Source organism: Pleurodeles waltl, chromosome 8 (genome assembly GCF_031143425.1).
Source record: "Pleurodeles waltl isolate 20211129_DDA chromosome 8, aPleWal1.hap1.20221129, whole genome shotgun sequence".
Taxonomy (NCBI): domain Eukaryota; kingdom Metazoa; phylum Chordata; class Amphibia; order Caudata; family Salamandridae; genus Pleurodeles; species Pleurodeles waltl.
The window spans coordinates 421,994,339-422,138,517 of NC_090447.1; the positions used below are offsets into that span (position 1 = coordinate 421,994,339).

At 47.1% G+C, this 144,179-nt stretch overlaps 1 protein-coding gene across 2 annotated transcripts; it reads left to right on the top strand.

The window, feature by feature from the left end:
- The first annotated feature begins 24,998 nt into the window (after positions 1-24,998).
- On the top strand, positions 24,999-109,038 carry LOC138249999 (carbohydrate sulfotransferase 7-like). Of its 2 annotated transcripts, none has more exons than XM_069204293.1 (2): positions 24,999-28,770; positions 103,435-109,038. In XM_069204293.1, the coding sequence occupies exon 1, from the start codon at positions 27,407-27,409 to the stop codon at positions 28,748-28,750; it is 1,344 nt and encodes a 447-aa protein (XP_069060394.1). In that variant the 5' UTR covers positions 24,999-27,406; the 3' UTR covers positions 28,751-28,770; positions 103,435-109,038. The 2 variants fall into 2 exon arrangements, 1 of the variants encoding a protein (XP_069060394.1); XR_011194878.1 differs by lacking the exon at positions 24,999-28,770 and adding an exon at positions 100,839-100,936.
- Positions 109,039-144,179: the final 35,141 nt, after the last annotated feature.

A 144,179-nucleotide genomic window follows, 5' to 3' on the forward strand; every position in this document is an offset into this window, starting at 1 on the left:
CCTTACCACTCCAAAATCCATGACCACCCTAAAAGCTAAAAATGCCCTTACTACCCCAAAACCCATGCCCACCCTAAAAGCTAAAAATGACTTTACCACCCCAAAACCCAAAGCCACCCTAAAACCTAAAAATGCCCTTACCACCCCAAAACCCATACCCACCTTAAAACCTAAAAAATGTCCTTACCACCCCAAAAACCCATACCCACCCTAATACCTAAAAATGCCCTTACCACCCCAAAACACATACCCACCCTAAAACCTAAAAATAACCTTACCACCCCAAAACCACCAAAAAACCTGAACATGCCCTTACCACCCTAAAACCCATACCCACCCTAAAACCTAAAAATGCCTATATATATATATAAAAAAATTCAACCCACTTAATACTTACCTTTAAAACCTTTACCACGCATACACCTTTACCATTCATGCCTTTACAATGAAATACGTTGTAAAGGCATGCGCAGTAAAGGTATATTCGTGGTAAAGGCATGCGTGGTAAAGCTATACGTGGTAAACGCATTTGTGTTGTAAATGCATTGTGGTAAATGCATTTTGTTGCATTCACCGCGATGTATGTGATGTTTCCCCATTTCTACTAGTACATGGTTCACATGTCGACGATTGGCTCCTCTTGTCCCGCTCTTGTCATTTGGCTCGTCAAGTATCAATATTGTTGCAGCTTATACTCAAGTCAGTGCATCCATTGTCTTTTCCTGGGAAGGTCTGTCTTACACACATTACATTAAACATTGTTTCACTAGCAAGTACAGCATCTTCTAGCAAGCAGTTTCTTATAAGAAAGAACTTCAACTACGAGCACAGGGACAGTACAGTGGAAAATAACAATTTCATTCTCTAAGCATCCATTTTATTGGTTGCCTAAGAAATGCCCCTTAACATGAGGCCGTCCAACTAGGCCAAGACCTCCCTAAGTTAAAGCCTACAATTAATAAAGCCAATACATAATCCATAACCTTTAATATGACATATTACTACATTAATCTAAAATAAACTCAACATTTCATAGTATTAAGCCATTAATAAGTACACTTCGTGAACATTGGTGGCCACTCTGGTGGGCGCACCTTCAAATGTGTGCATTATTTTTCTCGAAGTTAATACATTTTCTCTACAAATTCAACACTCAAAATACGTAAATATTCATTAATAGTTTCAGTGTTAACAGCTCCATCACAGGAAGGCCAGTCAGAATGCAGATGAGTCCTCTGTCACATCCACCCTTCATGTGTTTGTGACTGTCTAGAGTGAAAGCAAAGTGTAGCTGCCACCTAGCCCATGCATGTCTTGGAGACAGACTGCAAGGCACACAGAGCAGTAAGAGAAGAGAAATAATCACTTTCTAAAAGTGGTGTTTCTAAAATAGTAATGTTAAATCCAACTTCACAAGTGAAGATTTATAATTACCATTACAACGGTATCAAACAAGAAGTAGCTACCCCTTTTGATCATGGATTACAGTGTAAAAGTGTATTAAGAAAATCCCAATGCTTGTCTATGAGAGGAGTAGGCCTCACAATAGTAAAGAAACACTGCGTGTTTTTCACTACTGATACATGTAAAACTTAAAAGTACATGTCCTGCCTTTTACTTACATAGCACCATGTCCCACAGCCTACCTTAGGGATGATATATGTAATAAAAGGGGAGTTTAAAGCTTGGCAAGGGGTTTTAAATGCCAAGTCAAGGTGGCAGTGAAGCTACAGATACAGGCTCTGCAGTGCCAAGAAATGTTTCCAGAGCTACTTAAGTGGGTGACACAATCAGTGCTGCAGGTCCACTAGTAGCATTTAATCTACAGGCCCTTGGTACATGGTATACCACTTTACAAGGGACTTACGGGTAAATTAAATAGGTAATTTATGTATACATCAATGTTACCATGTGTTAGGGAAGAAGCACATGCACTTTAGCACTGGTCAGCAGAGGTAACGTGTGAAGAGTCCTAAAGCCAATAAAAACAAGGTCAGAAAAAGAGGATGAGGAAGGCAAAAGTTTGGAGCAACCCTGCCAAAGGGCCATTTCCAACCAGTGACGGGTGGAAGATTAGCATCCACTTACAATTTGAGATCTCTTCTTCTTGTCTGGATTGTCTTTTATACAAGTGCTGATGCTTCCCTTATCCCTTGCACGGAACTAGTCATATCTTTCACCCTCTTTTTACTGAACTTGACGCATCACAAAGTGTTAAGTTTGGCCACCACCACATCAAAGTCATCACTCCCTCTCGCTTCTGCCAGGGTCTGGTATAGTTTCTGAATCGCCTCCCAAGCATAGTGTATGAGCAGTGAGCCCTTTACACCTGGATCAGCCTGAGCGACTCCCTCCATCTTGGCCATCTGTCACACGACATCTGGCGCTTAAAAGTGCCATGAGGTTTGTGTTCCAGGCATAAATGGGGAGTATGGCTATAAGACTCGCTTTTCATTCTGCACTCTCAGCACCTTCAGTGCCAGTGGATGTGAATAATGAGGAGTGCAGGTGACATCTGATTATAGCATGTAAGTGACAGAATGTCTATGCATGGGCTACCTCTTGGCTTGTAACAGTATCAGGTTTGGTCAGGTGATAACCAGAGAAGCTATCACTGTGCTGTACATTCATTGTACTGTCAAATATATAGCGCCCATTCCTCCAATATGGGGCTGGGGAACACTTCCCTACATTGGTAGCACACTACACCCAGTAGGGCTTGTCCTGGAAGGGTACTGTCTGTTTTATTCCTTTGTGGGACATGTTTCATGTTGTATGGGCACTGACATGATCTCGTTATCCCTTTTGTCATGCAACTTCAAGGTGTGTGTGTCTGTGTGCGTGAAGAGAAAGAACTGCAGATCCACTTCTGGTTACTTCTTAAATAATGCATTATTGTTACCAAAGAGGAAATTACTGACATATTGCACAAATATCATTAGCAATGTACTTGAATGCGAAAGAGTGGCTAAGCAATAAAAAGAAAATGTGACTCCACTGACAATTACTTCAAAGGCAGTAAGCAAAAACAGGCACGAATGAAAAAGGGAAGGAACTAGATATAATTGTTAGCATTAAGTCACTGCATTATTTTAGTTTTCAAAATACGCGGTATCGTTAAAAGGATAGTTCAGCAACGATATATATAAAGACACTCTGCTGGCAAACCCTCCCTCCTAGAGCTTTAAATGGAAATATAAGGTGCAGGTACACACTTGATAACGCATCCAAACCTTGTTAATTTAACTTACCAGGGGACTCATTTTAGGCCAATGAATCTTTTGACCGCGTTTGGGGACTTCTCAGAACGAGATATCCGTTTAGCATTTCAATCAGTAGATCAATAACCTAGTCAATAATCACAATAACTAATCAATCAAACCAATCAATAACATTTACTAAGAATGAAACACACCATGACCTTTCAGCCATGAATAACCACACAAATCTAGTAAGAGTTAGGATATTTATTCCCTATTAGTTACACTCTAGTATCATATTTATTAGTCACAACATCAATAAACACATCAATACTACTATTATTTGGCAACTCGAATAAGACTTTATCAAAGCATAGGTCATGAACATTAGAACAAAGCACGACGTCAACATGAATCAACTTTAGCAGAGTATCGTTAGTACATTATTCAACAAAGCAAAGATTCAGTCATTTGTCTATTTGCACCTGATATTAGTAAACTCCTTAACTAACCTCTAATTAGCATCAGCATGTTGGGCTTCATGCAATACAATTTAGCAACATGAATTTGGAAAACATCTAACTATGGCCTCTATCAAAAAAGCAGTTGGTACCTAGAAAGAAAAGGCAAACAGACAATTACAATTCATCAGCAGATAGTTACCCTCCGAATGAGTCAGCATACAGGATCAGTCTTCATCCTCAGGACATCAGTCGATTTGCCATCAGCCAGGATAAGCAGGTAAGTCTCAGCAGGGCATAGCAAGAAACTCTTCCCTCTTAAGGAGGAGGAGTGCATATCAGGCAAGGGGTAAGGCGAGAATGGTTTAGAGTATCAGACAGCTAAAGACAAAGTCTCTCGGAATGGCAAAGGGACGGCAAGTAATGCAAAGTATGGCTCGATAGGGGCAGAGTAAGAATGGCTAGGAATGGCAGGGTAATGGCTGATTTCTCCTTGTGTCACGCCGTTATATTGAAGTTGTCGAACAAGTCTCTAATTTCCCATTGGGAAATATTTGGTGCATCGTTATCTTTGTCCAATAATCAGTCACACACCTTACTAGAATTTTCACCTAAGACAGTCCTCATGAAGTTTATTGGTTCCTGTGATTGACGTCTTCAACGGGTAGAATGTCAGGTAAGAAAAGTTACACTTGTCGCTCCAGTCAGTAGTTCCATTGTCTTCTCCTAGTCTAGGTGACCTTGCACCTGTTGCAAATTACACTGTTGCATTTGGCAAGAATGTCTCCTTGAGCAGTCGGGTCTCATGAGAAAGAATTTACTACAGCTACACACATATCTCTAGCTACTGGAAAAGTACAGCTTTGTGTCCTTCAGGAAAACAGCACATTGCACGTTAGAAAAACACAGTTAATATGAGACCGGGCAGCTAGGCCCAGACCCTTGCTAACTAAGGCCTAGTGAGTAACTTAGCAGAACCTTAATACAGAACTCTAATTAGGATGCGTTAATACAAAACCATACATTATTAATTAATTATTAGTCAGTTTAATTAATCATCGTATACATTTGGTGGCCACTCCCCTTGGGCACATTTCAAACGTGTGCATTAGTATTACTTTAACACATTTTATGTGGTTTCATTAGACATTTTATTGCAAACTTTCAATGTTAATATTGATTATAAAAGTCACACTCCAACAATCCCTCCTCTGATGACTCTTGTCATCACACAAACCTTTCCTTCACAAACTTTCATCTTCTGAATTCCCTCATCGCAATTTCTTCCCCCACTTTTGCCCCGTCTAATTTTCTCGGAACATTTTCTCCCTTTTCTTTTCTTCCCTCCTCTGATTATTTTTCGCCCTTTTCATTTTAATTCTTTTGCTAATTTTGCATGATAACCATAATCCAAACAAACAAGCCAAAACAATCAATATTCCCTGTATTATTTTTGCCAATATCCCATGCCAAATGTTACTAAACCAGCTTCCCACTTTAGCAGGTCCCTTTCCAACCTTTTCCTAAACTCCAGGTTCTTTCAGTTCCTTCAAATCTGTACTATCTCTTGTTAGGTTAGTAAGCATACTTCTAATCTCATTACTATTGTCAGGTATGTAGGCACAACAATGCCGCTCATTAAGCATTTTACAAACTCCGCCATTTTTCGCTAAAAGAATGTCTAAAGCAAGCCTGTTTTGAAGAGTCATAGCCCTCTCCGCAGCAAGTTCAGTAACCATCAGGAGTATAGGTCCTGTAAAATTTGTCAGCATGTTATCCACAATAATAGACAAATTTCTAATCTTTATGGCGTTCAAGATAACTCCCACTGAAGGAATTATTGCTCCAAATATGTCTCCTACTACACCAGCAGCAGTCTCTCTCCTTGGTCTAGTACGATGTAATTCAGACAATTTCGGAAACTTTTTCAAATCCTCTAATTGATATATCTTTGGGAAAACTATCCCCAAATAACATGTCCCATACCATCCCTTTGGAAGATGGTAATAAGCATTAAGTCCACAAATATAATAGATCCCAGGGATCGCTGGATCCTGTCCATTTAACATGAACATCCACTTACTCTGAAACAAAAACAAATGCTTACATTCACTCGTTCTCACAAACACATTGTCATAATATGACTTTGGTCGCGTAATGCAAAGCTTGCCTACGTGTAATGCATCTAAAGCTAATTTCCCTTGTTCCCTAATTGCACTATAGCTTTCACTATTTACAAAAGCTCGCTGCTGCAATCCTTTCTCCAATTTCCCCTTCAATGCCCTTCTTCTCTCTTCCGTGTGATCTAAAAAGCAAACATGTCAGATTATTGTGGTGTGCATAGGATGTACTAATTGTTAATGTCGCTTCAAAGAACCCCTTAACCAGCTTTATGTTATAGTATTTCGCTACACTATTTAAGTCCTCTATGATAGGCACATAAGAAAACACAAGATCATTGTTAAAATAAAAGTACTGAATTTCTTCCTGGTTATAGAATTGTGTTAGTAACAAACTACAGCTTATCCCATATGTTAAAGGCAAACTATGGTAGGTAACTCCCTCTTAGACTGAAACAGGAATCTGTGTACACACATAACAATCTTTCACATCCATATTGTCAACATACTCGCTCAGCAAGCAATAGAAAACATTAGTTGATAGTTCCTCTTTTACGTTAGTTCCCTCATGCAAATATTTTGTGTCTTGCTCAAACCTCTCCCAAGCTGTTAGTGAAGCAGTGGTCTCAGGAATTATAGCATTGTTAGTTTCACTCTTATCCACCAAAGGCATTCCCACAATCAGAACTATAATGAATATCACACATACAACGCCCAGAGCAACGCCCAAACATTTGCAACGCCTACTTCCCCTATTATCATCTCTAGTGTTAGCCATGATCTGTAAAGTATCAGAAAGTAAAGTGCTATAAGTGCAAACAACAACCAACTGAGGATGGTTAAATTTTTTTTTTCCCCAGCAAGTTAAAGCAAGCGAAAGTCTTTCTGCAGCAATTATTTACAGCTTCCACATTCACTCCCAGGATCCTTGTCAATTTCGGTTAGTAGCTTGTCAAAATCAGTTTTCAAACGTCAATTCAGGATAACAATGTCACATCCGGTAATTTATCAGTTTCTTTTCTCAGTTTTCTTTACTCAATTTTCGCATCAACACAGTGTCTCTCAGCCAGATTCAGGTACCATAGTATTGACCTGGGACTTCCCGATCAAAACAGAACGCCAAGGACTCTTGCTGCTTCTCAGCTGACGTTGCATATGCCCATTCAGGACCTGCGTACTTTCTGTTTGCTACTCTCTTTCTTTTCAACTTACGATCACCCTGCAGCTCTCCTTCACTCAGATCTTCCTTCCTTGTTGTATCAACTTCTTCCTCTATTGTATCATCGACAACCACCTTTCCTTTTGTCACTTGGGATTCTGGCCATCTATCTCCTTTCAGCGTCTCTCTGGTCTTTGATCTTCCTTGTGGTAGCTCGTCGCCCTCCTCTGACTCTATGGTGTTTTCTCTTAATGGACCTGCAATTTGCTCAGGAGGAGTCTGGACACTTTTGCTTTCTTCCGCCTCAACTCCTTCGCCTTCTGGGTCTGTCAGGGGCTCTACTTCAATTCCTCATCCCTCTGCTTCTGGGAGAACCTCTCTCTGGGTCGGTCCTCCTGGCGCCTCAGTTGAGATAGGCCCGCCGTCACCTATCTGGGTCTCGTTTCTTATTGGAGTGACCAAGCCGTCCTCAACGGGCTCTCCTTCTGTCTCAGTTCCCCTTAGATTACTCTCCGGCCCTCAGACTTCCTTTTCTGCAGCTGTTATTTTCGACAATTCAATTTCCTCATCGGTTGACACGTCACCTTTTTTGTGTGACTGGCATGGAACCAGTTTGGAATTCCCGCACACTGCACAGCAGTAGTAGTTGTCAGTATTACTTGATACGGCCCCTTCCAACGTGGCTCCAAACACGACTTCCTCATGTGTTTCTTGATGACAACCAAGTCACCAACTTTCAGATTGTGACCTGGATCACTTATCGGTTGCAGTGTGGTGGCTTCCACCTGGTGAGAGAAAGAGCGGACCACGTCAGCCAGACCCTTGCAGTAGTCCAACGCCATATCATCCGTGATATTCACAAGAGCATTTGCAGGCACTGCGGGCAGTCTCATAGCTCGGCCCATGAGAATTTCATGAGGAGACAGTCCTGTTTTCTTGTTGGGTGTGTTTCTCATTGACAGTAGCACTAATGGCAACGCATCCGGCCATTTCAAATTTGTAGCTGCTCACATTTTTGCCATTCTCGACTTCAGGTTACCATTCATCTGCTCCACTAATCCTGATGCTTCAGGGCGGTAACTACAATGCAACTTCTGTTCAATGTTCAATGCTGCACACAATAGCTTAATCACCTCGTTGTTGAAGGGACTTCCCCTATCTGATTCTAAAGAGATTGGAAACCCGAAATGTGGTATCAATTCCCTAAGCAGCAGCTTCGTTACTGTGAGACTGTCATTTCTGCGTGCAGGGTAAGCTTCAATCCAATGACTAAAGATACACACAATCACCAACACGTATCTCAGACCTCCACACACGGGCATCTCAATAAAATCCAGTTGTATTCCTCTAAATGGACCTCCTACTCTCCCAATGTGGCTCAAATTCACCACTGACCCTTTCCCCGCATTCATCTGCTGACAGATGATACACCTGTGGCAGATCACTTCTGCGGCTTGTCTGAATTTCGGGTTAAACCAATAAATTTTGAACAACAGATCATGACATCTCTCCCAATATGTGCTTGACCATGGTAAAACCTTGCAAACTGTGACAGAAGACTATTTGGCAAAACCATTTTCCCCTCATTGGAAACCCACAAATCATCTGGTCTTTGTATACATTGCATCTTAAGCCAAGAGCGTTTCTCCTCTCTGCTGGCACGTCCCTGCAAGAATTTCAATTCCTCCAACGTGTCAACCACCCTTAATGCATAACCTGTGCATGTCTCATTTTCTGTTTCAGGTAACAATTCCCACTGATCTTTGAACGATATACAGTTCAATGCGCAAAACCTTGCGACTTGATCCGCATATCCATTTCCCATTGAAACAAAGTCTTGTGATTTCACATGAGCGCTGCATTTCACCACGGCAATTTCATGAGGCAACAACTCCTTAATTTTTTCACCATTTTTCACTGGAGAGCCAGAAGAGGTCAAGAAACCCCTCAGTGACCACAGCAGACCAAAATCATGGACAATTCCAAATCTGTATCTGCTATCAGTATAGATAGTCACTTTCAATTCAGCGGCAGCATGGCAAGCTCTAGTAAGAGCAACCAACTCAGCTACTTGAGCAGAATACACTCTCTCAAGCCAGGACGCTTCCAGGATGCCAGTGATAGTACACACAGCGTATCCGGCTCTCAGCACTCCTACTGAGTCTCTCAAGCATGAGCCATCAACAAAGATAATGTGGTCATTTTCTTCCAATTGGGTATCTTTAATATCAGGTCTCGGTTTGGTGCACATTTCTGTTACCTCAAGACAATCATGTCCTACCTCATCAGCATCTTCAACCTCTGTATTTTCACTGGGAAGCAAAGTTGCCGGGTTCAGCACTGTGCATCTTTTCAAAGTTACATTTGGTGACCCGAATATAATTGTTTCATATTTTGTCAATCTCGCATTTGTCATGTGCTGCGTTTTGGTTCGGGTTAACAAAATCTCAACTGAGTGTGGGACCATAACTGTTAAAGGATGTCCCATCACTATGCCTTCACACTGTGTGAGGCTTTGACCAACTGATGCTACTGCCCGCAGACAACCTGGTAAGGCTGCTGTGACTGGGTCCAAAGTAGCTGAAAAATATGCTACCGGTCGGTTTTCACCTCCATGGACCTGTGCCAGAACAGCCAAAGAACATGCATCTCGTTCATGACAAAACAGGACAAAAGGCTTCGTGTAATCAGGCATCCCTAAAGCTGCAGCCCTGCACATACACTACCTTAGCTCAATGAACGCCCTCATCTCTTTCTTGGACAAAGTTATGGTATCTGGGCCATCCTTAACCTCCTTAACTGTCAGTCTTACCAATGGCTTGGAGATAACTGAGAAGTTCGGGATCCACTGGCGACAGTAGCCCACCATTCCCAGAAACATTCTAACGTCTCTCCGTGTCGTCGGGGGATTCATCTGTAATATGGTGGTCACTCTTTCCTTGGATATTTTCCTTGACCCTTTCTCAATTAGATGACCTAAGTATTTCACCTCTTTCTGACAATATTGCAGCTTCTTTGGGGACACCTTATGCCCATTCTTTCCCAAGTGGTTTAGTAAGGCAATGGTATCATACTTGCAATCATCTCTTGTTTAAGATGCAATCTACAAATCGTCAATGTACTGTACTAGAGTCGATTGAAAAAGCAATTCCAATGACTCCAAATCCTTCTTCAATATCTGATTGAAGATGGAAGGTGATTCCGAAAACCCTTGGGGAATTCAACACCAACTGTAGACCTTGTCCAAGAATTTAAAGCTGAAGATAAATTGGCTGTCCTCGTGAAGAGGCACATAAAAGAATGCTTGGGACAAATCAACCACTGAGAACCATTCTGCATCACATGGAACCTGGAACATGATCACAGCTGGATTTGGCACCACTGGGCAACATTTCACCACTATGTCATTGATACTCCTTAAGTCTGGTACAATTCAAACTTTCCCACAAGGCTTTCTCAGTCCCATTATTGGTAAATTACATGGACTGCTCATCACTTCCTTCAGGACCCCTTGCTTCACAAAGTCTGCAATTATCTGTGTTACCTGTATAAGGACATCTTGCGCCATATGGTACTGCGGCACAGCATTTGGCTTCACACTGACCTTAACTGGTTCTACTCCCTTTATCAGTCCCACTTCCTTTCCTGTCCAGTCCCATACTTTCTCCTTTACTGTCCCCTGCAAATCCGCTGGCAGATCAATCACTGTGAACATTGGGAAGAAGCTTATCAGGGGGTACTCCTCATCTGTTGTCTCTGTCTCAGGCTCTGAGATCTGTTCGTCATCTCCCTCATCGTCACTGTTTCTCTGCACCTCAATCCCTTCATTGGAACAGGTGATGGAACACCTCGTCTTGCACAGTATGGGGGTCATTACAACATTGGCGGTAAAAGCCGCTTACCGCCGTGCAGAAGACCGCCAACACACCGACGCGGCCGCAGAATTCTGCCACGGTCATTATGACCCAAAGCCTGGAATTCGCTAAAATCTAGACACCCACACAAGTCCGCCACACCAAAACTGGCGATAACAAAACCTCCACCATCACACCAACAGGAATACGCCCACACTATCACGACCCACGAATCCATGCGGCGGTCTTTCAACCGCGGTATTCCATTGGCGGTACACACCGCTGCGCTCAAAATACACACACATTTACAAAACACAACCACATTGGACAAATCGAAATACACACACCTGATACACATACACACACCACTCCAACACACTCAATACAATATAAAACACACACCCACATCACCCACAAACCCCTACGACCACAATTGCGACTGAAGGCCAGAGAGAGACACCACCACCTACAAACTAGCATCTACAGGCACTCAACACCATCACTCACATAACATCCACGCACCTCACACAACACACCTCTAAATATCACCCCACACATCACAACACACACCACCCCACACATCACCCACACCACCCCATGGCACCGCAAAGACACCCCAGGTTCTCTGAGGAGGAGCTCAGGGTCATGGTGGAGGAAATCATCCGGGTAGTGCCACAGCTATTCGGATCACAGGTGCAGCACACCTCCATAGCTAGGAAGATGGAGCTATGGCGAAGAATCGTGGACAGGGTCAACGCAGTGGGACAGCACCCAAAAACTAGGGGTGACATCAGGAAGAGGTGGAACGACCTACGGGGGAAGGTGCGTTCCGTGGTCTCAAGACACCACATCGCGGTTCAGAGGACTGGCGGCGGACCCGCACCTCCTTCCCGACAACTAACAACATGGGAGGAGCAAGTCTTGGCTATACTGCATCCTGAGGGCCTCGCAGGAGTAGCTGGAGGAATGGACTCTGGTAAGTCAAATCTCTCACTATTTCATCCCCCACCCAACCTGCATGCCATCACATAACCCCACCCTCGCCCTCACCCCCATCACTCGAACTCCTCACACATGTCCCAATATCACAAACCACACATCCCAAGCCCTGCATGCAACACCAAAGCATGGACACCCATCACCAAAGCATGGCCACTGCACATACCCATAAACCCCCCTAACCCATCATCACACAAGGTCCTACACAGGAATGCAAGCACTGGGGTACACGGTCATCCACCCATTGCACACCATGGCACACACAAATGCAATAATCATGCTTTTACACCCTTGCAGGACACCTACCCAACGTCACCAGACAGGAGGGTCCAGATATGTCCACTCCACCCACAGAAGAGGCCCACAATGAAGACAGCAGCTCTGTCCAACTGGATCTCGGGACAGTCGGTTCCCCTCCCACTGGCGCAAGCCACTACAGAGCTTCCCCCCTCTGGAAACACCAGCACAGCACCCACCCAGCAGGCCCATACCTCTGTCCCCAGGACACGTCAAGGAGCAGTGTGTCTACCACTACAGGGAACCCAGGCTAACCCACCACCGCAACAACAACAGGGACCTGGGGGAAGTGGCAGTGGGCACACAGTTCAGGGGACAGAGGCCCAGGAACACAGGGGAACTGGGAGGGCTGCTGTGTGACAGGGGGAGGACAGGCCCAGGGAACCCACTCTCCACAAGGACCTCTCCAACATCATGGGAGCCTACCACCATTCCCAGGAGACGATGGCAACAGTACTGGCCAAGTTTCAGGAGGCCCAGTGGCTGCAGGAGGAACAGTATTTGGGCTTCAAGGAGGAACTCAAATCCATCAATTCCACCCTAGGCACCATTGTAGGGGTGCTGAAGGAACTCGTGAACACCAGGAGGAACACTGTGGCACAACAAGGGGCCCCTGACACTAGCCTGGACGATGAACTGCCCACCACCTCCGCCGACGCTAGTGGACAGGAGGCACCGCCACAGGACTGCCACACCAGCACCCCACCCCCTGTAGAGGGAGAACCACCCCGCAAACGGTCCCTGAGATCCAGGACAAACACAAAGAACGATGCCAAGACCCCAGCCAAAAAATGAGACCACCCTGATTGTCATCCTTTTATCCCACCTCGTCACCCTGTCCATCCTTAAACTGCCCCAGTTCCACTTCCTATGCCCCTTCGGACAATGCACCTGTGAGACTAATAGACTAGACTCTGCCATGGACATTCCTCCACCATCACCCCTCACCATTTTACAACCCCCTCCAATATTGAGCACTTAATACCCTTAAAGCACAAAACAATCAGGAGTCTGTCTGTGATTTCGAAATAGTGTATTAGCAATTACAGTGGCAAAATGCTCATTCAAATGTAATGTCAACATACCTATGTGACATAGCTCTAGTCCACGAGGAAACAAAGCAGATGTCACACAGTGGGACCCACATCTGTGAAATTGTAAGGGAAAGTGACAACTCAGTGACCATACACTGGGTGAAAATGACAGACAGTAGAGAGGTAGTAGATTTAAATCAGATGTAGCAGGCAGTGTTGTCTTCTTACCTGTGTCTCACTGGAAGTATTGCAGGATCACCATGTTCCTGTTGTCGATGTCCTCTTCTTCTGCTTCCTCGTCTTCACTGTCCACAGGGTCCACTGCTGCCACAAGACCTCCATCTGGACCACCCTCCTGCAGAAAAGGCACCTGTCGTCGCAAAGCCAAGTTGTGAAGCATACAGCAGGCCACGATGATCTGGCATACCTTCTTTGGTGAGTAGAATAGGGAACCATTTGTTATATGGAGGCACTGGAACCTGGCCTTCAGGAGGCCGAAGGTCCGCTCTATAATCCTCCTAGTTCGCCCATGGGCCTCATTGTAGCGTTCCTCTGCCCTTGTCATGGGATTCCTCACTGGGGTCAGTAGCTATGACAGGTTGGGGTAACCAGTCACCTGCAAATGGCGAGGGACAACTGTTAGACACACACTAACTCATAGGGACATCCACAGACCCAGACAACTATTCCCACTGTATTGGGTCCATGTCCTCACCTAATAGCCACAATGGGTGCCTCTGGAGTTGCCCCATCACATAAGGGATGCTGCTATTCCACAGGATGGAAGCGTCATGCACGGAGCCAGGGAATTTTGCATTAACATGGGAGATGTACTGGTTTGCCAAACACACCATCTGCACATTCATCGAATGGTAACTCTTCTGGTTTCTGTACACCTGTTCACTCCTGCGGGGGGGACAAAGGCCACATGTGTCCCATCAATGGCACCTATGATGTTGGGGATATGTCCCAGGGCATGGAAATCACCTTTCACTGTAAGCAAATCTTCCACCTGAGGGAAAACAATGTAGCTGCGCATGTGTTTCAGCAGGGTAGACAACACTCTGGACAACACGTCGGAAAACATAGGCTGGGACATCCCTGATGCTATGGCCACTGTTGTTTGAAAAGACCCACTTGCTAGGAAATGGAGCACTGACAGCACCTGCACTTGAGGGGGGATTCCTGTGGGATGGCGGATAGCTGACATTAGGTCGGGCTCCAACTGGGCACACAGTTCCTGGATTATGGCACGATCAAGCCTGTAGGTGATGATCACATGTCGCTCCTCCATTGTCGACAGGTCCACCAGCGGTCCGTACACCGGAGGATGCCGCCATCTCCTCACATGCCCCAGCGGACGGTGCCTATGGTGGAGAACAGCGAGCAGAGAGTCAACCAACTCTGAGATACGTAAACACAGCTTACTCTGAAAATATTAGCAAATCGAAATTTGCCTGTATGAGTGTTTAGGCAAGGCCTAGATATGTGTGTCCAAAATAATGCCATGTGGGCCCATTAAATGGCGGCTGCCTGACCTGTAAAGTGGGACAGGGGGATATGAGGTAACTGCGCTGGCGTTGTACACCGTCGCGGTAGGCGGTCGAAGACCGCTGCGTAATCCTGCATTGGTTAACATTGGACCCTATGGGTCCCAGGAGCCAATGACGATGTACGCCAGCGGTGACAGTACGCACCGCCGCTGAAGTAACCGCCATTTTCTCTCTGTTAAATCACTTGATACCTGATTTTCGACAGGAGAGGACCTACACTGCAAGTGCTGCTGTGACCTGTCTGGAAAGGACAATGGCTCGTGTGTCTGGGGAAAGGGCCCCTGCCTTCAGCATGGAGGAGTTGGAGAAACTTGTGGATGGGGTCCTCCCCCAGTACACGCTACTCTACGGTCCTCCAGACAAACAGGTAAGTACACTGTGAGCATGCTGTTTGGGCAATGCCTGTGTGGAGTGGGGTGGATGAAAGATGGGGGGTGAGAATGAGGCGTGCATGAAACGACGGTGAGTGCATGTGCGTCATGGCAAGGGTAGGGATGCGGGCCAATGACTGTGACGGTGCAGATGGTAATTACTTCTCTTTTTCCCCTGTACAATTCCTGTAGGTCAGCGCCCACCAGAAGAAGGACATTTGGAGTGCCATCGCCAAGGAAGTCCGGACCCTGGGGGTCTACCACAGATGGAGCACCCATGCCGGAAAAGATGGGAGGACATTCGCCGCTGGAGCAAGAAGACGGCGGAGGCCCAGCTGGGGATGGCCTCCCAACGTGGGAGGGGTGCCTGTCGCACCATGACCCCCCTGATGTTCAGGATCCTGGCGGTGGCGTACCCGGAGTTGGATGGGCGCTTGAGGGCATCACAGCAGCCACAAGGGGGTGAGTACACTCATTCTGCTGATTCAGCGCACATTGTAGGTGCCTGGGTGGGGGAGGTGGGCTGTGGGTTCCCCTAGGCCAGGGCGAGTTTAGTAGGCAAGGACCCTTCTTAAGGCAGGCCCTGTGGCACCCCACCCCACCTGTGTACAGTGCCAACTACACGTAGTCAGGCTCCTGTGACATCCATGTGTGCAGAAATCGGGCACAGCCTTGTAACCCATGTCCCCTGGATTGAATAGTGGACTCCAAGTGCGCGGCGTAGGGCAGGGGGCTTCTGTGTCTGTCGTGTCCGCCAACGGTAGCGGTATTGCATGCACTCAACATGTCTTTCTTCTGTCTTCTGCCCCCCTTTTTGTGGTCTCCCTGTTCTTGTGTGCATTAGCATCATCAGGCGGAGGAGCAGTGGCACCGGAGCAGGAGGGAGCTGCATCCCACATGGCCCTGGAGGGCGACACTACGGAGTCTGAATTCACCAGTGGGACGGAGGGCGAGGGGAGCTCCACTGCGGGGACAGGAGCTGACACCAGCGATACGGACTCCTCCTCTGATGGGAGCTCCCTCACGGTGGCGGGCACATCTGTGCCCCCCGCATCTACAGGTGCAGCCGCCACCCCCTACCAGCACCGCCCTCCCAGCAGCCCCTCAGCGTTTGCCCTGTGCCCGCTCACCCAGGAGGGTGGGCATCACCTTCGCCCCAGGGACCTCAGCCCCTGCCCCAGTCACCCCTGCTGCCCTCAGTGAGGAGGCCATTGACCTCCTCAGGTCCCTCACTGTTGGGTAGTCTACCATTTTGAATGCCATCCAGGGTGTAGAGAGGCAGTTGCAACAAACCAATGCATACCTGGAGGGCATTCACTCTGGTCAGGCAGCCCTTCAGTGAGCTTTTCAGACTCTGGCCTCATCACTGATGGCAGCCATTGTCCCCGTCTCTAGCCTCCCCCCTCCAACTTCCTCCACCCAGACCCACACCCCTGTACCTCAGCCTATCCCAAGCACACCATCAGACCAGCATGCACACACCTCAACACACAAGGGAAGCTCTGGCAAACATAAGCACCACACATCCCACAGGCACTCACGCAAGCATTAGACACATGCAGACACACCAACATCCACTGCCTCCACTGTGTCCCCCTCCTCCTCGTCTCCCTCCTCCCTCCCTGTATCGTCTCCACTCACACCTGCATGCACTACATCCTCAGACACATAGTCCATCACCAGCACACCCACCACCACACCCTGCTCACGTGCATCACCACCCCACTACCATTCACACGTCCCCTGTGTCCTCTCCCAGTGTGTCTGTGAGGCCACCTCCCAAGGTACACAAACGCAGCCACACACCCACCCAACAGCCATCCACCTCACAACAGCCTCCAGCCCATGCACCTTCACCCAAAGTCACCAAACGTACACCTCCTACAGCCACTACCTCTTCCTCCACTCCCAAACCCGCTACAGCTACCCATCCCAGTGTTCCTAAGAAACTTTTCCTGGCCAACCTTGACCTCTTTCCCTCACCACCCCCACACCTTCAGTCTCCTAGGGCCCGACTCTCCAGGTCCCAACGTAGCACCTCAGCCACAACATCAGCGGGACCAGTGGTGCCAGTAGTCACCGGATTCTGGAGTGCACCAGGCAGCAGGGCAGCCAGTGTGGCAAGGAGTCAGAGCACGGACAGTCCCCCACCTGTCAAGCATAAAGAGTTGGCCAGTGCCCGGCAGGAGAGGGGAAATAAATCAGTCACCAAAGCCGCTCCCAGGGGTACAGTTGGGAGTGTGGAGACAACTGCGACAACATCCAAGGTGGGGAAGGGGCACAGTAAAACCGGCAAGTCTGGGAAGATCAGCATGGCGGACAAGACCGCCAGCAGCACCGCTGCCCAGGACAAAACCGCCACGAGCCCCGCTGCCAAGGACAAGACTGCCACCAGCCCCGCTGCCCAGGACAAGACTGCCAGCAGCACTGCTGCCCAGGACCCCGCTGCCAGCAGCACCGCTGCCCAGGACAAGACCGCCCCCAACCCCGCTGCCCAGGACCCCGCCGCCAGCAGCACCGCTGCCCAGGACAAGACCGCCACCAGCAGCACCGCTACCCAGGACAAGACCGCCACCAGCCCCGCTGCCCAGGACAAGACCGCCAGCACCACCGCAGGACAGTGAGCGCCAATGATTACAACACTACTGAGGCCGCCACGGGCAGGATGAAGCACTCTGGGCACCAAGCCCCCTCCAGAACCAGTGGAGAGTTACATCCACTACCTCAGTCCTTGGCAGGATGAAGCACTCTGGGCAGCAAGCCCCCTCCAGAACCAGTGGAGAAAGGCATCCACTACGTCAGTCCTTGGCAGGATGAAGCACTCTGGGCACCAAGCCCCCTCCAGAACCAGTGGAGAGTTACATCCACTACCTCAATCCTTGGCAGGAGGAAGCACTCTGGGCATCAAGCCCCCTCAAAAACTAGTGGAGAGTTACATCCACTACCTCTGTCCTTGGCAGGATGAAGCACTCTGGGCACCAAGCCCCCTCCAGAACCAGTGGCGACTGTTATCCACTTGACACTGTGGCTTTGCACTCCCCAGGATTGAACAGTGGGCAACCCACCCACTGTAGAGACTTGAGAGACTGTGGCTTTGCACTCCCCAGGGTTGAACAGTGGGCAAACCACCCACTGTAGAGACTTGAGAGACTGTGGCTTTGCACTCCCCAGGATTAAATAGTGGGCATGGAGCCCCCTCATGGATCTGGCGTCGTGCACTCATCCGGCTGAGGTGCCCCCCTTCCCTTCCCCCTGAGGTGCCTGTTTTGTTTCTATCTGATGCCCTAGCATTGTTCTCTCCGTCTTGTTCGGGTATTGAGTGTAGGCCTCGCCCATGCCTTTTGGGCCCAGTGGTCCACGGACTATGATGGTGGAATCCCTTGGACTTGTGTTCTTGGTGTATATAATTGTTTATAGTGTAAATGTGTGTGTGTATATATATATATATATATATATATATATATATATATATTTTTTTTTTTTTATTTTTTTTTTTTTTTTATGTAATTGAATATATCACAATTATTCAACTAATTTCCTTTTGTCCTTGCATTCTTCCAGGGGGGGTTGGGGGGTGTAACTGTAATGTATCATGCTGTATTTGTGTCTGTGTTGTAGTGGGTGGGGGTGTTGCTTATTGCGTGTGTGTGTCACTGTTTTTTCCCTCCCCTGTGTCGTAGGTGCAGTACTCACCGTGGTCTTCGCCGCCGGCATTCATGCTCCTAGTAGAGGAGCAGGAAGATAAAGGCTGGGAGTATCTGAAGTTCCGGTTCCATGGCGTCCTGGTTCCTCGTGGAGTGTGTAGAGGTGAGCGTTTTCCCTTCCAAGTCCTGTTTCCGCCGTGTTTTTGTTTGCAGTGAATCCGCCCCGGACAAGGTGGCGGATTGGACTGTTGTAATTCTGTGGGCGGTACATTGTCCTCCGCCTGTCTGTTGGCGGTTACCGCCACGGTGTTTGTTTGTACCGCCTTGGCGGTCGGAGTGTTAAAGTGGCTGTCTATGTTGGTGGTTTCTACCGCCGGCCTGCTGGCGGTTTTACTGCCGCTTTAACACCGACCACCAGGGTTGTAATGACCACCTAAGTCTCTTCCCAGTAGGGACACAGGACTTGAGTCACAAACCACAAATCTGTGCAATCCCTGAAAAGTGCAAATCTCAACCTGAACCGGATCTGTGATCGGGTTAGTCAGGAGCTGATTTGCCACTCCTACCACCTTTATTGTATGTCCCGAAAGGGGCAATTTTGGGACTTCTGACTGTAGAGCACGTAGCTCCTGTGTCAACCAAGAATGAAACTTTGTGACCCATCACTTTCCCTTGCACATAGGGCCCTCTCTGATCTACTTTTAGGGACGCTGCAAGCCTACACTTCTCACCATCTGAACTGTCATCCGACCATTCATCGTTTATTCCATTCTCACCACGCAATGGGAATTGTTGTACTGCATTATTTTGACTCATTCCTTGACCTGTGACCTGTTGAGGAAGCATCACCTGTTGCTGTCCCATTGGTGCTAAGGGCAACTGCATTTGCTGTCTAGGTACCACGGGAATCTGCTGTTGCACTTGCTGTATCTGCACTGGTTGTACACGTGGCATCTGCACTTGTTGCATGGGTTGAAGCCCCTGCATCTGAACCATGTTATTCTGGAAGTTCGGATTCTGACCCTTCATTCTTGGTCCTTTTCTTTTTTTTTTTTTTATTGAATTTTGCCATATACAAATAACGTACATAACACAAACGGGGCCCCTCGTCTTACAATAAATGAAATACTGCTATAATCCCTTTCAGCCACAGCATTGTCCGAGACAGCAAGAGAAAATCAATAAACATATCTCACAGTGAGCATCAGTATCAAGGGGCACTTCTCCAAACCACCTCACTGGCTATCAAACGACATAGTCCACAACGCCAGTGTAGGGGGCAAGTCATAATCAGAAGAACACTCAACATCACATAGCAGAGGGGCATAACAACAGAAAGAACAACAAACAGAAAGGCAGGTGGAGCACCCGAACAAACCGTGCAAGCCGTTCTCAACAGCACAAGATCATACCAAATCTAAGGGGGGATGGGCCTCTAGTGTGGGCATCACCAGTCGCATCACTTACATACTTCGGGTCGCCAGATATTCATTAAACGGGCCCAGATATCTTTAGGACGAGACCCCTCAGGCATAAGTTCTCAAAAGACCATCGGCTGGTCATGGCAAAAGGCAGCATCTCGCAACCATTCAGACTTACGCAGCGCCCTCTTCCTACCCCAGCACATGGCAACCCTACGCTTGGCCAGCAACAGGAGCAGGCCCACCAGGCGCCTGTGCGGCCCCTGGATCTCATCCACGCATCCCAGCAGTCCAACCCTGGGGGAAATGGGCATCTCCAGATCGACCATTTCAGTAATCACTTGCCAGACTTCTACCCAATAATCGTGAACTTCTGCACACTCCCACGCCAGATGCAAGAAGCCCGCATCCGGCGCCCGACAACGAGCACAGCACGCATCCAAACGCAGCCCATAGAGTGGAGCCCTTTGGGTGTATGATACAGTCGGTGCAAAAACTTAAAGTGCAGCAAACGCAACCTATAATTCGGGGACAGCGCTCTCATATGTGCACAGCAGTCGCGCCACATTGCCTCTGTGATGGGCTCTCCCACATCTCTCTCCCATGCAATCCTGGAGGACTCCCCAGAGCTACCCCGCTGCTCTTGCATACAATTATACAGCTTGGTAACCAGCATGCCTGGGGACCGCGCGCCGCAGAGCACCTCCAGAGCTCGAAACTCCGATAGGGTGCCGGCTGGACTAAGGAATCGAGCTTGCAATAAAGCACAGACCCGAAGAGCGTACAGGCGCTGCAGCGCCATACCATCACAGCCAGCCAGAGCATTCTTGGTCCTTTAATGCTTTGGAATGCATGGACATCATTGCTTTGTTGAACAACACCCTCCCACCATCATCGGGCACTCCCGCTTCCAGTGTCCGACGCCCCCGCAAGCATGACATGGTAACACCTTCTTCATCCCCTGTACATCATTTTGAACCACTACAGTATTCATGTCTGGACCACGGTTCACAAAACCTCCTCAACCTCTGCCTCTCACTTGCGTCTGAAACATCCCGTTTCCTTGCGGTTGTTGCACCATCTGTTGCAAACCTTTTCCCTGCATCCCTGCCTGCGCTGTCTTACTTTGCATTACCATCACCTTTTCCTTCAAATTTCTCTGTTTCAACTCAATTTCGTCACTATAGTATTTCGCATACTGCAATACCTCAATCGGCTTCGCTTGCCAACAGATCAAATGAGTCTTAATCATCTGACTAATCTCTGGCCTCAGTCCTTCAACAAACCTGAACACAAGGTGATTCATGTCCTTCGCATCTATGTCCTTTGTCCCACTGTAGTGCTTAAACGCTTTCAACAACCTCTCATAGTAGGCATGTATAGACTCTTTGGCTTCCTGTGCCGTTCGATCAATCTTTTGCCAATCAATATTTTGCGGCGACACTTTCTGCTTCAAAAACTCAATCACCTTATAGTAGTACCTCATTACAGCAGGAGATGGTGCTCCTGTAGCTCTGCCCCTTGCCGGTTCCGCTGTCGGCCAATCAACACTTCTCTTGCATTCAATCCACAAATCAGCTGGAACTATAATCTCAAACAGGGTATTCAAGTCTTCCCAAAGACACTTTGCAAGCTTCACAAACCTATCTGTCTGCTGATACTACTCTATTGGCTTTTCCCTCAGCCTGGGATAGTCATTTGTGAATGACAGAATGTCACCTCTAGACCATGGTACATGGACAAGAACCCCTCCAGCTGCCTCTCATGGGTAGCATTTTTATTATACCGGTATCAGGCACTAATTTTGCCTGCTGCTGTTCCGAGCAGTCACTTTTCCTTTATCTCTTTTCTTTGCCCATCTGCCTTCCCACTTCTCTAAGGCTCCCCAAACCTGTGCGCTTTATAGAATTTCTTTAAGGTGCGCCTTCATCCCAGTAGACCTCATGTGATCAAAATCCTTGGGCTCAAAGTCTTACCTGTAACTCCTCTTCAGATGTTTAGTATTGTCTAAGTCTATGCCGTATTTATCCGACAGGTTTGCCAATTTCTGGTGCACTTTGCTCACTTCTTTAGTTAGCTTTGGGCACAGATACCTCAAAGTCTGCTTCAGTGTATGACTCTAGTCTGTTCACTCCCATGCTTCCTTCAACTAGCTCGGCTGCTTCCATGCCCAACCTTACAAAATTCAGGTATTCCTCTCTTTCCGACCGCTCTGCTGTCGCAGGGGTAGTCTGTGGTGAATTTAACTTATCCAACCCTTCATTCAGTTGTTGCGCTGTCAACCCTTGCAACGATATATTACCAGCCTGCATCATCGGTGTCTGCGGTACATGTGCACTTGAGATCTGCGGAGTCAACCGTCCCAAACCTGAGTGTCTCATGGTATCTGGAGGAACCCCTATCAGACTGAAGTCTAACAGTGATCTAGATCTGTCTATTGTCTGTTCCACTGGAGTCACCCCTTGAGGGCTTCCTATGAATCCTCCTCTTGTCACCTCTTGGGTCATTACTCCCTGATCGCATACACAAAACTTCGCCTGTGCATACAACGGTACTGGTGGACCAACTGTGATAGGTAAAGATATGGCGGCTGGCGACTGCCTGCTCCCCAAACCCTGTGGAGCATTAGCTACCATATTCTGATTCATTATCGGTGCTGTCGCTAACTGCGGTCCCGTGACTGAGGTATAGTTTGGAACCATCTGTTGCTGTGCCTGAGGCGGTAAAAGTGGAGTTGGCTCAATTTGCACTAAGTTTGGTCTTGTATATGCCGGATCAGACGGCACCATCAGGTTCGTAGTTGTCTCTAATATTGGGACATCAGGATAGAGCCTCTGAACTGGTGGTGGCTGCAGCTGTGTCTGCATCCCTGGAGCAGTAGACACACTGACACTATTCTTTATCAGGGCTGGTGTCGCAACAGTATTCACCTGTGCTGCATTTGTTGTTTCCGATTCTGTGTCGAATTTACAGGACCTGCACTAGTACTTGGTCTATTATCATCTAGGGCATATGGCGGTGGTCGATCATGTAGCAACTGATCAAGGAACTCATCATCATCTGAGGCATCTGCCTCTGCCCAGGACTTTTTAGTCTCCTTTTCTTTACTAGACCCTTTATCTGTTTTACAAGTGGCCTTTCTTCCTTGCGTTCTGTCTTCTTGAGTTATTGCCGGAAACATCCTATCTCCCTTCTCCACATCCTGTGCTCACTATCCCACCTAGCCTCCGCTATTGTCTTTTCTGCTTTCCTCATTCTCCTCTCAAATTTATGTTGCCGTATGGCCATCAATGCCCACATTGCTAACACCTCAAACTTTGCTAGCCTCGGAGGTGGATTTTGCTCATTTAACGCCTTCTGCAAATTGTCCAAAATCATGATATTAAACGATCTGTGCTCCGGAAACGCCAAACACCCATCTTTCTCTGTTATCTTGCACCATTGCTTTAGCCAAAAACATTGCGCGACTCCCCTCTCCTCCATTACGGCATAAGCTGGTGTATCCTCTGGCGGTGTAGGCTCCCCCACACTTGTGGTAATGTACACATCTCCCCTCAAAGCGCTCCTTAGAGCCTTGAAAAACTTCATTTTTGCGTCTTTTATTTTGTTTACAATCAAATCAGGAAGTGACTTTAATTCCCAGAACTCTCTTCGCCTACCTTCTCAACCAATTGCCTCTCACTGATGGCTGCCAATCCATGCGCGATCCCTCTCACTAACTGACCTATCCCAGTGCGGCTCCAATGACGTCACACACACACACTGCGGCTGACAAAGTCTTGCGGCTTGTCTTCCTCACTCTCGATTCACACACAACTATTGCAATATATTGCGAGCACTAACAAAACTCAAATTTGCCGGTTTGCTACAGGAAGGGTAACACAATTGCTTCAGAACTTTACAGAGATTTTGCTTTTAGCCTCGACTGCTACTCTCTCTCTCTCAGATCCTGCACTCACAAGCAAAATTTGGCCCGCAAATTTTACTCTCGACTTGTCAATGGTTTGTCCTAGTGCACTTTAGAACTCACCAAATCTCCATCGAAGTTTTCATTCACTCACCTTGACTCAAACTCGATTCGTCAACCACGCCCGATTGACCTATCAAACCGCGCAAATTACAACATAAACCATCAACATATTCCGGAGTCTAAGACCACGCAGGGTCCGTACATCACCAACAACCAAGTGGACAATTTTTTTTAGCACAAAGCGCCACACTCACATGAAGTTCGCCGACTTCCCTACTCTCATACTGCAGAGTACGCACACTCCTACTAAAACATCACCTGGCCTAAAATTCTCACAAACCTCACAATTCACCTGCCGTATGCAAAAGCTTGTGCAAGCGCAAACCCTAAGCCACTCACACTATCACTAGAACGCCGACAACATACCCAACTCACTTCGGGAAGCTCCGAGATTCCGGGAAAGTCATTTAGGACTGAGGGGAACATCATCTCTCAAATTTGCATTATCTCAAAAACAATTTCCAAACAATGGTCCCTCGTCCTAGGGCCCGAAAAGGCCGAAACCGTCCTCTGCTACCAGAACTGATAACGCGTCCAAACCTTGTTAATTTAACGTACAAGGGGACTTGTTTTAGGCCAATGAAACTTTTGACCGCATTTGGGGACTTCCCAGAACAAGATATCCATTTAGCATTTCAATCAATAGATCAATAACCTAATCAATATTAACAATAACTAATCAATCAAACCAATCAATAACATTTAATAAGAATGAAACACACCATGACCTTTCAGCCATGAATAACCACACAAATCTAGTAAGAGTTAGGATATTTATTCCCTATTATTTACACTCTAGTATCATATTTATTAGTTGCAACATCAATAAACATCAATACTACTATTATTTGGCAACTCGAATAAGACTTTATCAAAGCATAGGTCATGAACATTAGAACAAAGCACGATGTCAACATGAATCAAATTTAGCAGAGTATCGTTAGTACATTATTCAACAAAGCAAAGAGTCAGTCATTTGTCTATTTGCACCCGATATTAGTGAGCTCCTTAACTAACCTCTAATTAGCATCAGCATGTTGGGCTTCATGCAAAACAATTTAGCAACATGAATTTGGAAAACATCTAGCTATGGCCTCTATCAAAAGAGCAGTTGGTACCTAGAAAGAAAAGGCAAACAGACAATTACAATTCATCAGCAGATAGTTACCCCTCCGAATGAGTCAGCATACAGGATCAGTCTTCGTCCTCAGGACATCAGTCGATTCGCTATCAGCCAGGATAAGCAGGTAAGTCTCAGCAGGGCATAGCAAGAAATTCTTCCCTCATAATGAGGAGAAGTGCATATCAGGCAAGGGGTAAGGTGAGGATGGTTTAGAGGAACAGACAGCTAAAGACAAAGTCTCTCGGAATGGCAAAGGGACGGCAAGTAATGCAAAGTATGGCTCGATAAGGGCGGAGTAAGAATGGCTAGGAATGGCAGGGTAATGGCTGATTTCTCCTTGTGTCACGCAGTTATATTGAAGTTGTCGAACAAGTCTCTAATTTCCCATTGGGCAATATTTGTGCATTGTTATCTTTGTCCAATAATCCGTCACACACCTTACTAGAATTTTCACCTAAGACAGTTCTCATGCAGTTTATTGGTTCCTGTGATTGACGTCTTCAACGGGTAGAATGTCAGGTAAGAAAAGTTACACTTGTCGCTCCAGTCAGTAGTTCCATTGTCTTCTCCTAGTCTAGGCGACCTTGCATCTGTTGCGAATTACACTGTTACATTTGGCAAGAATGTCTCCTTGAGCAAGTCGGGTCTCATGAGAAAGAATTTACTACAGCTACACACACATCTCTCTAGCTTCTGGAAAAGTACAGCTTCGTGTCCTTCAGAAAAAACAGCAAATTGCATGTTAGAGAAACACAATTAATATGAGAACAGGGAGCTAGGCCCAGACCCTTGCTAACTAAGGCCTAGTGAGTAACTTTGCAGAACCTTAATACATAATTCTCATTAGGATGCGTTAATACAAAACCATACATGAGTACATTATTAATTCATTATTAGTCCGTTTCATTAATCATCGTATACATTTGGTGACCACTCCCCGTAGGCACATTTGAAACGCATGCATTAGTATTACATTAACACATTTTATGCGGTTTCATTAGACATTTTATTGCAAACTTTTCATGTTAACATTGATTATAAAAGTCACACTCCAACACACTATTTAGAGAACCACCTGAGAAGTGTCAGTACTCTCCCTTTCTGGGGGAGAGGGGCACAGTTCAAAAGTGCGCATTTCCTAGAGTTAGCTAATCCCCTGAGCACGCTGCAGAGTAACGCAAATTCGGTTCTTTCTAAAAACCCACGCACAGCCCTATATATTCTGAAGCGAAAAACGGTTATTCTTATCAAATGTGGACTTGGTCGGAAGTTATTCAGTTTAAACTGCCCCTCCTGTGAGCTTCGTGTAAGACATTGGCATGAATTGGAACCGCTGAAGCAGCGACATGGGGCAGAGGCTGGCACAAGTGAATGTTGGCCGACAGCAACATCACGCCAGACAAGGAGCTCACGCTTGACACGTTCTGGTACAAATATACTATGTAAAAACATCTTAGTCTTCAGGGAAAGCAAGGGTCCCCGGAGTTTACTGGGAGGAGCCACTGTAGTAGAGCTCACTGTGGGCGTGTGCGCTGCGGGAGGAGGAGCGCCGGACTGGACGCCAACCCTGGAGGGGGCAGCGAGCAACAACCCGCGAAAGAGGGAAGGAGCGCGCAGCCTGGGGACGGAGAGGGGAACCCAGGCTACAGAGAAGAGGACAGCCTGAGGCGTCGCTAAGACTCTCGAGGAGGCTGGAAAGTACTCCGAAAAGCAGAGGAGAACACGGCTCGGGAGAGGCGCAACACTGCGGGGAGGGCACAACACACAAGTCTGCGCAGAAGGGCCCTGCCCTAGAAGTGACAACATTTAACCACGAGTGCCAACATTTGGGAACACTCGAGAGAGATTTTGTTCCAGAACGCGATTAACTCGGCTTTACCTTTGGGGTTGTTGTGGAATATGTGACGTTTTGTGAGGGAGCATGCGGAATACAGCCAAGGAGCCATGCAAATATTTTCTCTAACTAAGAGGGGTTTCCCTTTCTAAATACGGAGTGTGTGCATCTGCGATGTTTTATTTTGAGCTGCGTTTTCCGGTCTAGCAGGGTGGCTTGCAGGGCTTGTTTCTTAGTTGCCACCAGCTAAGCGCCCTTCATCGGCACCACTATCCCTGCCCAAAGCAGGCTGCGAGGAAAGCACCTATGAAGAAGAGGCGGCAGCGCAAGTGCCTGCTGCTTCTGACCCTCTACAGCCTGTTTCTATTGCTGCTGCCCTGCCTGCTGGGGTACGGCGGCTGGTGGCGCGGTGGGCAGCAGGAGGAGCCCCCTGGCCACCGCTGCCCAGCCAGCCTCGAGGGCAGCCTGCCTCTCTGGAACATTGAGTATGGAGAGGAGGCAGTGCCCCCAGGAGAACACAGCCAAGAGGGCATTACAGGGGACCCAAGCCGGGGGCCCGAGGAGCACCCGAAGCAGCACATTTACCTGCACGCCACCTGGAGGACGGGCTCCTCCTTCCTGGGCGAACTCTTTAACCAGCATCCCGACGTGTTTTACCTGTACGAGCCCATGTGGCACCTGTGGCAGGCGCTGTACCCGGGGGACGCGGAGAGCTTGCAGGGCGCCCTGCGGGATATGCTGCGCTCGCTTTTCCTATGCGACTTCTCCGTGCTGCGCCTTTACTCCTCCGGCCCGCGGAGCCAACAGACCAACCTCACCACAAGCAGCATCTTCGGCTGGCACACTAACAAGGTCATCTGCTCGCAGCCTCTCTGCCCCAACGCCAGCCATCCGCGGGCGCGGCTGGGGCTGCTGGACGGCGCGGAGTGCCGGAGCGCCTGCCCGCCGCGCCCCCTGCGGGAGCTGGAGGCCGAGTGCCGCCGCTACCCGGCCGTGGTCATCAAGGACGTGCGGCTCATGGACGCCGGGGTGCTGCTCCCGCTGCTGCGGGACCCGGCGCTCAACCTGCGCATCATCCAGCTCTTCCGCGACCCCCGCGCGGTGCACAACTCCCGCCTCAAGTCCAAGCACGCGCTGCTGCGGGAGAGCGTGCAGGTGCTGCGAAGCCACCACCGGGAGGAGCCGCTGCGCCGCCTGCTCCTGCAGCCGCCCGGGGCCCCCCAACCGCGCTCCGAGGCCTTCCTCAGCCGGGCGCTGGAGGTCATCTGCGAGGCCTGGGTGCGGGACCTTCTGCTCTTCTCTTCCTCGGGCCCGCGCCCGCCCCTGTCCGAGGCCCTGCGCCGCCGCTACACCAGCCTGCGCTACGAAGACCTGGTGCGCGAACCTGGCCAGCAGCTGGCACGCCTCCTGCATTTTGCGGGTATAACCCCCATGCCGGAGTTGGAGACGTTTGCACTCAATTTGACCCGAGGGTCCGGGTACCCATCCGACAAGCCCTTTCTCATCTCTGCTCGTGACGCGCGAGAGGCCATCGGCGCTTGGAAGGAGCGACTGAGCAGGCGCCAGGTGGAGCAGGTGGAGGAGGTCTGCAAGGGCGCCATGACGGTGCTGTCCTATGCTCGAAGCCCTAGGGAGGGCCCTGCAGACTGAAGAGCCACCTGGCTCGCGGGGTGAGAGGAAGGGACAGCGCTATCTTGTAGCACACCAGAGGGTACTCCCCCCCTTCCCCCCAGTACAGTCACGTAAGCACAGAGTCTAGTGGGGGAGTTTGGGAAGGAAGTCAGGGCTTTCACGCCAACACCCAAGCCCTGGACGTAGTGCCAGTATGTACAAATAAATAAATAACGATCATTAGGAAAGAACATACCCTCAGGTTTCGCTTGACCCTTGAAGTAGAGTTTTCAGTTATGTGAATTACAGCACTCGGAAGATAAAGAATAAATTTTATTAGGGTTGGTTACAACATTAAGTGTAATCCCCAGTGAGAAAAAGTTGTGGTAACTGTCCTTAAAAACAATGTATTAGCGGCCGCATGCTGACATGACAGAAACATGGAAATTATCATTTGGATCTGGAACACAGATTTTGTACAGACTCACTCCAGGATAGGGTTTGGTATGTTTTAGATTGCGAAGTACAAAACTCTAGGCAAGGCTGGATTCGTTTAAGGAATAAATCACCCAACTACTCTTATAGTCCACAGTGCCTGGTAGTGTTGTTTTTAAAGTGTATTCTGGCGAATTTTCAGTCAGTGGATCACTTGATATTTACCTTCCACTTACTTATAGCAGCACTATTGAAAATCTAGTGCCCACTAAATGTAGACCTCCACCATGATACAGCGCTAGAACACTGTGCACTGTAAGGAATGGAATACCACAGATCTTAACTTTAATGGTGGCATATTAACGTCACTTTGAACTTTAGTGGCCATTTAATTGCACCCTGCATGAGTCACACACTCTGCCACCGCCATCCCTTCTCCTCTTAAAAACAGGAACTGTGCATGTTCACTGCTGAGATTACTTTGCCGCTTTATGTTTTCATCTTGCTGGTGTTACAGCTGACTGCATTTGATGAATTTCCCCTCGTGTATGCATTATCGAGTATTCTTCTTTCAACTTCTACGTTGCTGCAGTCAGGTGGTGTAAATGCCCAGGCTGCAGTGTGATATCAGATTATGTTTTCTTGGGTGGTTGTGGAGCGTGCCTTTGGGCGTTTAGATCCACAAAACAATGAAAGAGAAATATGCAGTTTGCTGGCATACCATCTGCTCTGTGAGAAACAAACATTTGATAGGACCTGCAAGTACACGACACACAGAGTTTAGCACTATGGTGTATGTTTTATTATTTTTAGGAAGTTGTCAGTTTGTTTATTTCTATTATTTGACGAATTTCTGTCTAGCGCTTGATATATTTTTTTTCTCCCTTTTCCTGGATGAAAGCGCTTGGTGTAGCGTACAGCTGTGCTGCTTTTTTTGTTGATGTTTACATAGCTGTTGTCTCTTCCGGTCGGTCGGCGGTCAGATATTTGAGCATGTTTGCATTACATCAGTAGAGGCAGATGATGTGTTGTTGGGTAATCCCATCAGATGTGTGGAAGGCAGTTAATGTGAAACCCACCAGAGCTGGCTCTCAGAGGCTGCCCGCTGAGAGGGGATGTGCGGTGAATGGGGGAAAAGAACTGAAATAGGTCTGATCCCAATTTTAATTTGTAATATAGCCAGACACCTTTATTTGCTGAGAGAAATGTGAGGTCGTGGTAGGTGGGTGTGTTGGGCTGCTAGAGATCCCTTGCTTTCCACTAGATAGGGGGTGATAAAACCATTTAGAGGCACAGCAGGAAGCAAGATCAGGGGTAGTGATGGGTGACTTTGCCTACTTTGAACCCTAGCCGGCAGTAACATGGCTGCCCATGAAGGCTTTTTATTCTCTGCTTTTCATTTACTTAATGACTTTTTGTAGAGGGAAATATTAAGGAGTATTTTACTTTGAACATTCAGGAATAACACTCGCTTCTTGAAGTGAACGTTTCCCCAGCCCGTCTTGCAAAATAAAAATACCCTATTTTGTTTGGCCTTCCACATTTTCCTTTTTTGTAGTTTTCTCTAGTGTATAAAACGTGTACTTGTGCCACAACATTGCAGTTGCCACATTGATACCATGCAAATATTGATGCCGAGTGGCAGTACTACAGATAAACAAACCCTTGGCAGTATGCCAGCAAACTAAGTTAAACCCCGCCCTCACTAAACATTGAACAATCTAAGCAGCCCTCAACCTCTAAAGAACTCTTAAACTTGTCCTACTAGAGCATAAACTCTCATCACATTGTTACACCTATCCAAACATCACCAAGTATATTCTAAACTTGTCAACACCCTCTGGACATCCAAATTGCCCCCACCCACCCCGCCACGCATCCCAACCTGGGTCTCAAATTAACCAATTTTCCTTGGAAAAAAATTGAAATCCTAACACCCTCCTTTCCACCTGCTCACCAGTGACAACAAAACCCACTACAAACCCAAGAATCCACAAAACCTGTCTCATCAAAAAGACCAAGTACCACCTCAAAGAAAAGCCTTGAAAAATCAATAGCATCAGGTGGGAGGGAGGGTGGGAAAACCTTGCACTTTCCCTGGTGACCGGCGTGCCAGACTTCAAAGGGGTCAGCCCTTACTGTCATTTCCTTTGATGTTCCTGACCCTGCCACATGGCTGGAGGAAGATCCTTTGCCTACTACACGGCAAACAGCTGGAACACCCTGCACCTCAAGCAGGCACCATAGTTACCTCAATTCAGGAAGGACCTTAAAACCTGGCTCTTCAACTGAAGCACAGAGAACAAACCCCCTCAGCGACTTAAGACCCTTACTGGTCGGTAGTTGCGCTCTATAAATCCTGATTTGATTTGACCACCCACGTGAAAAACCCAGGGGGGGAAGCTCAACATTTTTCATGTACTTCAAGATGGCCAACCCTTTTAACTTCACTGATATGTTCTCCCACAAATGAATGACTAAAATGCCCAGACATGGGGGGGCTTCTGCCAGCATCTCCAACTTTGGCAACCGCTTGTGCTAACGTATACCATCTTTACCAAACCACTTAATTTGAACTCTGATATTATCAAAAGCCAACTGTTTTCCAAACTTCCATGTCGCCTCTTGAGGTGCCCCCCACTTTATGAATGAGTGCCCACAAAACCAGAGCTCAATGTGCTCTCATCAGAGTCCTGCAACGCAACCTGAAACAAAACAAATGACAACAGTTCACTAAGTCCATTTACACTTAATACCAAACAAGGCTTTACATGATGCTTGTAACAACTTGACCGGAAATGCCCTAACCTCTGTATCTCCTCTCCAGACCCCCTCCTCAGCTCTACTTCAGTTGTCATCCTCATTCGAAGCAAATGCATACCATAATCAGCTTGAGGAAGCTAGATCAGCCCCAATGCCTTTTGTATGACCCCCTGATACCTGCAACATATTTTCCTTAGACCCACCAGCATGTCTGAAAGCCACCCCTACCCTCGCAACTTCTCTCCACCAATGAAAGGACAAACCCACTCATCTAGATAGGACCACAACTTATGAAACCTTCCTTGCACCCTCTCGTCGGTTTTCAACTTCACTAACTCTGCTTGCACAAAATGACCTCCATCAATTATGTGTTCTGCCGGTAAACAGTCCTTCCTGACCCCAGCACCTCAGCCGCCCTAAAGGCCTAAAAAAAGAGCTGTACCATAATAACAGAAAAAAGAACATAGTCCTGCAAATCATTGCAAACATCTGGAAGGGCCCCACTCAGTCTTTTGAAAACGCTCAGTGTCACAGGCATCCTCACCTTTCTTTTATCACTACTTTGACCTGCCCAACTTTCCAATTGACTTTTCCCCATTTTACCAGCTGATGGTTTACAACCTGAATAAAGCTTCCTGAAGGCCAGACCTGCTGACTTATTTGACAGTATGACTGCTCTCACACTCTTCACTGCACAGCATTCTCTTCTGCACTCCTAGCCCCTAAAGCTCAACCATGTTTGGCTACACGCCTGTCGGCTAGAGTCTGACAAAGAGCCTCTAATTAATTCTATCAAGTGAAACATTCTACGGTCCGCAGGTGCAACTGAACCAACATCATCTACTCATCCATCCCTGGTACTAAACTGTAAAACAGGCTTCTCTAACGAGTACCTCGTGAGCTACTGATAGCTGTCCAGCTACCTGTGCGTAGCTCTCCTTTGTGTAGCCCAGCCTACTGAATTAGCTTGGCTGAATTACCATATGTATCCCAAAATTGTAAAGTGTGTATATGAGATGAAAGTATGTGTATTTTCAGAGCTCATATGCTGATGTTTGAAGAAAAGTGGTTGGCTTTCCAAAATATAATTAAAGGTGATATTCAAGCAGTAAATCATGAGGCGCTGGGGAAACTTATTATTAATAATATTACCTTTGTGCCTGGACATCACAACTATAGGTGTTGTGTATTAACTATGCAAATGTGGTGTAGGAAAGTGCCCTTTTTTGGCATGGTTACCCCCCACTTTTTGCCTGCTATCAGTGTGTTTAGACTGTTTCCACTGTCATCCTGCTAACCAGGAACCCAGTGATTGTGGGGTCTCCCTTCAAATTTGGTTACCTTGGAATTTTCTGCACTCCACAATTGGCATACTGGTGAATCCTTTATAAGTCCCTAGTATATGGTACTTGGGTACCCAGGGCATTGGGACACCAGGGGTCCCCCATGGGCTGCAGCATGTATTATGCCACCTATGGGAGCCCATGCAAAATGTGTCTGCAGGCCTGCCATTGTGGCCTGTGTGAAAAGGTGCATGCACCCTTCCACCACGGGTCACTACACCAGGTCACTCTAAGTTACCCCTATGGTAGGCCCTCCTAGCCCAGAGGGCAGTGTGCAGGTCCCTATGCGTGAGGGGGGGGGCCCTGCATGAGCAGTGGTGCCCCTACGAACTCCAGTTCCATTGCACTAGACTTCATAAGTGAGGGGAAGCCATTTTACCTGTGTACTGGGCATAGGTCACTTACTTGTGTCCATCTACATAATGGTAACTCCGAACCTGGACATGTTTGGTATCAACCATGTCAGAATCATACCCCAGTATTAATGCCAGTATTGGTGGCATGATTCCATGCACTCTGGGGGCTCCTTTAGAGTTCCCCCACCAGTATTGCTCCTACCAGTCTTCCAGAGTTTTATGGGCAGCCCACGCTGCTTCCACCCCTCAGACAGGTTTCTGCCCTGCTGCTGGTTGACCAGCTTAGGCAGGGATAGGCAGAACAAAGGATTTTCTGTGGGAGAGGGAGGCAACACCCTCTCCCTTGGAAATAGGTGTTACAGGGCTTGGGTTGGTGCTCTGGTGCAAAACTTGAGAAAGAAAAGGGGAGTGACTACTCCCCTGTCCATTGCCACCCCAGGGGTGGTGCCCAGAGCTCTTCCAGGTGGCCACCCAATTCTGCCATCTTGAAAATAGGATGTGCAGAGGCCCCTGGGTGTGACCGGGTCAGGCAGGTTATGTCAGTGACCCCCTCTGATAGGTCACCCGCAAAGTAACCAATCCCGCTGGTAGGGCTATTAAGGACTCCATTGTGGGTGGGTCCCCAGATTCGGCACGCAAGACTCCACCAAAACTCCTCTGCATCATCTACTTCTGCTCCTGGCCATGGGAACCGCAACTGGACACTTCAGGAACCAATAAGACTGCAACTCCAGAGACAACATCACCGTGCAACATTGTTTCCCCCAGCTCTTTCCAGCAACTCCAAAATTTCCCCGGCTGTGCATCCTCTGGGGTCAGCAAGACTTCAGCTGCACCAAGAAGCAGGAATGAATCTCCCTTGGAGTGAAGGAGTCACTCCCCTGCACCTGCAGACACCTCAATGACACCAGGCTCCGTGGATCTGCTCTCTTCTGGAACCACTTGGATCCTGCAGCACAGGTGGAGGTCTGGAGTGGTCCCCTTGGTCCTCTCTGCCTTCTGTCCATCTTGGGAGATGGTGATCCCTTGCCTCTCCTTGCAGGACAGTACCCCTGTGCACGGCGACTCTTGCAGCAATCAAGGCTTGTTGTTTCCTGCTCCAAGGGATCTTCAGGCTCGGGGTAGCCTCGGCGTCCAGCACTTCATCCTTGCAAGAATAGTCTCCTCTCTGCTTCTCCAACAACATGGGACTCCTCTCCAAGTGTGCTGATGAGGCCTCACTGCAACTTACTGTGCCTGCTGCCAGTGGGTTGCCTGTGGGGTCTGTGACTCTAGCTCTCCCAACTGCTGAGGATCATCCTGGACTCCCTCCAAGGGCTGAGTCACCTGGATCTTGCTGGTCTTCAGCTTTGAAAATCTTCTTTTACCCCCTCCCCCTTGCATTTGCCAAGACTTGTTTGTGGGTCTCCTAACCACTAATCATCCGCGACCCGGCGACTGACGTGGGACAACATCTGCTCCATTCCAAGGACTTGTCCGCAGCACCTGAGCGTCACAGCTGATCTTCTCCTTCCCCCGTCGACCTGGATCTTTAACCTTTATTTAGTCGTTCCTGCCCCAACTGGACACTCCATTGTGGACTGGACTCAGTCCCCTTCTTTTGCAGGTCCTCTTCTTCCAGAAACCACCTTTGGGTTGGTCTGGTCCTTTTATTGCACAAGCCATTTTATAAGTCCTCTTGTTAGTCCTTGGGAAGACCAGGTACTTACCTTTGCTCTCCTGGTTGCTGTGGGTCACTAAGGTACTCATCTCTTGGGGTCCGAGTTCTCCCAGCTCCCTTCTAACTACTCCATACCCTTGGGTGGGGGACTTCGCATTCCACTATTTCTGTATATGGTTTGGCCCTCCCCTAGGGCCCTAGCTATTTTTACAATTCTTGCCAATGCTGGTTGTTTCCTATGCTAATGCCTAATGTATGCGTGTGTATATAACTGCCTACAAGCAATCTACCTCAGTATTACTGTAATAAAGTACCTTTATTTTTGCAAATCTGTGTGATTCCTTTCAGGTGTGATAATCTGCTGTGACTGCTGTGGTATTGCAAGTGCCATGCACTCCTCCTAGAGAAGTCTTGGCTGCTCATCCACAGCTACCTCTAGAGAGCCCTGGCTTCATAGACACTTCTTTCACTAATAGGAGGTGCCTGGACCTGGTATATGGTGCCAACACATAGGTGTCCACCACACACCAGGCCAGCTTCCTACAGGTGGCAGGTGGCATTGCAAATTAATAAAGCCTTCTTCACATTACTGCTAACAACCCTGCATGGTGCACTTAGGTGATCACTTCTAGTAATTGTGCATGCAGTGGCCACTTTTGTAGGCTTGTCTGAAGTGTTCACTATTTCACACTAATAATATTAGTAGTTCATCATGATTTATCATAAAAAGTTGGAGACCCCTGCTGTAGAATCTATGCCACTGTGAACAAGATAGAGCATATGGAATGTCGTCATTCACTCCTGTAATATATTGTACCTTAAAAACCAAATTGTAATGCAAACATTCCCACACATAAATCCTCAAGCTGCAAAACTTTCAAGTCTGTTTCTGACTGCCTGTTGATTGTAGTGACAACTACCGTATTGTCCACATTGACAATCACCTTATTTGCAAAATCCTTACCCCACAGACCACAACTACTAAAGGGAGAGCTCACAAAAAGCAATACTGCAGCCACCCAACCCCTATTCCTCTGCCCATGACTCTGTGCACCTGTCCCCATGCCACAAAAACACCAAAACCCAAACCACCTGCAGCATCCGTGAATAGTTCCTAGAGCAATCTGCCTCATGCCCCACCCCACCAATTGAACACTTTAGGAGTCCCCCAGAAATGCCTGCCACACTCTCAGATCAACCTTTTCCCCTGCATTCAACCATACCCTGTGATGAAGTATGGTCCCCTCAAAGAAGACAACCCAATCTCCCACAAAATGTCCGACCTACACTTGTTGCCCTTCAGGCTAACTTCAGATGTTCAAGAAGCACTTGTATGTCCCTCACCTGCACTTTCTACTTAGCATTCTTTCCAGCAGATCCACCGGTTTCTCCTTTTTCTCCACTATCGGCCTCACTTCAATTTTAACTGAATTCAGTTCAAAACCCAAAAAAGTAATAATCTAGTTTACCCCACAATCTTATTCAGGGCGAAAGGAACACTCAGATTCTGGATCTAATTTGCAAACTTGTCCAACAAGATAGCATATTCTTAGGATAATACGGGACCAACATTAAAAACATTCTCCAATCAGTGAGTCATGCAGTATGTGCCAATAACAAACTTAGACAAGCTTTTCAGGAAGGTACTAAAAGCCTCAAGCAGTGAACAAGATATGTAACACCCAATAGGCAGCTCCTTATCCACAAAAAACCCTGAAAACTGACCCCCCCCCCCAACAATTCCATTTGATGTACTGGCAATAATCTGAAGGCTGACTTAATATCACATTTCACCACTGGGGCTCCTGGCCCAAACTTGTGTATCAAAGCAATGGTGGAATCCACAGTAACATAATGGACCTTGCTCAATTCCTCCAGTATAAAGTAGTTTATGAACTGTACCTCAGATGCTGTATACACCTAAATTCCCCTTGCTGCTTATTGGGCACCACTCCAGTGGGTGAAATTGTCTAAAGTCAAGTCTGAAAAAGGACCTTCCTTTTAAACGGCATATGAGCCCCTTCCCAAAGCGTTCTGACTTCCGTGACCCCTGCCTGCCAGTATTGCCACTGCAACTCCTCTGGCTGCCCATCCTCGGGCCCCATGCCTGCTCCAACAGCCCTGGCTTAATGTCAGCCCTTCCTGCTTCCTCCAAAGAAAGCAGCGCATCTCTAACGACCTTACTCTGAATTCTTGCCATAAATTTGCATATTCCCCACTTACTCCCCGCGGACTGGTGCGCCTGACAAAGGAAGTGTCAGTCCTAACTAATCTCTCCTTTGAAGTTACCAATGACTGCCCTCTGTGGTCACTGGACCACCCTACCCATCCGAAAAGCCTGGGAATACGGGTTATTTTCTGTCACTAAGCCCTGCATTTTTTTATTTTGTATGTCAACCAACCTGAATTAGACACAGACTTCTGGAGTTCGTCCATTTTTATGCTACTTGTTGTAATGTGTAAGAAGCACCTTCCCCATTGAACTTAGGCCTGCATTGGTCATTGGATATTCCACCAAGATATACTGTCACACTGAACAGCTCATAGACACCAGCCTCTTGTATTAATTACTAAACTTGTTGTCACCTAGCATACTGGGAAACAATCTAGACTTTTGTATAAAATAATGTAATCACATAGCAGCATATGGCCACACATGAAAAATATGCAGTGCATAAGAAATAGCAATTTAAGCTGGTCAAAATGCCTTTGCACAAATACTTACAGTAGTTCTGTCGCTCAAGGTTTACACTGGGGTTCTTTCAATGTCTCACAATATTTCTCTTGCTTAAGGTATTACACTCTGGTTTTCTAACAAAACTAGCAATGGCTCTGGTCCTCGAGGCTTGCACTCAACTCTTGCAGCCCAAACAGTAAGCCCTAACACACACACACACACACTGTGTGTCTCTCTCTCTCTCTATCTTCCCCCGCACGGACTGATGAGTGATTCTGCAGCCTTGTGGTGAATCGCCTAGAAGCTCTCTTTAATTCTTCCTATGTTCCCACTCATTTTAGTGAAGGACGTCTTTGTATGTGCTCAGAGCATATTGACTTCCTAATTGATGGTCTTACTTGCCAGAAAGTATTTCATTTCTGTCAGGTTGCTACATCAGTCCTGCGAAAGACCGTGCCAAATCATTCCTTTGGGGTCGAAACGTCAACTATTATGTCTTAACCATTTATGAAAGGACTAATGTGGAACAGAAAATGTGATTTGGACTGAACTATTGTTCCTATATATTTGACTCCTTGTCCTGTTGGTTAAGACTCATTTGGTTTATGTGCACTGTATAGATCTTTTTGCACATTTTGCTGTCATCTATTTTCACTTGTATTACGCAGTCACACGTAGTAGCTGACTATTTTTTTGGAATTGTACTTTGAACAATTGATTTATTAAAACTCTGCAATCTAATATCGGTCATTTGTTGAAAGCAGGATATTCTTTGTTTCCCTGCCTGTGTATTACATTTAGCTTAAATGATTGCCTTTGGAACACTTTTATACCCTAAGTTTCACTGGAATATAGGGTTTACCCTGTGTTTTATCTGATAAGACTTAAAATAGGACATCCCTAATTTACTCTGTGAAATGCTAGGCTGTTAAGCTGCTTGTCGAAAATATAAGAGTTGAATTGCAGCAGAAGAAAGGGGGCATGAAATTCCGTAGTGAGGTGGCTGGAACTGAAAAAGTTTGTTCTCCTCTGCGAACATTACGTTGTACTTTCAACAGATTCCTGCTAGAAAACTGGAACTGGTAAAGGTGTGTGTGTGTGTGTGGGGGGGGAGAGGGGCTAGTATTTCTCTTGTGAATATGGGTGGGCCACCAATAGATGTGTGTAGCGCAGGATGTTTTAAATTATATCCCATAGCTTTTTGGAAGCCAACATATCTATCTAAGGGCCAAAGAGATGAGAAACTTCTAGGATAAAACACATAGCGGGCCCTGCAGTTATTTAAACAGGACTTCAACAGCTATCTCTTAAAAGAGCTGTGTTGTCTATTTAATGATTGCACTACATTTTTTTGTTAAACTGCCAAATCACCAACTAGCTTGTACCTGAAAAAAAATCTTTAAAATTAAGGTTTTTCATTTATGGGAGATTTAAAAAAATATTACTACTTTTGAAGTGGGACGAATGTCACAGGTTTATGGTGCACATTTACACCTGCATTGTGTGTGGATTTTTACAGATTGGACTTGTAATGGAAAGCATGTACCTTGCAGAAAAAGAGACAAAAGGCATGCTTTAGAACTTGGAGGACGGAGAACAGATCCAAAACCCACTCTTAAGTATATGCTTAAGTATTAGTTATGACGCTGTTAGCAGTGAGACTGCAAAAATCAGTAAACGGAGACCTGCTATCATATTGTGTTTATTTTATGTCCATTTTCTTAAAATAAACCATTACCTTTTTTTTTTTTTTTAATAAGAGGAAAAAATACATCATGTTTCAGTGCAACTTTGGGCCCATTACTTGATAGGATGGTACATGTATATTGTTGTGGCTGTTTATGTGGACTGTAGAATAAGGTGGAGTATTCATACTTATGTATGTATGGTACGTCTTGTATAACACAGAAGAACGTTTAGGGAGAAAACACTTGGACCAGTACATGGAGAATTGCAGAAGGGATGGGGAGATATGTATCAAGACTGCCAATACTTTAAGATGTGGGCACATTGAAGCTGCAATATACATAATCTCGCTCTGCAAGTTGAAGGTGTGTAGGGATTAGTGGTAGCGGAAGTGCAGCTGCTTCATATTTACAGGTTGAACATGGATGAAAGGGAACATGTTAAATATTTAAAATTACTAATTTTATTGCCAGAAAGTTATGAATAATGTAAGCTTGTTGTGTTCTATTGATTTGTAGAGCACCCTATCACCTGGGAGGGTATCTTGGCACTAAGCAGGAGTGAGTCTAGCCTAACTTAGGGCCTAGTGAAACTACTTGAAAAGCCAAGTCTTCAGCTTCTTATGGAATTCAAGGAATGAGGAGGAAACGCTTACGTGTAGCAGCAGGTTGTTTCCTGCTTTAGGAGTGATGTAGAAGAAGGCTAGACTCCCAAATCTGTTTTTCCGTATGCTTGGAATGTGTGCAAGTAGGAGTCCAGACAAGCAGAGATGTCTGGAAGGTTTGTGAAAGCAGATGTAATTGTTGATGTGTGCTGGGCCAGTGTTATGTAGTTCCTTGAAAGTGTGTGTGAGGATTTAGAATTGTGCTTGTGTGTATATGGTGAACAAGTGGAGCTCCTTCGGGTGAGTGATGTGAGTGCAGGGTGGATGGTTGAGAGTGATTCTGGCCGCTGAGTTCTGAACAGTCTACAGCCTTCTGTTGAGGCTTTTGTTGATCCTAGCTTAGAGGATATTCCTCTAGTCCAGCTTACCTCTGACAAGGGTCTGTGTAACTGTTGTAGGTGATGAATGGGAGCCATTCGAAAATCTTCCTCAGCATCTTCAGGGTTTGGAAGTATGAGGCGGTGACTGTGTTTACTTGGATGATCATGTCCAGTTTGCTGACGCTCCCAAGGTTTTGTCATGAGAGGTGCACGGGGTTGTGAGATCTAGCTCTGTTGCCACTAGCTGTATTCCGCTGAGAAGTGGTCTTCTCGAAAATCACGTCTTCGGTTTTCAGCTTAATACAGTTGGTCTTCATCCACTGGACGATTTTAGTCATGCAAGCATTGAACTTGATCTGGGCATCTTGTACATGAGGAAGATAATTAGTTGTGTTGTCCGCATAGGAGAAGATGTTGATGCTGAGAGAATGGATGGTACTACATAGAGGAACATGTATGCGTTCAGAGGAGCAGATCGATCGGAGTGTGTATCCTTTGATTCTGATGTTGTGAAGATGTTGGATGAGGATGGAGTGAGAGACCATGTCAAATGCTACGAAGAGGTTCAGGAAGATGAAGGCCTCAGAGACATGTGGATGTCATCCGTGATGGCGATGAGGACAGTTTCCATGCTGTGGTTGGGTCTGAAACTACACTGATTGATGTTAAGTAATTGTCGTTGAGTGACATGCCTATTGATTTTCTGTAAGACCTTGGCCGGGAATGATAACAGGAAAATCACTATGTATTTGGAGAGTGTTAAAAAGTCTGCAGAGGTTTTCTTGAGCAGTAGAAGACATTTGTGTATTTCTAAGTATCTGGTAAAGTCACAGAAGAGGTGGAGTTGTTTAGAATGAGTGTGAGTATGATGCTGATGGTTTGCAGTCTTCTGAAGTAGATATGGTGGGGGCAGGGGTCCAGTGGGGCTCTAGTGTGTATGGACTTTATGGTGGTGGCAGTTTCTACTGGGCTGATGATGGGCCATGTGGTTAGCTTCGGTTCTTTGGATAAGATCAGGAGGTATTTTGCGAGGTCTGTCTGGTTCAGTTGCAGGTTGAGGTTGCTGTTAATGACAGTGATCTTGTTGCTGAAGAATTGAGAGAGGTTGTTGCATAGGTTCTGCTCAGGCAGAGATCAAGTTGGAGTCAGCCACTGGCAAGGTAAAATCCTTCACGGTGCCGAAGATTCATTTGCTTCTGTTGGTGCTGGCATTAGTGGCACATTTAGTAATCTGGATCATTTGGTGGTAGCACCTCAGGGTGGATTTGAATGTTTTCCTAGCTGCATTTTAAATGTGCTCCTATCAGAATTTGTCTGGCCCATTTTTCATTTGTGCTCCAGTTGTTGCAGTGATGTTTTATCAGCCTGAGTTCCTCCATTTACCAATTGGCCTGGTGTCTTGATCTTGTTGTATTGCTGTGTTTGAGGTGGGGTGGGGAGGGGGGGCACGGAGAGTCTGTGATCTAGTTGTTGAAATTCTTGATGGCTCTGGGGAGGCTTTTGCTGTGTTCGGGTCTGAGTGTTGAGAGAGGTGTTCCAGTCCTTATCAGTGATGCTGTTCCAGTGGGCTGATCTGGTGATGGTATGTGTTATTTGACCTGGGATGCTGAGCTTAATTAGGGGATGGTCTGTCCTGCCGATGGGTGTAAGCTTGCCGACTCTGATGTTGTAAGAGGTGTTAAAAATGAGGTCCAGGAAGTGTCTTGCGATGTGGATACTTCCCTTTACTTGTTGGGTGATGCCCAAGTTTCAAAGGTCCTCTAGTGCATTTGACTTCAAGTCAGAGTGGCTTTCCCTTTGGAAGTTCATGTCGCCCAAGTAGGATATGATTGCTAGCATTGGTGGTGGTGTCGGTGAAGTTGGTGCACAGACACAGTGGTCTTTAGATGAGTGCCGATTGGTGTGAAGTTGGCTGTGACATGGAGCTTGAATGGCAGGTGTTCCATGTTGTAGGACGAATGTCTGTGGTGAAACTGATGTGGAAAATAGTATTCCCCCCCCCACCCTCCCCCAACCCCTCTAACCTCCCTCATGGGCTTCTAAAATCTGTCTTGCAATCTTGTAGCCAGGGGGAATAGCTGTGGTGATGTCAGGTGCTGATGTGTGGTTCAACCGGGTTTCTGGGAGGAAATGTAAGTCCGGGACATTGTCGTGCTGCAGGCCCCAGTTCTCTGAGCATGTTTGAATGAGCGGGTGTGTGAGTGCGGAGTGGTGTGCAGGTGCTTGCAGGACTGTGAGTGAGAGAGAATAGGGTGTTAGGTGCTGTCAGTGCAGTGTATGTTTGGGCGTGCATGAAAATTACAGGAAGCACATGAGAAAGCTCCCTCTGTGTTGTGTGGTGTGGCAAGGAAGAAGCATGTGTAGCAACAGCCAGGGTTGAGGGCACAGAGGGTTGAAGCGGGAGGACCAGGGTTCCTGGTGCTAGGCGTGGTCCAGGCACCAACGGGCACGCATGGTCATGCCTTTGGCGCAGCAGAACTGGAGCTGCCATTAAGTAAATCCTAGGAGGTGAGAGGAGTGATGTAACGTCTCTGTAGATGGATGATAAGGGAATCCAGTGATGTCAGTTCCTGTGGAGATAGTTGATGGAAGTGAATCCTGTTTGATTGGCTTCTTCTTTTAAAGACATTGGGCAGGAAATCAGTTATGCCACTTAAACACAATGAGCATAACAAACATGTGGATCAAATTAATAGAGATATGCAGATAGGATCTCAAATTCAGTTAGTGATCACCAGGCAGTATTATTGGTGAGGTGGCCTCTTCTTCTTCATGGAATACATTTTCTTTTCCTTGTTTTGTTTCTTTTACAAAACATGTCTCACTGAATGAAGAAATTGTTCAGATTGAATATTGTTTAATTTTGATTGTACAATTTACCATTCTTCAATGGTCTTTATGTAAAACATATAGTTCCTCATCACTTAGCTGGAAGAAACCATTGCTGTTGATCTGAGTGGATTTTCCTCCCGATACGTGAGCAGATGAAGGATGGAACAGATAGAATGGTCCTCCAAACCTTAGAAGGTAGCCTCTGTGACCCCATCCATGTATAGGCCTTGAGAAATGAATTCGCTCACTTGCTATTTCGAGTAGATTCTATCAGTGGGAGCTATTTTTAGGCCTGCCTACTGGCACAGTCTGGTGAGAGAATTCTATCTGGCAAAGAACAGGTTCTGTTCATTCAGAGTGAATGAGAAATATAGATGCCTTTGAATCTTCGCTTTATCCTTTCCCATTTACTGTGTGTTCAAAGACACCGGTAAAATGTCATCTTAAGTCTTTGTACAAATTACTGCTTATTGTATCCTGGAGATTGGAGTTTACTTTTCTTTCCTGGGCTACAAAGTTAAAGTAATTTGTAAAGTAGATTGTATGACAATCGTGCTAGGCACACAACATTTAAACAGCTTGTAAATTAACTCTACAAATATTTCAAAATATATTTAAGTAGTTATGAAAGCATTTTTTTGTAATTCTGAAGTGAGATTGAATCAAAGATTTTAATATGATTTAAGAAAATCACAATATTTTAATTGATGTGCTAATAATAAATATTTGCTGAAACCAAATTTCCTAACAAGATTGTTAGTACACTATGCAGTTTTATCAGCAAAACTACATGACAGTGGTAAAGATTTTGTGGCTGTGTCAATGGAAAATTCCTGTCTGTAAATGACATGTGCTACCACACCATGCTTTAGTAATATAGTTATTAAAAGTGAGAGTTTTTTCAAATATGGACTGAGAAATATTTCTGCCTCCGCCCTGATGACAATGCTATTAGAGAACGAAGAGACAAGTCAGCAGTCATGAGTACCCTACATGTGGACTAGATTTTATTATACATGGAGTAAAGATTTTTAGTCTATTAAATCAAACAAGTCTTTTTTTTGTACAGCGGACATGCTGAACTTGCATATTTGAAGGTGCTTTTGTATGTGACAATGAAGAAAAAATGTGATTCCCGGAAATAAATTATTTGCCTAGGATCACACAATTTGAGACTTGTTAATGGGTGAAAGGTATTACAGTTAGGTTGAGTAGATTAATCACGTCACTAGACCTGCAGGTCTTGTAACAGCTTTCTGATTTTTCATGTTCCTATGTAGGTGAAGGTGGACTCTTAAGACAAACCCATGGGAACCATGTTGGTTAACTTGCATAAATCCCTCATGATCAGACCAGCAGAAAGATCAAGGGATCTTGGGTGGTGTATGCAGGCCCAAGTTGACAGCAGTGATAGGGCAAGGCGTTTCACGCAACAAATTTTTCTCTGCTGCTGGTGAAAAGCGGGGATGTCCACCAGTGGGAGACTATCCTCCTCAATCACCAGTCAGAGTTTCAGTGAGGTGGAACCCCTCTCAAAGTCTATATACTATTTATGGCTCCACATCCCAGTCCCTAGGAATAGTAGACACTATTGCTGGTATTATACAATAAGGTGTTATTCATTGTGCACTCTTTGTAAATAAAACTTGCGTAGCAGATTATTCGGTAATCTCAGCAGTCTTAATATAAAACAAGGTGAACATTAGAAATATTGTGAAAATTGTACATCGAATATCCCTATTTGCTCTGTTAGACTAGTACAGTCCAGGGGTTTCCAAGCTTTACCTTAACAAGAGCCGCTTATGATCAAGGAATATTATCTCGAGCTACTAATGTTATTAGTATTGTAATGGTGACCACATCTAGCAAGATTACATTAGTGTTCTCCCAATACAGGATTACCAGCAGTGCTCAACTCGGTGCGTCACGCATTACCAGCAGTAATGTAAAAAAGAAATGCTGTTAATTTGGAATGCCTTTACATAGGTAATACATAACAGATGCAATGCTTCTAGCACTAAGGTAACATTAGTAAAAAGTCTCCCCCAGCGCCACAACATTTATCACTCAACTATCAGCTTTAAAATGATTTTGAAAATTCAACTATTTTTGAAAATTCAACTATTTTTCTCCAGACTTCATCTTTATGAATTCAGAAAAAAAAACACATTTCGGCCTCAACTACCCACTTTTCATATTTGGTATACACATTAATTTCGATGAGCACAAATTTATAAAATGAGCTGCACACAGGCTAGCTTCTCAAAGCCAGCTGGAGAGCTACCAGTAACTCATGTTGGTGTAGTTCCTACGTAATACGTACATCTGTTATCAGCCTCATAGTTATTGTATTGGCTGCATGGTTATTAGAATACACTAATTATGATATGTAAATTGATGCAAGTATCCTCACATATCTTCAAAAGAGATCAGGTTTGCAGTCAAATAGCAAAAATGCAATTTCATTGACATTACTCATCATGTGTTAAATACAAAAACAATCTCCTGAGTTGACTTCTCAACTTCTGCTATAAAAACAACATGAGATCTGTTGAATCAAGTGCACATCAGCAATAAACCATTTCATCCCCATAGGATACCTGTATTTCTATCAATCAAAGACCCTCCAGGATATTTCAGCTCAGACAAGGACATTTTGCAGCACCCTGGCACATATCTTGATGGCATTTATTAGTTTGGTTTTAGATTTGAGTATAAACTATTAGCCACCTTGGTAGATTATACATTAATGGTTCCAGTCTATCTTTATGCCTATAGAAATGTAATATTTACACACTTACGCTACATGTATCCTCTCGATGTCCTGTGCAACAAAAACTGTGTGGCCAACTGTACACAATAAAAGAAGTTTACAATGTGTAGATATTAACACTAAAAGCATTGTGTAATCACTCTGGAAGTGTGTGTTGGTATTCGTTGCAAAGTATGGAGTGTGACTGTTGCGATGGAGAGTTCAGTGCCATCAGAGCAACAGTAGTCCTAATGTGTCAAACGTTCTGGCCACCAAGCTGTGAAGGGCATACACGTGTGTGTGTGTGTGTGTATATGTATGTGTATATATATATATATATATATATATATTCAATGAAAAAAACAAAGGTTACAGAGACGTTATAGTTAGGACGGGGAGGCCGTGTAGGCCTCTGAGGTGGGCGGAGATGTGGATGTGGTGGGAAATGTCCAGGATTAATCTGGCCGCGGCGTTCTGAATTCTCTGGAGTTTTATTTTTTATTGATTCCGGCATAGAGCGCATTGCCGTAGTCGAGCTTGCTGCTGACGAGTGCCTGGGTTACTGTTCTCTTTGTGTCGAAAGGGGATCCACTTGAAGATCTTCCGTAGCAGGCAAAGGGTGAGGAAGCATGAAGAGAAGACAGTGTTGACTTGGCGGGCCATGGATAGTGATGCGTCAAGGTTGCGGGCATGGTCCGTCGGAGTTGGGGCAGTTCTAAGGCAACTGGGCCACCAAGAGTCATCTCCGGTGGAAGTGGCGGGCCACAGAATAAGGATTTCTGTCTTGTCAGAGTTGAGCTTGAGACAGCTGCCCTTTATCCAGTCGGTTATTGCCTCTCAGTTGTGAAAGTTCTTTTTTGGCAGTAGATGGATCGTTGGTGAGGGAGAGAATGAGCTGTGTGTCGTCGGTGTATTGAGAATGTTGAGCCTGTGGTATTTGACAATCCCGGAGTGCGGGCCATGTAGATGTTAAAGAGAGTGGGGGTCAGGGAGGAACCGTGGGGAACTTCGCAACTGGTTTCCATTGGCTTTGAGGTGAAAGGTGGGGGCCTGACTCTAGGTGTCCGACTTGTGAGGAAGGAGCAGATCCATTCCAGGGTGTTGCGCGGATGCCGGTGTTGTGTAGACTGGTGCACAGGGTGGTGTGGGAGATGGGCCTTGGGTGAGGTGTGGTGACAGGCGGCTGAGCCTCTGGTGTTGAGGGCTTGCAGGGCCCTGCATTGTATCTGTGGGTGGAGGGGGGACCAGGGTCTATGGTACTGGGTGCGGTCCAGGCACAGTGACCGCCAGCCATTAAGAAGGGAGGAGGGAGAAGGGAGTGGTTGCTCAGCTGGGCGGTGGAAGGGCACTGGGGAGGCGGGGACAGCAGCGGCAAGGGAGACACAGGGAAAACAGAGAAATTAGGAAAATCGGCAAAAAGAGGATAGCAGAAGAGCAAAAAGGCAGGAAAAGGGCAAAGAAAAGGCAGAAGGCAACCACTAGGTTACCAGGGATGAGGGGTAGGTGGGAGCCTGTGGGTGGAGGAGGGCCTTGAACACAACAAGCCAGGCAGGCTCAGAAGGTGAAAGGCAGCAACAGGTGGAGGTGCATGGGGGGGGGAAGCAAGGATAATGCTGACCAGAGGTCAGTGAAGATGCCAAAGATATAGGCAAGTAAAAAACACTTTTTCCATAGAAACAAGGTCCTGACTATAACTGCCTAGTGCCGACTTCCACTAGGTAAGATATTTTAATAATTTTGTGTTCTCTCCTACTGGCGATAGCAGACACGTAGGTATAGTTAGGACCATCTTTTCCCAGGGACGAAGCGTTTTTTTTGCTGTGCTAATAACTTTGGTGCCATTTGATTAATCTTCACAAACGTTTTTCAAAACTAACTTACCAGCTGCTGTCTGAAAAGTTCTGGGGTGATTTGTCAAGCCAGGGCTTAGAAAAGGGGGGTGTCCTAAAATGTTTTTTCCCCATTCTATGTCTACGAGGTGTTTGCAATCTTTAGACATGGCTACAGCCCAAACCACTGAACAGAATTACACCATTTTCAGACTTATTAAAGAGAAAAAATAGATATCTAGGGACATAGATCCTTCGCTGATCCGCGAGTACCTATGGGAGAGATCTGCGGGTATCCGTGGATCTTGGCAAAAAAGCAAAGTCCGGGTTGGCTGGCCGCAACCTAAAAGGAAATGAGCAGCCGCCATAATGTTATTTGGCTATGGTCCTGGAGAGAAACCATAAATAAAATCACACATTGCCTGCACCTAGTGAGATAGACCAAAGGCGTTGCTTGTGCATAGCACTGCAGGTTCCTGTTGTGACTAGTCAGTGTTGTGTGTGTCTGTGAAGGTGCAGGTGGAACCCCACCCTTTTGGGGGCCCATTTTTCCTCAGGACTATGAATATATGGGACTCTCAGTGGCCACTTACATTTTGCATGGGGGGCTCCATCATTTCATGTGCCTCTTGCTGTATGCATAGTAACCATGCCAAGCGTTATGCACGGACACATGCCGCCGGGGGAGAGGGGAATGAGATGGGAGGGTACCTTGCATAAGTCTGTGCAGTTACAGGAAAGAGGCATTAACCATTATATCTGACCCCCTCCTATATCTGGGAGTCACACCCGAATCAAGGTCCAAGTACCTGGTGTTGCCATTCAAGCATGTGTTGGTCCGCCAAGAAAAGACAGCTCCCAGAGGCATGCAGCCCACTACAGCTGCATGACGCATTCTGCATGGTGGTCTTCAAAGCGCCATTAATGCAGCAGACGTGGCACCTCTCATACACAGGACACTAGGGTAATACTGGACGTGATATGAAGCAGGAGTGCTGTGTGTCGTGGGCCTCAGGAGGGAGAGATTTCCTGCTGGACCAGAGCACGATTTAACATTAGTCAGCCGTCACAACCGTTTCTGATCTCACTGCTGACAAGCAAGAGCGGCCTCTGAGGAATTAAGGGGTCGGAGAAGGACAGGACGAGGCCCTCCTGAAGAAGGAATTCTAGTGTAAACGCTGGGACTTGGTCTAGGAGTGAATGTGAGAACATAGCCGTCTTAGAGGTGGGGTCAGTTGAACAGCTTTTAATACTGGAGGCGGTTTTTAAAATGCACAGTAACCCTAATCGCATGTGTTGTTTGTTAGTTGTGTGTCACAATGAATAAAGTGCATTTAGCAGTGCGTGCCTTCTCCTGGACTGAAGGCTGCAGGCAGCAATAACTGAAAACATGATTGTAGCTTGTGTGGCCACCTATAAGGTTTGAACAAGAAATGCCAACTAATCTCCGGCTGCTGTGCATATCCCCCCCCTCAAATGGATGAAGCCCAATCCTGCCACTGTCAAACCTCAACAGCTGCCACTGGGTCAAATTAAGCAAAATTGTCACATAGTAAAAATAAAATGTAGGATTAGAAAATCAAATGTATGATAAGTGTGTGAAGTAAAACTTGACAGTGATAATGCTTCAAATGGCTAAGTGACTAAAATAGTCATATCTGTCTATATATCCTAAGAACCATGATACCTGCTAGGGGTTTAAATTAACAAATGTGATTATTATAGAAGTTGTAGCATTTGTTCGCTTTGTCTGACCCAGTTGGACTGTCGCACCATTTTACTATTATTTGTTTGTTTTTGCACGCTGCTAGCCCTGCCAACAGACTTCCTCGGATCACTGTAGAAGTGAGGTCAGTTAAAAGTGGAAGGTGGAGACTATTGGGTTCTTGAAGTCATCCTAAAAAAAGTGCTCCAGCGTTGAAAATGTGTCTATTAGGCGCATAACCAACAGTTGCCTAAATACATTAGTTTTTTGGGTTTTCCACAATTTGCTCTGAAGGACACAGTTCTGAAATATGGAGCCTCGTTCACACATGTTTCAGTCCCGCCAGATAGTCTTGTTTCGTGTGGTCAGCATTTGGCTTTGGTTGGCTGCTATTGTCTTGTCAAGTTAGAAAGATAGTAAGGTACATGATCGAAACAGCCTTGTGGGCAAGGCATTGGGCTTTGAATTCAAACCACTGTTTTGGCAGGAACCAGCTGGTTGAACTCAGAGTAGAAAAGATGGGATTGGTGCATGTCTGGCCAGAGATTAAGCCAGCCCCTTGATTTTATACCAGTAAAGCTTGCTGCACCTAGATCCCTTTACAGTAGTAAATTCTGGAGTTGATAACTGCAAAAACAATGTGATCCTTTGTGATGTGTGTAGCAGGGAAAACAACCTACATAGTGCTTGAATTTCTGGAAATCTAATTGACCTTGAGGATCAGATTGAAGGATAACTACCAAATGACACTCCTCTTTGAGAGGATTGGGGAGGTGTTCTCAGCACTAAAAGCCAGTGGAATGTGACTAAGTGATGCCATTCCTAGTAACAGGGCCTTTTTGCGACTTCTGTCAATTTTAATGACCCAGTAGTGACCCTCACTGTTGCCTGATGTTAAGCTTTAAATTGATGATTTGAGAATGCATTGTGTTTTGTTCCCAGTAAAGCACACTCATGCCACTGGTAAATAAATACATACATAATGCTAGGACTAGCTGCCGATAACATAGTAATGTTCACTGTGTTTTTAAATTGTCTCCTCATTAATTAGTAATTTTGTGGACTTACTCAGATTTGGAACCCATCATTTAGTAATACAAGTCCTCAGTGTATTATTTTTTTCCATTCGTCACTTGGTAATCACTTAGCGAGAGTGAGAGAGAACCTCAAGTCAGTAAGGACCTTCTGGGACAGGGGACAGATGCCAATAACTACGAGGTAGCCCCTGCCCTCTGCAACACTACTGCCTTTATTTTACACACCACAGCAATTGGATTGGCATAGGGACTGGTATAATTTTTAATAGACCTTTCCTCACCCTCTACATCCAAGACATCCACCCCAACATAGATACACAAATAACGTTTGTACTTATATTGTCGTAACCCATCATCCTCTTTACCTTCACCCCCTCTGCTTTATGTAATCACAGCCCAGCCAATGATGTTCTTTACCCTTCGTTTCTTAAATACAGCATTTCCTGTAGAAAGGTTATTGGTTTCAGTAGATATAAATCGGTCCTTAATATACATGAAACATGCTGAGAAATTGGTGGTGGTTGGGGTGGGGGCAGATTACCAATACTTAAGAAAATGGTCGGTTCTAGTATTCCAAATCGAGAACATCCCTTTTTGGTGAGGTGAAGAAGCGATGTATGCAGATCACTTGTGATTTGTGTTGCTTATAACAACTTTTGCAATTTTACATTTACAGAGCTACACTTGATATTCTGGCTCACCGTAGGTGTGATATGTAGTCTAAACAGTCTTTACATTTTAACGTGAAACCGAGAGATCACTTGCAGCATGTTACCCATAATAATAATTCTCTAAATTATCGGATTGCTTTTCTTTCTGTAAATAAATAACTTAGAATGCACGTCTGGCGTCTATTCTAGTATGTTGCCATCTCTTGGGACAGTTCCTGTTTAAGCACACAGCTTTTTGCTGGCTTGGCTACGTTTTATTCGTCTTGCTTTGTAATTGCTTTCTTTCTAGGTTTAAGCAATAAGTTTCTCCCTTGCACGGTGAATATCTTAGCAGTTATTGCCAGAGACGTCTGTCTGCTCCTCTGCAAAGTTAAGAAAAGGTTCCGCTTCGATCTTGAGCCTCTGCACAAAGGAGCGACCTGAACAAATTAGGCAACATGTGTGTCATTTGTGTCATTTACAGGACACATTCGCACCACATCATACCATATTGGTGGAAGAGAGCCTTCTTATGAACTTCTGATGTTTTTAAACCGAGTGATTTTATTGCAAAACCCATGAATATGTGTAAAAAATGGCCGCTAGTGGGGGAGGTGACGGAGGGATTTAGGAATTTGACACCGGTTACTTTTCAGTTTCGACTGAGATGCGAGACTCACTACAGGTGGTATCAGTTCGCACATCTCTGGGAATGCCTGAAATTGAATACCTCTGGGTACAGACATTAAATTGGTAAACACTTAGCAGCTTGTACCCTAGGCTGCAGGTGGTGATGTAGGACGACAGAACTGTAGAGAATAGTATCGCAGGTAACCTGCTCGCTTCAGAGCCTGTCCCATGCGAGTTCTGCTTCTCGCGCGCTGCCCACTGGCACTCATTTGTGGATAGTGGCACGTACTTGTCCTCGTCAGACTTTAACCCAGAGCAAGAAAGGGTAAAACACGAAAGGGGAATAGAACCTGGAAAAGTAAGGTAAAAGTCGGGGGCGTCTGGTGGTGGATGAAAGACACAGGCGGTAGGATGGCGACTACGCAGCATTGGTGTTCAATGCCCCTGCCTTTCGAAAGCACCATCTGTTGGCTTCTGAGCAAAACTTTGGGCCCCGGCACTAACTTGCACACTTGTCTCACTCCAGTTATTTGACATGATACCGCAACTGTGCCAGTAGCGCGCATAAACCATACATACTTGCCACATTTGGTAGTGGATAAAAATGGCCTCTTTTATTTTACATAACAGACGTGTAATTGCCCGCAAACGTCTTAACGTTGCTAAAACCCATCACCATTTGTAATTTATACAGATTACAGTCACCATAACACATTGTGCGTACAATTCAAAAATACAAGACTTCAACTGAGTTTCCAATAATTTTTTAACAATTTTTTTTTTGCAGTGACTGTTTCGGCCTTTAAGTCCTGGCCTCTGTAATGTCATTTCGTTCCGTTATGGGCGTGAGCAATCCCATGTTTAGTTTTTGGAGGGGTCTTAATCGATAGCGTCTGTTTTACCTTTTTACTCTGAGGGGTAGCTTCTATTTTGGATTAGGCCCAAACTCGCTACCTGAGCTCATGGGCTGCGAGTGCCGTGTTCTGCTTACTCCCCTTCTCCGGCTTCCTTTCACCCTGCCGTGAGGCATCCCCAGGTGTGTGGCCTTTCATTGCACTCCGCCTTACTAGGTGTGCTCACTGTCCAATTTTGGTAAAACCTCTGTTACTTTCCGCCACGCTGCCTGAGGGGCTTACGTCCCCAGGCAGCTCCCCCGATATCTCCTTATTTTTTATTTATTTATTTTTGCCTGGTTACGCCAACGCTGCAAGCAGGTTAGCCCAGAAAATTTCCATTCCTTCATCTGAGAGGTGCACTCCATCCCGTTCGTATAGTTCTGGCTGTGTGGGATGGATCAAACCATGGCGTATACTCTCCAGGCCGTTTGCCTTACAGTACTTAGTGATTGCAATTTTTAGTTTTCTTCTGGAGTTATCGACGGCCTTGGTGGAGATGGCCCCGCGCCAATTGATCCTAGGGATTATCTCTGACCAAATGATGGTGGTATCGCCGCAAAGACGTGTTATTTCAGTCAGGCTCTTCCTGATTTCGCTCATAAGGGCTTTTCTTCCTAGCGTGGTCACGTCATTGGCCCCTAGGGGTTTATTATAACGTCAGGAAGTCTTGGGGCCGTCTCTACCAAACCTCGCACTGTCTGAGACAATTACGCCCATTTCAATCCAGGGAACCACCACCATGTGATGCTTTTTGCCGGTCGTTCTCTATTTACTTTGCTGCTGTACCATTTCCACCATGTTTGTAGCCTAGAAATGAAGGAGTGCCCCACCACCCACACACTCCTTGGTGGGGTACCTGTTAATATAATCACAAACAAATGTCTTTTTATAACAGATGCAGTTGAATGTAGCTTTTGAATGCTCTGGACCGCCACCTACCGACTGCTTTGATGGCGCTTTCCTCTAGCCCACAACCAGCCACTGTTGTAGCTGCCCCCATGCGGAAGGAGTGGGACCCAAACAATGCTGGGTCCAGGCCTCCTTGTGCTTTAAGCATGACTGCTGAAAACTGAAATCTGCTCAACCAATCACCGTTGTTGTGAATAAATAAGGGACCGGGTGCACCTGGGCGTATGATAAGGTACTCTCGTAAGCTACAGACCGGGCAGTACTTTCTTTGTTTTATGCAACTGAGCTCAATCCAGATTCCCTTGCCTTGTTGATCTGTCTTTGATCTTCTCTGGAAAATTCGCACTTTGTCAGGTTCTAGCATATAATCACTGGCCTGGAGGCAAAAATTGCCGCCTGTTCTCCTTGCTGCAGCTGCTACCTCGCTTACCCTGAAGGCCCCAAAGAAAGCTGTGGAGAAAGCCGCTCTGAATAGACCTCGCTCGCAAGGGTTGTCTGCAACCGTGTCCAGGGTGTCTATTATTTGTGTAAGTTTGTTGAAATCTATGGGGTGTCTGCTGTCTGATTTATGCCCCTCCAATCGCTTCCAGCCCTTCATGGCAGTTTTTATGTAATGCGAGGCTGTGGGGTCGACGCCAGTTTGTATTTTTGAGAAATGGGCCTCCGCTGCTAAGTGGGCTTGGGCCCATGACTTTGTTTTTCCCTGTTGGTAGGCCCATTTGATGAACCGCTCTGTGGCTGGTCCATTTGCTACCGGGTCTCCAAGAGATTGGAGTCCAGCTATTTACAGTACCGTCTTGGTGTATTTGGTGTATCTCCTGTATGTCTTTGGGTTGAGGGCATTGAATACTAATATTGACAGGTCCGCTCCGCCAGTTCCCAGAGGTCGGCGGGAAATGGTGTCATCTCTGCTCTCGCCTCCGGGGCTAGCTTTCGGAATCTGACCATCTGGGAACGAGAGAGAGCATCTGCCCGTGAATTTTTTATGCCCTGTACGTGTCTGGCCCTGATGTCCAAGTTTCCCTTAAGTTGTATGCTGACTAAACGCCTCAGCAGTCTCAGCGTGTCCGGGCAGGATGCAGAGCCTTTATTTATGGCCAGCACTACCGCCAGGTTGTCTGACCAGATAGTAAGCTTCATATTGCACAATATCTTGTTCCATACTGTCAAGGCTACCACAATTGGGAATAATTCTAAAAAAGTGATATTTCTGGTTATCCCCCCCTCGTGCCACCTGTTTGGCCACTTTCCTGCGCACTAGTCTCTGCCCAAAAGTGCCCCGAAACCGCAGCTCCCTGTGGCGTCAGTGAACAGCGCAATTTCGTTGGCTGAGATCCAGCCCTCCATCCAGATAAGTAGGCCGTTGAATTGCTCTAGGAAAGAATCCCACATGGTTAGGTCGCTTTTGATCCCTGCTCCCAGCCTAATGTGATGGTGTTTTTCGCGTAGACCTGAGGTCAGCTTGGATAGGTGCCTTGAGAAAGCCCTCCCGGCAGGGATCACTCTAGCTGCGAAGTTTAACTTCCCAACCATCCTTTGTATTTCGACCAGGGTGGCTTTCTGTTTACCTTGCAGTGCCCTGATCTCCTCCCTCAACTCCGTTACCTTGTTTGCCGGAATCTTTGAGGTTCCTGCAATGGTGTCTAGTTCGATCCCCAGGAAGACTAGCGATGTTGATGGGCCAACTGTTTTGTCCATTGCCAGTGGGACACCTATCTCCTCTGCTAGTTTTTGGAATGCCGCGAGTAGGTTGGCGCATTTGCCTGTGTCTGGTTTGCCCACAAATAAAAGTCGGATAGATAGTGCATTTTCCCCCCAACTGGGTGCCTCTTGTGTAACGCCCATTCCAGGAAGGTGCTGAATTGTTCAAAATATGCACATGCGATGGAGCACCCCATGGGCATTGCTTTGTCGATGTAAACGTCATTGTTGTGTTGGAAACCTAACAGGTAAAAACTGTCCGGGTGTACCCACATCGGCTTTCGCCAGTAGTGCCCCTCTGCCTGTTGCCTTAATCATGCAAATGGCATCATCAACGGTGGCGTACCCTACAGAGCACGCTTCTGGGGGGATGTTGTCATTCACTGATGTACCTTCTGGGAAAGATAGGTGGTGTATGAGCCTGTATTACCCTGCTTCTCTTTTGGGCACCACGCCCAGTGGGGAAATGATCAGGTCCTGGGGGAGTGGAAGTGGCAAAGGGTCCTCCACTCGGCCCAGCCTCCGTTCTTTATTGATTTTTTTTTGCTGAACTACATCTGGGTGTTCCCTGGCTAATTTTAAGTTCCTGCCATTGCCCCCTATACTTTTTGCCCTCCACTGGGATGGGGAAACCTTCTTCAAATCCCTTCACCAATAAATATGTATCCTTTTTGTTGTGGTATTCGTTTGCCAGTTTTCTTATTATGTTTAATTTTATGGGGGATCTAGCTAGTGCGTACTTCTTCCAGCTGGACACCCTTGCCTGGACTGGTATGTTATTATCAATGTTTCTTCTTCTTCTCTTTCTTGTCTGATCTCTGTCTGTTCCTCTTGCATGCTGAGGCTGGGTGATTTCCCCCCCCTCCCACAAGATGATCAACAGTGCCTGAACTTGCAGCTATGCCCCCAAGTGCATTAATCTGTTTCATATTTCCAGCAGACGGCCGGCGCTCCCTTGTCCCCCGACCCTTTACTAGTGGTCCAGGGCTTGTGCCTGTGGGATGATCTGTGCTTCTCGTACTTCCCCTTGAAGTGCGAGCTCCGAAAGGGCTGTTCTACCCTCCCTGCCCAGGATCTAACCTCCTTGGCTACCATCATCTTATGGATATAGCTGGACACGTCCTCCTCGCTCCATTCCATTTCTGGGTGGGCCTGCATTTTTAGCCTGAAGCTTTTATCATATTCCAGCCATGCGTCCCCAGGGAATTGGCGGTAGCCTCATGCATCTTAGATTCATATAACCAAAGATCCGCTGCGCAGCATGGGAATTTTTCTACTATTACGCAAGCCATGATCCTGAATGCGTCAAGCCAATTTTCAAAATTCCTCTTTTTCCTGGCTCTTTCTTTCGCGCCTGTCCTCGTCTTTCTTAACGCATACTGTTAGATCTAAACCCTCCAGCTGGATTTCTAGCAATGAAAAAATGTCTATAAATTCTTTTCGCCAAACCCTTTCTTTAACTGTCAGAGGGATGGCGTTGGCTAGACCTGCAGCCCTTGTTGTCATGGCAGGGCAACCTAGGGAAGGTCTGGTGTATGCCTCTGGGGGCAGCCCTACTGATTTAAATGGTTCAATCTCCCGGTTTGGCATGCCCCAAGCTGGCGTGGGATCCCCTGGGGACGCCCGGTCACTGCCCTGTGCCTGCGCCCCTGATCCCTCCCCTTTGCTGTGATTTTCCTGGCTCTTCTCTTTCCCGGTTGTAAAGAAATGGCTCCATGTTGCAGTTACCCCCCACTTTTTGCCTGATACTGATGCTGACTTGACTGAGAAGTGTGCTGGGACCCTGCTAACCAGGCCCCAGCACCAGTGTTCCTTCACCTAAAATGTACCATTGTATCCACAATTGGCACACCCTGGCATTCAGATAAGTCCCTTGTAACTGGTACTTCTAGTACCAAGGGCCCTGATGCCAAGAAAGGTCTCTAAGGGCTGCAGCATGTCTTATGCCACCCTAGAGACCCCTCACTCAGCACAGACACACTGCTTACAAGCCTGTGTGTGCTGGTGAGAACAAAATGAGTAAGTCGACATGGCACTCCCCTCAGGGTGCCATGCCAGCCTCTCACTGCCTATGCAGTATAGGTAAGACACCCCTCTAGCAGGCCTTACAGCCCTAAGGCAGGGTGCACTATACCATAGGTGAGGGTACCAGTGCATGAGCACTGTGCCCCTACAGTGTCTAAGCAAAACCTTAGACATTGTAAGTGCAGGGTAGCCATAAGAGTATATGGTCTGGGAGTCTGTTTTACACAAACTCCACAGCACCATAATGGCTACACTGAAAACTGGGAAGTTTGGTATCAAACTTCTCAGCACAATAAATGCACACTGATGCCAGTGTACATTTTATTGTAAAATACACCCCAGAGGGCACCTTAGAGGTGCCCCCTGAAACTTAACCGACTATCTGTGTAGGCTGACTAGTTTTAGCAGCCTGCCACAAACCGAGACATGTTGCTGGCCCCATGGGGAGAGTGCCTTTGTCACTCTGAGGCCAGTAACAAAGCCTGCACTGGGTGGAGATGCTAACACCTCCCCCAGGCAGGAATTGTCACACCTGGCGGTGAGCCTCAAAGGTTCACCTCCTTTGTGCCAACCCAGCAGGACACTCCAGCTAGTGGAGTTGCCCGCCCCCTCCGGCCAGGCCCCACTTTTGGCGGCAAGGCCGGAGAAAATAATGAGAAAAACAAGGAGGAGTCACTGGCCAGTCAGGACAGCCCCTAAGGTGTCCTGAGCTGAAGTGACTCTAACTTTTAGAAATCCTCCATCTTGCAGATGGAGGATTCCCCCAATAGGGTTAGGATTGTGACCCCCTCCCCTTGGGAGGAGGCACAAAGAGGGTGTACCCACCCTCAGGGCTAGTAGCCATTGGCTACTAACCCCCCAGACCTAAACACGCCCTTAAATTTAGTATTTAAGGGCTACCCTGAACCCTAGAAGATTAGATTCCTGCAACTACAAGAAGAAGGACTGCCTAGCTGAAACCCCTGCAGAGGAAGACCAGAAGACGACAACTGCCTTGGCTCCAGAAACTCACCGGCCTGTCTCCTGCCTTCCAAAGATCCTGCTCCAGCGACGCCTTCCAAAGGGACCAGCGACCTCGACATCCTCTGAGGACTGCCCCTGCTTCGAAAAGACAAGAAACTCCCGAGGACAGCGGACCTGCTCCAAGAAAAGCTGCAACTTTGTTTCCAGCAGCTTTAAAGAACCCTGCAAGCTCCCCGCAAGAAGCGTGAGACTTGCAACACTGCACCCGGCGACCCCGACTCGGCTGGTGGCGATCCAACACCTCAGGAGGGACCCCAGGACTACTCTGAGACTGTGAGTACAAAAACCTGTCCCCCCTGAGCCCCCACAGCGCCGCCTGCAGAGGGAATCCCGAGGCTTCCCCTGACCGCGACCCTTTGAATCCAAAGTCCCGACACCTGGGAGAGACCCTGCACCCGCAGCCCCCAGGACCTGAAGGACCGGACTTTCACTGGAGGAGTGACCCCCAGGAGTCCCTCTCCCTTGCCCAAGTGGAGGTTTCCCCGAGGAACCCCCCCCTTGCCTGCCTGCAGCGCTGAAGAGATCCCGAGATCTCCCATTGACTTCCAATACAAACCCGACGCTTGTTTCTACACTGCACCCGGCCGCCCCCGCGCTGCTGAGGGTGAAATTTCTGTGTGGGCTTGTGTCCCCCCCGGTGCCCTACAAAACCCCCCTGGTCTGCCCTCCGAAGACGCGGGTACTTACCTGCAAGCAGACCGGAACCGGGGCACCCCCTTCTCTCCATTCTAGCCTATGTGTTTTGGGCACCACTTTGAACTCTGCACCTGACCGGCCCTGAGCTGCTGGTGTGGTGACTTTGGGGTTGCTCGGAACCCCCAACGGTGGGCTACCTTGGACCAAGAACTGAGCCCTGTAAGTGTCTTACTTACCTGGTTAACCTAACAAATACTTACCTCCCCTAGGAACTGTGAAAATTGCACTAAGTGTCCACTTTTAAAACAGCTATTTGTGAATAACTTGAAAAGTATACATGCAATTTTGATGATTTGAAGTTCCTAAAGTACTTACCTGCAATACCTTTCGAATGAGATATTACATGTAGAATTTGAACCTGTGGTTCTTAAAATAAACTAAGAAAAGATATTTTTCTATATAAAAACCTATTGGCTGGATTTGTCTCTGAGTGTGTGTACCTCATTTATTGTCTATGTGTATGTACAACAAATGCTTAACACTACTCCTTGGATAAGCCTACTGCTCGACCACACTACCACAAAATAGAGCATTAGTATTATCTATTTTTACCACTATTTTACCTCTAAGGGGAACCCTTGGACTCTGTGCATGCTATTCCTTACTTTGAAATAGCACATACAGAGCCAACTTCCTACATTGGTGGATCAGCGGTGGGGTACAAGACTTTGCATTTGCTGGACTACTCAGCCAATACCTGATCACACGACAAATTCCAAAATTGTCATTAGAAACTGATTTTTGCAATTTGAAAAGTTTTCTAAATTCTTAAAAGACCTGCTAGGGCCTTGTGTTAGATCCTGTTTAGCATTTCTTTTAGAGTTTAAAAGTTTGTAAAAGTTTGAATTAGATTCTAGAACCAGTTGTAGATTCTTAAAAAGTATTCCAACTTTTAGAAGCAAAATGTCTAGCACAGATGTGACTGTGGTGGAACTCGACACCACACCTTACCTCCATCTTAAGATGAGGGAGCTAAGGTCACTCTGTAAAATAAAGAAAATAACAATGGGCCCCAAACCTACCAAAATACAGCTCCAGGAGCTTTTGGCAGAGTTTGAAAAGGCCAACCCCTCTGAGGGTAGCAACTCAGAGGAAGAGGATAGTGACTTGGAGGAAAATTCCCCCCTACCAGTCCTATCTAGGGAGAACAGGGTCCCTCAAACCCTGACTCCAAAAATAATAGTCAGAGATGCTGGTTCCCTCACAGGAGAGACCAACACCTCTGAAATCACTGAGGATAACTCCAGTGAAGATGACCCCCTGTTAGCCAGGATGGTCAAAAGATTGGCTTTGGAAAAGCAGCTCCTAGCCATAGAAAGGGAAAGAAAAGAGATGGGCCTAGGTCCCATCGATGGTGGCAGCAACTTAAATAGGGTCAGAGATTCTCCTGACATCCTAAAAATCCCCAAAGGGATTGTAACAAAATATGAAGATGGTGATGACATCACCAAATGGTTCACAGCTTTTGAGAGGGCTTGTGTAACCAGAAAAGTAAACAGATCTCACTGGGGTGCTCTCCTTTGGGAAATGTTCACTGGAAAGTGTAGGGATAGACTCCTCACACTCTCTGGAAAAGATGCAGAATCTTATGACCTCATGAAGGGTACCCTGATTGAGGGCTTTGGATTCTCCACTGAGGAGTATAGAATTAGATTCAGGGGGGCTCAAAAATCCTCGAGCCAGACCTGGGTTGATTTTGTAGACTACTCAGTAAAAACACTAGATGGTTGGTTAACTGGAAATGAAGTGTGTGACTATGTTGGGCTTTATAATTTGTTTATGAAAGAACACATTTTAAGTAACTGCTTCAATGAAAAGTTGCATCAGTATCTGGTAGACCTAGGTCCAATTTCTCCCCAAGAATTGGGAAAGAAGGCAGACCACTGGGTCAAGACTAGGGTAACCAAAACTTCCACTGGGGGTGACCAAAAGAAAGGGGTTACAAAAACTCCCCAGGAGAAAGTGGGTGACACTAGAAACAAAGAAAAAGAGTCCTCTGTAGGCCCCCAAAAACCAGAACAGGTGGGTGGGCCCCAAGACACAACCCAAAACAAAGGTGGGTACCAGGGTAAGAACTGGGATGCCACTAAGGCATGGTGCCACAACTGTAAACAGTTTGGGCACCACACCAAGGACACTTCTTGTCCCAAAAACAAACCCCAGAACAAAATTCCAGGGGTAACCAGTGTAGCCATGGGAGATGACTCCTCAGATGAGGAGGTCTTCATAGCCTTCAACTGGAAACAGGGCCCAACAGGTGAGTTGGAGATTCCAGAGGGAAGTAGACACTTCCACCACCTACTGGTGAATGGAATCCCAACCACTGCCCTGAGAGACACTTGTGCCAGTCACACTATTGTGCATGACAGGCTGGTGCTCTCGAACCAGTACATCCCAGGTGAGACTGCCAGGGTAAGAGTTAGCCTAGACAGGGTCACTAAGAGGCCTGTGGCTTTAGTGCCCATAGAAGTGGGTGGCACTCTTAGCTGGAGAAGGGTAGTAGTCAGTACAGACCTCCCCCTTGATTGTCTCCTTGGAAATGACTACCCAGAGGTTAGTCAGAGCTCAAGAGAGGAACTGGTCCAGTGCCAGTCCTCTCCCAAGGTTTCTGGAAGTCCTGCCTCTGCAGTAAATGCAAGCAGGCCCCAGAAGAAGAAGAAAAGAAAACAGAGTAGGAAGGGTGGACAACCTTTAGCCAAGGTTACAGCAAGCCAGGGAGATTCTGCTCCAGTAGGGGAGAACTCCAAAAATGGCCCTGATAAAGTCCAACCTGACCCACAAGAAGTCCTGGCTAGTCAGGCAACTGTTAAACCTGAGTGGGTGGCTCCTCAGCTAACAGAAGAAAGAGTGGAAGAAGGGTGTTCACTACAAGATGTGGTAACCCCCCACTCCAATACAGCAGACAGGCAACCTGAACCCAAAGAAGCCTGTAACTTAGCCCCTTCCCTTTTAGGTGAAGAGCTAAAGGTGTGGTTCTGGGCACTGACAGCTGTCAGTGGCCTCGGCTGGGTGTTAGCCTTTATGGCTGCACTATCCTTGGCATGGTGGTCTGACCCCATGCCAAATAACAAGTTAGGCCCCCTGACCCTGTTGGTCATGGTGGGGTTACTCCAGCTCTGGGTAACCTCTTTGGGTAAGCTAGGGGTGACCTTGGCTAAGATAAGATTAGCAGAGGTGGATACCTCTGACCTCAAAATAGAGAGAATGGGTGAAGACATAAAAAGCACAGACAAGAGGCAGTTCAGACTAGGTCCTATCACTGTGGAAGTGGGTCAGTTCCCCAGAGGGAATGACCTGAACAGGAGGATGTAAGGCAGAGTAGGCCCTGCAACAAACCAGCCATTTCCTCTACTCTTCCTCGCCTGACAGACTAGGAAGACTCTTCCAGCGTTGGCTGAGTCTCCTGGCCTGTGGGCTGGGGGGGGCTTGTGTAAAGAAATGGCTCCATGTTGCAGTTACCCCCCACTTTTTGCCTGATACTGATGCTGACTTGACTGAGAAGTGTGCTGGGACCCTGCTAACCAGGCCCCAGCACCAGTGTTCCTTCACCTAAAATGTACCATTGTATCCACAATTGGCACACCCTGGCATTCAGATAAGTCCCTTGTAACTGGTACTTCTAGTACCAAGGGCCCTGATGCCAAGAAAGGTCTCTAAGGGCTGCAGCATGTCTTATGCCACCCTAGAGACCCCTCACTCAGCACAGACACACTGCTTACAAGCCTGTGTGTGCTGGTGAGAACAAAATGAGTAAGTCGACATGGCACTCCCCTCAGGGTACCATGCCAGCCTCTCACTGCCTATGCAGTATAGGTAAGACACCCCTCTAGCAGGCCTTACAGCCCTAAGGCAGGGTGCACTATACCATAGGTGAGGGTACCAGTGCATGAGCACTGTGCCCCTACAGTGTCTAAGCAAAACCTTAGACATTGTAAGTGCAGGGTAGCCATAAGAGTATATGGTCTGGGAGTCTGTTTTACACGAACTCCACAGCACCATAATGGCTACACTGAAAACTGGGAAGTTTGGTATCAAACTTCTCAGCACAATAAATGCACACTGATGCCAGTGTACATTTTATTGTAAAATACACCCCAGAGGGCACCTTAGAGGTGCCCCCTGAAACTTAACCGACTATCTGTGTAGGCTGACTAGTTTTAGCAGCCTGCCACAAACCGAGACATGTTGCTGGCCCCATGGGGAGAGTGCCTTTGTCACTCTGAGGCCAGTAACAAAGCCTGCACTGGGTGGAGATGCTAACACCTCCCCCAGGCAGGAATTGTCACACCTGGCGGTGAGCCTCAAAGGTTCACCTCCTTTGTGCCAACCCAGCAGGACACTCCAGCTAGTGGAGTTGCCCGCCCCCTCCGGCCAGGCCCCACTTTTGGCGGCAAGGCCGGAGAAAATAATGAGAAAAACAAGGAGGAGTCACTGGCCAGTCAGGACAGCCCCTAAGGTGTCCTGAGCTGAAGTGACTCTAACTTTTAGAAATCCTCCATCTTGCAGATGGAGGATTCCCCCAATAGGGTTAGGATTGTGACCCCCTCCCCTTGGGAGGAGGCACAAAGAGGGTGTACCCACCCTCAGGGCTAGTAGCCATTGGCTACTAACCCCCCAGACCTAAACACGCCCTTAAATTTAGTATTTAAGGGCTACCCTGAACCCTAGAAGATTAGATTCCTGCAACTACAAGAAGAAGGACTGCCTAGCTGAAACCCCTGCAGAGGAAGACCAGAAGACGACAACTGCCTTGGCTCCAGAAACTCACCGGCCTGTCTCCTGCCTTCCAAAGATCCTGCTCCAGCGACGCCTTCCAAAGGGACCAGCGACCTCGACATCCTCTGAGGACTGCCCCTGCTTCGAAAAGACAAGAAACTCCCGAGGACAGCGGACCTGCTCCAAGAAAAGCTGCAACTTTGTTTCCAGCAGCTTTAAAGAACCCTGCAAGCTCCCCGCAAGAAGCGTGAGACTTGCAACACTGCACCCGGCGACCCCGACTCGGCTGGTGGCGATCCAACACCTCAGGAGGGACCCCAGGACTACTCTGAGACTGTGAGTACAAAAACCTGTCCCCCCTGAGCCCCCACAGCGCCGCCTGCAGAGGGAATCCCGAGGCTTCCCCTGACCGCGACCCTTTGAATCCAAAGTCCCGACACCTGGGAGAGACCCTGCACCCGCAGCCCCCAGGACCTGAAGGACCGGACTTTCACTGGAGGAGTGACCCCCAGGAGTCCCTCTCCCTTGCCCAAGTGGAGGTTTCCCCGAGGAACCCCCCCCTTGCCTGCCTGCAGCGCTGAAGAGATCCCGAGATCTCCCATTGACTTCCAATACAAACCCGACGCTTGTTTCTACACTGCACCCGGCCGCCCCCGCGCTGCTGAGGGTGAAATTTCTGTGTGGGCTTGTGTCCCCCCCGGTGCCCTACAAAACCCCCCTGGTCTGCCCTCCGAAGACGCGGGTACTTACCTGCAAGCAGACCGGAACCGGGGCACCCCCTTCTCTCCATTCTAGCCTATGTGTTTTGGGCACCACTTTGAACTCTGCACCTGACCGGCCCTGAGCTGCTGGTGTGGTGACTTTGGGGTTGCTCGGAACCCCCAACGGTGGGCTACCTTGGACCAAGAACTGAGCCCTGTAAGTGTCTTACTTACCTGGTTAACCTAACAAATACTTACCTCCCCTAGGAACTGTGAAAATTGCACTAAGTGTCCACTTTTAAAACAGCTATTTGTGAATAACTTGAAAAGTATACATGCAATTTTGATGATTTGAAGTTCCTAAAGTACTTACCTGCAATACCTTTCGAATGAGATATTACATGTAGAATTTGAACCTGTGGTTCTTAAAATAAACTAAGAAAAGATATTTTTCTATATAAAAACCTATTGGCTGGATTTGTCTCTGAGTGTGTGTACCTCATTTATTGTCTATGTGTATGTACAACAAATGCTTAACACTACTCCTTGGATAAGCCTACTGCTCGACCACACTACCACAAAATAGAGCATTAGTATTATCTATTTTTACCACTATTTTACCTCTAAGGGGAACCCTTGGACTCTGTGCATGCTATTCCTTACTTTGAAATAGCACATACAGAGCCAACTTCCTACACCGGTGTAATCTCGACCTGACCCTGCGTTGCCGCTTTTTAATAACAAGGGAGTAATGGATTTAAGACATTCTTTGATAATGGCGCTTATATGCTCACCATCCGTTGACTTGCGCGTACTGCTGCTCTCTGGTGTCTCGGGGTCCAGTGGTGATGCAGTATCTCGTTTAGGGTCCCTTGTCCTTTTCGAAGACTTCCTTGCTGGCTTCCCCATCGACTTTTGTTGCTTATTTGGCTTGGGTGTCTGCTCCCTATCCGCCTGTAGGTTGCCGATGTCTAGCCCCGTGAATGCATGCTTATCCACTGTGAGAGAAGGCCCTCCTTCAGGTGTTGTGTCCTCCATCTTTTTGCAAAGCCAGTCTTTGCCTCGCTTGAGGGCCTCCGACCTCATCTGTGCCAACATCCTCTCTAGGTCATCGTGTTGGTCTTCCACAATTATTTTCTCCATATTTATGAAAGATTGAGGAGTGTTCAAGTCCCAGAGGAAGATTGAGGAGTGTTTGGTTCCCAGACGAGTGGTGTGTCTACTGATTAAACTGTGAGGCGGCCTTTGCTCTTACTCTTTTTCAAATCGGGCGCTGTTGTCGCCTCTTCTCAAGCCTACAATAACCCTGGTCAGTTCTATCTAAAAGCTGTATCTTGGGTTTTAACAGTTATTACCCACTCATGCTTAAGGGTAGCATTGCTGCCCACCTAGGGGATGCTTTTAAAGTGACTTGATGATTGCCTTTGCCCCCACTGATCCCTAACCTTTAACTTCTAGGTTAAAATCATTTGTTGATCCTTTTATCCACTTTTTAAGCAGGTCATGATCTTCTATTTAAATCTGTGGGTTGTGAAGAAGTATCACTTGCTTGATAAAAAGGACAAAGCTTTTACTCAAATAGTTTTCAACTTTTTTTATTTTCAATAGTTTTTACTAACTTTTGTAATGTACAGCATTTAGGTGGGCATTTCCACTAAGAACCCGCAACAAGTCTCTTTCCTCCAATGCAACCTACCCTCTCATTTCCCTCGGCCAACTCCCATAATCTGGTAAACTATTTTAAATCAGTTGAGATTATCACGAACATACACTGCTACTCGGAGTCACATGGGTGTCCATCTTGGTCAAAAAGTCGAAGGGCCTGCAATCTCATCAGCCACTTAAGGCCTTTAATGACTTTATTCAAGAATCCGAGGGGCGGATCCCATTACTGTGCAAATTTGTCTGATTTGTCCCTCGATTCATATGCAATTTTCTCAGTTTTCGATTTTTAACCAGCCTTTTCCTCATGAGGAACAATGTATTTGGCTTTTTCTTGCAACCGGAATTTATTTTGTCTGCTGTTTATTAACATTCTCACAGTTGCTCACACTTTTTCTTTTGCAGCTTTTTTCCTGCCCCTTTACAGACGAAATAAAGCTGCCAGAGCATGCATACAGACTCATTGAAGTTGCAGATAGCAAATACGCGGTGCCAAAGCATCTAGGCCTGGCCTTAGCAGGTGTATTATTACTTAGTATTTTTGTAGAAATAAGAAACAAGTAAAAAACTTTAGAAAATATAAAAAAATTGAAAAAGGAGTGCCCCAGCATCCCAGGGTCACCAGCCCTGCCTGTGAAGTCCACTCCTTTTCGGGCAGCTGTGCACCTCTGAGCAGGTAAATTACTGCCACTCACAGTGCAAGACAACAAAAAATGAAGTGGGCCGACCCAATGCTTTATGTGAATGAACATTGATTAAAACAATGTATGAAGAGGTTTGTCTGACAGACACTATGGGCCTGATTCTAACTTTGGAGGACGGTGTTAAACCGTCCCAAAAGTGGCGGATATACCACCTACCGTATTAAGAGTCCATTATATCCTATGGAACTCGTAATACGGTAGGTGGTATATCCGCCACTTTTGGGACGGTTTAACACCGTCCTCCAAAGTTAGAATCAGGCCCTATATGTGTTTTAATTTTGTGAATGTTTTCTGGAAACCATGAGGCTGATGAGCCAAATAAACTATCTATAGACCAGAAATAAAACCTGCTGTCCAGTGGTGGCTGGTGAATGAAATAGATGGAGCTCAAAGAAGACTCCTTTAATGCACCAAGCCAGATAAGAATCATTGACTTTCATTTTCCTTTACCTTTTGACAAGTTCTGCCAAGGAAACCCACATACATCCTTTATTCCTGTATGTCACTGTCAAATCCCAGGATGAGCTTGAGTTGCCCAGATTCAGTTTCACAACCTGTGCCCATGTCTGTGTACATTCGGACTCGCTTGTGCACTATTATCATATATCAAAACCCGCTTCAGATACCCAGGTTTAGCCTTACAGCCAATTTATGGATCCTATATATGCCAAATGGCCACAAGACAGCATATAGTTTTTCTGTGAAAAACCTGAATTAATAAAATATGTAACTATGGCTATGCACAGTGTCCTATCCATAAATACAGTGTGCAGATGCACATTGCAATTCTATTTTAATAACTGACTATCCCAACTTACAGGTACCATCTGTGTATATACTTGGAGCAGCTTTTAGAACACTGAAAGCATTAGAAATTACATCAGTGATGAGACCATTGCTGGCATTAAATATCACAGCAGCAAAGCAACCTAAGTGACATCACTGAAGTCGCAAATTTGTCATCTTCACATTTATTGTAGATGGTGAAAATTAAGTCTGGTTTCTGTGGGTGTGCAGTGCCAGGATTAACTAGATGTTTGTAAGAAAGATTATTATTTGAGGGGGTTAGTACACATCTCAAGTAATGATCACAATCCTTGTGAGGGTGAACCCTCAAAGTCACTAAATTAAATTGAGCTCAACCCCTTCCCTCCTAGTAGCTATGGCACAGAGCAGACAGACTTAACTTAGAGGCCATGTGTAAAGAATCTGTGCAGTAATAAAACTGTAATAAAGTTGAAATGCACTACAATAAAAATCCCTAATTGAATTAGAAAATAGAGTACAAATTTAATAAACAAAAATATACCAAAGGGACACAAATCCAGAAAGGGGGACCAAAGATGTGAATTTTTAAAGTTTTTAAGGATGAATAGCAGCAAGAAACATAAAATGCCAATGATGGTCATAGTAGACCTGAACCTAGATGCAATGTGACGGTGACGGCAGTGAAGCAAGGGTTAGAGGCACCAACCAGGTTTGCCCTGGTCAAAGATATTATCTTCTGACTTCTGTCCTTTAAGTCCCAATCCAACCCAGGCATTTGTTTCTGAAGCCCCCACAACCTCAGGAGAGACGCTTAGAGACTCACTGGATGTCAGGCAGAAACCAACAGCAGGGTCCAGTCCAGGTCCAGTAGCCACTGGTCAGCTGAGCAATTATAGGAAAAGGCCTCTTGTAGCTTGCGTCACTGTAGCTTGAACAGGGGGTCAGTATTGTGTGCCTTGGAGTCAATTTCTTTGTCTGTGGTACACACAGGAGAGCATGCTCAATCTATAAAGGGTCTTCTCAGGTCTCAGACAGCAGGTTAATTCATCATCTGATCTTCCATAGGTCCAGGAGTGTTCTGAAGTGGGTGACTAGAGATGCCACACTTGTGCCTGGCACAAGCTAGTGGGTAGGAATGACCACTGCGGATGCCTTAACCTATAGGGTAAAGAATCAGTGAGCTAACCCTGCACACGTGGGGCATTTTCAAGATGGTGAAAGTCTTTGGCTACACTAAAATTGGGCTCTGAGGGCTGCGGTTTGTATGGGGAATGTACTATGATAGTCCTAGTGTCCTCCTACATCTAACACTAAAATCAGTTTGGAAGGAGTGAAGGGACCCCCAATTAACCCAGAGACAGAAGTCTGGTAGAAAGAAAAGGTAGGGGTTTCGGCAGCCAGCCAGTGGATACACAAAAAATGTTTTGGCATCCTTTTTCCATCTTTTGACGTGCACCCTAAATGCCATATGTAAACCCAGCCAACCTGTTGAGTGAGCTTTGACACCGTAATATCAAAAAAGGTCTACTGTGGTTAGAACCTGCTTGGTTGGGGGAATGGAGATCAAACGAAGGGCCTTTTACAGGTGTCAGCTAACATAGCCTGTGACAGGATAGGCCTCTTTGAATTGCACCCCTAGTGTTCTATGAAAAAACCCCAGCCGACTTGTCAAACAGAATCTGACATTCAAGCAGAATTTTACGCTTTCTTGTCAAAAAGGATGCTCACAGCCCCTCCCTCTATATTCTATCAGCTTCAGAGGAGCTATCTCTGCCCATTCAGGTTAGCCTGTTGCTCACTACTGGGAGTAAATCATACCTTTCAAATGCAAAATGTGGGCTGACCAAAGTGAACACTGCCACCCACATCGCCGGACACACACTCGACCCTATCTTCTCCGCCAGCAAACACGTCTTCTTCAGCCACGCCTCCGCCCTTCATTGGACCGACCACAGCTGCGTCCACTTCACATTCCGACGCGAGACCCGCCACCTCCGCACTCAACCCATCCCTCGCCGACAGTGGAACAAGATCCCTGAAGAGCAACTCTTCGCCGCACTCGCCGCCAACCAACCCACCCTCACCACCGACCCCAACGTCGCAGCCCTCAACCTCACAAACTGGATCTCCAACTGCGCAGACAACCTTGCTCCCCTCAAACGCTCGCAGCGACAGAACAACACCAAGAAACCCCTCTGGTTCTCTGACACCCTCAAAGAATCAAAGAAAACCTGTCGCGCACTTGAGAAAGCCTGGCGCAAGGACCGCACCGCTGACAACATGACCGCCCTCAAGAACGCTACCCGCAAACACCACCACCTGATCCGCACTGCCAAAAGGAATTTTTTCACCGACAGACTGGACAAAAACAGCCACAACAGCAGAGAACTCTTCAGCATCGTCAAGGAGTTCTCCAACCCCAGCGCCAACGCCGTCACGCCCTCACAGGATCTATGCGAATCCCTCGCCACTTTCTTCCATCACAAGATCAGCGACCTCCACGACAGCTTCGGACACCAGACCCAACCTAACACCACCGAACCCACATCCCCGACCATCACCCTCAACAACTGGACCCACATCAGCACGGAAGAAACCAAATCCATCATGAACTCTATCCACTCCGGCGCCCCTTCGGACCCCTGCCCGCACTTCATCTTTAACAAAGCCGACAACATCATCGCCCGCACCTCCAGACCGTCATCAACTCTTCTTTTTCTTCTGCTACCTTCCCCGAATGCTGGAAACACGCCGAAGTCAACGCCCTACTAAAGAAACCTACGGCTGACCCGAGCGACCTGAAAAACTTCCGCCCCATCTCCCTTCTGCCTTTCCCAGCCAAAGTAATAGAGAAGACCGTCAACAAACAGCTGACCACCTTCCTGGAAGACAACAACCTGCTCGACCCCTCACAGACCGGATTCCGAACCAACCACAGCACTGAAACCGCCCTCATCTCAGTCACAGACGACATCAGAACCCTGATGGACAACGGTGAAACAGTCGCCCTCATTCTTCTCGACCTCTCGGCTGCCTTTGACACCGTCTGTCACCGCACTCTAATCACCCGCCTCCGCTCCACCGGGATCCAAGACCAGGCCCTGGACTGGATCGCCTCCTTCCTCATAAACCGCTCCCAAAGAGTCTACCTCCCTCCGTTTCGCTCAGAACCCACTGAGATCATCTGCGGCGTACCTCAAGGCTCATCACTCAGCCCGACACTCTTCAATGTCTACATGAGCCCCCTCGCTAACATCGTACGCAAGCACAACATCATCATCACCTCCTACGCCGACGACACCCAACTTATACTCTCCCTCACCAAGGACCCCGCCAGCGCCAAGACCAACCTACAAGAGGGTATGAAGGACGTCGCAGATTGGATGAGGCTCAGCCGCCTAAAGCTGAACTCTGAAAAAACTGAAGTCCTCATCCTCGGCAACACCCCGTCCGCCTGGGACGACTCCTGGTGGCCCACGGCCCTCGGCACCACACCGACCCCCGCAGACCACGCCCGCAACCTCGGCTTCATCTTGGACCCCCTTCTCACCATGACCAAGCAAGTCAACGCCGTGTCCTCCGCCTGCTTCCTCACCCTCCGCATGCTCCGCAAGATCTTCCGCTGGATCCCCGCCGACACCAGAAAAACCGTGACCCACGCCCTCGTCACGAGCCGCCTGGACTACGGCAACACCCTCTACGCTGGGACCACCGCCAAACTCCAAAATCGCCTGCAACGCATTCAAAACGCCTCAGCCCGCCTCATCCTCGACGTACCCCGCAACAGCCACATCTCCGCACACCTGAGACACCTGCATTGGCTCCCAGTCAGCAAAAGGATCACCTTCCGACTTCTCACCCACGCACACAAAGCCCTCCACGACAAGGGACCGGAATACCTCAACAGACGCCTCAACTTCTACGTCCCCACCCGCCCCCTCCGCTCCTCTGGCCTCGCACTCGCCGCCGTCCCTCGCATCCGACGCTCCACGGCGGGTGGGAGATCTTTCTCCTTCCTGGCGGCCAAGACCTGGAACTCCCTCCCCACCAGCCTCAGGACCACCCAGGACCACTCCGCTTTCCGGAGACTCCTAAAGACCTGGCTGTTCGAGCAGCGATAACCACCCCCTTTGTCCCTAGCGCCTTGAGACCCGCACGGGTGAGTAGCGCGCTTTATAAATGCTAATGATTTGATTTGATTTGACCAAAGTGAGAGAGCAAATCAGATTAGCCTCCTGGGTCTTCAGGCATGGTAAAAGTAACTTTCTAAAAGTTACTTTTCCTTAATATTTAGAAACAATGCACCTTTGCAAGGAATTGGATGTGAATAACTATTGCACTAGTCATATAATTTTTCTAGCTAATCCAATTCCTGAGATACAGTGTTAGTATTTAATATCGGCTCCCAAGGAATTCCTGTGGAACAGCAAACCTTGCTACAATGAAAATAGCTTTTGGGGCATTTTCATTGTAAGAACGTGTAACCTTAAACTTTTTCATATCCTGCTTTTATATACCATGCACCCCACCTTAAGGACAATAAGGCCTGCATAGTGGTAGCTTCTAAATAATGAAAAGTAGGGTTTAGGCCTGTCATGAGGGATCATTTTGACAGGTTGAATTTTCACATTAAAACTGCACCGCCAGGCTAAAAATGATGGACTTGCAGCAATATTTACATGTTACTGTAGTGGACAGCACAAAGCGTGCTGCAGTTCACTAGTGATAGTTAACTCACAGCCCTGCGTACACTTTGCTTCATATACTAGGGACTTATAGCTAATTTAATGATACTATTTAGGAGTATGCCTGTTAGAAATGGGGTCGTTGGTTAGCAGTCAGGTTACCCCCTGTCCAAGCAAGGAACCCTCACTCTAGTCAGGGTAAAGGAGAATCACCCTCCGTTAACCCCCGCTCACCCCCTTGGTAGCTTGGCACAAGCAGGCAGGCTTAGCTTCCGAGTCTAGGTGTAAAGTATTTGTACCAACACACACAGTAACTCAGTGAAAATACTACAAAATGACACAACACTGGTTTAGAAGAATGGGTAATATTTATCTAAACAAAACAAGACCAAAACGACAAAATACCACCATACACAAGTCAAGTTATGAATTAAAAAGCAAAAAGAGTCTTAAATCCTTAGAAAACAGTGCTAACACTGTTAATGTGAAAAAGTATCTGGGTTGCGCCAAAATAACACTGCACGGGCGAGTATGTGTCAGAAAGGGCCAGCGATGCGTAGATTACTCACTCGCAAGCGAGACCGTGCGTCATTCCTCCTCCGGTTGGGTCGGCGTGCGTCGTTTTTCCATTCCGGACGAGAGTGATGGGTCGATCCAGACAAGCACCTCAGGTCCGGGCAGGCTTTACATCATTTTTCCGTGCCCAGCAAGGTTTGCGTCGAAAATCCTGCTGCACAGTATCAGAAAAAACGGGCTATGTGGGTTGCGATGTTATCAGCCTCGATCAGCGGGTGTTGCATGTCGTTTCTCCAGCAGTGTGCATCGATCTTCCAGCCTTGATGCAGGTGGAGCATAGATTTCAGCTGCGAAGCTGGCGGTGCATCATTTCTCAGCCACGTCTCGGAAGGTATGTTGAAAATTTTCCCACACAACTGTCTGTGCATGGATTTTCAGTCTTGGTCTGCCAGCTTCACCTTTCAATGCCCCAGGAACTGGATGAGGCACCACTTGGCAAGGCAGGAGTCTCAGCAGAGAGTCCAGGTGCTGGCAGGGGAAGTCTTTGATGGCCCTGAGACCTCAGCAACAGGAGGCAAGCTCAGGACAAACCTTTGAAGATTTCTTCCCAAGCAGGAATGCACAACAAAGTTCAGACGTTGTGGCCTTGCACAGGCAGAAGCAGTAACTGCAGGATAGCTCCACAAAGCACCGTCACAGGCAGGGCAGCGCTTCTCTTTAGCTCTTCCGCTCTTCTCCAGGCAGAGGTTCCCCTTGATTTCCAGAAGTGATCTAATTTTTCATTAGTTTGGGTGCTCTTCGTATACCCATTTTGGCCTTTGAAGTAGTCCTACTTCAAAGGAAAGTCTCTCTTGTTTGTGAGATCATGCCTTGCCCAGGCCTGGCCCCAGACACACACCAGGGGGCTGGCGACTGCATTGTGTGAGGGCAGGCACAGCCCTTTCAGGTATAGGGAACACTCCTCCCCTCCCTTCTAGCACAGTTGGCTCATCAGGATATGCAGGCTGCACCCCAGCTACCTTTGTGTCACTGTCTAGAAAGAGGTGCAAACAGCCCAACTGTCAAATCAACTCAGACAGGGAATCCACAAACAGGCAGAGTCACAGAATGGTTTAAGAAAGAAAATGCCTACTTTCTAAAAGTGGCATTTTCAAAACCAACTTTACTAAAAGATGTATTTTTAAATTGTGAGTTCAGAGACCCCAAACTCTGCATGTCCATCTGCTCCCAAAAGGAATCTACACGTTAATCATATTTAAAGGCAGCCCCTATGTTAACCTATGAGAGAGATAGGCCTTGCAACAGTGAAAAACGAATTTGGCAGTATTTCACTGTTGGGACACATAAAACACATTAGAATATGTCCTACCTTAATCATACACTGCACCCTGCCCGTAGAGCCTACCTTAGGGGTGTCTTACATGTAACAAAAGGGAAGGTTTAGGCCTGGCAAGTGGGTACACTTGCCAGGTCGAATTGGCAGTTTTAAACTGCATCTACAGACACTGAAATGGCAGGTCTGAGCCATGTTTACAGGGCTACTAATGTGGGTGGCACAACCAGTGCTGCAGACCCAGTAGTATAATTTGATTTACAGGCCCTGAGCACCTCTAGTGCACTGTACTAGGGACTAACCAGTGGATCAGATATGCCAATCGTGGAAATCCAATTACACATACATTTTACATAGGAGCACTTGCACTTTATCACTGGATAGCAGTGGTAAAGTGCCCAGAGTATCACAAACAGAATCCAGCACACATCAACAACCTGGGAAACAGAGGCAAAAAGTTAGGGGAGACCACGCCAAGGATGCCAAGTCTAACACATGTCTCCCCCAGCAGAAAGTGGGGAGCAACTACCCAACCTCATGGGAGTTCTCATCCCTAAGGCGGAAGAATCTGGACAGACCTTCAGCATTGGCGTTTTCTGTGCCAAGGTGGTGTTCCACTGTAAAGTCCATCCCCTGTAGGGAAATGGACCATCTCAGCAATTTTGGATTCTCACCCCTCATCTGCATTAACTATCTGAGGGGCCTGTGGTCGGACGGAACCCGGAAGGGAGTCCCAAACAAGTAGGTTCTTAGCTTCTTCAGCGCCCAGACCACAGCAAAAGCTTCACGCTCTATGGCACTCCACCTATGTTCCCTGGGAAGTAACCTCCTGCTAATGAAGGCTGCAGGTTGATCTAGGCCCTCTTCATTAAGCTGTGAGAGTACTGCTCCTATACCATGCTCTGAGGCATCTGTTTGCACAACAAACTCCTTGGAGTAGTCCGGTGCCTTCAGCACAGGTGCTGTGCACATGGCAGTCTTCAGGGCATCAAAAGCGGTCTGGCAAGCCTCAGTCCAGATCACCTTCTTTGGTTGCTTCTTGGAAGTCAACTCAGTCAAGGGGGTAACAATGGTGCCATACCCCTTGACAAACCTCCTGTAATAGCCAGTGAGGTCTAAAAAGGCTCTCACCTCAGTCTGGGTCTTGGGTGGCTCCCAAGCCAGAATGGTATCAATCTTTGGCTGTAGGGGTGCCACCTGGCTACTCCCTACCTGTTATCCCAAGTACACCACAGAACCCTGCCCTATTTGGCACTTGCTTGCCTTAATAGTGAGGCCTGCCTTTTGCAGGGCCTCCAACACTTTGCAGAGGTGTTGGAAATGTTCCCCCCCATGTGGAACTAAAGACAGCAAAGTCATCCAGGTAGGCGGCACAGAACTCATCCAGCCCAGCCAACACCTGGTTGACCAACCTCTGAAAGGTGGCAGGGTCATTCTTCATCCCAAACGGCATCACTTTAAACTAAAAGTGCCCATCTGGGGTAGAAAATGCAGACCTCTCCTTGGCCCCCTCAGTCAAGGCAATCTGCCCATTTCTAGACATTAAATCAAATGTGCTGAGGTATTTGGTTGCTCCCAACCGATCTATTAGCTCATCAGCTCGGGGGATGGGGTGCGTGTCAGTTGTAGTGACTGCATTGAGACCCCGGTAGTCCACACAGAACCGGAGTTCTGGGCTGGCACCAGGTGCAGCAGCCTTTGGGACCAGAGCCTCCGGGCTTGCCCAAGGACTGCTGGAATGCTCAATAACCCCTAGTCTTAACATCATGGATACTTCATCACTGATGCAAGCCCTGACCTTGTCAGTCACCCTGTAAACCTTTTGTTTAATGGGTGTACTGTCCCCAGTGTCCACATCATGTGTGCACAAGTGTGTGACCCCTGGATCAAGGAGAACAGTGAGGCGAACTGTCCCAGCACCTGGCGACAGTCCCTCTGGTGCTCTGCAGTCAGGGAGGGGGAGAGATTCACTCCCTCCACAAACCCATCTTTCTCTCCTTCAGACAGGAGGTCAGGAGAGGCTCATTCTCCTCCTCCACCCCGTCATTTGTCGCCAGGAGCATGGACAATTCAGTCCGCTCAAAGTGTGGCCTGACCTGGCTCACGTGCAGGACCCTCAAAGGGTTCCTGGGAGCCTGCAAGTCCACCAGGTAGGTACTCTTGCCCTCCACCACCTCAAATGGCCCAGTCCACTTGTCCTGGAGTGGCTTGGCTCCAGTGGTGCCATCACCCACACTTTCTGACCAGGTTGAAACTTGACCAGAGTGGCATTCTGGTCATACCAGTGTTTCATATCCTCCTGGCTTGTTTCTATTTTATCCTATGCGAGAACCCTGAAGCAAGCAGTCTGATTTCTCAGAGCCAGCATGTAAATGAGTACATCTGGGGGGGAGGAGGGGTTTAGTAGGAGCTTTTTTCCAAAGCCTCCTTCACCAGACTTAAAGGTACCCTCACAGGGTGGCCATAGATCAGCTCAAAAGGACTAAACCAAGTCCCTTTTGAGGCACCTTCCTGTAAGCGAACAGAAGGTATGGCAAGAGGATGTCCCACTTCTGCCTCAAGGGCTCTGACAGGCCCATGATCATGCCTTCCAAGGTGCGGTTGAATCCCTCAACCAGACTATTGCTTTGGGGGTGGTAAGGTGTGGTGAACTTGTAGGTTACCCCACACACCTTCCACAGAGACTTCATATATGTTGATATGAAGTTGGTACCCCTATCGGACACCACTTCATTGGGGAACCCCATGTGGGTAAAAACTCCCATCAAGGCACGGCCCACCACAGGGGCAGTGATTGATCTTAAAGGAATGGCTTCTGGGTACCGGGTGGCATAGTCCACCAAGACCAGGATAAACCTGTTGCCCATGGCTGTCTTGGGATCCATAGGCCCCACAATGTCAATACTAACCCTTTCAAAGGGGGTACTGACAACAGGAAAAGGTTGGAGGGGAGCCTTAAATTTCCCCCCACTCTTGCCACTTGCCTGACAAGTTTGGCAAGACCTACAGTGTGAATCAGAGTGCTTGCTCATTTGGGTCCAATAGAAGTGGGTGACTAGCCTGTCAAAGGTCTTGCCCTGCCTCAAATGTCTGTCAGAGCGTCCAATTCCTCGGAGTCTACGCGTTGCTCAACAAGAGGCCCACCTCCCGGCAACACCAACTCAGAATGCCTTTGTAGCGCTGAGTTATGGAGGTGCCCGAAGAGGGAAATGGAAGTAGGAAGGGAACAGCAAGGAAGGAGATCTGAAAAACAAAGGTTTTAAAACAATGCAACCCAATAAAACTGTAATTACAATTGCCACTCTTTAAAAATGTAACATCTTGGGTTGTCACTAAAGGAGTAATCACTGGGCACGGAAGAAAAGTCTGAATAAGATTTAGCCGAACAATCAGTTGCCAGAAGCAACAAAAACCGAAGCCGCTAAGATTTGCTAGAAATTAGCATTAGAAAGAATGTAATGGGCTTCTCAGAACAAGGATTATTTGTGGATGAATCTTGCCAATAAGCGCCTCACTGTAATGCACCACTGCGGTCCTTAAACTTAACAATAAATAACATTTCCAAATAAAAATGAAACACAATGGATTAAAGTGTCTTCTCGAACTAAAGTCTTCCACCACTAATCTTTTATAGGAGACATTAGCAGCAAAGTACTTTGATGATTCGTTCGGGTTTATATACACTGAAACAAAGATTGTTTTAACAAGCTGCGTTAAAAATAAACACGAAAGAAACTCACATATTATTGTCAGCAGACTCTTAGGGGGTTATTACAACTTTGGAGGAGGTGTTAATCCGTCCCAAAAGTGACGGTAAAGTGACGGATATACCACCAGCCATATTACGAGTCCATTATATCCTATGGAACTCGTAATACGGCTGGTGGTATATCCGTCACTTTACCGTCACTTTTGGGACGGATTAACACCTCCTCCAAAGTTGTAATAACCCCCACAGTATAGCGATTGTATTCCCCGAACCCTTGTTGAATTCTGCAATGTGAAACAAAGTATCTCAAATGAGAGTGTAGCCAGAAAGGGACCAGAGAGGGGAAAACCCCGATGGAATGGACTCACCGTTACGAGTACGGCCTACTCGTTACCAGAGTGTCTTTCCTTTACTTTTAAGGAATCCGCTGCAGGGAACTCACGCTCTCTCTCTCTCTCTCTCGAACCAGGTCCCCAGAATAGTGAACGTCTTTGCCAGGGTGTGGCTGGCATTTATAGCCCGGCCACACCCCAAGATGGCCGCCGCCAAGGCATGCTGGGATCTGTGGTCCTGTCTGTTATAAAACATTATTCTTGAGACAGGCATCAGAACGATAGTTGCAGCGCAACCACCAACGCCCAAACCCCACAGCTAGATGAGCCTTTCCACACAGGAATTGTGGAGAGCGTGACTTGGCACAGGAAGGAACAAGTAGGGTGCTGCAAACACGCGCAGTTATGGGTAAAACCCTGGATGGAGCAGGACTGAGACTTCGCATTCTCTTATACCTGACAATGTCCAGCTAAAGGCACGTCATGAGCCAGACCCAGTAGGAAGGTCCTAAAGCACTGGGATACCACCAGCACACGGGCTGACCCAGGCTCAGGCACCTTAGGCTCACTATACAGGAGGCCGTCCTCCCAATACAGATGTGACCCAGACTCCTTTCCAGATGCCTGGTCTGCAGCCTGCTGCTGCAAACCCTCCAGAGAAGGGCATGTCTTCTGTGCCTCACAGAATGCCTCCCTGGTGGGTCCCCCCTCCTGCTGCCACTGCGACAGCTCAGAGACCTCCCCCAGTTCAGCCGCCTGTTCCCCTGTACGCTCTGGGGCGTCACCCTCAGGCTCCTCCTCCTCCTCCTGGACCATGGGCACTCCTGGGGCCGGTTTCCCGCGCCCTCTGCCCTTCCTCTTTTTGGCAGTCCCCTGGGCCACAGTTTCAGGCTCCAGGGGCTCTTGACCACCCTGGCGGGCTGCCATTGGCCTGGTAGATAAGCATACCCACCCAGGCAGACGCAACATCTCCAAGTGTGGCCTGTGTTCCTCCTCCTTCCAAGGGGAATCCTCCAGGTCATTGCCAAGCAAACAATCTACAGGCATGGTTAGACTCGCAGCTACCTTCAAGGAACCTGAGACCCACCTCATTCAAAGGGAACCTTCGCCACTCCACACAGGCGCTCTGAGTTGTCCACTGCAACTACTTGGTGAAGTACCCAGGGAACTATCTGCTCTTCAGACAACACCAGGTGACTCCTCACTGTAGTCACACTGGCTCCTGTGTCTCTCAGAGCCTCCACCCTCTGTCCATTGATGGTCACCCACTGCCTGTACTTCTTAGTGTTCTCAGGCACTAGGGATCTCTGGACCATCTCACTGTCCCCTAGTGAGACAAGGGTCATCTCAGCTGGCTCCCACCCACCTGGAACCAACTCCTCCCCAAGCGCTAGACTAGCCAAACTCTGGGACTGCGCACCAGTGGGTGCCGGTGTACTCTTGGGGCATTTGGGGTCTCCCCTCACATGACCCTACTGGTCACATGTATAACACTTACGTGGGAGAACCATGGCTTCTTTTCACTGGGGGGTTGGGAATCCTTACCCTGGGAAATAGGTTGGGGCCCTTTAGAGAACTCCCCCCTGTTTACCCTTACCCCCACTTTCTTCTGAGGGGGGCCCTGCCCACCCTTGGGGTGGTCTCCCCATACCTCTTCTGAACCCTAGTGCTCTCCCAGCGGTCCGCTTCCTGCGCAAGCTTCCTGCGGTCAGTCAGCTTACTGTCAATTAGGTGCTGGCGCCGCTCTGGAAACCATAAACTGTGCAAGTGCTCCCAAGCTATCAAATTGTAAAGCCCCCCATACGTTGTCACCTTACTGCCCTTCACCCAACCATCTAGTGACCTGCAGAATGTATCAACACATTCAAACCATGTTTGGGATTCCTTCTTCTTATAGGACCTAAACTTGTCCTTATACTGTTCTGGGGTAAGACCATACCTAGTGATCAGGGTGTCCTTCATGATTGGGTAAGTGAGCCCCTGGGGATTCCCTAAGGATGTCAGAGTATCCCTTCCCTCTACCTCGAAGTACTTCCACAGACCCGCCCCCCAATGAGCTTCAGAGACCAGATTCATATGGAGAGCAGACTCATACCCTTTAAACCACAACAGTATGTCATCCTCCCTCTTGCAATCCTTCACAAGGTCCTTAGGAATGTGCACCCTTCTCTCAGGCTGCACCGTGTGATTTCTGCCACCATCCCTACTAGACTGGCTCCTCTGAGCCCGCTCCCTCAAGCTGAGCTCATGAGCCAACAATAACTTTTTCTCCTCTATGGCCATCCTCCTTTTCTCCAACTCCAACTGGTGAGCCCTCTCTGCCTGTCTGTCCTGCAACTCTTCAGGAGTCAGACCCATAGATGAGACACTGCTACCTGCCCTGGAGATCCTTCCCCCGGACAGAACAGGCCCTCCCACAATACCATTGTGAATACTCTGAACCTCCTCCTCACCCTCATTCTCATCTTCTCTGTGCCCCTCAACTTCCTTGGCTGCCACCCAAGCCCTCAGTGCCTTTTGCAGCTCCTCCTTCCTGGTGGAGCTCTTAATGGGGCAGGCAAGATCCTTACAGAACTGTTTCAATTGGGCCACTGTGTAACTACCCAGTTTCCCTAAATCAAAAGCAGCTCCAGTTGATGCATCCCCAGATTGAGACATGATGGCGAGTTAAAAGTGCAAAGTTCCAAAGGCAGAAAAACGAGTTCTCAAATAGAGTTCAGAAGTAAAGTCAAGGATTACCACAAAAATGGAAGTAGGGAAAAATCCAAAAAGAGAGCAGAAGCAACAAAATCACAAGACAAGTAGTATGTGGTCACGTAGTGGTCTGCACTGAAAACAGTACTGTACACTTAATCACTGTATGTCAAGTACAAATACAAGTCCAAGCCCAACCGCTGATCACCAATGTTAGAAATTGAGTCTTTGGTTGGCAGTCAGGTTACCCCCTGTCCATGCAAGGACCCTCATTCTAGTCAGGGTAAAGAAGAATCACCCTCAGTTAACCACCGCTCACCCCCTTGGTAGCTTTGCACAAGCAGGCAGACTTAACTTCAGAGTCTAGGTGGAAAGTATTTGTACCAACACACACAGTAACTTGGTGCAAACACTACAAAATGACACAACACAGGTTTAGAAGAATAGGTAATATTTATCTAAACAAAACAAGACCAAAACGTCAAAAGTCTACCATACACAAGTCAAGCTATGAATTAAAAAGCAAAAAGTCTTAAATCCTTAGAAAACAGTGCTAACGCTTTTAACGTGAAAAAGTACCTGGGTTGCGTCAAAATAACACCGCCCGGGCGAATGTGCATTGGAAAGGGCTAGGGATGTGTCGATTTCTCACTCACAAGCGAGACCGTGCATCATTCTTCCTCCGGTCGGTGTGTGTCATTTTTCCTCTCTGCAGGAGAGCAATGCGTCAATCCGGACAAACACCTCGTGTCCGGGCAGAAAAACCGCGCTACGTGGGTTGCGACATTATCAGCCTCCGTGAGCGGGTGTTGCGTGTCATTTCTCCAGCTGCGTGTGTCAATCTTCCAGCTCCGATGCAGGTAGAGCGTAGATTTCAGCCGCAAAGCCGGCTGGGTGTAGTTTCTCAGCCGTGTCTCGGAAGGTGCGTCGAAAATTTCCCTGTACGGTTGCCTGTGCGTGGATTTTCAGTCTTGGTCTGCCAGCTTCACCTTTCAAGGCCCCAGAAACTGGATGGGGCACCACTTGGCAGGGCAGGAGTCTCAGCAAAGTCCAGGTGCTGCCAGGGGAAGTCTTTGATGGCCCTGGGACTTCAACAACACGAGGCAAGCTCAGGACAAGCCCTTGGAGATTTCTTCACAAGCAGGAATGCACAACAAAATCCAGTCTTTGTCCCCTTGCACTGGCAGAAGCAGCAACTGTAGGATAGCTCCACAAAGTACAGTCACAGGCAGAGCAGCTCTTCTTCCTCGGCTCTTCAGCTCTTCTCCAGGCTTAGGTTCCCCTTGATTTCCAGAAGTGATCTAATTTTTCAGGGGTTTAGGTACTCTTCTTATACCCATTTTGGCCTTTGAAGTAGGCCTACTTCAAAGGAAAGTCTCTCTTGTTTGTGAAATCCTCCCTAGCCCAGGCCAGGCCCCAGACACACACCAGGGGGTTGGAGACTGCATTGTGTGAGGGCAGGCATAGCCCTTTCAGGTGTAAGTGACCACTCTTCCTCTCCCTCCTAGCACAGATGGCTTATCAGGATATGCAGGCTACACCCCAGCTCCCTTTGTGTCACTGTCTAGAGAAAGGTGCACGCAGCCCAACTGTAAAATTGACCAAGACAGGGAATCCACAAACAGGCAGTCACAGAATGGTTTAAGAAAGAAAATGCCCACTTTCTAAAAGTGGCATTTTCAAACACACAATCTTAAAATCAACTTTACTAAAAGATGTATTTTTAAATTGTGAGTTCGGAGACCCCAAACTCCGCATGTCCATCTGCTCCCGAAGGGAATCTGCACTATAACATATTCAAAGGCAGTCCCTATGTTAACCTATGAGAGAGAGAGAGAGAGAGAGAGAGGCCTTGCAACAGTAAAAAACGAATTTGCCATTATTTCTCTGTCAGGACATATAAAACACATTAGTATGTTCCTACCTTAATCATACACTGCATCCTGACCATGGGGCTACCTAGGGCCTACCTTAGGGGTGTCTTACATGTAAGAAAAGGGAAGGTTTAGGACTGGCAAGTGGGTACACTCGCCAAGTCGAGTTGGCAGGTTTAAACTGCATCTACAGACACTGCAGTGGCAGGTCTGAGACATGTTTACAGGGCTACTAATGTGGGCGGCACAACCAGTGCTGCAGGCCCACTAGTAGCATTTGATTTACAAGCCATGGGCACGTCTAGTGCACTGTACTAGGGATTTACCAGTAAATCATATATGTCAATCATGGAAATCCAATTACACATACATTTTACATAGGAGCACTAGCACTTTATCACTGAATAGCAGTGGCAAAGTGCCCAGAGTAACAAAAATAGCAAAAACAGCGTCCAGCACACATCAACAACCTGGGGAACAGAGGCAAAAAGTTAGGGGAGACCACACCAAGGATGCCAGGTCTGACAATGCCAATTTTAGTATGTTGCAAGATGTAGCATGTGCGTTTTATTGCTTGTTAGCAGGGGTAAAGTATAGAGTTCTACAGCCAGGCAAGATATAGGGGTTAGTAAATCCAGGGTGACCATGCAGAAAATGCTGATGTTTTTACAATGTTGAATAACGTCTAATTGGATATGCATGGGTACTGAGTTATTTGCAGGTGGCTTTCTTATCTATATGTATAGCATATGTCAGAAATTACATTTTTAACCTCATTGCTGACCTTAGAAACCACATCATTGTTTCACATCATCAATGACATCTCTCACATCAGGAAACAGTTGCTTTATTCCACCTCTGTTTGCTGACTCTAACTCCAACATTAAAAAGAGTGCCTAATGTGCTGAAATCAGGCAATATTTCAGCACATTTCCTGACCTATTACATATATTATATATTACATATATATTATATTACATTTAAATCTATTTGATTGCTTCTGAACAAACAATGGCTGCAATATCAGTAATTAGCTTGAATTAGATCTTACCTGTCTATTGTGGGCGTGGATCACAGGTGGGATAGATCTTCCGTAAATTAAAGATTTTGGATTGTCAGAAATTAGTGCAAGACCTAGTGCCAGAGCAATGGAGGGTCCTCAATATACTTCTTCTGTTTTTAGCAATTGCCAGACGTACCTCTTTCTAAAATTTAATAAAGAGAAAGTAAGTCATCTGAAGCTACCTAAGCTGCATCATCATTAACGAATGTAGGAAAGTACCCTCTTTCTTGACATGGTTACCTCCATTTTCTGCCTGTTATCAATGTGTTTGATTTTGTTCACTGGGATCCTGCTAACCAGGACCCCAGTGATTATGTTCTCTCTCTTCTAACTTGTTTTTTTCACCACCACATTTGGCACAATGGTGCCCCCATGTAAGTCCCTAGTATATGGTACCTAGGTACCCAGGGCATTGGGGTACCAGGTGATCCTCATGGGCTGCAGCATTTATTATGCCACCCATGGGGAGCCCATACAAACCTTTCTGCAGGCCTGCCATTGCAGTCTGCGTGAAAGTGTGCATGCACCCTTTTCACTACAGGTCACTGTAAGTCACCCCCATGGCAGGCCCCTTAGACCAGAGGGCAGGGTGCAAGTACCTGTGTCTGAGGCACCCCTGCACTAGCAGAGGTGCCCTCATGAACTCCAGCTCCATTTCCCTGGATTTTGTGAGTGCGGAGACGATGCCATTTTATGCGTGTACTGGACATAGGTCACTACCTATGTCCAGCTACATAATGGTAACTCCGAACCTAGGCATGTTTGGTATCAAACATGTCAGAATCATACCCCAATACTGTTGCCAGTATTGGAAGTATGATTCTGTGCACTCTGGGGGCCCCTTAGAGCCCCCCAGCATTTCTTCTACTAGCCTTCTGAGGTTTTCCGGGCAGTCCAAGCTGCTGCCACCCCTAAGACAGGTTTCTGCCCTGCTGCTGCTTGAACAGCTCAAGCCCAGGAAGGTGGAACAACGGCTTTCCTTTGGGAGAGGAGGGTAACACCCTCTCTCTTTGGAAATAGGTGTTACATAGCTTGGGAGGGGTAGCCTCCCCAAGCCACTGGTATGCTTTGAAGGGCACATTTGGTGCCCTCCATGCATAAACCAGTCTACCGGTTCAGGGACCCCACTCCCTGCTCTGGCACGAAACTGGACAATGGAAAGGGGAGTGACCACTCCACTGTCCATCACTACCCCAGGGGTGGTACTCAAAGCTCCTCCAGAGGGTACCTGGGTTCTTCCATCTTGAATCCAAGATTGTCAGGGACCTCTGGGAGCATGTGAGTGGCCAGGTCAGGTAGGTGATATCAGAGCCCCCTGCTGATAGGTGCTCCCCTGGCTACGTGACCAATCCCCTTTTCAGGACTATTTATGGTCTTCCTCTCGGGTGAGTCCTCAGATTCGGCTTCCAAGATTCCAGCAGGACTCCTCTGCAACCTCTGCTTCGACTACTAGCCACGGGAACTGTGACTGCACCCTCCAGGAACTGACAATCTGCATTCACAACGAAGACTCTGCTTGTGACATTGTTTCCTAGGCTTTTTCCAGCTTCTACAACATTTCCACAGCTGTGCATTCTCTGAGGGCGGCAAGTCTTTCGTCTACATGAGAAGGAGGAAGGAATCTCCTTTGGAGTAAAGGAGAATCTCCCCTGCATCTGCATGCAACACATGCAATGGCTGTGTTGATCTCCTCTCATCCTGAGTTGCATGGATACTGCATCACGAGTGGTGGTCTGAAGTAGTCCCCTTGGTCTTTTCTGCCAGCTGTCCAACTTTAGTGGAGGTAAGCTTTTACCTTCCTACGCAGGACAGTACCCCTGTGCACTGCGACTCTTGCAGCTACCAAGGCTTGTTGACATCTCCTCCAAGGGATCTTCAGGGTACATGTAGTTTCAGCCCGCAGTGCCCTTTCCTGCGACGCACAGTCCTCTGTGTGGTTCTCCTGTGATGTTGGACCCTTCTCCAGTAGTGCTGCGTGGGGTCTTCTGTGACTTCTGTGTCCCCATCCTGTGTAACTCGTGTGGGTGCTGCCTCTGCTCCTGTGGGCTCTCTCTGTCGCTGAGGGTCCCCTCTGACTCCCCCTCCTGGGTTGAGTCCTCCTGGGCCTTGCTGGTCCTTGGCAGCTCCATTTTCTGCCAGCCACGACATTTGCCTTTGCCAAGGCTTGTTGGTGGAATTCTTGCGCCAGAACCCAACTGCAATTCTTCTTCAGGGTGGAACGTCACCTGCATCCTTCAGGAACTCTTCATCAACTCCAGGGCTGCAGTGCTGACCTCCTTCACATCGTTAACCAACTCCTGCAATCCTAGACTGGTGGGTAGTGGCTCTTGCCTCCACTAGACTCCCCTGTGATTTGTGGACTTGGTCCCCTTCTTCCACAGGTCGTCGTCTTCAGGAATTTACTGTTGGTTTCTTGCAGTCTTGTCTAGACGTTGCATTTTCTTCTTTTTCTTCTTTTGGGTGGTTGGGGAAAATCCAGCATCTTTCTCCTTTCTTTTTGGTCGCTAGGGGGCACTCTAGTACTTACCTTTGGGGTTTCCTAGTACCCCCAGCTCCCCGCTACACATTCCACTTACCTAGGTGGGGGTCCTGTGTTCGCATTCCACTTTTTAGTATATGGTTTGGGCTCCCCCTAGGGTCACTATTGTCTAATTGCATTTGCACTGTTTTCTATCATTTTCTGATTGCCATTGTATATATCTAGTGTATTTACTTACCTCCTATTGGAGAAGTGCCATTTTAGTATTTTTGGTATTGTGTCACTAAATAAAGTACCTTTATTTTTGTAACACTGAGTATTTTCTTTCATGTGTGACTACAGTGGTATTGCATGAGACCCTGGTCTCCTATATAAGCCTTGGCTGCTCATCCACAGCTACCTCTAGAGAGCCTGGCTTCTAGGCACTGTCTACATTACACTAATAGGGGATACCTGAACCTGGTATAAGGTGTAAGTACCTTAGGTACCCACCACACACCAGGCGGGCTTCCTACAATGGAAATTACAGAAATGCTTAAAGTTCGAGAAGGCCTCCGGCCTTGGTAAGCACCTGATCTGAGAAATTACAGCCTCTCTTCATACTCCCTCTGTTCTTCTAGTGATGACCCTGAGTTGGACAGGAAGATCAATGTTTGCTTAGCATGATTAGTTGTCGTTAGGGAAGAGCCAGGACCTGTGGCCATTTGAACATTCGCTGGTTGTTGATTTTCCCATCTCACTTGGCAGTCTGCTCAGTCATTAGGGTGGACCAAAAAGGTCTCTTTGGAACAAAGTGTTAAAGGTTGGCCTGACTGAAAAGAGAACCTAAAAGAGCACGCATGGTGGGCAGTGTGCAAGGCCCTAAATTCTATGTGGCGATCGACGGGCAGCCAGTCCAACCCTCACAGTACTATTCTACTCCTGGTGTATGAATCCTTTATACTTCCGTTTCTGTAAGCAGTATTTCCGTATTCAAACCTTATTCCACAATTTCTGAGCTTGACCGTCCAGACGTATTTCTTAGTAATTACGATTAAAAGGCAAGTGTTCACTTGAACCAGTGGAAGGGTTTTTTCTCTCACTCGCGTGCATACATGCAACAGGACTGCAGCATAGACACCTTAGTGTGTAGGAAGTTAGGGTTCTGTGAGAGAGCATCGTCATGCCTAGCCTTGCCCAGACAACTCGCACGAAATATGTTTGCAAGATAATTTACCTACAGCTACCTCTCCTTAACTGTACGTGCAACGATTTCAAAGTTGGCAACGTTTTCACTGCGTAGTAATTTTTTGTAATTAATCTGTACTGGTAGGTGTATTTTCAGAACTTCTCCTCGCCTATAGAACTGGTGCAACAGTGCCTGAGTTACACGAACCTCCCCCCGTGCACAGAGGCATCCTCAAAACAAGTCCTCCCACAGGCCCCATCCCCATCCATGCCAATAGACCCGATTCAAGCGGAGACTCACGATTTTTTTTTTTTTGCCCAAAATTGCATTATTTTGCCTGTCTCCCGCCTGAAATTGCCTCGCCTTCACTAGAAGTCTATGGCAGAAATACATTCTCCCGATTATTATTATTTTTTAAAAAATATCCCACTTTCCTCTTCCAAAATGTTGGCATGTATGCCTCCACCTGCCCTCCACCACACCGGATAGTTCCTCAAGCATTCACGCGCACACACCATCCCAGTGGCAGCAGGAACCATGCAGGCCTCCCTGGAATACAAAGATCAGCTGCCGCGGAAGCAGCAGTGCGTGCTTCTCAGGCAGGTAGCGTTTTAACAGCAGCATTACAAGTTAATTCACACGGCCAGCAAACACCCGTGGAATTGCAGTTAAAGATTTGCGGTCTCCCAAATTTCTAAAATTAGCAGAAGCACAGACATCATGACCTACAAATTCACCCTTCTGCATAACGTTGTTTTGTTCAATTATTTGGCAACCAGCACCGTGTGCATCCCTGCCAGTACCCCCACGTTGCCTTCTTCCCTGTGTGCCTTTACCCCGTCAGCGCCAGGTTGCTGTACTGTTTGATATCTGCAACCCAATATTGCCCCTCCCCCCACATCCCCAGTGTTGCTTCCTCCTCATGCTTTGAAACACTGCCCCACCTGTGCGACCATGCTATTTTGTAGGCACCAGTTACTTTGCACTCCTACAAAATGACACTGTCCGCCACATAACATTTTTTTTAATTACTTTAGTCATGCGACACAGCATCTGGAATACTGAGTCACCTGGCTAAAACCATTGTCAACGCCAATAGGTCCCAAAGGCGAGATCTGTTGGCTTTGCCAGTGCCTTTTTTGCCATACCCACTCATCTAAGTCAGTCACATTAGTAGTATGGAGATAAAGCCCAACACCCCTGGTGCCCCACCACGTTTGTGTCAAGCACGAGTCCCGCAGTAGCAGGAAACTCGAGCTTCTACACGGTAGTATCGCGGGTATGACGCGCTTCAGCAGGGTGGCGCGCTTGCGGCAGGAACACACGCAACACACTCTGATGTTAACGGGATGAAAGACCAGGAGTTCGCCTCAACGCGTTTATTTACATCCTCCGGCTCCCCGCCCAGGGGAAATACTTTTCACCGCATCTGGATCAGTGGTCGCGACCACATCATTGGCATTAGACTAGACCGCAGGTGCTTTATTACATGCACCATGGCAGCCTGCAGTGCAAGACCTGAGTTCTGCTTCGTCACAGGTCACCCCTGTAGAGTCCAGCTGGACTCGTTCTAGTGTTTCTGCCAGCCACACTGCTGAGGGCTGGTCTTACATGTACACCCCACACCCACCCAACACAGGCGTCACCAGTCAGGTGACCCTGCCAATAAAAGGGGCCGGGCACACGTCCCCGAGGCCAGTTTGTAGTACTACCTTACTGTGTCTGCGTTCCGGAGCATGAGGGACTAGGGCCCCCATCCTACAATGGCGACGAGTGGGATCTGCAACCCCACGTGGTTGGAGACATGAACCTATGACACAGCAATCGGTGGAGAGAGGAGAAGGGAGTCGTCGCTGCCCCAGCCCCATCGGTGTGAAAGAAGGGGGAGTGCTGTCGATCACAGCGCTCTGCAAGACCCGCAGGAAGCCGCTCTCGGGAGCATGGACATGGATGAGCAAAACTGTTTGCTGGAGCGTGGAGGGGAGCGACAGGGCCGAAATTGTTCCGCGCATTGCTGCCCCTATAGATCCAGAACAGCATAATGAAATAGGCTTCATACATCTATACATGGTTCTGCTTGGGTCATCACTTCTGCCCGCGCACTTCCTTCACATGAAAGAGCTAGAGTGAGATTGCTCTGCTACTCTTGCTGAGAACATGTGGCAGCTGTTTCAAGATGGAAAACATCTACTAATGTGCACAAAAATGGAAGCACTCCATGGCGGAGCAAGGATATCTTAAGCTTCCTCTAACTTCCTATGCTGTGTCGCGTGTTCATGTAATACATGTGCTGTTATGTTGTCTCCGTAATGGCACAAAAGTGCCTCTGAGCTGAAATGTAACAAACGCAAGTCACACAGTGCCCATTATTGCACGTTGTGGGTATTAGTACTCATTTTGGGCACCAGCATTTATTTTTAATAATTAGACTTTGACTCAGAGCAAGAGCGAGAAACGGAATGAAGAAAGAAGAAGCAATAGGAGAAAGTGACAGGGAGAAAGCAGGGAGGACTAGGAACCTGAAATAGTGATACAAAGACAGACAGCGTAGGGAGATGAAAGAGACAGCTAGTGGAATCCAGAGCTCTCAGGTTTCCTACATTCATGCATGCTTGAGGAGCTCATCCAGTCCAGGTTTTTGTTTCACATTCTGAGACCAGCACAAAACCTGTCTAAAATTGCAAAGCAAAAATCTGGAATGGATGAATTACTCCTGCCTGCGTCTGGGAATATTGAGCACGTTGTGGAATCAACACTATGCAGACTTGGTGTTCAGCATCCCTGACATTTGTCAGCCTCATCCCATGTTTATGTATATATTCAAATTAAGCTAGTGCACCACAGTGTAAACAAATGATAGATTTTATGCTGTTTAGCTTTAGCTTTCGTTCCACTAAAAACTCAATTTCAGAAAACATTTATAGCCCAGATTTTCTTAAAATGCCCCTCTTGCCCCCAAAAAGAGGGAGAGGTGTTTCCAGAGAGTTGTAAAGCTCTTTTTGTATCAGAATCACCCGATCTTCAAGGAATAAAATATTGGTGTTTGATGACTGTTGTGGTGCAAAGTACTGCTGTGTATGCATGTACTTCATTCAACTGGCCCTGTGTCACCAGCTTTACTTAGTCCTTGCCCTTTGGTGGGTGCATGGACTTCTGAGGCTTGGACAGTCCTGAGAGGTGGGTTTAATTCTGATACAAACCTAGTACTATTCTCAGTAAGGAGTCCATCACAGCAGCTTCTATGTTTGTTTCACTAAGGCCTTGCCTGCATGGAGTGCAATACCCACTGTCTCAAACTATGCTTGACCTTTCAATTGCTTTTGTTTTTGGTCTACCAAACACTGAGGGTCTCGTGCTGCATCAATATTTCTGCACCTATTTCCCTATATTGTGGGAATCGACAATTGTGAGGTGCACGAATACCGTACTGTTAGGAGTTTTTCTTCTTGGAATGGGGACTATCCACATGCACTGTTGTTTCAAAGTCAAAGTTAATGGAAAGCATGGAAGCCCTACATTTCCAGCAACATTTGTAGTCCATGTTTGGCCAGTAACACAAACTACAGATCGAATCAGAAATTACAGGCCACGTTAAATGAGGCCTACATATCCAGATTTAATAACTACACCCCTTTCTTGGTTTAAGCTAGCAGCTAAGAATACATTTATCAGAAATTCGTCACTCAGCTAAATTAACTTAGTCTGCTGGGCATGCTACCAAATCAGGCTTTTCTCTTCCAATTGTCATGAACAAACAAGGACACACCACTTACCCCAAGCTACATGGTTCAATTTCCCTTTTCCAAGAATGAGCAGGAGTTTGTTGAAGAGGCAGTCGCACTACTTTCCCTCCCAAAAAATGCAGTTCAAAATAAACCAAAGGGCGTTCTTAGGGTTGCTGCTGAAATTGACTTGTTCAAATTAAGAAACAAGACTTGGAAATGATCCAAGGCAAAAGTTGAAACATGACATTCCTCCTCTAGGAGACCAGAATAAGTGCACAACGTGGTGAAGAGGGCTGCCAAGTTTGGCTGTTTTCAATGGCTCACACGCTGCTGAGCCAGAATTTAGCAAACCCCGGGGATGCATGTAGACTCCCTGATAAATTGCCTATTTTAAATTAATAAATCTATATTGTTGCTTTCCTATCCTACTCTACCTCCACCAGTTGAGCCAAAAGTGATGGACCATAGGACCATGGGTATCCCATAGTGCACAATTCTGAACAGGCAACAATTAAAGCATTCTGAAGGATATGTAACAAATGCTCACAGGGGCAGTTTGCTCATTAACTTATCGGGTGAGACATTGCATGACAGACCAAGGTGCGTGTAAGAGCAAAAGGATGCTTCGTTAGGACAGGTGAGCTATCAAAACCTAAGTACATAACATCAATGTCCAAATCCCCACCTCACTAATAGGAGATCTCTGCCTCACTGATAGAAAGTACAAACTATCTCCCTCCCACCCTTAACCCCCTCCTAACATAAACAAACCCAGAACAAAACATCCAAACCTTTCCCACCATCCCCGCGATCATTTCATTCACCGTGCACTCACCCACCCCAACAATCACTCGTGTACTCCCCTTGCCAAGTTCTGCCAGCCATACCCTAACTCTTCTGACCCAATTTGTGATCCTTATGCTTTCCTGACACCCAGGAAAAGATGCTGAATAAGCATTTTTCTGTTTCCCCGCCCCCAATCCACAACTGATCAAGAACGCTTACTCTTTTGGTAGGTGCTGTCTCTCCATTAACCTGACTCTTGTCATGAAGACAATGGCTGTCGCCCAAACAGTGTACAATGAAGCTTTCAATCATAACATCTGGATAAGGTCAGTTTCTGTGCCAAACTGTCTCTCAGTTCCAGTAAGTACAATTCATTCCCCATGAAAGACAGATGCGCACCCTATCCTGCCTATACAGCATGAAATCTTCATGTCTGATGTCAATGTAGTCTACCACCTAATATTTATACTCGTGCAAAATTGCCTTATATCTCTGTTTACTTTTCTTCTAGCTATTTGTACTGGAGTGTACTTCACAGCTCCCTGCCAACCGCTACATGGCACCGAGGCTGACTAAAGCAGGTGTTGTAGGACTCATACCATGGGAGTAAGACTGCTTGGTTTTGGGCAGTAGCGCCTCTGCATGTGGCTGACTGAGTCAGTCCTACATCGACTGGAAACTGTGGGCCTGATCTTCTCGGCTAGCTAGCAGCACCTTACCTAACCTAGAAAGTAAAGGTGATTTGTGGCAGCCTGATGCATGACACTCTGACTCCTCGGGGTAGTTGTGGTAAAATAGATCTTACCCAGTTCTCTCATTTGCATAAGTCTCATACTTGCAAAGGCAGTCAGAGAAATGCAGCACAAGTTTCAATGTATTTTATTGATGTAACTGCATTCTATGTACAAAAGCACGAGCTGCAAATATCAGGAAAATGAAACCTAATACGATTATGATTGTGACCATTAGAGTGAAATATATAAACAGTCTCAGCATCCTGGTATAATCATAAGTCTAAGAATTCCTACCTACACTTCTACCATCTAACATGAGAGCATAGCAGTGATAGCCCTTTCTGCCCGTACTAACCCATGGCAGGAACCTCCCTGCCCCCATACCTGAAACAAGGGGTCTGCCTGTCGGTCTGCTGGCAGTCTCCTCTGTTGGCTGGAGAGACAGGGCCAAGATCAGCAAAGCTGCGACGAAGTGGCGCAGTGTAAGATGGCTGGCTGGAATGCTCCCCCTAACCTATTCCGGCCTGTGGTGTTTTTATAACAAAACGTGTTGTATTCTGAGAACAGGCCTGATATGATAATATGTCTAGGTTTGGAGGTTTGGCTCCATAGTCTTGTGCGGACAATACTAAGTAAACTATCATGTACAGCCTTGAGCAGAGGCAAAGAAAGAAATATCATGCAAAGGAACTAACAACAATGCTTTCGCAGAAAAGCAGCTAATTAGAAAATAAAACATCCCCGCTAGAAGCAAGCCATGCTAAAATATAATAAAAGGAACAAATGAAATGGTCAGGATAAAAGGGCACAGGCCGCAGTCCTGGAGCAAAAATAAATGTACCAAAACTAGGCATTAAAATTAACCCCCAAGCACATGACCGCATTCGACCAATCATATCCAAATCTTTTTTTCATGTCCTTAAACAACCCCAAACCCGACGACTGCACCTAATCATTCTCCCCCAAATGAATCAGTAAAACATCCAGACATGTTTTCCCACCTGCTGAAGAAAATAGCCAGGGCAAAAGCAGACCCCGCTTCATTCCTCCCAATCCCCGCCATTCAGTCTTGACTTCAGATAATTGAAAACCCAAGTGTTTTCTAAATGGGCGAGCTTCAGCCTGTTTTGCTGCCCACTTGACAAAAGAATGCCCGATAGTCTACAGGGAGAAGAATGGCAAACCAGGACCCACTACTCAACCTGAAAGAACCCAAAAAAATAACATATTAGTGTAAAGAAAAAACCTTAACATTGCAATTCAATATCCCTAATATAATGTTTGCAATAATCTGAGGACCATCTACTCAACTTCATGACCTCTCTAAGTGAAAACCTAATCTATTTGCTTCTGATGCAGCACCTGTTTGAAAGGAATGTATACCAAAAAACCATTGGCTTTTTATCCATGCACAAAAAGCCTTTTCTCATTATAGCCAGTTGCTGTGCAGCCACCAGCCTTCTCCCATCCTCATGACCAAGGATGTGCCCAGAATTTCCCCCCACTTAAATGTATGAATTGTGACCAGTCGTCCACCGGACACACACTAGAACCTATTTTGTGCAGGAGAATCTTGGCCCCTTTTCCTATTTGATCAGTTTTAAATGTCTGCAAACTAATGCACAATTGGCCAAAACAAAGTCCAACAACTTTGGCCATCAAACCTCCCTCTACACCTCTTCCCAATAACTCAAATATTCAAAATGCACCAAAAATCATAACAGACGTAACTTAAGCAGATGTACTTCAAATTCTGACTGACGCAAATTAAGCAGTAGGGGCCAGATGTAGCAAAGGGTTGTACCCATTTTGTGTCTATGGGAAAATGTGTTCGTACATATGGCCCCAAGTGTACTAAACCAACCAAACGCCTCAGAGTCACTGACTCCCTCTTTTTCACCTTTTTCTTCTTCTCCTGCGCCCATCCTTATAGCAGACACCTACCTATTTCACCCTTTAAGAGTTCACAACCCCAGAAAATTTGCCAGAAAAATCCTTATCCTAGACAGTTTTCCTGGTATTATAGAAGCCGAAATACCTTTGTCAGTTCGGCCATGGTGAACCTCTTCTCGTCATATTTCCTACTACCCAGGTATTGAATAACCTGACCTCTTTGAGGACCCCACCATGGATAAATTCCACCCACATTTTTCTGTAAACTATTTTAGTACTTTGTGCCAAAGAATTTTCAATTAACTCCAGAATCCTCATCCTCCCAGCTCCCATGTCTTTGGTGGTACCACTGTTTTCTTCAGGTCTGCTTCAAGCATCAAACCAAGGAATCTCTGCCACTGTGAATGAGACAATGCGCCTGCAATGTTGTTCTTCACATCTAGCGCATGCTTTTCTCTAAAGCATATGTTGAACATTAGACACCCCAGCATGAAACTTTGCAGCAATTTCAGTAACCTTCTCTCTTTTGCTGTCTGACCATTCACTAGGTCTACCACTGATGAGTTATGAAACGGAAAGTTACTGTCTTGTTAGCCATTTCAGTTCCCCACAGGGCTATAGCCACCAGCAAAGGAAAAAAATTAAAGGAGTGCAATACTCCTGCCTTCATTCGGCCACCACTTCCATCAATGCTCTGCGCACTACCTGCCTTCCCAGAAAAGGCAGAACCTATCAGAACCTGCTGCATGTGAAAAAATCTCAATCTGCCAGTGGAAATCAACCTCTGCCAACCACATTGTTACTCCGTGGAAGCCCTTTAGGAACATCCTGCACACTTCCAGATATGCCCATATTGCTGCTTAAATTCTGATATTGTGATGTGACAACTTGGTCCCTGCCATGGAAAAGACAAGCCTCCTGCAAAAGGACCTACCAGTCCTCACAACCCTATAGGCAAAAATGAGATGACCAGCAACCTCTGCACTTTGCGGAGCTGCAAATGAGGTGCCTCAATAGCTACGTCCAACAACTTCAATAACTCCAGGATCTTATTCTCAGGCAAATGAGTGTCCATGTTGATAGTGTCAAGTTCAATACCCAGAAATAAAACGCTGCTTCAGCCTTCTGTCTTTCTATAGTGCCAGGGGAACCCTCGTGCTGTTTTCAACTCCTGAAAATTCCACAATGTTGAACAGCACTGCAAAGTACCACTAACTCCCACAAACAGGAAATCATCCAAATAATGAGTAATACCTTCATGTTTGCTCCATGCAGTAACACACCACTGCTAGGAAGTGTTAAAACATTCAAATAGCCTCCCAGAAACAGCACAACCCATCTTGGGCCGGCCTAAAACACATGCGCAGTGTGCACTATCCAGCTGAGTACTGTGTTGACGGGCTGGATAGAGCAGGCACAGGCTCCCAGTCTGCCTGGGAGTGCCCTGGCTGGGTGCTCCCAGCCAATCCTAACGCTGCATAAGCAGCGTCAGGATTGGCCACAGGGCAGGCTGGGAGCCTGTGCCTGCATCCTGAGAAGAAATTGTGGCAGTAGAGGAAAGTGTTTTTTTTTTTTAATGTATTTTATTTTATTATCCTCCACCCTCCCCCCCACCGCTTGCCACCCCACCACCTGTAGTCCCCACGAGTCGCGACTGGTAGTGGATCAACACTGCTGATACAGCTATGCCGTGATATGGTTTAATAAAAGCAGCACTCTGGTTAATCTCACTGAGTAGAAAGCAAGACAAGCACTTCAGGCAAGTGTGAACCGTCACTGACTCAGTATATTGAACTCCAGCAGCACCACCCCTAGTTTAAATTAATTTTGATATGCAAGGCACCGTTTAGATCAGAAGTGTCCAACATAGATCTAAGAGGACAGAGCCAGGCCAGGTTTTAATGAAAACCACAGTTCATATTTTGTGCCAGCGGTTGCCAGGGGCCACCACTAGCACGTATTTCATCGGAACAAAACTGTTTGCCACCTCGTGCACTGTCCTTGTCTGGTAGGATCTGGCATTGTTTTATTTTCACAAAGGAATATAGTATTAGAAAGAGGACAGGCAATGCAGTGATCTTTCATCATTCAGTTTACTGGTTCCACTGTGATATTTCCATGGATCACAACAGTGAAAACAAGCATTGGCAAAGCCAAACAGTCCAGGTTTATTGTGCTTCACACCACAACACTCAAAATGCAGACAGTGGGCATTCTCTTCCCCAAACACCAGACTGTAGAGCTGGCAGAGCATGGTGGCCTTCCATAGTGAGTTTTGGGGCTTCTCCTTCCCCAGTGATGCACCCTTTGACGAGTGGGGAGTAAGTTGCAAACCAGGTTAAGCATTGTATTAGCCTGAGCTGTGGGGGTCATTTTGTTTTTATTACATGTATGATGATGCGTGGTGAGGAATACCCCAGTGCAGCCCGGCTGTATTGTAATTGCAATTATATAGCACTTACTACCCCTGACGAGGCATGGAAATGCTTTATAACAGATAGCACCCTACTGTGTTGCCCAAAGTTAGTGGTTAAGCAAGTAGTTTTAAATTATTGTTGCAAATTTGTTGGTTATTGGGTTAGCCTTGTGGTCTAAGCAAACTGACGGATTTCCTCCATTTTCAAGTGGTGATGTATTAAGTTATTAGGAGTTAGATAGAATGGTTTAATGTAAGTGGGAAAGCAAACGGGTGAGGAAATAGGGTGGAAGAGGCTAGATATTGTGAGGTAGCAAGGAGAGGTTAAACAGAATGAGGCATAGTGATTAATAGGAGCAGGTTGGGTAGGTTAGGAAGGTTTGCATTTGCTGAAATTGTTACTCAGGAGTGTTTGATTTGTAAGGAGAGGTATGGTTCGTTTACTGATGTTTAATGGAGAGCAAGGCAGCAGGCATTTGAAATGATAGGGTAAACTCAGAGGCACTAAGGCATGCTGAGGATGATGCTTGTGGAGAGTATAATTCAAATCGAAAGGTAGGAAGGAAAATAATCACTAGCTATGAATCAGGTTATTTTCAAGCAGTATTTTTGGTGTGTTGAGGGGGTGCAATTTGAGGAATTGGAAAGAGTAGAAAGAAAGGCTGAAGATTGATTGCCTGTAGGTAGGTGCTATAAGTTCTGTTTGACTATTGATGGGGTGATACTGACTTTTCTTTAAATGTAGATATTAAACATTATTGACATTTTTTGATGTTGTACTTGTGGGGGTTACTCAGTTATGTGGCATGTCTGGATTGTGGTTTATTAGGTATTACCATTAAGATTTTGAGAAGTGAACTGTCAATGGGGTTTACATTTATCATACAGTTTTGAGTTTTTTATATCAAATTTAATAATGTTTTTCCATTAAACTGTGACCCATTAAAGCCATAGAAATAGACAGCAATCATCAAATAAGCTATTGGCTATCTCATCCATATCCGGTTGGGTGCAACAGACAAAACACAGTACAATAGAGTCCCTCTCCCCACAAGTTGGAAATACGCAAGAGGGATGTGGTTCTCCCTGATATTCGGGGTTGATTGGTAAGGGATTCTGCTGAGCAAACAGTTCCTTTATCTTAGAGGGCCTTTGACGGTATTTGTCTGTAGGGAGGAAAGGAGAATGTGATGATTCTTTATTGGATCACATTAGGAATAACCAGGTCTTAACCAACCTTCTCACCTATGTGATTCTTATCTTTGCAGGTAAGGAATTCCAAAGTTTAGTCGCTTGCACGGGTAGAGTATAACCACAAATGGTTTTCTGAGGTGAAATTATTAAGCTCAGTGCCAGTCTAGAAGGTAGGTTTCTGGGTTGGGAATATTTTGTTATTTTGTTGCTTTAATGAATGTTTGCCCTTTGCTATTAATGGCTCTGCAAGTAATGCACAGTAGTTTGAAATGGGATCTTTGTGTAATCAGGATCTAATGTATAGCCTCCAGGATTGGAGAAATGTGGGTTTGTCTATTTACTTTTAGAAGTACTCTTGCTTGCTGATTTTTGGATTCTGATAGTTGACAGTGAAGTTCTGTGGTATATTCTTTTTAATTAGTCCTTTAGCGTAGACAAGTTTTGAGAGAATATGTAATGTTGTTGCTTGTACCTTTTGAGTAAATCCAAAATGTGGAAAGCTGCATCCAGGTGTTTTTACTATGTGGAAAGTTGACTGGGACAGCCCTTCCACTTGGGTATTCATGTTAAATTTAGAGTCAAACAAAAGTCTGAGAGTTTTCAAATGTCTGATTATTTTTGGTGGGGTATTGGTGCATATTTTCAGAAGGATGTGGTCTATCCAATCACCGCAGGTCAGTATTTCAGTTTTTGAAACATTCAACTTGAGGTGAAGCCACTAAATCCATTGTACTATGTGATAGGTGTTAAGTTTTGATGAGCCTAGATTTTTAGGGTTTTTTAGTTTGAGAATTATCTGTGTTTTACCTGCATAACTGTAGCAAGCGAGTTTGCAAATGTTGAAAAGATTTAGTAGAGGTTTCATGTACATGTTAAAGAGTAGAGGTGAGATGATAGCTCTATGTGGGACTCCTGTTTTTCACGCAGTTAGGACTTGAAGTTAATCACATGTATCTTTCTGTTTCAACAACCTACCGGTACAACCTTCGATGTTAGATTTGAGGGCTGCATCACAGAGCCCTAACTTAGTATCTCACATGTTGAGGTGACTGCTAATGTCACCAAAACCTGTGAGAAAGGGGAGAATGCCAGTCTTAGGAGTATGCATATAACTCTTAAAGGCACCCACGAGTCGTAGCATTGCAAACTGCAAGTGGTGTCCCATGATTAGTAATGCAGCAGGGCATGTCTGACGCAGATTGGAAGTGAACGAGTAGGGCATACTGGTGCTGAAGAAGTAGCGATGGAACGGGAAGAGGTACAGATGATGAAGAATCACTTCTTCATGATAGCTTAATCTGAAGTCCCTTTCATACAACACTAATGTCGCGCTTGCACATATAAACTGTTCCACTGCTCATTGGAGCAACATCTGCACAGTTTCAATCTCCCAAATAAAATTGATAACCCAAGGAGTAGCTCTGTTGCTAAAGACTTAACGTTGTGGGATCAGTGTAACTTTGCATTTTCTTGTTTGGTCCTTTACATGTCGTTTCTAAGTCTCTGAAAAGGTCTAAAATTCTACATAGATGGGGCAGGGGCGGGATAGAAAATGAAAGTGGAAGGAAACCCTGAATTGTGAAGACACATTTGCAAAAAAAAAAGATAGGTGGTCACGTGGTAACGTATACTCATGTTAGTTGAATTGACTACAAAAAACCTCTTTTTTTTGCCATCTTCTTATGGAAATTGTGCTACAAAGTTCATCGTTTGTCTCCTTTATTGATTTTTTTTTTTAACTCCTTTGTAGTAAGTGAAGAGGTTGTAGTGGTAGAAGGTCACTCCCTGCCTGGAGTTTACTTCTGGCAGGGGTCGGGGGATGTTCGCTCTCACTTGACTCAGCAATTGGAAAAGGTAATCATTTCTAATGGTTGGAAATTGAACCGCAATTCCTACTAACAAGACTTAAGGGGCGGGGGTACCTCGTAATTGATTTTGCGATGAGCTGTGATTACTGATCCTGTTAATTTCAGGGACGTTTCTTAATCTGACTGACCGAACGGCAGATGTATTCTAAATTGGTAAATCTGCCATAGAACCACCGTAATTCTTTACATGTAAGAGGGAAATATATAAATAAAAGTCAGGAGAATTTAATTTCCCCGTTAACTCGCACAGACGTGCTAGGAGCTAAAAGCGAGAGAAACCTAAAATAAAACTATTTCTGCTTAAAAAAACAGTGACTTTTTGAGGTTTGTGTTAAGTATTATTATTAATGTATTCCTTTACAAAATTGAGATAACGTTGTGGTTCGTAAGAACCATGTTCAGTGAACTTTCTCAAGTCCCCTGTTTCTAGCTCTGGATCAGAGACGTAAGTCTGAGCGTCTCAACTACACCAGCGCCACGCCCCAGCTGCGGGGGCGAGATAAACTGGTTTACAAACACACACTAGGGCGGCCGACAGGATAGACATAATGCAGAGAGCTTTCACAGGATAACCCCACGCCTGGTATGGAGAGATACTGCGTACATTGTTGAAGAAGTAAGTGTTTATGAGCTGTCCACAAACGAGGAATGTTAAGTTTCAAACCTCATCCCGCTATACACAGGAAAAGGTTCTTAAGCCCTCAACTAAAAGAAAACTCTCATGAATTTCTGACCTCTGTGAGTATCCTAGACTTCTGGGTTACCAAAACACTGCCGAAACAAAAAGACCCAGAAAACAGCAAATGACAGATCGCTTTTTCGGAGGCAGATATTTCCGGGACCACAACTTTTTGGGGGCAAAAATTCCCAAACATTGAGAATATTTTCATGTAGAGATTTTACACGATTCAAGTGTGCACCCACGAGGCTTATGACTTTGAAATGTATGCATATAAGTAGAAATGAATGTGCCTAGAGTACCTCAGTACAATGCACGCGTACCATAATACTCTAGCATTATTCACTAGGGCAGGCGGGGAGAAACCAAGTCCAACTTCGAGATAATTTTGACTCCTATCCGTGTGAATACCGCAACAATATTATATTCAGTGCATTATTTGTGCCTGTGGTTTCCGGTGCAGTGCACCGCCACTTTTTTTTTGAGGGCCGGCACCTTTTCTTTTTGCCTCAGGCATTTACTGAGAGCAAAAGACACATATAGAAAACACAGAGGAAGAGAAACGTTAAAAGCTTCACAAAGGGAGAAAGCAGGAAGCTGCAAGAGTGATCTGAAGGGTCGGGGTGGCTGTAAATGGATTAGAGAGGCCCGAGATGGCTTCAAGATTACGCTGCCTCAGTATTCCGTGGTCGCACATTTAATTGCAGCAACCACGTTTCAGACGAGAGCTTTGTGCACGGGGACGTTTGTGCTTACAAATTAACCACTGATTATATTGGAACATTGATATAATGATAGCTTCCTCTACATGGACCTGTAAGTGCTGCCGGATTTATACGAATGTACTGTCCAAATGCATGTAATGTGACATTTTGGACATAACGTCTGTATTTCGTAACACTTTATGTGTTGAATTTCCATCACCTGTCATTTGTCAATAAATGTTTTAAGTCTGTTTTCCCTTATGAACTCCTCCCTTCCCACAGATCTCCCCCCCCCCCCCCCCCACAACCTGAGAAATTGGTATTTTTCATGCATATTCCCAAACTCAAGAATAATCTGTTCTGACCACATGTCAAAATCTAACCATCAGCTAAAGTCTAATATACAGGGTTGAGTGTCTCCATTATGCAGGTCTTTTGCTGCATATACCACAACGCTGGTCACTGTACCCCATTGTGGAATTAGACACTGCGGGGGATGCAGGTGGTAACAGACACCTCAGAGCGTGAGAAGGCGAGCACCTAGGTAAAACTTGAAACAAGCATTGGCAAAGCCAATAAATCGTACCTACACAAGACCTATTGGCTTTGCCAGTATGTTTTAGCCCTGCTGTACTCCAGGGTTGTTGTTTTTCAGCGTGACTAAAAGTTAGTGGCGTAAAGGAGGGGGCGTGGAGTGGTGTCTTAAGGTGGAGTGACCTGGACTAGCGTGTTATGGAGTGGCGTAGAGTGGCACAAAGTTGAGTAAAGTGGAGTGGAGTGGCGTAGTTCTGTGGAGTGTCAGAGTGGAAGGTCTGCCCTTGGTAGTCGGCAAACGTGTACTCATTTATGACCGCAAAGCATTAGTACTTTCCTGTGAAACTCGTGAGAAGCTGCTGCATCATTGAAACCCCTTTTCCTTGCTACTTGTACGTGTGAATTACATGCATTAATACCGGGCTTGCAGGGCGGATTAATTAAGATGTAGGATTTGACCTGTTAGGCAATTCGATGGCATGTTATTTAGTTGTTATTAAATGCGGATCTGCTCACATATATGTGATCTGGCACTTCCGATCTCTGCAGTCAGAGAAGGGAACCTGAGTTTAAATTTTTTGAAGAAAAAAAAAACTTAGTGAAAATAGTTGCTTTCAATGAAAGGCAGAAAAAGGCTCGCTGACTTTGGGAATGTAAGAGGCGGCACACCAAGATGACAGTGTTAAAGTAGTTCCTTCCGTTTCCAGCATGCACGCCCAATGGTGACCTAAGTGCAAAATTATCAAAATACAGCAATTTTAATTTAAAAAGAAAAGTGCTGACACACGGGGTCTGTCGTATGAATGAACTAGAGATATAGCCACCTGGCAGGTGCGTAGACATCAACAAATTACTCTCCTACACCCCGCCCCACAATCTCGAGACCCCAAGTGGCAAGCAGCTGACTCCTCACTTTAAAGAAACATGTTGAACAGACCTCCAAACCTGCTCGAGGAGGAGTGGAATTTTAGCGAGTACACTGGTTTTTGGTACTGGAATGGACTACAGAGGGTGCTTGGGGGTGATGGAAAGTTAAGAACCACAAATTATATCACCACAGGATGTCTAGGAAGGTTTACTTGATTCTTGGGTGATACCATTTGGATGGGGATGCTCTAAGGGGTGGAGCCTATATAACTCACACGCTGAAGCAGATGTTATAGGCCAATAACTGTATTTTCTTTTGTTCTATTCCAGGTAAAATAAATACGTTGCACAGAGACATGGACTCGTAACCAAAGAGGAAAGGACATATTATCTGAAGGAGTACGTCTTCCTATCAGCAAGTTGGACACTTCTTGTCACAAGACAGTGCAGCTGCTATACATTTCTGTTTAGTGAAGGAAAAAACTGAGATATGTGATTATTTCTTTCCAGTACTGGTCCCCCACCCACAAGGTGCAGCAAGCAGAAGATCCTATTTAGAGTATACTTTGTCTCATGTCCGCAGAGACTTATGCTTCTTGCATACTTTTTTAAATTGTGCATATAGGCTCGTCTATTAGCTCAGTGAGTACAGCGCACGTGGAATGTGCATTCTAGCTCTCGCGTGACTTCCGCAGAAGCTGTTTTCAGCCTTACAGGAAAAGCAAAGAAACAGCAAGTAGGAATTCTCTGGAGGCATCTTTTTATTTTAAAGTGCACACATTACGTATTTTCTACAGATGCAAATTCTAATTAAAATAATTTCTGCATCTGCAGGGATTATCTTTGCAGCTGGGTGCTTTGGGGAAGAGGGGACATACAAACCTGACACTTATTTGTGTGTGAAAAAGGTCGCTTTATTGGAAAACAGGTGCACTCACAATTCAAAGCCTTGGCCTTCAAAACTAAACACCTCACTATACAGCCAGTCACCTACCAAAACTCAACCCCCTCCTCTACTCTACCCTGCCCCCACCCCCCCTACTCTCCCCTACCCCCACCCTACAACCTTGAACTTGCAATCTAGTATTCGTTAACTGATCTGTTTACTCCCCATTGAAACTGTTCCTATCCTTAACAGCCTTCTGCTGCAACATAACAAATGAACTTGCAACTAGCATAACTCATGACGCAAAGTTTTACTTCCTTTCTTGTCCTGCTATTGCCCACCCCCTTTTGTTTGCTAACCGTACCTATTTGTATGCCATGTGAAACACCCTGCCTCTGCATGCACGTGCTCCAAGCGACAACCTTAGAAAACAATTCTCCTGTGCACCTATACCCCAGCAAGACGGCCTATCTAAAAACCCCTTTTTTTTTTACATTTCTTTAACCCCTTTAAGGACATACCTACTTCTAGGGGGGAGGGGGAGAGAGAAATGCTTTCTACCCCCTACTTCCAACCACTGTGTCACCTTACAAAATGGGGCCCCCACCTAAAATGGCACTCCGATATATCCCATACAGTTGCCCAAAAGTGTAGCCCAAAAACAGCCCAATGCAGCTCGGACTGCACCACTTCCCCAAACTTTCCTGGGAGGAGATCTCCCCCCGTTCGGCTGTCCCCCCCAGGCCCGATGGGGGAAGAGGGGATATACCAACCTGACACTTATTTGTGTGTGAAAAAGCCCGCTTTATTGGAAAACTAAATACCTCACTAAACAGCCAGTCACCTACCAAAACTCACCCCCTCCCCTACCCTCCTCCCACCCTACAACCTTGACCCTGTGATCTAGCATTCGTTAACTGATCCAACAGTTTACTCCACGTTGAAACTGTTCCTATCCTTAACAGCCTTCTGCTGCCCTCTCTCTATCCCCCCCGAATACCTGTCCTCCCTTTCCACCCCACCCTCACCCAGCAACCGCTCCTCTCCCTCTCCCTCGTCTGTGCCCCATTTCTCATTTTGCCCAATGGGAAGGTTGCATGCCCTACCTCCTTGTGTTCCTGACTCTTCGCTCCACGCGCTATGTCTTATCCCCCCCTCCCCCTCCTGAAGCACACTCTTTTGAAGGCCGCAACCCCCCATATATGGGAGGCTTCCCCGCATTGCAAACCACCTCGCGCTGCCGGCGCACCTGCAGTGCAGGACGGGCCTGCCAGCCCCTCCCCTTGCTGCATACCCCAAGCCTCATCTAGCATGCACTCCTCCTTCCGCTCCCACGATGCGCGTTCCCCCTGTCCCCCACCTCTCCCAGCGGAGGCCGCTCTCCCCATGTGAGGGTGGTATCCCCTTCTTACCTTACGCCCAGCGTTCCGTCCCCGAAGTGGAGGCCAGTAGGCCCATATGACCGTCGCTACTCCACTCGTTGACCAGCGCGCAGGCCGCATCTCGGCCAGGGTGCTCTCCTGCACCACGTCCATGCGGGCTGCTTGCCAAAGCATACAATGGGCCTGCTGAACCAGATCGTCAGTCGACATCTTCTTGACAGGTACGTCCGCCTCACAATGTATATGTATCTATGAAATCTGTGTCTTACTACGCTCACCGCCAGCTGCTGTCAAAACGGCAATAACCCTTCTGCTCCACCAAAACTAACCATAAGCCAACCATGAAGCCAAATTGCAAAAGCTTTCTACCCCGTACTGCCAACCACTGTGTCTTCTTCCAAAATGATGCCCCCACCTAAAATGGCGCTCCTATATATCCCACAAAGTATCCCAAAAGTGTATTCCAAAAACAGCCCAATGCAGCTTGGACTGCACCACTTCCTCAAACTTTCCTGGGGGAGAGACCTCCCTCCGGTCGGCAGTCCCCGCCCCAATGCCCCATTCTACTGTGATGTGGCTTACAGTATAAACTTTATACAGATTGACATATTAAAGCCTGTCTCTGAGCGTAAGTGATTTTCAGCGTTATGGGTAGTGTTTAAAAATAATTTAAAACACAACACATTACACAGCTGTATCCTAAAATTACATTGTAAACCAGCATTGTTGTTTCTTGTTTACACACAGGTCTAATTGGGACCTTTTCGTTTTATAGTGGCATATACTTGATGATAACTGAGTTCGTATACCTAGTGCCCCAGGGGCGTGTGCACCCACTTTGTGCGCCCCGGGGGCACTGCTTTGTTTCAGAAGGGACCACAAATGCTTGTGCTGCCCCTTGTGTCATACAGAGCACTGGCCCCTGGTGCGTAAATAGTATCCTGCACAGAGCTGACGGTCTTCGATTGCATACATTTTCACAGATTAAATCTGGCAAATTTGTACGGGGGAAGGGGAGGGCGGGGACAGTAGTACTCTGAGAACAAGGACAATGTGCAGTATTTCTGTATTATGCTTCATTTCACGCTTCAGAATGAGAAGGTAATAATACCGTACCCTGTATTATCCCCAAATTCGGAATGATGACCAAAATGCCTATTCCCAAAATGCTACCAGTGAATATGACAACTGGTTTGAGAGCGTAAGACTGGTGGAAACTGCTGGCTTGAGTTTGGGCCTGTAAATACTCCTAGTTAAAATTGTATTACCCTTGTTAGAAATAAAGTTGATAGTTTATAGCCAAGCCATTCCACAAAGGGTATGTTTGAGCTCTTGATACACAATACTTTATTGGTTGCAATAGTGCACACACATCAATGTACAGTTTTAGGGACCACCTTCGTTTTTTTGAGTTGAGAGGGGAGCCGTGCTTAACAAGGATCACATCTCAACCCCTGCACCTGTTGGCTATCCCTCACTGTACTTGTTCCCCATTTCCATTGGGTAGTGTAGAGAAAGCTTGTTTTTTCTTCCCATAATGCTAGTAGAGAATCTACGTGCTTTTCAATAATTAACTCTAGACAGATGCCTTCCTTCTACTATATGAGCCACCACTTCCTCTACTTTCCAGAATTCATCGTTGAGTTTTCTAAATCTATTAAGTGTCAGAGTAATGCGTAGTGTTTTCATGCCTCACCACTTTTATTAAAGTGCCTTTAGATGTTAATTTGAAACAGTATAACGAGGTCTGTGTTCCACATAAACAGTGAAGTGAAGGATGTCCTCACAGACTGCCCAGAAATTGTTTTACAGTTCAAAAGCTTGCACAAGGAGCCGGTACAAAAGGCACTATAAAGAAAAGATCACTGAAGCGTGTTAGGTGTGCCCAGCTTAACATTTTGAGACGTGTTCTTTTGCTAGACGTTCCAACCCAGCAGCAGCCCATCCAATCTGGAGCCTTGTGGGCCAAAAATTCAACCATTCCTGTTTCTGCAAAATTAGCAGCAGCCTGACAGCCAGGGCATATGCACAGTTCTGACCATGGCAGCCGAGCACTGGACAATCTCATGGCAAGGAATGGAAAGAATCTCTAATATCATAAACACCACCTGCAGTGCTTACACCTCAAGAGGGGTTACACAATATTACCACAATGCTTCTGCTAATCCAAAAACAAACTTTTGCAGATCACAGGAATTCAGTAGCACAAGTAGGCTTACAATCTGAAGCATGTCCTGGAGTCTGCCGGTCTAAAGTAGGAAACCCTCCCAGAACCTTAACACCCTGGGTGTAGAAGGATGAGTTGTGAATGTTAAATAGGAAGTAGATATTTTGGAGGCTAGCCAGTACCTAGGAATGACCCAGCTGCAGGATTATCTCGTAAGCCCCTGTCACCTTTTTTCGGTATACAGCCTTCCTACTACTGTAAGATACTGGATTGTCCGGGACACCTCACCACATTTTGCAGGGATGCGCTGTCATTTTGGGTTACATCATTCTCCAGCGGGGGCAACTGCTGTTCTGCTGTTCTGTTGTTCATAAGTCAAAAGTCCATTCCTTATGGTATGGCCTCAAGTTGTAGTCTAATGAGAACAGAGCACTGAGATGCAACATGGGCTATAAGCATCTTCTTTTTGTTCAGATGGCTCCTATCAATGCCATTTTAGTATTTCTTTGCATTGGAGCTTCAGAATTTCCCTGTCATCAACCCCGAGGAACCTTTCCTGCTGCATCGGCCGACCTCAGTATTACACCAGACATTTGATATATCATATACATTTCCATGTTTGAATACAGATATCATCAGCAACACAACTTATACAGGGCCTAGAAGGGATGCAAGATTAATAAATAAAAAAAAAACCATTAGGTTAGGTTGCCAATATTTTGTCCAGTGCTTGTTCAAAAGTTTCATAGTTCTAGTGCTCGGAAACCAGTCTAGGGTCCAAGCGCTAGAGCTACAAATCTTATAAATAAACATTGCCTTGATAACGTCCCTTGATGATATTTGTAGTCAAATATGAAAAGCATTATTAATTGATATCCCCGTCACTTTGTCTACACACAACCACCTCTCATTCCCATCACAGGACTAGGGCCATGTACAATGTGAGGATAGTAGACACAATAACTACCAGGGATTTCAGAACTCACTTAGGGCACCTGAAATAAAAGCGGGAAGATATGGCCCTTAAGCTGACCCTAGCTAAACTTTTGATAAATCTAACTAAATCTGTGACTCTAAAATATTATTTGATTGATGGAAATACTTGAATCTTAAGGGTGACTCTTAGCACACGGTTTGTTGTTTGGTGCACTCCAGTCTGTGTCCTGGATCCTTCATCACGAATCTTCTGTCAGTTTCTTTTTTTAAATGCAAGTTAAGGGTTTATCTTATATATAAATATAAATTTGCAAAATGCTTCAAGGGGTACTCATTTGCTGTTGCATATGTAAAAAAGGAACCACTGTTATTTTTAGGGACAGCACTCAAATGGAGCCCGCATCTTTTTACTGTGAAATGCACAGTTTACTATCTGTTGTGAACCCATATTTAATTTTGTTTATTTGCCAAGTTCCGAGGTTAAACATGATGCCTCTCTACTAATAACCATGTTGTTTGTCTCACCCACTGCATAAAAAACATTTTCACTCAGGTGTGACAAAGATAGTAGTTTTCTTTTGTCAGCTGTGCACCTTTATGTTTTAACTAAAGTCGATACTTACAAACTCAGCGCAGAAAAGCACAGAAACCCCTGCAGGTAAAATATATAAAAAACGTGATGTTACAATACATGTTGGGTGTCATGCAAGTTCTGAGTGTCTGTAAAACCAACGATAGACTTTAAAAAATAGAGCAAATACCAAAGTAAAATTTAAAATCTGACTAGCCTTTCAAATTCCTGTTTAAGCATACTTGCTAAAATGCAAGCTTGCAGCCATATAATTGTTTTTTTTCTATTTTACTGAAGATATTTAGAGCAGAGCCCTTTTCATGATAGCCCTGGTTTATAAGGAAATGGCCAGTGTGTTTTATTTTAATCACAATTAATACACTTCAATAGGAGGAACTGAAAGATACTACTAGATTGTAGGCGTCTTGTAATTGCCACCCCACTGGGTTCCTGCCCCTACTGCCGAACCAGAAACAACAACTCTGTGTTGTTCCTTTCAGAGCTTTACAGGGTAGGCACCACACGTGACTGCAGTGTGAACATGCACACGCTTGATTTCCTTGCAAAGGGAGCAAGGTTGCCAGTGGGGCAAAAATAACATAGTGTGTCATAAAAATGGACAGAATGTGTATTTGCAATGTGTGTGTACATTCCATGGGATGCCTAGATCAGTCTAAAATACATGTGCACCCTGTCTCTGTTTTATGAAAGGTACTTAAACATGCAGTTGCAGAAATCCTTAATTGAACGTACACGTTGATTTTGGGTGTTGTGAGGAAATTACAATTTTACAGATCATGCAGTGTAGTTCAATAAACGCAAATTACGTAATCTGTACATTTAGTACAAAATAAGAATCCTCTCTATTTTGTTCTTGATTTAAGGGTTTTCATTTTTTCTGATGGTAGCCCTGATTTGCAAATATGAACTCCACAAGGCCAAGGCATGCCAGATTATGGCCTATGACACGAGCTTGTAGAGAGAACGGCTTTGGGAGAGAGGGAGACATTTTAAGCGTGGGAGTAACTGTTAGGGAGACAACGTACTTCCAATTCGAAATACGTTGAACACATAAGGCCTTGCACCTTGTGAGATCGTGCCTGGCCTGGAAGACACTGTTTTATCTGTGCATGGAACTGGAAGTTGTAATAAATAAACACAGCACGTAATTTTCTGAAAAATTGACATGATGCTAACAAATGGTTAACTGTAGCTTAGAACAGTATAACAAAGGCATATGTAAAGTGTTTACAGGATATGTTTAATCCTCAGCAATACTATGAATTTGTACATCACAAACTTTGCTGACTGAGTCTGACATACTGACCTAAATGTGATATTGGTCCCCCGGGAATGATAAAGCTAGCCCAAGTGGGCACATGACGGAGGTTTGTTTATACCCTAGTGGTTCATATCTTCGTGCCACTGGTACTCTAATACTCTGAACAATCTAATGCAAAATATTGCTTATTGGTCAAATAAAAAAAAAACAAGGTAAGTGAAGTAAAACAGGCAATCACAGATAGGCACACTGTGAACAAACCTACTCCTTCCTATATGTTGATGTGTGCTGGTTACAATAGTCATACATATTACCATAATGAATCATGGTGGGCTAAGTAAAACCATGATCAAACCCCTGTGGGTCGTATTTGTCCCCATCAGGGATCAAAACATAAAAGTAATCTATACCCAGTTGATGGTACTCAACAAATAATCTCTACATCCTCATAGAATTACATTTCTTATTTGAATATGTGGGGCTTCCACTCATTATTAATTTATTGGCTAGAACTGTAAAATCAGGAGACATTGAGTTCGCAGCTATGGCATCCCTTTTTGTCCTAACACGAAATTGTGCTATGCTCAAACCCAGGTGGATTTAATTTAGCTGGTAAGGAATTTGAAATTAAAAAGGCATTGACCTTCAAGAAAGACATGCAAACAGATACTAAGACTATGGCCCTCATTACAACCCTGGCGGTAAGTGTTAAAGCGGCGGTAAAACCGCCAACAGGCCGGTGGTAAAAAAAATGGAATCGCGACCATGGCGGAAACCGCCAACATAGACAGCCACTTTAACACTCCGACCGCCACGGCGGTACAAACAAACAGCGCAGCGGTCACTGCCAACAGACAGGCGGAAGACAATGTACTGCCCACAGTATCATGAGAGGCCAATCCGCCACCTTTTCCGGGGCGGATTCACCGTGAACAAAAACACAGCGGAAACAGGACTTGGAAGGGAAAACGCTCACCTCTACACACCCCACAAGGAACCAGGAATCCATGGAGCCGGAACTCCAAATTCTACCTGCCATTGTCTTCCTGCTCTTCTACCAGGAGCACGAACGCCGGCGGCGACGACCACGGTGAGTACTGCACCTACAACACAGGGGAGGGAAAAGAGAGAGACACACACACGCAAAACCCCCACCCTCACCCACTACAACACACACACAAATACATGTTGATACATTACATCTACACCCCCCAACCCCCCCTGAGAGGACGCAAGGAAAAAAGGAAATGAGTTGAACGAATGTAATCAATAAAAATCCATTACTCAAAAATATATACTCACTATTAACAAATATATACACCAAGGCCTGTATTTATACTTTTTTAGCGCCGCATTTGCGTCATTTTTTGACGCAAAAACGGCGCAAACTTGCAAAATACCATTGTATTTTGTAGGTTTGCGCCGTTTTGCATCAAAAAGCGGCGCAAATGTGGCGCTAAAAAAAAGTATAAATACGGGCCCAAGAATTAAAGTCCATGTACTGCACCTACATAGTCCGTGGACCACTGGGCCCAAAATGCATGGGGGAGGCCCACACAAGATACCCGATCAGAACGGAGAGAACACTGCAGGGGCATCAGATCGAAATAAAACAGGCCCCTCAGGGGGAAGTGAAGGGAGGGACCTCAGCCGGATGAGTGCACGACGCCAGCTCCACCAGGGGGCACCATGCCCACTGCTTTACCCTGGGGAGTGCAAAGCCACAGTCTCTCAAGTCTCTCCAGTGGGTGGTTTGCCCACTGCTTTATCCTGGGGAGTGCAAAGCCACAGTCTCTCAAGTCTCTACAGTGGGTGGGTTGCCCACTGCTGCATCCTGGGGAGTGCAAAGCCACAGTCTCACAAGTCTCTCCATTGGGTGGTTTGCCCACTGCTGCATCCTGGGGAGTGCAAAGCCACAGTCTCACAAGTCTCTCCAGTGGGTGGGTTGCCCATTGCTTTATCCTGAGGAGTGCAAAGCCACAGTCTCTCAAGTGGATAACAGTTCTCCACTGGTTCTGGAGGGGGCTTTGTGCCCAGAGTGCTTCATCCTGCCAAGGACAGAGGTAGTGGATGCCTTTCTCCACTGGTTCTGGAGGGGGCTTTGTGCCCAGTGCTTCATCCTGCCAAGGATCGGGTAAGTGGATGCCTTTCTCCACTGGTTCTGGAGGGGGCTTTGTGCCCGGAGTGCTTCATCCTGCCAAGGACAGAGGTAGTGGATGCCTTTCTCCACTGGTTCTGGAGGGGGCTTATTGCCCAGAGTGCTTCATCCTGCCAAGGATTGGGTGAGTGGATGCCTTTCTCCACTGGTTCTGGAGGGGGCTTTGTGCCCAGAGTGCTTCATCCTGCCAAGGACAGAGGTAGTGGATGCCTTTCTCCACTGGTTCTGGAGGGGGCTTTGTGCCCAGAGTGCTTCATCCTGCCAAGGACAGTGGTAGTGGATGTGACACTCCACTGACGGTGGGCCTACATGGAAGCTGTCCAGGCCCCTGGAATTGACCACCAGCTTAGTATGACTGACCACTGGGGATGGCAGCCATGTCTGCGGTGGTGCCACTGGCACATGATGTGGCGTGGCCACTGGCCGTGCTTGCGGCAGCCTCAGTAGCAGCAGTGCTTGCGGCGCTCATTGGCCAGCGGTGCTGGTGGGTGGCTCAGTGAGCATGCTGCTGGCGGCGGTGTCCTGGGCAGCGGTGCTGGTGACGGCGGTGTCCTGGGCATTGGTGCTGGTGGCGGCGGTGTCCTGGGAAGTGGTGCTGGTGGCGGTGGTATACTGGGCAGCGGTGCTGGTGGCGGCGGTGTCCTGGGAAGCGGTGCTGGTGGCGATGGTGCATGTGGCGGTGGCGGTCTTGTCCGCTGTGCAGGTTGGTGGTGTTTTCCCTTTCTTTCTCTGCCCCTTCCCCACCTTGGATGGTGGCGCAGCTGTCTTGCCACTCCCAACTGTAGTCCTGGGAGAGCCCTTGGTGGCAGGTGTTTTGCCCTTCTTCCTCCAGGCTGTGGCCAACTTCTTATGTTTCTGAGGTGGGGGACTGTCCTTGGTCTGGCTCCTTGGCACACTGGCTGCCCTGCTGCTTGGCGCACTCCAGAAGCCGGTTACTGCTGGCACCACTGTTCCCGGTGATGAGGTGGCTGAGGTGCTGGGTTGGGACCTGGAAAGGTGGGCCCTAGGGGACGGAAGGGGTGGGGGAGGTGAAGGGAAGAGGTCAAGGTTTGACAAAAAAAGTTTTTTAGACACACTGGGACGGGTAGATGGAGGGGGTTTGGGAGTGGAGGAAGAGGTAGTGGTTGCAGGAGGTGTTCGTTGGCTGACTTTGGGTGAAGGTGCATGGGCTGAAGGCTGTCATTAGGTGGATGGCTGTTGGGTGGGTGTGTGACTGCATTTGTGAAGTTTGTGAGGTAGGCTCACAGACACACTGGTAGAGGACACAGGGGATGTGTGAATGGTAGTGGGGGTGGTGAGTGCACGTGAGCGGTGTGTGGTGATGGGCGTGCTGGTGATGGACGTAGTGGCTGAAGATGTAGTGCATGCAGGTGTGAGTGGAGACGTGACAGGGAGGGAGGAGGGAGAAGAGGAGGAGGGGGACACAGTGGAGGCAGTGGATGTTGGTATGTGTGCATGGGTATGATGCTTGTGTGAGTGCCTGTGGGATGTGTGGTGCTTCTGTTTGCCAGAGCTACCCATGTGTGTTGAGGTGTGTGCATGGTGGTCTGATGGTGTGCTTGGGATAGGCTGAGGTACTGGGGATTGGGGCTGGGTGGAGGAAGTTGGAGGGGGAGGCTGGACACAGGGACAATGGCTGCCATCTGTGCTGAGGCCAGAGTCTGAAAAGCTCGCTGTTGGGCTGCCGGACCAGAATGAATGCCCTCCAGGTATGCATTTGTCTGTTGCAACTGCCTCTCTACACCCTGGATGGCATTCAGAATGGTAGACTGCCCAACAGTGAGGGATCTGAGGAGGTCAATGGTCTCCTCACTGAGGGCAGCAGGGCTGACAGGGGCAGGGGCAGGGGCTGAGGTGCCTTGGGCGAAGGAGATGCCCACCCTCCTGGGTGAGCTGCCACAGGGCACACGTTGAGGGGCTGCTGGGAGGGCGGTGCTAGTGGGTGGGTGTCGGCTGTACCCGTAGATGTGGTGGGCACAGAGGGGCCCGCCACCGCAAGGGAGCTCCCTTCAGAGGAGTCGGTGTTGCTGGTCTCAGCTCCTGTCCCCGCCGTGGAGCTCCCCTCGCCCTCCGTCCCACTGGTGAATTCGGAGTCCGTAGTCTCGCCCTCCAGGGCCATGTGGGATGCAGCTCCCTCCTGCTCCGGTGGCACTGCTCCTCCGAGTGATGATGCTAATGCACACAAGAACAGGGAGACCACAAAAAGGGGGGAAAAGAAAGTAGAAAGACATGTTCAGTGCATGCAATACTGCTACCGTTGGCGGACACTACAGACACATCAGCACTACGCCATGCACTTAGAGTTCCCTAATTAATCACAGGGCCATGGGGTACAAGGCCTATGCCCGATTGCTGCACACATGGAAGTCACAGGAGCCTGACTAGGGATAGATGGCTCTTAACACTGGTGGGGTGGGGTGCCACATGGCCTGCCCTACGAAGGGACCTTGCCTACAAAACTCGACCTGGCCTAGCGGTACCCACAGCCCACCTCCCCCTCCCAGACACCTCCAATGCGCGCTGAATCAGATGAATCTGACTGTACTCACCCCCTTGTGGCTGCTGTGATGCCCTCAAGTGCCCATCCAACTCCGAATACACCACCGCAAGGATCTGGAACATCAGGGGGGTCATAGTGCGACGGGCACCGCTCCCACGTTGGGAGGCCATCCCCAGCTGGGCCTCCACCGTCTTTTTGCTCCAGCGGCGAATGTCCTCCCATCTTTTCCTGCAGTGGGTGCTCCGTCTGTGGTGGACCCCCAGGGTCCGGACTTCCTTGGCGATGGCACGCCAAATATCCTTCTTCTGGTGGGCGCTGACCTACAGGAATAGTACAGGGAAAAAGGAGAAGATATAACCATCTGGACCGTCACAGTCATTGGCCCACGTTCCTACCTTTGGCATGACGCACATACACTCACTGTCGTTTCATGCACGCCTCATTCCCCCCCCAATCTCCCATCCACACCACTCCAAACAGGCATTGCCCATACAGCATGCTCACAGTGTACTCACCTGTTTGTCTGGAGGATCGTTGAGTATCGTGTACTGGGGGAGGACCCCATCCACTAGTTTGTCCAACTCCTCCGATGTGAAGGCAGGGGCCCATTCCCCAGACACTTGAGCCATTGTCGCTTCCAGACTGAGGTCACAGCAGCACTTGCAGTGTAGGTCCTCTCCTGTCGAAAATCAGGGATCAAGTGAGTGAACAGTGAGAAAATGGCAGTCACGTCCGCAGCTGTGCGTACCGTCACCGGCTCCTGGGACCCATAGGGTCCAATGTTAACCAATGCAGGATTGCGCTGCGGTCTTCGACCGCCTACTGCAACAGTGTACAACGCCAGCGCTGTTACCGCATATCCCCTTGTCCCACCTTACAGGCCAGGCAGCCGCCATTTCAGGGGGCCACATGGCATTAATTGTAAATGCATCACACATATCTCGGCTTTGCATACACACTAAGACATGCACATAGCGGATTGACAAATGTGTGCAATAAATATTCTATTTAATACCTCAGTGTTGGGTGACTCTGTGCTCGCTGTTCTCGTCCATAGGGCACGTCTGCTGGGGCACGTGAGGAGATGGCGGCATCCTCCGGTGTATAGACGGGTGGAGGACCTGTCGACAATGGAACAGCGACATGTAACTGTCACCTACAGACTTGATCATGCCACAATCCAGGAACTGTGTGCCCATTTGGAACCAGATCTGATGTCAGCAATCCGCCATCCCACAGGGATCCCCCCCTCTAGTGCAGGTCCTGTCAGTACTCCATTTCCTGGCAAGTGGGTCTTTTCAAACTACAGGGGCCATGGCATCAGGGATGTCCCAGCCTATGTTCTCCAACTTGTTGTCCAGAGTGTTGTCTGCCCCGCTGAAACACATGCGCAGCTACATCGTTTTCCATCAGTTGGAGGATTTGCCTACAGTAAAAGGTGACTTCTCTGCCCTGGGACATATCCCCAGCATCATAGGTGCCATTGATGGGACACATGTGGCCTTGGTACCCCCCCACAGGAGTGAACAGGTGTACAGTAACCGGAAGAGTTACCATTCCATGAATGTGCAGATGGTGTGTTTGGCCGACCAGTACATCTTCCATGTGAACGCCAAGTTTCCTGGCTCAGTGCATGACATTTACATTCTAAGGAAAAGCAGCATCCCTTATGTGATGGGCCAACTCCAGAGGCACCATGTGTGGCTATTAGGTGAGGACAAGGACCCTATACCATGTGAATAGTTATCTGGGTCTGGGGTTGTCCCTAAGGGTTAGTGTGTGTCTAACAGTTGTCACTCGACATTTGCAGGTGACTCTGGGTACCCCATCCTGTCATGGCTACTGACCCCAGTGAGGAATGCCAGGAAAAGGGTAGAGGATCGCTACAAAGAGGCACATGGGCGAACTGGGAGGGTTATAGAGAGGACCTTCGGCCTCCTCAAGGCCAGGTTCCGGTGCCTTCATATGACAGGTGGTTCCCTCTACTACTCACCAAAGAAGGTGTGCCAGATCATCGTGGCCTGCTGTATGCTGCACAACTTGGCTTTGCAATGACAGGTGCCTTTTCTGCAGGAGGATGGTATAGATGGAGGTGTTGTGGCAGCTGTGGAGCCTGTGGACAGTGATGAAGAGGAGGCAGAAGAAGAGGACATAGACAACAGAAACACTGTGATCCATGAATACTTCCAGTGGCACACAGGTAAGAAGACATCACTGCCTCCTACATCTGATACAATTGTTATACCTCTCATCTGTCTGTCACTTTAACCCAGTGTATGGACCCTGATTTGTCACTTTCCCTTTCGATTTCACAGATGTGGGTCCCACTGTGTGACCTTTGCTACGTAACCTAATGGACTAGAGCTGTGTGACCTAGGTATGTTGACAATAGAATGGACATTGCTATTTACCTCAGTCATTGCAAATACACATTCGTGAAAGCACAGACTGACTCCAGATAGTTTTGTGATTTAAGGGTGTTTATTTAAGTGCTAAATATTGGAGGGGGTTTTAAACTGGTCAGGGGTGATGGTGGAGGAATGTCCATGGCAGAGTCCAGTCTATTAGTCTCACAGGTGCATTGTCCAAAGGATCATAGGAAGTGGAGCTTGGGCAGTTTAAGGATGGACAGGGTGACGAAGTGGGACAGAAGGATGACAATCAGGGTGGTCTCATTTCTTGGCGGGGGCCTTGGCATTGTTCTCTGTCTTTGTCCTGGATCTCAGGGACCGTTTGTGGGGTGGTTCTCTATCTGCAGGGGGTGGGGTGCTGGTGTCGTAGACCTGTGGCGGTGCCTCCTGTCCACTAGCGCCGGCGGAGGTGGTGGGCAGTTCATCGTCCAGGCTAGTGTCAGTGGCCCCTTGTTGTGCCACAGTGTCCCTCCCGGTGTTCATGAGTTCCTTCAGCATCCCTACAATGGTGCCCAGGGTGGTATTGATGGATTTGAGTTCCTCCCTGAACCCCAAATACTGTTCCTCCTGCAGCCGCTGGGTCTCCTGAAACTTGTCCCGTACCGTTGCCATCGTCTCCTGGGAATGATTGTAGGCTCCCATGATGTTGGAGAGGGACTCGTGGAGAGTGGGTTTCCTGGGCCTGTCCTCCCCCCTGTCGCACAGCAGCCCTCCCAGTTCCCCTGTGTTCCTGGGCCTCTGTCCCCTGAACCGTGTGCCCACTACCACTGCCCCCAGGTCCCTGCTGTTCTTGGGGTGGTGGGTTAGCCTGGTGGGTTAGCCTGGGTTCCCTGTAGTGGTGGACACACTGCTGCTTGACGTGTCCTGGGGACAGAGGTATGGGCACGATGGGTGGGTGCTGTGCTGGTGTTTCCAGAGGGGAGGCTCTGTTGTGGCTTGTGCCAGTGTGAGGGGAACCAACTGTCCCGAGGTCCCAGATGGGCCGGGCTGGTCATCTAGATCCAGTTGGACAGAGCTGCTGTCATCACTGTGGGCTTCTTCTGTGGGTGGAGTGGACATGTCTAGAACCTCCTGTCCGGTGACGTTAGGTAGGGGTCCTACAGGGGTATAAAGGCATGACTAATGCATCTGTGTGTGCCATGGTGTGAAATGGGTGGGTGACCCTGTACCCCAGTGCTTGCATTCCTGTGTAGGACCTTGTGTGCTAATTGTTTAGGGGTCTGTGTGGGTATGTGTAGTGGCCATGCATTGGTGATGGGTGTCCATGCTTTGTTGTTGCATGCAGGGCTTGGTGTTGGGATGGGTGGTTTGTGATAGTGGGACATATGTGAGGAGTTGGAGTGGTGAGGGTGGGGGTATGTGATAGCATGCAGGTAGGGTGGGGGATGTAATAGTTAAGATTTTACTTACCAGAGTCCATTCCTCCTGCTACTCCTGCGAGGCTCTCAGGATGCAGTATAGCCAAGACCTGCTCCTCCCATGTTGTTAGTTGTGGGGGAGGAGGTGGGGGTCCGCCGCCAGTCCTCTGAACCGCGATGTGGTGTCTTGAGACCACGGAACGCACCTTCCCCGTAGGTCATACCACCTCTTCCTGATGTCATCCCGTGTTCTTGGGTGCTGTCCCACTGCGTTGACCATGTCCACGATTCTCCGCCATAGCTCCATCTTCCTAGCTATGGTGGTGTGCTGCACCTGTGATCCGAATAGCTGTGGCTCTACCCGGATGATTTCCTCCACCATGATCCTGAGCTCCTCCTCAGAAAACCTGGGGTGTCTTAGCAGTGCCATGGGGTGGTGTGGGTGATGATTGAGGTGGTGTGTGTTGTGATGTGTGGGGTGATGTTTAGGGGTGTGTGGTGTTTTGTGCGTGGATGTTTATGTGTGATGGTGTTGTGTGCCTCTGTCTTTGCTGTGCTGTCTCTCTGGCCTTCGTCTAAACGTTTGGTAGTAAGGGTTTGTGGGTGATGTGGGTGGGTGTTTTATATTGTATTGGGTGTGTGGGAGTGGTGTGTGTATTTGGAATTGTCCAATGTGGTTGTGTTTTGTAAATGTGTGTGTATTTTGTGCGCGGTAGTGTATTTCCAATGGAATACCGCGGTTGAAAGACCGCTGCATGGATTCGTGGGTCATGATAGTGTGGGCGTATTCCTGTTGGCATGATGGTGTCGGTTTTGTTATCGCCAGTTTATCACTGACCTTTGGTGTGGCGGACTTGTGTGGGTGTCTAGAGTTTGGTGGATTCCGAGCTGTGGGCCGTAATAGCTGTGGCGGAATTCCGCGGCGGTGTGTTCAATCAATCAATCATTCGATTTATAAAGCGCTCTACGTACCCGTGAGGGTTTCAAGGCGCTGGGGGGGGGTACTGTTACTGATCGAAGAGTCAGGTATTGAGGAGTCTTCTGAAGGTGAGTAGGTCTTGGGTCTGACGTAGGTTGGTGGGGAGAGTGTTCCAAGTTTTGGCGGCGAGGTATGAGAAGGATCTGCCGGCGGAGGTCTTTCTTCGGATGCGGGGAACGACGGCGAGGTTGGTGGAGCGGAGTTGACGGGTGGGGGTGTAGAAGCTGAGTCTGTTGTTCAGGTAGGCTGGCCTGGTGTTGTGGAGCGCTTTGTGAGCGTGGGTAAGAAGCTTGAAAGTGATCCTCTTGTCCGAGGGGAGCCAGTGAAGGTTTTTCAGGTGGTGGGAGATGTGGCTGTGGCGGGGTACGTCGAGGATCAGCCTGGCGGAGGCGTTTTGGATGCATTGGAGGCGTAGTAGGTCTTTTGCTGGGATGCCTGTGTAGAGTGCGTTGCAGTAGTCAAGTCTTCTGCTGACGAGGGCCTGTGTCACAGTTCTTCTGGTTTCTGGAGGGATCCACTTGTAGATTCTACGGAGCATGCGGAGTGTGTTGTAGCAGGAGGAGGAAACTGCGTTGATCTGTTTAGACAGGGTGAGGGAGGAGTCGAGGATGAAACCCAAGTTGCGAGCGTGGTCAGTCGGTGTTGGTGGGATTCCTAGTGCGGTGGGCCACCAGGAGTCATCCCAGGCGGACGGGGTGGGTCCGAGGATGAGGACCTCTGTCTTATCTGAGTTTAGTTTCAGACGGCTGCTTTTCATCCATTCGGCGAAGGATTTCATTCCCTCTTGGAGGTTGCTTTTGGCGGTGCGCGTGTCTTTGGTGAGCGAAAGGATGAGCTGGGTGTCGTCGGCGTAGGTGAGAATGTTGAGGTTGTGTTGTCGGGCCACTTGTGCAAGGGGGGCCATGTAGATGTTGAACAGCGTCGGGCTGAGGGATGAGCCTTGGGGGACGCCGCAAATCATGTTGGTGGCTTCGGAGTGGAAGGGGGGGAGGCGGACTCTCTGTGTTCTGCTGGAGAGGAATGAGATGATCCAGTCGAGGGCTTTTCCTTGGATTCCGATTTCTTGGAGGCGTGATTTCAGGGTGCGGTGGCAGACTGTGTCGAAGGCGGCAGTTAGGTCCAGTAGGATGAGGGCTGAAGTGGCAGTCTTCTGCACGGCGGTAAGCGGCATTTACCGCCAATGTTTTAATGAGGGCCTAAATCCTCTCTAGGAGAATGGGTGAATCTGAAAATTAAGGATTTTAACATGTCATGAATTTGAACAGGGGGAGGGTATAGAATTTAATAATGTATAGGAGTTTCTTGCAACATAGGGACAATTTATGACAGATGGCCTTCGAGTAGTTTTAAACCTAAATCACATATATTAGTCAACCCCGCTACAATGCTATTGACATTTTTCATGAAAGTACTGACAGAGAACTCAAGGAACACAGAAGGGTTTGGTTCAAAGAGAATGAAAATCTATCCTTGATTCAGAGGAAGGCATTGGAAAATCTAGCGAATTACAATGCTATAGTGATCTGGTCTGCTGACAAAGGTGGCAACATTGTCACCTTATCCAAAGACATGTACACAAGAGAAGCTGTTAGACACCTTTCTGGTACCAACTAAGATACTGTGAATGACAAAGACACATCAAGACTGCAGTAGAATACTGGGATAGACAATTGTTGGAAGAATTCAGGTTTGTTAGGACAAGAATAATTCAGCTATCTGAAATGTAAAGTTCCATTCTTACCAGTACTTTAACTATTACCTAAAGTGCACAAATACAGTAAAAATTCACCTTGGAGACCTCTTGTTTCATCCATGGGAGGAGGGTATTCAGAAAAACACTTTCAAATATGTGGATCGTTTTTTGAGAAACATTGTCATGGCTTTACCGTCTTACATAAGACACCAAAGATTTCCTTACCAGAATTGAAGGTGTCAGTTGGGAGAGTTATTACCTTCTTACAATCCTCAATGTATCCTCAGTATACACCAATACCACGTATAACAATGCCTGTGAATATTTTCTGAGAGCTTGGTCACTGCATTACTTGTGACAGTCTAACATGTTTATGAAAATTATGAACGTTTGTCTTAAAAATAAATCTTCATTTTTGATGGGAGGCACAACAAGAGGCACCTATTTCGCCCTCAGTTTTGACAATTCTTTATGTGGTGGTGGGAGGAAGAGGTGTCCATGGACCAGGGTTCTGTTGTAGAGATGAAACATGTCATTGTATGGTTGATAATCATTGATGATACCTTCATTATATGGCAGGGATTGATTGAATCAGCTTCAGATTTAGTAAACAAACATAGAGATAATGTTCTGAATTTAGATTTTACTTTTGAAGCAGGGACAAGATAGTGTTCCTAGATATGCTGGTGGAAGTATAGAGTGAAACGCTTAAAACCATCTTGTACTGGAAACCAACAGTAGGCAATAACTGGCTGAATGCTATCCGGAGCCACTCAGGATCCTTGAACTGGAGTATTCCATATGGGGAAGTGCTGAGAGCAAAACACACCAACACAGAGGCTAGTTGCCTGAAAGAGCAATAAAACATGCTCCCTATATTTAGGTAAAGAAATTACCTTAAGCGAGATTCAAACAAGACAGCTCAGAGAGTATAAGACAATAGTAAAAAAGCAATACTATACAACATAGATGAGAACAAAGTAAAAGAGCATAAAAATGAGACCATGCTCATTACCACATACAATGGACAATCAAGGGAACTGGATCTAATTATGAAAAAGAATTGGATTATACTGAAATGTGATAACGTATTTGGCACAGTCATTCATTCCAAACCTATGATCACACACCAGAAAAGCTGTCCCCTAAGGGACATATTAGTTTACAGTGATATCAGTGTGAAAGAGTCCCACATTTAATGACGTCAAGGTTTTTTTCCCGTGTGGCAAATGTAAGGTTTCCAATATAGTAAAAGTACTATAGAGTGCCACGTCCAGTATAGTAACAGCCACAAGGAAATATCCCATTTCATCACATGTAGCTCCAAATATGAGGTGTATGTATTAGTCTATCAGTGTGGGAAGAGATACATTGGTAGTCACATCTATCTGGCTACGAAGAGGATCATGGAGCACATGACAGTGATCAATAATAGTGACAAACATTACCTTATAGCTAGACATTTTTCGGATATGGATTTTGGAGATAGAACTTTGTTTCAGATACTACGCCATTGAACAGGTGAAATTCAATAGGTGGGGTGGCAACAGAGTCCTCCTACATAGGAGGTAAGAGTCATAGATTTAAAGACTAAACACTGTATGTGTTTAAATACAGAAGAGGAGCTGACAGTCCATTCAGAGGATTAGGAACATATTATATTGGTGCATTCTATTTTGTGTATGTGCGCCAGTTAGCATGTAGGTTTTGAATCTATTTTTATTCTTTCACACCGGAAGAGACTCGAGAACCAGCAAGGGAGAGCATTGCACAAGAGGTAGTCTAACCACTCATGGTTACAGCATCCTACCCTGTCTTTTTTTGGGACACTGGGCACTGAGTGGAAATCACATGTATTTATTTAAGAAATGTTATTGGTATGAGATGCAGAGGGGTTCTGTTGCATACCATCAATTGAGTATAGCTTATTTTAGAGTTTTGATTCCTAAAATGGCCTAATATAACCTACGGGGGATTAACTATAGTTTTACCTAGTCCACTCTGATTTACTAGGGCAATGTGTAGGACTATTGAAACCAACACACATCATCATATAGGAGGGAGGACAGTTTGTTCACACTGTTCCCATCTGGGCTTGACTAGGTTTTAATTTGCCTAGCCAGGTTTTCTAATGGGAACAGCCAGCAGTATTTTGCATTAGATTGTTCTGGGTATCTGTGTACCAGTAGCATGAAGATGTGATAACACCTGGGTCTAACACACCTGTATCACCTTTTACTCGTGCTACACTCTATCATTACTGGGCAACCAATGCAACCTTTGTGTCAGTCTGTCGGACTTAGCCACCAAAGATTGGTATGTACATATCCACAGTATTGTTGATGTTTAAAACATGTTGTATAGACCTTTGAATGTTTTACATATGCCTTTGTTATACTGTTCTCCACTACAAAATGGCATCTGCTCCTGAGTGTGTTCCTGATTCAGTTACTATGTATCTTTGCACAAAATAAGGGTGTAACATCAAAATGCCATGTACGTGGGCAAGACTGGTTGACAGCCACAACACATCTAGAGTTGTAATGCATGAATTGGAAATAAACATGTTCTTTGTTCTGACATTCGGAGAGGTGCGTACTTTTAGGGAATGTAATTTTCAGTAACTTAGGACAGCCAGAGAGCTCGTCCTGGAAATGCACTACACCCCTTGCAGGGTCAGAAGGTATTTGAGAGAATTTGTACACTGAAGTATACATACATATTTGGCCAAAATAAGGTTCAAGAGCAGGGAGCTAATTTTCACGTTAAGGGTCATCAAAGAGGGTTGTATTTGTTTTCAAAACAGTTGTCAGAGCTTTACAAACTCTTAACATGTTTTGCATTGTAAACGATCAGTTTATTTTCCATATAATGAGACTTAACACACTCAGAAGAAATGTTATGAACTCTGCTTTGCATATATTTATGTATTGTCATTCTGATCAAGCATCATTTTATTTACTACAGGATGCCTGACGTGTTAACAATCTTTCCGATGTCCTTTGTTAATAACAAATGTACATACGCGCTGGTCAATGTGTAGTAAGGCTAAATCCATTTTTGTATTAAATAATTTTTACTGTTGATTGTCTATTATATAAACTGTTGATAGTAAGGCTATATGCAAAGCTATATGGACATATGTTTAACCTCAAGCGTAGTAGTGGGTATATTTTTTTAAAGCGAGTTTACTAACAGGCTAAGAACTTAGGGTGATCAATAATGCTGCAATGGAGGCACTAGAAAGATCTTTATCCAGAAAATCATTGTTTATTGTGGGGAATAGTGATGGCAGAGTGTCAGAATTCCACCTCTCAGGATTTCTTAAGTTGTCTAAGTGAAAACACCTTCTGCTTTAATCATTTCAGCCACATCCCTAGAGCTTCCCCGTCATCTGAACCAGGACCAATTTAACCTAAGCACACACATTGGGTGTTTCAGCGGAGAGTCCCAATGCCCCACATTGTTTGTGCACTAACCCTCACTCATTATTACAATATTATTGTAGCTGATTTGTCCTCTGCTTCTGTTCATTATTTTCACTCAGCCTAAGTCACAATGCTCTGACTTCCTGTTGTGCGGACCATGGTTTTTGCCCCCTGGCTGTCAGCAGTTACTGGACGTCACTGTTTAACAACCTTTGTATTGGCTCTGTTAATGTCTCTTGTGTTATGTTTCCAGATCTTCAGGTGTGCTCGTTTATTGTTCTTGTCGGCGGCTAATTTCCTGCTTTTGGGCCACTCCTTACCCAGATGTGTGGCTTGACTTTCCACATTGATACTGACCTACAGTGGCAGTATTCATTGTATGTTGGAAAAGAGAAGTTTAGAACACCTTGGCGAAGATGATTAGCGAGTATTAGCTGTCTGTTTCTTTGATTGGATGTGTGTATCAATCTAGTTTCACGTGCTGTGTCCCTTTTAGTTATTTTTGACTTGTTTGGTTATATGGGAATACTGTTGCAATTGAAGAAAACTTTGCCCTTTGACTTTATTTGTGGTCTTGTTTTGTTTTTTCTTCTACGCCCCTGATAAACTGTTTGTTGTCAGCGTTTCTTTTCACCAATATTTCGACCAGTGCCAGCCTGCATATTAGCAGTACACTCTATGGTATTAGTTTTTCTTGTGTACAAAATCCTCGGTTGGCTAATTTGTTTGTTCCCTCCTGTGATTGCTGTCTAGAGGCATTTCTGGTCTCATTGTTTTCTCAGATATTGTGTTATGTTTTCTAAGGTGTCCTCCATGCTATGCTGGTGAAGCATGTCCCTCTTACTCTTCTTTTGTTTAATATCTCTTAATTCACTCGTTTTTACATTGGTATATCAAGAGACATATCAATAGATGTGTCAACAGGTGTTGTGTATTGATGCAGAGGATTACATGGCACATAGAAAAGTAGATACTGACTACGAGCCAGAATCAACAAAAGGTTCATCCAACACTACAAAGAACTGCACTAAAGGACAATAAATAGTATGTATCTGCTTGAACTATATTTACAAAGATCAATGTAGAACATAATGCCACATAGACGTTTAAAACAAGTGATAGATACTTAAAAAAAGAAAAGGGGAAGAAAGTACTTACCCTACGACACACCATCATTTCCAGTTGAAACAGATAGGGACACATGTATTTATCAGTTTTAAATGCATATTGGATGGGGGAGGTTCACCAATATGACAATGGTAATAAACAACCTCCAGTCGGTCTTGGGGCGCGCAATAACACACGATTATCCTAACTGGCTAATTTCAGTCAGCTTGTTTTCCATCCACCTCATAAAAATTCAGGGGGGCATATCATCAGATATAATGGCCCTCATTAAAACCCTGGTGGTAAATGCCGCCGACCGCCGTGCTGACGGCCGCCAACACACCGTGACCGTGGCGGTATACCGTTACGGGTATTTTGACTCACACAGAGAAATCTGCCACTATGCAGACACCCACACAGGTCCTCCAGACCAAAGATCAGAGATAAACTGGCAGTACTAAAACCCACACTGTTACGCCAACAGAAATATGCCCACAGTATCAGGACCCACGAATCACCGCGATGGTCATTCAACCGCGGTAAACCATTGGCGGTACACACCGCCCGCTCAAAATACACACACACTAACAAAACTACACCACATTGGACAAATCAAACTATACACACCTGACACACATACATACACCACACCCAATCCAATATAAAACCCACACCCACATTACCCACAGGCCTTCATGATGAAAAAATGTATTGCCAACTGAGAGAGAGACAAGCCAGGAGCACCCACTTAATCTGAACCACATAACACCATCAGCCATACACCATCCACGCACCTCACAGCACACACCCCAACACATCCCCCCACACACCCTCACACATACCACTCACACTACACCCATGGCACCACAAAGACACCCCAGGTTCTCAGATGAGGAGCTAAGGCTCATGGTAGAGGAAATCATCCAGGTAGAGCCACAGCTATTCCGATCACAGGTGCAGCAGACGTCCATCGCAAGGAAGATGGAGCTATGGCAGAGAGTCAAGGGGTGACATCAGAAAGAGGTGGAACGACCTACGGGGGAAGGTGCATTCCGTGGTTGCAAGACACCAGGTAGCCATACAGAGGACTGGCGGTGGACCCGCACCTCCTCCCCCACAACTAACAACATGGGAGGAGCAAGTCTTGGCGATCATGCATCCTGAGGGCCTCGCAGGAGTAGCAGGAGGACTGGACTCTGGTAAGTCAAATCTTTACTACTATATCCCCCACCCTACCTGCTGACCATCACAAACTCCTACCCCTACCCTCACCCCTATCCCTCCACTACCTCACACATACTCCACCATCACAACCCACCTATCCCAATACCAAGCCCTGCATGCAACAACAATGCATGGACACCCATCACACACCTGCATGGACACCCATCACCACAGCATGCACACTAGTGACCATCACTTAGCCAATTGAATCACAACTCACACAAGCCAAAGCTGCCTTGCTAAAAACAACCATATAGGGAAACATACCCATGCACAAGATGGCACATGCAGATACAATAACACTGCATTTCATCCCCAAAGGACCCCCCCTCAACGTCACCAGAGAGGAGGTGCCACCAACATCCAGTCCCCCCGAAGATGATGACAGCAGCTCTGCACGCCTGGATCACGATGACCAACCTGGCCCATCAGCAACCTCTGGACAGTCGGTTACCCTGCCCCAGTCCCAACCCTCCACAGAGCCTCCCCCCGCAGGAAACACCAGCACAGCACCCACCCAGCGTGCCCATACCTCTGTCCCCAGGACACGTCAATCAGCAGTGTGTCCACCACTACAGGGACTCCAGGCAACCCCACAAACCCAAGACAATCAGAGACCTGGGGTCAGTGGCAGTGGGCACACGGTTCAGGGGACAAAGGCACAGGACAACAGGGAAGCTGGGAGGACTGCTGTGTGACAGGGGGAGGACAGGCCCAGGGAACCCACTCTCTATGAGGCACTTGCAGGGATCCTGGGAGCATACCACCATTCCCAGGAGACCATGGGCCAGATAATGTACTAGTTGCAGGAGACCCAGCGGCTGCAGGAGGGACAGTACCTGGGAATCAGGGAGGACCCAAACACATCCACACCACCTTGGTCACCATTGCAAGGGTGCTGGCCGACATGGCCAATACCATGAGGGAGGCAGTGGCACACCAATGAGCCCCTGACACTAGCCGAACCGAAGAACAGCCCTCCACCTCCACCGGCGCCAGTGGACAGGAGGCCCCGCCACAGGAACAACAGGCCACCAGCACCCCACACCCTTCAGAAGGAAAACCATCACGCAAACGGTGCCTGCGATCCAGGCAGAATCCAGAGAGCATTGCCAAGACCCCGCCAGGAAATAAGACTCTCCTGATTGTCACCCTTCTGTCCCACACTGTTACCCTGTCCAACTTGAACTGCTATTGCTCCACTTCCTATGCCCCATTGGAAAATGCACCTGTGATACCAATAGACTGGACTCTACCTTGGACTTTCCTCCATCAGCAACCCAGCCCATTGCAATACCCCCTCCACTTATTAGCACATAAATAAATACCCTTGGAACAAATACAAGTATGGAGTCTGTCAGTTGATTCAAATATGTATTCGTTTAACAAGCTGTAAACATTGCAATTCAACTGTACAGTCATGTATACATAGGTATGACCTGTAGTGGGCAGCAGTAAACACACCAGGAGCCAGAGTGGGGCACAGAGATCTGAAAATAGAGATGCAACGGGTACAGTAAGTGGCCATAGATTATGGAAAATCACAAAACTGCAATGGAAACTGAAGTTCCAGTGTCTTACCTGTGTGTCACTGGAAATACTGTTGAATGAGTCAACTTTTTGTTGTCCACATCTACTTCCTATGCCTCCTCTTCCTCACTGTCCACAGGCTCCACCGCTGCCACAAGACCATCTCCAGGCTCATCTTCCTGCAGAAAAGGCACCTGGCATCTCAAGGCCAGGTTATGCAACATGCAACGATGATCTGGCACACCTTCTTGGGTTAGTAGTACAGGGATCCACCTATCAGATGGAGGCACCGGAATCTGGCCTTCAGGAGGCCAAAGGTTCTTTCAATTATCCTCCTTGTTCACCCATGTGCCTCATTGTAACGTTCCTCTGCCCTTGTCCTGACATTCCTCACTGGGGTCAGTAGCCATGAGAGGTCAGGGTAACCAGAGTCACCTGCAAATATTCGAGGGATACCTGTTAGACAGACACTCACCCTTAGGGACAACTCCACGCCCATATACCTACATCAACTGGGTGGGGACCATGGGCTCACCTATTAGCCGGTGCCTCTGGGGTTGAGACATCACATATGGAATGCTGCTATTCCTCAAGATAAAGGCATCATGCACAGAGCCAGGATACTTGGCATTCACATGGGAGATGTACTGGTCTGCCAAACACACCATCTGCACATTCAGAGAGTGAAAGCTTTTCCTATTCTTGAACACTTGTTCATTCCTCCGGGGGGGGGGGGGGGTACAAATGCTTAATGAGGCAAATGCTATATGTGTACCATCAATGGCACCAATGATGTTGGGGATTTGTCCTAGGGCATAGAAGTCAGCTTTCACTGTGGCCAAATCCTCCACCTGAGGGAATACGATGTAGCTGCGCATGTGTTTCAGCAGGGCAGACAACACTCTGGTCAACACGTTTGAGAACATAGGCTGTCACATCCCTGATGCCATGGCCACTGTCGCTTGGAAGGAACCACTTGCCAGGAAATGGAACACTGACAGGACCTGCACAAGAGGGGGGATACCTCTGGGCTGGCGGATAGCTGAAATCAGGTCTGGCTTCAATTGGGCACACAGTTCTTGGATTGTGGCCCTATCAAGTCTGTAGGTCAGGATAATGTGTCTGTCCTCCATTGTCGCCAGGTCCACCAGGGATCTGTACACAGGGGGATGTATCCATCTCCTAATCATCCTCAGTGGTTGAAGTCTAGGGGGAAAACCAGTGAGCAGAGGGTCATATACACACATATGTTGTAATAAAAATGCATTTCTTCCTCTACAGAAACCGTTTGTGAATTTGAGAGTCAGTTGATGTGCCAATGTCTGGTGTGACACAGTTAGGTGCCATGGCCTGTGCCCCCCTGAAATGGTGGCTGCCTGACCTCTGAAGAGAGACAAGTGGAAATGAGGTAATTTCGCTGGTGTTGCGCGCCATAGCAGTCGTCCGTCGATGACGGCCGCGCAACTTCACATTGGTTAACATTGGGCCCTATGGGTTCCAGGAGCCAATAACGATGTACACCAGCGGTGATGGTACGCACCACCGCGGACTTGACTGCCATTTTCTATCTGTTCACTCACTTTCTACCTGACCTTCAACAGGCGAGGACCTACACTGCAAGTGCTGCTGTGACGTGTATCTGGAAGCGACAAAGGCTCAAGTGTCTGGGGAAAGGGCCCGTGCCTATACTTTGGAGTAGTCGGAGAGACTGGTGGATGGGGTCCTACCCCAGTACACTTTACTCTATGGTCCTCCAGACAAACAGGTGAGTACACTGTGAGCATGATGCGTGGGTCATGAATGTATGGAATGCTGTGTGTGTAAGCCTCATGTAGGGGGGGCTGAGGGGTCCTGGGCAGAGTGCTGCATGTATGGTGGTCAATGTATGTGCGTAAGAGGATGGGAGGGATATGGTGGGCCATGAGTATGACAGTCTGGACGGTATGACTAATCCCTTTTCTGCTGTATTTTTCCTGCAGATCAGTGCCCATAAGAAAAATGGTATTTGGTGTGCCATTGCCAAGGAAGGTGCGGACCCTGGGGGTCCTTGACAGGTGGAGCACCCACTGCTGCAAAAGGTGGGAGTACCTGTGCCGCTGGGCAAGGAAGATGGCGGAGACCCAGCTGGGGCTGGCCTCCCAACGAGGAAGGGGTGACCATCGTACCCTGACCCCCCTGATGTTCCGCATCTTGGCGGTGGCCTATCTGGAGTTGGATGGGCGCTTGAAGGCATCACAGCAGCCACAAGGGGGCGAGTAGAGATTCAGAATCATGCCTTTGCGCACGTTAAGGTGTTCACTGGGTGGGGGATGTGGGCTGTGAGTGCCCTAAGGCCAGGGGGAACACGGCAGGGTAGGTCCCTTGTTGGACAGGCTCTGAAGCACTCCAACCCCAATAGTGTTAGTGGGCATCTACTACTGGGCAGGGTCCTGTTGGTTTCAGGTGTGCAGCTGATGGCGTTAGGCAATGTACCCCATTGGCTGGTGACTAGCTTTGTAACTGGTAGTGCATGGCCTAGTGCATAGGGCTGATCCCTGTGTGTTGTGTATGCCAACGGTAGTTTTGTTGCTAGCATTAACCAAGTGTATCCTCTGTCTCTCCCCCTTCTTGTTTTGTCACCTTGTCCTTGTGTGCATTAGCATCACCTGGCGGAGGAGCAGAGGCACCGGCGACTGAGGGAGCTGCATCCCACAGGGCCTGGAAGCCGAATCTACAGACGGTGAGGGAACCAGTGGGACAGAGGTTGAGGGAAGCACCACAACAGAGACAGGAGGGGACACTACAGACAGCGGCGACTCCTCTGATGGAAGCTCCGTGGCGGTGGTGGACACCTCTGTGCCAACCCCAACAACAGGTACAGCCGCCACCCCTGTACCAGCACCGCCCTCCCAACAGCCCCTCAGCGTGTTTCCCGTGCCCGCTCACCCAGGAGGGTGGGCATCTCCTTCGCCCCATGCACCTCAGGCCCTGCTCCAGTCAGCCCTGCTGCCCTCAGTGAGAAGGCTATTGACCTCCTGAGATCCCTCACTGTTGGGCAGTCAACCATACTGAATGCCATCAAGGGTGTTTGAAAGGCATTTGCAACAAACAAATGCATACCTGGAGGGTATTCACTCTGGCGTGGCTGCCCAACAGAGAGCATTTCAGGCTCTGGCCTCCGCACTGATGGCATCCATTGTCCCTGTCTCCAGCCTCCCCCTCCAGCTTCCTCTACCCAGTGCCAATTCCCTCAACCCCAACCTATCCCAAGCACACCTTTAGACCAGCATTCACCCAAATCAACACACAGAAGTGGCTCAGGCAAACACAAGCAACACACTTCATCTCACTGGCACTCACACAAGCACCATCCCCATTCAGACACACCAACATCCACTGACTTCACTGTATCCCCCTCCTCCTCCCCGTCCACCTCCCTCCCAGTTGCGTCTCCACTCAAACCTGCATGCACTACATCCTCAGCCACTACCTCCATCACCAGCACGCCTATCACCACACGCCCCTCACTGGCAGTCACCCCCCCCCACATCCATGCACACAACCCCTGTGTCCTCCCCCATTGTGTTTGTGACCCCTCCTCCCAAAGTACACAAACGCAAGCACACACACACCCAACAGCCACCCACCTCAGAACAGCATCCAGTTCATGCACCTGCACCCTAACACAGCAGACTGACACCTCCTACAACCACTTCCTCTTCCTCCACTCCCAAACCTTCATCCTCTTCCCACCCCAATGTCCCTAAGAAGCTTTTCTTAGCCAACATTGACCTCTTCCCCTCCCCCGCTCTTCACCTCAGGCCAGGGTGGCCAGAACCCAGCCCAGCACCTCAGCCACCAAGTCCACGTCTGCTGTGGATTCTGCAGCTGTCAGAGGCTCTAAGGAGGCACCCGTCAGCCCAGCCAGTGTGCCACCAACACCTGCCAAGGTCACCACCAGGTTCCGCCACCTGGCAAGGGCAAGAAGGGGACAGCATCCAGCAAGGAGAAGGAGCCACAACCACCCAGCAAGGCCATGTCAAAGACTCCAGCTGGCAGACCCAAGGAGGCACCACCATCTGCCAAGGGCAGGAAGGGGCACAGAACACCAGCCAGGGCACTTCAGCCGTCCGAGGCTGCAGGTGAAGGCCTGGTGGCTACCAGCACAACCGCCACCTGCACCGCAGCCAGCACTGCTGCAAGCACCAACACCTGCACCACTGCAAGTAGCACCACTGCAAGTAGCACCACTGCCAGCAGCAGCAGCCCCAGTGGGCAGCCGTCCCAGGCTGCAGGGGAAGGGCTGGATCCTCCCCCCACCACTGCCAGCACCGGCACTACCACCACTGTGCAGCCGTAGCCGGCGGCGGATGGACTGTAGTTCTGCCTCCATGGAGTGTCATGCATCCTGCCCACTCCAAATGTCATGGGTCTGACACCCAGGTGAGGGACTGTGACCTTGCACTCATCAAGTGCTGCATTACTGGGCACAAAGCCCCCTCCAGAACCAGTGGAAGAAGGCATCCACTCACCCTATCCTTGGCAGGATGAAGCACACTGGGCACAATCCCCCTCCAAAAGCAGTAGAAGAAGGCATCCACTCAGCCCCTCTCTGGCAGGATGAAGCACACTGGGCACAAAGCCCCCTCCAGAACCAGTGGAAGAAGGCATCCACTCACCCTGTCCTTGGCAGGATGAAGCACATTGGACACAAAGCCCCCTCCAGGACCAGTGGAAGAAGGCCTCCACTCAGCCCCTCCTTGCCAGGATAAAGCACACTGGGCACAAAGCCCCCTCAAGAACCAGTGGAAGTAGGCATCCACTTGAGAGACTGTGGCTTTGCACTCCCCAGGACCAAGCAGTGTGCAAACCACCCACTTGAGAGACTGTGGCTTTGCACTCCCCAGGACCAAGCAGTGGGCAAACCACCCACTTGAGAGACTTGAGAGACTGTGGCTTTGCACTCCCCAGGACCAAGCAGTGGGCAACCCACCCACTTGAGAGACTGTGGCTTTGCACTTCCCAGGGCCAAGCAGTGGGCAAACCACCCACTTGAGAGACTGTGGCTTTGCACTCCCTAGGACCAAGCAGTGGGCATGGAGCCCCCTCCAGGAGCAGTGGAGTTATCCCATCTTCCGGCTGAGGTGCCCCCCCCTTCACCGTCCCCCTGAGGTGCCTGTGTGTTTTCGACCTGATGCCCCTGCAGTGTTCTCTCCGTATTGAGGCAGAAGTCAAGTGTTGGCTTGGCCTATGTGTTTTGGCCCAGTAGGCCACGGACAATTTTTGTGTGGACATTGTCCCACCTTTTGTATATATTGTATATATTGTAGAGCCTGTTTTTGCTTTATACACGTTTTTCTAAGTATTTGTAATATTACACTCATTTGACTCCATTCTTTTTGTCCTTGCGTTATTCCTGAGGGGTAGGGGGTGAATATGTAATGTTGTTGCATGTGTTTGTGTGTATGATGTTGGGAGTGAGGGTGGGGGTGGGGATGCTGTGTGATGCGTGTGTGTGTGCCACTCTCTTCCCCCCCTCCCTTATGTGCTAGGTGCAGTAGTCACCTTGGTAGTCGTCGCCGGCGTTGGTGCTCCTGGTATATGTGCAAATACACCAGCATGGGGAAGACCTGCAGCTCGGGCTCCATGGCGTCCTGGTTCTTCATTGAGTGTCAAGAGGTGAATGGCTTCTCTTCAGAGTACCTTTTCCGCCATGCTTTTGATGGCGTTGATACTGCCCCGGAAAAGCTAGCGGATGGGCAGGTTGTAATGGAGTGGGCGGTACATTGTCTTCCGCCTGGCTGTTGGCGGTTACCGCTGCGGTGTTTGTTGCTACCGCCGTGACAGTCGGAGTGTTCACGTGGCTGTATGTGTTGGCGGTTTCCACCATGGTCATGATTCCATTTTATTTACTATGACCTGTTGGCGGTGTTACCGCTGCTTTAACACCGACCGCCAGGGTTGTAATGAGGGCCAATGTCTAGTTTAGCTAAGATTGTTGTCTAGTCTCTAAGCAGTATAGGTTTATCAGTCATTTTTTGCTTTGGTACTATAGCCGTGATCTCAGCTTCTACTCATTTTCTCACTTCATTCACCTACTGCTTCACACTGTGGGCAATGCCCGCCTTCCATTTCATCGCTGTCTTTCCCATCCCCCTTCTGTTTAAAAAGGCTCCCCTGAGCCAGCGAGCTGGCAAGCTTTCGGAGATGCACCTGTGTGCCACTGATAGGTACTGAGACCTGAGAGGACTGTGGCAACATTCTCAGCAACCCCTGATGTAATTTGTTTTCATGATCTCTACTGGTGAAGGATTAAATCCAGAAACACATGTCTAGAGATGTACAGCACGATCTGCACCAAATCTGGTGGAAAAACTACAGCTAATATTCAAGTAAGTGCAAACATTGTTCTGCATTTACCACAATGCAAAGGGGCGAGCTGTGATGTGAGGCAGTGTGCTCCCACTCCCTCCTCCATGTTGCTGACAGTTGTGATCTGATGCTCTCTCCACTTTGGTTATGCTTAAATGGGTTTTTGTGCATTTGGGGTATTTTTCTGTGTTCTAATTTCGACAGTTTACTTCAGCCTAACTTCCAATCCTTCTCCTCCTTCAGAGTGTGTGTGCTTGCATGACTTCTTGATTCTCCCTTTAGGTGTCTTGTCTCACCCCTTTCTGGTGCTCCTCTTTGCTGCCTCTGACCTTTTAACTCTTACTTTTGACCAATGTGCTGTTTGGTGCTGGGCAATTTCTGTTATTGTTTTTGTTGTTGACAGAGTGATGAGTTTCTTCTAGTTGGCATGGTACCCGGAGTTTTCCTTGGCTATTTGTTAGTTGGTTTTGCTTTTACTGTGGGAACACGTGCTATCAGGATTTTGTTCACGTTATTATTTATTTTCTCTGTTCAGTGGTATTTGTTGCTGCTTCAAGGTTTGGCCATGTAGTGCAATGTAGTTTCACCGTGGGTCTCTATTGGTGTCTCATTTCTTCACAAATTTGTATTAATTGGCTTCTTTCCTGGCATCTCCAGGGTCTCTTTCCTATGTTGTTTGTTCCTGCCAGGCTGTCATGTTTGGCCTGGACCCTTTTTTGGGGGGAGAGTCTGGTGGTGGTGTTCTGCCAAGTTGATTGTCTTTTATGTGTCTTGCTTAATTAGTGTTGGATGATTCGTTTCCCTTCAGATTTTCAGTACATTGTTCTCTTCCATGGTCCTGTGTCAATGATCCCACAGTGTGGATTTTAATTACAATGACATGACTGGTTTGGCTCCTTGTTCTGTACTGGACAGTTCCATTGCGGTCTGCCTCTTGGGCCGGGCAGTTCCATTTGTGTCCGCCTCATGGGCTGTGGTAATGTGTCTAGTGATTTTCAGGGCTTCTCTCTGGTCTTCTGGAATCTTCGTTGTCTTTTCCCTGTATTCAGGTTTGTAGTTTGGGCACAGCTTTTGAGTCTGATGTGCTGGGCTCTACTGCTGTGTATTTCTTGTTTTTATTTACTGTATCCTTTGCTTGTGCAATATCAATTCTGTTGGATGTGTTTTGCATCAGTGCCCTTCTTTTTTTTTTAAAACATTTTTTCATAAGCAATTTTTATTATTTTTTCAGAAACATAAACAAATCACAACCATCTCAAGCATTTCATGCCCATGTATCACATAGTATAATAGTCAGTCATCTGAGTCTAGCCCAGGATAATCCCACCATTTGCCCCAAATCTGCCTATGTTTCTGCAGGCAGCAACGAGCTGCATAAATGGGCTGTTCCTGCTGGGCGCACCAGTCCACTCCCACCCACTAACCGATAATTGTAGGAGGGTTCTTTAAGTTCCACTTCCGGGCAAGGTCTAGTTTGTTTAAAAGTGCAGTGGCCCCTATAAATGTACATTCCAGTCTCGGGCCCCCAAGATCTCCAAGCAGCCCAAGTAGGGCAATCCTAATCAATGCCCTCTCTACTGCCTGCTTTATACTAAGATTAGAATTGGCGTGGGAAAGACTAACGAAGCGGTGATGCCTTGATTACTTATCCATAATCTTTGTTATACTACATCCCTCTCGTCCCAGTATGGCATCTGCCAATATCTTTGGTGGAAGAGGATATGTTAAAAATTAGGTAGGGCTTATAGGTGTCTGCATCTGGGGGTTGATCATGTTCGTAGATTAAAACTGGAATGAATAAAATTAGAACTCTGAGTAATGAAGGCTACCTGTACATAATCTGAGCATTACTAAGCTCGTTGTTTGCTGCCCTAGTGGTGAATACAGATGCTGTCCTGATGGAGCTAAGCATGAAGTAGACTTGGTCCTCCATATTTGAATGATGGTGAGGAATAGATTATGTCAGTCGATGTCATGGCTAGCGGAGATCTTTAGAGAGGCTGAAGTGGTACCTACATACTCGGATACACTGAGATCGTTGCTTGCCAGCAGTCTTCCTCTTAGCTAGATATTACATTCTGACTTGAAGTCACTGGAGTTGTATGCTCTTCAGACTGTAAGTGATGCAGAGTGTAATGAGAGCATGGGCTCTTACTGTCAGATTGAAAGTATATGTTAACTCTACATATTATTGTTGGACCTGGCCCCTTTGGCAGGTTCATCTCCTGACTTTTTGCCTCCTTCCTCTTTTTTTTCCTGACCTCACACTGTTGACCCTAGGCCTCTGAGCACTTTATCACTGCTGATCAGTGCTAAACTGCAGGTACTCTCCCTTCTAAAGTTGGTATGATGGTCTTATACCTCAATGACATATTTAATTTACCTGTAAGCCCCTTGTACAGTGGTATCCCTATACCCAGGGCCTGTAAATTATATGCTAGTAGCGGTCCTGCAGCGCTGCTTGCACCACCCACTGAAGTAGACTTTCAAACCTGTCTCAGGCCTGCTAGCACAGGGGCTGTGTGTGCAGTTTTCTGTCACAGGGACCTGGCATCTAAATTTACTTGCCAGGCCCAGGACTCCCCTTTTACTACACGTAAATCACCCTAAGGTAGGCCCTAGCTAGCCCTATGGGCAGGGTGCTATATATGTAGAAGGCAGGACATGTGCCAGGTTGTGTGGCCTGTTCTGATAGTGACAAACAGCCTATTTGGTTTCTCACTGCTGTGAGTGCTGCCTTCTCATAGGATTGAATTGGAAATGCCTTGCCTTATGTGTAGTGGGTATTGTCTGATTTATGAGGGGTAGCGTAGGCATGTTTGGTATGGTTGTAATGGGGGAGGCGGGGCACACCTGCACCTGTAAAGCCTGTGCCCCGGTCTCACACAAAAGGGTTGTTTACCCCCACCTGATGTTTGGAGCCTGTGCTGGAGGTGAAAGAGGGGGCACTTCCAGAACCAGTTGTAACTGGTTGGAACCTCCTCTCCTCTTCTTTGTGAAACACTTGAAGAACTGAGTATAAGTACAGGGGAGTTTTCTCCCACAATCTGGAGACATCTTGGAACTGGACACAGAATGGTGCTGGAGGGACTCACCAGGAACCGCCTGGGCCCGCTGCTGCTGTGCTGACCTGTGACCTGCCTGGTCACTTGGAGGAACTGCCACTTGCCTGCATCAACCTTGCACTGGCTTGCTGCTGGGCCCTGCCGCCCTGTGCTCCATTGTACTTTGTCCCCCAGGGTCAGGGTGCTGTGACCCCTGACCTCTGCAACTGCATAAAGCATGAGAAGTGCTTCATTTAATCACATAGCACCTGGAGAGCGCTTTTATTTATGCCCAAAGTGCCTTGAAAGTACCTTCCAGTTTGTTGGTGCCATGGGAGCACCTCCTTCTTGTGTTTCTCCATTGCGTGCTTTGCAAAGCGCGTGGCTGTGCTGGAGTCACCGCTGCAGCCCAGGCCTTATCAATTGGAAGCGTGCCGGAGAGGCGCTGCCCCTGGGACCCCCTGGACACCACTGAAGTCAAGAAAGGAGCAAGCACGGTCCTACAGTGCCACCGGGGCGGAGCACGCTCTGGGGCGAGCCTTTCTTTGTCAGGAAGGAGACGGGTGGGGAAGGAAGCCTCATCACAGGCTTCACTCCCCCACTGGGCCCCTAACCTAACTTCAAGATGGGCGGCGGGAAGGAAGCCTCATTGGATGCTCCCCCCTGGCCCACCGCAGCCCTGTTTGTTCTTGTGGAGACCGTGGGTGGGGCTGGAGGTGCCCCGCATCATCAGGTCCTCCGTTTTGCCCCCATTGTTGTTCTGTCTTTGCCCCCCCGAGGGCCAGTTGCGGCCTGGGGGCCCCCAGAGATCGCAAACCCCCAGAGGGGCCTGATATAAAAGCAGGAGGAGGTGCATGCCACCCCCCTCCCCCTAACATCAGCCTATGGCCCACATTTTGCGCAGAGGAGCCCCCTTGTTTTCTTCATGGCAATAGAGGTGCCTTTTCATCATGAAACCAGGTACTTTCTTATGGACATATGTTTTCTGAATGTTCCTGGTATGGACAGTATTGATTAGTATATTCACCTGGTTTTCCTTTTGATGATGTGCCATATATATGTGCTGATGTTCCTTTTGATGGGCATGACAGGGTAATATGTCTTTGTTACTTGCCATATGTTTTATAATGTTCATGGTATGGGCATTTACAATATTTCTATTATAAGTGTGTTTCTTTAGTAATGTTTTTCCTGACTACTGCTTATGTTGCAGAATAATAGGTAACCTGTGTGTTATGTGTGACTACTGCTGGTTTTTGCAGCGTTAATATTGTGTAACGTTCTGACAACTGCTTGAGTAGCAGGATATTACCGACATGTTGTGTTTGTCTAATACTTACATTGTGTACAATACAGTTTTATTTATAATACTTGGTGTTGTGTTTCCTTTGTGGTGGGGATAGTGCATCACATGTGTGGGTGGTGTTGTGCAAACGCTTTACACATTGTCTCTGGGATGGGCCTCACTGCTCGTGCCAAGCTACCAAGGGGTCAAGCAGGGGTTATCTTGAACGTGTAACTCTCTTGCCCTGACTGGAGTGGGTGGGTTCTGCCTGGCTTAGGTGCATACCCTAGCCAACCAGAAACCCCATTTCTAACAATTATGTTAAACGCTGATGCATGTTTTATTTTATTGTTCATGTCAGTTGTCACCTCATAATCGCTTCCCAGCAATACGGACCAAATGCATCTCGTCAGACATGCTGGCATCCCTAAAAACTGTCAAGAAAGCATTCTAAAGGAAGTCTGTTTTACAACAGCAAAGAAATTCCCGGGCACCGTTAGCCTTTCCGCCAGAGTTTTTGTGTTGGTGCTACTACCGCGGAAACCCTGGTTGAAAGGTTGCTCCTAATACTGCCGGCGGTCTCTGTGGGCCACCGGGTTGGAAATGCTCTTCTCCGGCCTTGCTGGTCCAACCGCCCTGTGATATGAGTGGAGATGTGGCGGGTTGGCAGAGGCCAACCCACCCCACTCATAATGTGGCGGTCTTCACCACCAGCTGGTTGGCGGTGAAACCGCCACCGTGGCCCTGGCAGTAGGAAGACGCCAGGGTCATAATGAGGGCCTATGTCTTTGCAAAGTGATTGCATACTTTAATAGACAAGCATTTACAATGCAATAGGTCTTGTATTTGTGAGAGTTAGAGTGTTGTAAATGGCAATGTCTTTTACATATGTGTTTTGGTTTGAAGTGTAGTGGATGTATGACAAGTGCCACAGCAACGCTCCCAGGTCTGTTGCTGCCGGAGAGAGGGCACAACAAGACCGCCATCTTGGGAGTGTTTTTGCCTCATTCTTACAGACTGGATGTGATACCCTAGAGATTTAAACCTTTCTAGTAGGTTTATCTATACTTTTATAGCACTAAACAAGCCACAAAGAGATACCTTTGTGGCATTTAACCCGGAGAATGAGGGGGACAAAGAGTAAGGAGCAAAGAAAAGGTGACAGACATATATTTCTGTGTGTTTAAACTTTTAAAATAATTATTCCTCTACAGTGGCAATACCAGCCTAACTTTTAAAAGCATTGACTGTATGCAAAGAGAATAACAGAAGAGGCAACTTAACTGTACATGAATTATAGCGATTTTGTTTAAAAATGGCACCTGCTTTGCAGCGCTATGAAAAGGCAAAACCTGTATTAACAAGCGCTATATTTAAAAAAATGGGTTCTTTCCAGACTGCCCCAACACACATCAGACAAAGAACCCTAGTGGAGAGGATGTGGCGTAAGGAACAGAGTTGCCGCCTTGGAGCTGGGAAACACAGTTTGAGTCTCTGTGCCGGCTCAACATCCTGTGATTCTGGGCAAATCACTTAAACTCCCCTTGCTACCAAAAATGAATGCGTTGGTGCTCCTGTAAATTTCTGTTATACCTTTGTATCCAGTATGAGCTTTATAAAACTGAAAAAAATAATAATAAAGCACTCCAATAACTTTGTGTTGTATTCACGCTACATAAAACTGCAAAAAATAAAAAATAAAAAAATAAGACCTCACAGATATCGCAAAGAAACAGCAAGATGCCTGAAACCAAGGAAGACGAAAAAACAACATACCACCATGAGCAAAGCGACAAAGCTATCTGGCCGATCGTGCAATAATCCATGTAACAGGGTCAGTCTCCAAGGCGGTAACAAAACAGCCTCAAGGTGGGACAAACATGAAGCTTTTACCAACGACATATAGGAATTTTTGAGAGGCAGGCCCAGGAACAAATCAAAGTGATGGGCGTGGTTAAAACCCACAGAATCGATTACAACAGGTTAGGGTATGACTCTGAAGGATTGAGGTGGATGATCAGTGAATTCCGGTGGAGGTGGTGTAATTGATCAATTGGAAGGAATTGTCTGTGGTTTTTTGGATCTTTGGGGATGGACAACCAAGTGACTTGCTCTTACATTAGTCGTCAAAAGGGCATGAGTTGTCAGACTCTGGCAAAGGGGGCACACTTTCTGGGTTTGTGGTCAGCAACCGGCCTATTGTCATTGAAAGCTTTTTACTTGGAAGGGTTTGACAGTGCTCTTGCAGACAGACAGAGCAGTGTATTTCCATATTGCCTATACTTCATCATCATTCAAAGCTATTTCAGGACTTGACTCTCCAGCTGAAGGTTTCAAGGCTTGATCTATTTGCATCTCATTTAAATGCTCTTCTTCCACATTTTATGTGCCCAGACATTGAGTGTCCAACCACCAAGAGTTTTGGACAGACATTCAAGGCAGCTTTGTGCATGTCTTCTGATTTCCTTGCTCCCCTGGGTGTTCAGGAGTATTCAATAAGTGGGGGTCCAGGTGATCATGGTTTTCTCTGTTGTGGAGATTCTCAAGGGTTCCTCTGATTCATCTGACATCTTTCCCAAGTCTAATCCTGTGGCAAGTTTTCTCAGTAGCACAGGAAAAAAATCTAATTGTCAATTCTTACCAGGCAGTTGTTGGTTCAGTTGACTGCTTTGGCCCAAATTTACTAAAGGTTTCCACAGGTGTTCGTGTGTCTCAAAGCAGCAAATGAGGCAACATCAGTCAGCTACCCTGTGCTAAAGGTTTAAAATGCTGAAAGTTGTGCAAAATGTTTTTGGTGCTGAAAATTAAACCTCGCACAGCCGCATTTATGCAAAGTTGGTATGTCTGGGGCAGGCTGACCCAAACACCTCTTGGGTCAGACACACAACCCAATCAACTAAGCATGCTAACCTGGCTTTCAATCAAATGCCAAGGCAATCCAGGTGCAGAATAAGAAGGGAAGAATCATATATACCTAAGATGGGATAGTTCATGAAATCGCATGCATACAGCTTCTCCTTGTGCGAGCGTCCTCTAGTCATAATTTGTACTGGAAAGTGCACCTCGATTACAGATCCCACACTAGACACAGCTGGCTCACCTTGTAGCTCAATTCTAAGCTTCATGAGAAACAGGATGGTTTGGGCATGTCCTTCAAATCATGTCATCAATGTGCAACCTTTGGCAAATTTGATGCTGCATAATTTAAAACAAATGTCTCAAAGCAGTGCAATGTTTTTTCAAAGTATGCTATTGCATGAAGCATAATTTAGTTAAGCCTTTGTCCTCACAACTGCATGGAGAACATTTATGTTATCACTGGATAAGCCTTCAATCCTTTCCAATTTTCAAGCAGTTTGGTGTACAGTGCGCAGACATGCTCTAAAGTGAAGGTGCTCTATACTTGCCACACTTACATACCACTATTCCAAGCGATTATATAATACGTTTGAAAAAAGTGCAGGTTTGTAGGACTAAATATAATCACTGGTTCAACATTGGCTTGTGAGACCAGAAAAAGTCTGCTCGCAAAGCAAAGAGACCCCAAAGAGGCCCTCAGTCTGATGCCAGTTGAATAATTAATCAAAAGCTTGTGGCAAAGCGCAGCATTTTTTCCAGCCCCCAAACAAAATTAAAAGCATTTTCTCAATTAGTTCAGAATTAAAATAATTCCATCAACATGCTTCGACTTTCAGTTTCTCGCTTGAGCTGTCTGCATTACAGGGAGTGCAGAATTATTAGGCAAATGAGTATTTTGACCACATCATCCTCTTTATGCATGTTGTCTTACTCCAAGCTGTATAGGCTCGAAAGCCTACTACCAATTAAGCATATTAGGTGATGTGCATCTCTGTAATGAGAAGGGGTGTGGTCTAATGACATCAACACCCTATATCAGGTGTGCATAATTATTAGGCAACTTCCTTTCCTTTGGCAAAATGGGTCAAAGGAAGGACTTGACAGGCTCAGAAAAGTCAAAAATAGTGAGATATCTTGCAGAGGGATGCAGCACTCTTAAAATTGCAAAGCTTCTGAAGCGTGATCATCGAACAATCAAGCGTTTCATTCAAAATAGTCAACAGGGTCGCAAGAAGCGTGTGGAAAAACCAAGGCGCAAAATAACTGCCCATGAACTGAGAAAAGTCAAGCGTGCAGCTGCCACGAGGCCACTTGCCACCAGTTTGGCCATATTTCAGAGCTGCAACATCAGTGGAGTGCCCAAAAGCACAAGGTGTGCAATACTCAGAGACATGGCCAAGGTAAGAAAGGCTGAAAGACGACCACCACTGAACAAGACACACAAGCTGAAACGTCAAGACTGGGCCAAGAAATATCTCAAGACTGATTCTTCTAAGGTTTTATGGACTGATGAAATGAGAGTGAGTCTTGATGGGCCAGATGGATGGGCCCGTGGCTGGATTGGTAAAGGGCAGAGAGCTCCAGTCCGACTCAGACGCCAGCAAGGTGGAGGTGGAGTACTGGTTTGGGCTGGTATCATCAAAGATGAGCTTGTGGGGCCTTTTCGGGTTGAGGATGGAGTCAAGCTCAACTCCCAGTCCTACTGCCAGTTCCTGGAAGACACCTTCTTCAAGCAGTGGTACAGGAAGAAGTCTGCATCCTTCAAGAAAAACATGATTTTCATGCAGGACAATGCTCCATCACACGCGTCCAAGTACTCCACAGCGTGGCTGGCAAGAAAGGGTATAAAAGAAGGAAATCTAATGACATGGCCTCCTTGTTCACCTGATCTGAACCCCATTGAGAACCTGTGGTCCATCATCAA

Excerpts from the sequence above, each read along its gene's own strand:
- LOC138249999 (XM_069204293.1), top strand. The coding sequence starts at position 27,407 with ATGAAGAAGAGGCGGCAGCGCAAGTGCCTGCTGCTTCTGACCCTCTAC.